The sequence below is a fragment of the Bos mutus genome, chromosome 14 (genome assembly GCF_027580195.1).
Source record: "Bos mutus isolate GX-2022 chromosome 14, NWIPB_WYAK_1.1, whole genome shotgun sequence".
Taxonomy (NCBI): domain Eukaryota; kingdom Metazoa; phylum Chordata; class Mammalia; order Artiodactyla; family Bovidae; genus Bos; species Bos mutus.
The window spans coordinates 8198786-8326938 of NC_091630.1; the positions used below are offsets into that span (position 1 = coordinate 8198786).

The 128153-nt window shown below is 39.3% G+C and overlaps 2 protein-coding genes across 7 annotated transcripts; one reads left to right on the top strand and one right to left on the bottom strand.

The window, feature by feature from the left end:
• The first annotated feature begins 16780 nt into the window (after positions 1–16780).
• Positions 16781–47442, top strand: OSGIN2 (oxidative stress induced growth inhibitor family member 2). 3 transcript variants are annotated; one of them, XM_070382924.1, is made up of 6 exons: positions 16781–16963; positions 27697–27851; positions 36325–36461; positions 37025–37216; positions 39398–39489; positions 44353–47441. In XM_070382924.1, exons 1-6 carry the CDS (start codon positions 16920–16922, stop codon positions 45383–45385), a joined length of 1653 nt encoding a protein of 550 aa, XP_070239025.1. In that variant the 5' UTR covers positions 16781–16919; the 3' UTR covers positions 45386–47441. The 3 variants fall into 3 exon arrangements, with proteins under 3 accessions (XP_070239025.1, XP_070239027.1, XP_070239026.1); XM_070382926.1 differs by lacking the exon at positions 16781–16963 and adding an exon at positions 17012–17202 and having other exon boundaries at positions 44353–47442; XM_070382925.1 differs by lacking the exon at positions 16781–16963 and adding an exon at positions 23577–23846 and having other exon boundaries at positions 44353–47442.
• Positions 47443–47744: 302 nt separating this feature from the next.
• NBN (nibrin) lies at positions 47745–111620 on the bottom strand. 4 transcript variants are annotated; one of them, XM_070382923.1, is made up of 16 exons: positions 110794–111355; positions 109440–109570; positions 105065–105213; positions 104472–104631; positions 101509–101612; positions 93313–93430; positions 92590–92783; positions 83786–83883; positions 77975–78104; positions 76349–76627; positions 73833–74277; positions 68831–68899; positions 67477–67632; positions 66110–66223; positions 57469–57518; positions 47747–56155 (listed from the first exon to the last, which is right to left on the bottom strand). In XM_070382923.1, exons 3-16 carry the CDS (start codon positions 105136–105138, stop codon positions 56125–56127), a joined length of 2022 nt encoding a protein of 673 aa, XP_070239024.1. In that variant the 5' UTR covers positions 105139–105213; positions 109440–109570; positions 110794–111355; the 3' UTR covers positions 47747–56124. The 4 variants fall into 4 exon arrangements, with proteins under 4 accessions (XP_070239022.1, XP_070239024.1, XP_070239023.1 ...); XM_070382922.1 differs by having other exon boundaries at positions 110646–111355; XM_005888274.3 differs by lacking the exon at positions 110794–111355 and adding an exon at positions 111455–111616 and having other exon boundaries at positions 47760–56155.
• Positions 111621–128153: the final 16533 nt, after the last annotated feature.

The following is a 128153-nucleotide window of genomic DNA, read 5'->3' on the forward strand; positions in this document are numbered from 1 at the left end:
CACACACAACTTCTCAAACCTTAGAACCAGATTTTATACCACCTTCCTTGTTATTATGTAACAGAAAGAAACGTAGCATGTTCTAATGCTGAAATTGTGAACCATCTCAAACTAGAAATTTGCAAAGGTGTCACTGTTGTCCCCTTGAAAAATTAAAATATTCCACGAACCCTTGTGAGTTTGAGAACACTGAAGAACACAGTTTGGAAACTAAGCTATGGCAATTGTACTCTCAGAAAAGGAAGTCAGGTGGAATGCCTCCGGTTTCTAAGTATTTACTCTGGAGAGACCTGTTCTGACTGAGACTAGAAAAGGAAGCTGGATCCAAGTGCTAAAATCCACCTGTGCTAATCTCTTGACCTGCTAATTCATTGTTTCCCAGAATCATCTCTGCCAACCTCTCAGAAGAGAACCACTACCCCTTACCACTGTCTATTCTTAACATGACTAGTTTTGAAATGTAGTTTGTGGCTCCCATTAGGAAAAGTAATGAAATTTTTCATTCAAGTAGCCCCTTTCGTATAAGACACAACTTGATGTTATGGAAAGAGAATTAGATTTACAGATAATTGAATTGGGGCCCTGTTTCCACCACATACTAAGTAATCTTGTGCAGATTTTCAAATTTTAGTTCTGAATGCAATAACTTAATAATAACTGTATAACACATTTGAATAAAGCAAAGTTTCTCAAACTCAATTGGCATAAGAATCCCCTGAGGGCCATCATTAAGATACAGATCTCTGGGCTCCACCCTCAGGTTCTAATAAAACTGGTCTGGGAGAGAGCCCAAGAAGCTGTCTTTTTTAACAAGCACAGCACCCAATGTGATATAAATTCAGGTAGATGACAAGTTGAGAAATATTAGTGTATTGCTGATCCTGTCAAGGCCATGGTTTTTCCAGTGGTCATGTATGGATGTGAGAGTTGGACTGTGAAGAAAGCTGAGCACCGAAGAATGGATGCTTTAGAACTGTGGTGTTGGAGAAGACTCTTGAGAGTCCCTTGGACTGCAAGGAGATCCAACCAGTCCATCTTAAAGGAGATCAGTCCTGGGTGTTCATTGGAGGGACTGATGTTGAAGCTGAAACTCCAACGCTTTGGCCACCTGATGCGAAGAGCTGACTCATTGGAAAAGACCCTGATGCTGGGAAAGATTGAGGACAGGAGAAGGGGACGACAGAGGATGAGATGGTTGGATGGCATCACCGAGTCAATGGACATGGGTTTGGGTGGACTCCAGGAGTTGGTGATGGACAGGGAGGCCTGACGTGCTGCGGTTTACGGGGTCGCAGAGAGTCGGACACAACTGAGCGACTGAACTGAACTGGTCCTGTTCACAGCACCAGTCGTCTTGCTGTGTCTCGCTGTGCACCCTGTTCATTGAACCCAGGGTAGACAAGGTGCAAGCAGTGAAGCTGGAAGAAAACTCAAGGGGCCATAAGAACTGCAGATGCATGTATTCTCTCCTGGCTGGCGCCTCAGTTGTAGCAGCAGATAGCAAAACGTACCACAACACAACCTCTCTCCTGGCTGACGCAGCGGCCATAGCTGTAGACACGCTGTATTCTCTCTCCTGGCTGACCCAACGGACACAGCCATGACTCAGCAGTAATGCTGCCACTTTGCAGGTGGAGCTCAATCAATCAGCAGGGCTTCCCTGATAGCTCTTTCTCCTGCAATGCAGGAGACCCCGGTTCGATTCCTGGGTCAGGAAGATCCCCTGGAGAAGGGATAGGCTACCCACTCCAGCATTCCTGGGCTTCCGTTGTAGCTCAGCTGGTTAAGAATCCGCCCGCAATGCGGGAGGCCTGGGTTGGATCCCTGGGTTGGAAAGAGCCCCTGGAGAATGAAAGGCTACCCACTCCAGTATTCTGGCCTGGCGAATTCCGTGGACTGTATGGGGTCACAAAGAGTCGGACACGACTAAGCGACTTTCACGTTCATATCAGCACAGCATAAATTAGTGACCAAGCCAAGTACCTCGTGAGGTGCATGCGCAGTGCAGTAAGTGATCTCAGCCGTTACATGGTCATTATTGACAAAACATGGGACGAGAGAGCCTGAACAAGCCATCTTGGCTAATTTGCTGTCTCCCTCACAATTAAAAGATACATCTTTAAACACTTGCAGATGATGTAACAATTTCATCCAGGTAGTATTGCTTTCATTTTATAGATGAGGAAACTGAGACTTTAAAAAGACGAGAGTGGCATCCCACCCAGGTCTTCTCTACAGGTAAATCTGTAATGATCAGAGGGGTTGGATTTACCTCACACATAAAATATGTATATGTTCATGTAGCTCACTAAACTGTATATTCCTTGAGCACAGTATGTCTTAATCATTTTTATATCTCTGGTACTTGACAAAGCAGCTCAATAAATGTTTAATTTAAAAAAAAACTAATTTTTGAATTTGTAGTATAGAAATACCTAATATTTCAAACAAAGCATACTTTGAATCATGTTTAGTTTTTCCCAAATCAAAAGTCCTGAAAAAAAAAAAAAAACCCTCAAGCGACGGTTTTCACAAAATATAAATCTTTCTTTGTTTCCTAATGACTGAGCTAAAAGTAACTTTCTCACAGTTGGGGAAGGATCACGAGGTCAGCCAGTTCCACCCTGCGGCGGAATGCCCACTTGCTGCTTGTTCAGGGAACTGATGATGCCAGCAATCCTTTGTCTTCGGTATAATCAGACTCTGAAGCGCGTTCAGGCCTCTCGGTTCAGGCTGCCAATAGTGGCCGCATCGCTCCCAGAAACGGACCTCGGTTCTGCTGACTCAGAAAGTCAGCTCCCAGCGGCAGCCAGGCCCCTATTCAGATGGCATTGGTTTCTCAACCTTTTTTTTTTTTTTTTGAAGGGGTTGGGTGGTAGTCATGTTACCCTTTTGTTACAGAAGGGGATTAATGTGAACGCTGAAGCCAATGGCAGTGGACACCTAAAATAAGATTTTAAAACCATTTTGCAAAACCAAGCTATTTTATGTTCCCTTTTATAAAATATTGTCTACTGAGAATGATTTGACTTGGGTAAAGTATAGCTTTAAGTGCTTTATTTGATAAACTGACAGACAACAGAGTGATTTTTGAAAATCCTTATGACTCAAAACATAGATTATTCAGCAGCAGATTATCCATGGCTATTCTTTTCATTCTATTGTTAGCAGTGGAACATTTAGGAAAATCTTGTATTCCTATCAAAGCTAAACATGAGTTAAAATGGAAAGAAATTTAGTGTAGGAGTTTGTATAATGACAGTATTTATTATGAAGAAAACTGCATAATGTGATTTTATTTCCATGATACAAGCTATCACAAATCTCACACCTGAGACTCAATATAAAATGTTAATTATCAAGGGTTATACTTTCATATATTTAAAGGGAGCACTACATACTGAATCATAGAATAAGCCAAGCCTCTGTCCACCTGATTCTAGAGTCAAGGCAATGTCCTGACCATCATATTTACAAGTGTCTTTGACTTCACAATATCTGCAACTGCAGTAGCACACACAGAGTGACCTCAGGCACTTTCTTGTCAAAAGCACTTTGGAAACTTTTATTTTACACATAAGGCATGTTTCTCTTTTGTAATACAGCACCCTGTGAACATTCAAAGCCCAGGAAGGATGATACTTTGAGTGGTACTTCTGGAACAGAGGTGAACTAACAAAGGAATATCAACTTATTGTAAATATTACAATTCATAATCCCTTACGATTATACAGTGGAAGTGACAAACAGAGTCAAGGGATTAGATCTGATAGACAGAGTGCCTGAAAAACTATGGATGCAGGTTTGTAACACTGTACAGAAGGCAGTGATCAAAACCACCCCAAAGAAAAAGAAATGCAAAAAGGGAAAATGGTTGTCTGAGGAAGCCTTACAAATAACTGAGAAAAGAAGAGAAGCAAAAGGCAAAGGAGAAAAGGAAAGATAGACCCATATGAATGCAGAGTTCCAAAGAATAGCAAGGAGAGATAAGTAAGTCTTCTTAAGTGACCAATGCAAAGAAATAGAGGAAAACAACAGAATGGGAAAGACTAGAGATCTCTTCAAGAAAATTAGATACCAAGGGAACATTTCATGCAAAGATGGGCACAATAAAGGACAGAAATGGTAAGGACCTAAAAGAAGCAGAGGATATCAAGAAGAGGTGGCAAGAATACACAGAAGAACTATACAAAAAAGAATGACCCAGATAACCACAATGGTGTGATCACTCTCATAGAGCCAGACATCCTGGAATGTGAAGTCAGGTGGGCCTTAGGAAGCATCACTAGAAACAAACATAGTGGAGGTGATGGAATTCCAGTTGAGCTATTTCAAATCCTAAAAGATGATGCTGTGAAAGTGCTGCAGTCAATATGCCAGCAAATTTGGAAAACTCAGCAGTGGCTACAGGACTGAAAAAGGTCAGTTTTCATTCCAGTCCCAAAGAAGGGAATGCCAAAGAATGTCCAAATTACTGCACAATTACACTCATTTTACACGCTAGCAAAGTAATGCTCAAAATTCTCCAAGCTAGGCTTCAACAGTACAAGAACCAAGAACTCCCAGATGTTCAAGTTGGATTTAGAAAAGGCAGAGGAACCAGAGATTAAATTGCCAATATCCGCTGGTTCATGGAAAAAGCGAGAGAATTCCAGAGAGACATCTATTCCTGCTTCATTGACTGTGCTAAAGCCTTTGACCATGTGAATCACAACAAACTGTGGCAAATTCTTTGAGAGACAGGAATACCAGACCGCCTTACCTGACTCCTGCGAAACCTGTTTGCAGGTCAAGAAACAACAGTTAGAACCGGATATGGAACAATGACTGGTTCCAAATGGGGAAAGGAGTCTGTCAAGGCTGTATATTGTCACCCTGAGTATTTAACTTACATAAAGAGTACATCATGCAGAATGCTGGGTTGGAAGAAGGACAAACTGGAATCAAGATTGCCAGGAGAAATATCAATAATCTCAGGTATAATACCACCCTAATGGCAGAAAGCAAAGAGAAACTAAAGACCCTCTTGATGAAGCTGAAAGAGGAGAGTGAAAAAGCTGGCTTAAAACTCAACAGTCAAAAAACGAAGATCATGGCACCCAGTCCCATCACTTCATGGAAAATGGGTGGAAAAACAATGGAAACAGTGACAGACTTTATTTTCTTGGGCTCCAAAAAAATCACTGTCTTGATTAAAACCAAGTCTTGTTTTAATCACACAGATGTCTATTTTATTTATGCCATTTTAAGTAACCATCCAAAGATTTTTATTCATTTGTGGTAACTCCTTAATTTTTTTTTTTTTTTACCTCATTGAAATAATAGCTAGACTCTCTTTCTCTAAAGGTTTTTTGTTGATATTCTTAATTGTTCTTATTAGCATCTGTAAGGTCGCCTGAGCCGAAGGCCACAATGAAGCTTCCTAAACTGGTTTTTTTCCTTCTTAAAATAAGTTCCTAGGGTAGTTTGACTTTTGTTTTGCAAGTACCAACAATACAATTGTTTGCAACAAGAGCACTCTAGACTTAATAATTTGTTAGTTCCTCTAATTCTAAAAGGATCCATCATTTGGCTAACAATAAATTATATCTCAACAGAGATGCAATCCATTAAGAATGAAAAAAAAAAAAAAAAAAGACCTCTTCTAGGCCTAATAGGAACAAACACACAATAGAAGAACTGAGGAAGATCAGATAGAACATTTATGTCTGAAAGACACAGGGAAATCTGAGCTTCCCCCTAGAAGGCCTTGTTTAAGGTTTTACCAAGATGGCTTTTAATTTTTATGCAGGAAAGAACATGGCAAATACATGGGGAAACAGTAGAAACGGTGACAGACTTTACTTGCTTGGGCTCCAAAATCACTGCAGATGTTGTCTGTGGCTATGAAATTAAAAACGCTTGCTCCTTGGAAGAAAAGCTATGACCAACCTAGACAGCATATTAAAAAGCAGAGACATCTCTTTACCAACAAAAGTCCGTCTAGCCAAGGCTATGGTTTTTCCAGTAGTCGTGTATGGATGTGAGATTGGACCATAAAGAAAGCTGAGCACCGAAGAATTGATGTGTTTGAACTGTGGTGTTGGAGAAGACTCTTGAGAGTCCCTTGGACATAAAGGAGATCCAACCATTCAATCCTAAAGGAAATTAACCTGGAATATTTATTGATAGGACTGATGCTGAAGCTGAAGCTCCAATACTTTGGCCACCTGATGCGAAGAACTGACTCATTGGAAAAGACCCTGATGCTGGGAAAGATTGAAGGCGGGAGAAGAAGTGGATGACAGAAGATGAAATGGTTGGATGACATCACCAACTCAATGGACATGAGTTTGAGCGCACTCAGGAAGATGGTGAAGGACAGGGAAGCCTGGCATGCTGCAGTCCATGGGGTTGCAAAGCGTCACACAGGACTGAACGACTGAATAATAACGAGGATGTTAGAAATCCTCTTTGTTTCCAAAGAATGAGAAAATCATGTGCTACCCCAAAACTGTAGTGGCTGTCAGTGTAAATGTTAACAGATTTCCCTTTGCCAACTGGCAGGCTCTTGTTAGTGCTATTAATTTGGTCTGTTGGGCAAAAGAGATGTTAGGTAAGGGATTACTCCCCAGGATTTATACTGGAAAAACAACAGCATAACCAGCCTGGTACTTTTCATGAAGTCCTTGCAAATATGAACCATAAGTGAATAATATGAAATCAGGATTATCAATAGGGCTTTCTCAGAGATCAATCCTGGGAGGTAAAAAAAATTGTCAGTTAAAACAACATAATCATATATATTTTTTCATCATTGACATCTGATTCTTCCGATAGCAAGGTAGCTGGATTAAGCTTGCTGCATCTGTGTCAAGTTACATTTGGCAAGAGCAAGATAATCTCATGGGAAGTTAATCAACTTGCTGCATAATGTTGTGTGTGATAAGAGTTTAGTAATGTGAAGAGCAAAGACAGTAAGAGGGTGACTCATGAGTATTTCTTCTCTGGTTTAACACAGCCTAGCTGTTGCTGTGACAGCTTGGAAACAAGAGGGTGGTGCTTGCAACCGAATCTAGCTGTTGGCTCTAATGTTCTAGGTCAGCAGTAACCACCATGTTGCTGGGTAAGTGCTCCTAATGCAATCCCTTTTTGCTCAAGAACAGAGAGGGAAAAGGGTCGATCATAATTTGGGGCCTTGGTCAAAAATTCTTTTAAAGTCTCCTTGCCTTCAGAATGCTCTACTTTCCAGCAAAGAGGTTCAGATTGGTCTCGTTCAAGTAGATTATACAATGGCTGAGCAATTAAAAAAAAAATTGGGGATCCATTTCCTGCAGTAACCTGCAAGTCCTAAAAACACCCTTAATTGTCTTTTTGTCTTCAGGGCAGGGAAGACTAGAAGGCCTTTCAACTCTATCCACATCAATTAACAGTTCTTTTTTAGAGATGCTACGTCCTAAATATTTTACTCTAGTCTTATGGTATTGCAGGTTTTCTTTGAACACTTTATGTCCCTTTACCACTTGCTTTTGGAGTAAATACAGAATGTCTTGCTGGCTGTTTAACAAAGAGTTTGAACACAGAGGTAAATTATCTACATATTGTATCAACACTGACTTATGAGGAAAGTCTAGTCATCTAGATCAGCTTTTAATATCTGAGAGAAGTAAGTGGGGCTCTCAGCATAGCCCTGTGGCATTGCAGTCCATGTATATTGTTATTCCTTCCAAGAGAAGTAAAAAAGACAGGGGTCATCAGGATGTACAGGAACACTAACAAAAGCACTGCAGAGATCTATCTGAAAAGAAGTCACTCTTTTTTGGAATGTAGGACAGTAAAGTGTGAAGGCTTGGCACTATAGAATCCTGAGGGATAATAATAGCATTGATAGATCTCAGTGAAGTCAAGTTGCTCAGTCATTCTGACTCTTTGCAACCCCATGGACTATACAGTCAATGGAATTCTCCTGGCTAGAATGCTGGAATGGGTAGCCATTCCTTTTTTCAGGGGATCTTCCCAACCCAGGGATCAAACCCAGGTCTCCCACATTGCAGGCGGATTCTTTACCACCTGAGCCACCAGGGAAGACCAAGACTACTGGAGTGGGTAGCCTATCCCTTCTCCAGCGGATTTTCCCAACCTAAGAATTGAACTAGGATCTCCTGAATTGCAGGCGATTCTTTATTAACTGAGCTAGATCTCAAGTCCTGTACAAATCTTCAATGCTTGCCATTTGGTGTTTTAACTAGCAAAATGGAAGTGTTACAAGGGCTGGTGCAAAGCACAAGAAGCCCCTTCTCAATGTAAGCTGACGTTAAAGGTTTTATTCCTTCTACAGCCTCCTGCCTTAATGGATACAGACGAATACTGGGCATGGGCTTACAGTGATTTGAATAGGGGATGTGGAATGTATTCATCCAATGTCAGTAGAAGCAAGTGCTCATAATTCTTTAGGTATTAAGCCTGGCAAGTTGTCTTGTTCAGTGCCATCCTCATCATGAGTCACAAACATTATATGATGAAGGAAGTCTGCTTGATCCTTTAGATCTAGAAACATCTCTCCCTTAGGAATCAAAGAAATATGGGCTTCATAAGCTTCCAATAGGTCTTTACCTATTGGGGAAACAGGAGCATTTCCTACTAGGAGAAAGGAGTATCTTCTTTTAAGTTCACCTAAGTACAATTCTAAAGGTAATGATTAAATAACCTTAATAGGCACATTAGAAACCCCTACCATCTCCAAGGTATTACTCTGAGGAAGAGAGCCTTTAATTTTGGTAGTGGCTCAGACGGTAAAAGCATCTGCCTACAATGCGGGAGACCAAGATATCTGGGTGGGGAAGATCCCTGGAGAAGGAAATGGCAACCCACTCTAGTACTCTTGCCTGGAAAATCCCATGGACAGAGGAGCCTGATAGGCTACAGTCCACGGGGTTGCAAAGAGTTGGACATGACTGAGTGACTTCACTTCACTTCAAAACTGAAGAGGCGGCCCCTATGTATTATGGCTTTCATTGCTTCTCCTTGTATAATCATTTCTACTTCTCCCAAGGTGTTAAGAGAGAAGGGGAAAGACTCTTTAGGTTCCCTGGGAGTAGCCCTATTCTTGTTTAACTCGAAACTCCGATCTAAAACCGAGTTTGCTTCTAGGCTTCTTTTTAACTCACAGTTCATTTTCTGATATGCTGGGTTTCTGCAGTAAAAACAAACTTCTTGTTTTGCTCTCAGTTGAGAAATAAATGGGGGTTGGTTGACCTTGGATTGATCGTAGGTACTTAACTGGCACAGTTGAAGGTTCATGATTTTGCAAATAACCCCTTTTCTTTCTTTTTAATGGTTTTGGAAAGTTGGTCAGCCAGTGTAACAAGGGTATTGGTATGTAATGTAGACCAACCTAGATAGTGTCTTTTGATCAGAGTGGCTAAATTCTTATCCAAACCATCTAAAAAGGTGGAGTTGAGCAAAAGATCAATTTTATGGTTAGAGAATGACTCAGGTGTCAAGCCAGAACATTGCTTAAAAGTTTTTTTCAAATCTCTCCTAACAGTCTGGAATTGATTCAGCTGGATTTTGCTTACATTGTTGAAATCTTTGTCCAGTCTACAGTTTTAGAGAAAAGTTCTGGGATAAGATCAAGTAATTTCTGAGCTAATTCCTTACATTCATTTCAAGCCTCTGGATTATGTGATTCAAAGTCCATTAAGGGGTGTTTCCAACCTGCTTTCTCCACCCATTCCCTTGGTTTGCTTTCAAAAACGAATAGCTATATTAGTTGGTATAGATCTGAAAACCTGGGCTCATAGGTCCGGATGGTTAATTCAAATTTCTTATCCCAATGGATCCTGACTGGATCAGGAAAGTCTTTAGCTAAGGCTCTAAATTCTCTTCTGGTCCAGGCTGTATAGGTGATCCCCAAAGATGGCTTACCTCTCCCTGTAATAGGTGTCTCCTTAAAGGGAGCTATAATTACTCCTGATTTTTTACTCTCCTTTTCTGAGGGAAGGGGAGCAGCAGGAGGCTGAGAGGAGGAAGCACCTGGACCAGGGAGCTCAGATAGATGAGGGCATAGGAGGAGCAGAGCAGAAGACGGGGTCAGGGTTTGTGGCCTTTTTAGCTCTGATATAGTTTCAAGCAATTTCTTGTTGGTTTCCTGCAGAGAAATTACTCTATCGTTTCCTCTTTTAGAAGATTCTAGATACCAATCAAAGTAAGCATTCCGTTCACTCTGTCTGATCTTATGGTTGGCCTTTTCTAACTGTGCATGCAAAAATAGCAATTGTAGAATATCAAAGAACCCCAATTTGGCTCACTTTAGATTGAAATTTCCTTTAGTATAATTTTCCCAATGAACTCAGTACTTGTAAGGATGAACTGCCTACGTATTGTATGTGAGTCTGGCTGGGATGTCAGTCGAAGGTTGACTTTCTGACAACTTTCATTTCTGTCTTTGAGAGATTTTATTTCCCATTTTAAGTTGAATTCGTTAGGGATATAATTCGCTAGTGAAATTGTGTGGTGGGCCTGTGTACTGCTGGTGAGTTTACCTCCTCTAGGCGTCACCCCAGAGACATTTCACTTTGTCTTACACGTCATGGACTCTCCCTCTGGCCGTCTAAGACCACCATGGGTACTCAGATCGCTGAATGGCCAGTTCTTATCTGCAGCCCTCAGATGAGAAAGTAGTTTAATTAATGAGTGGGTTTCCATGTGGGACCACTGCATGGTATGAGGACCTGGCCTCCACCACTCCCATGAATTTCTCAGTCACCAGGGAAAGCCCTAACCAGCTGGGAGCAAAGCTCTCATGTAATATCTTCACTTTTATCCCAACAAATTCTATGAAGGCAGCCAAACTGAGGAAAAGTGTCAGATCAGCCTCTTACCTAAGCACTTCAGGCAAGACTACTCAAGTCTCCTACAACTGAGAAAACTCTGATATTTTTCAACCAGCCCCACCCCACAGTATCTTCCAATTGAGCGAGTATTCCTTGGCTGAGCCATACCTAGTATCTTTCAACTGGTTGGGTATTCCTCAGTATCTTTCAGGCAAGCTCCACCCACTATACAGACCCTGGGTAGGTATACCCCAGGACACTTCAACTGCCCCCCTCAGTATCTTCCAACTGGAAGGGGGGCAGATAACTTGCTCTACCACCAAATAAAACTCAGGATCTTTAACCAGAAGAGGAGATCGAAGAACTAGGAGACTTACCCAAATTCACCTGGACTCCCTGAGGAGGTGGATGGGCTCAAGGGGCCACTGCTGGTATTAAGGCTCTGGTTCCTCGTAGAGTTCAGGCAAAGGAAGGAGGGAAGCCTGCTCTGGGTCCCTTCATGGTAGCCATAACTCAACTTAAAAAATTGCACAGTGTAAGAGTTGTGAGCTAAGTTTTATTTGGGGCAAATTAAGATGGTAGCCCAGGAAACAGCACCACAGATAGCTCTAAGAAACTGTTCCAAAGAGGGAGGGAGGAAAGATAGTATATCTTTAGGACATAGGATATAGGATAAAGAGGAAGTACATGTAAATAAGCACACTTTTTTTGTTTTAAAAGTTTCTGCTGATCTCGTGAAGTTTTGTTGGTCATGAGAAACAGTTGTCACTATGAAGGATTTTAGTGCTTTTCTAGATATGAAGAGATACAAGAACTGAGCTCATAAAACCAGTTCTTGAGAATACCTAACTATCCGAAGACCTGTCTTGCCAGTTTCCAGAAGCACAGATTGCCTCATTTCTACTCTCCACCCTGAGTTCCTTCAGGGGGTGTTGGAGGTCAGCAGCTTCAGTGGTGCATAATTTAATCCTTATAGAGGTAGTTGGCAAGCACCCATGGTAAGTGTCAATTTGTGGTTCCCAATTTGTGATTGACAATCTTATTTGACATCTAGTAAACCTCGGTATTTTTTCTGAACCATGGTGCTGGAGAAGACTCTTGAGAGTCCCTTGGACTGCAAGGAGATCCAATCAGTCCATTCTAAAGGAGATCAGCCCTGGGATTTCTTTGGAAGGAATGATGCTAAAGCTGAAACTCCAGTACTTTGGCCACCTCATATGAAGAGTAGACTCATTGGAAAAGACTCTGATACTGGGAGGGATTGGGGGCAGGAGGAGAAGGGGACGACAGAGGATGAGATGGCTGGATGGCGTCACTGACTCGATGGACACGAGTCTGAGTGAACTCTGGGAGTTGGTGATGGACAGGGAGGCCTGGCGTGCTGCGATTCATGGGGTCGCAAAGAGTCAGACACGGCTGAGGGACTGATCTGATCTGAAAGAGTTGGACACGACTGAGCGACCGAACTGAACTGAACTGAAACCTCGGTATGGGGCTTCCCTAGTGGCTCAGTAATCTTAAGCATTTGCAGATTCATGTCTCCCTTTAGCTCTGAACTTTTTATGTTTCCTTCAATCATTTTTTTCTGTTTATTCTAAAAACTTCTGATGTTGTAAACCTCAGTTAATTCTGTATGAATTATCTTTTCTGACATATTTTGTCTCTGACTACTGTTCAGTACTGTTGGATAAGCCTTTAACTAAGTGGAAGGAGGACTTTCCAGGTGGCACAGTGGTGAAGAACCTGCCTGCCAATACAGGTTCCATCCTTGTGTCAGGAAGATCCTCTGGAGAAGGAAATGGCAACCCACTCCAGTATTTTTGCCTGGGAAATCCTATGGACAGAGCAGCCTGGCGGGTTACTCTATGGGGTTGTTAAAGAGTCAGACACAACTTACCAACAACAGCCCCAAGGATACAAGAAGGGTAGAAGGGGAAATCCTGTCTCCTTAACAGTGAACTGCTCTTACAATGTGATTTTGGGTACTTTTCTCATAATTCTACCTATGTGTCTTCAGCTTTCCTATGATTCTGCAATATCCTGTAAAAAGTCTTCTCATTCTTAAGAGATTAAGAGGTAGAATGAATTTCATGAGTTCTATTCTCTATAACTGAATGTGACTGCTACAATAATCACAAAAATAAATTGTATTTTTAGCAAGCAGCCTTCTTGGTATAGAATTTTCTAATCCCCTGAATTCAAACTGCAGGAACAAACACCATCCTAAGTCCTCAGTATCAGTAAGTCCCCAATTTTCTGTGTATTCAGGGAAGCGTTTTTTTTTTTTTTTTTTAAACTGCCATCTAGATAGAGAATGGTGAAAGTCAATCAGTTGTGTCTGACTCTGCATAGTCCATGGAATTCTCCAGGCCAGAATACTGGAGGGGGTAGCCTTTCCCTTCTCCAGGGGATCTTCCCAACCCAGGGATTGAAGCCAGGTCTCCCATATTGCAGGCAGATTCTTTACCAGCTGAGCCACAAGAGAAGCCCAGGTAGAGAATGGAGTTGATGAAAATCCAAACTGATAGTTAAACAGAGGTATTCTCTGTACTAAAAAGTATCACTGGGCTTAAGGATAAAGACATCTGAAAGGCATCTGAACTTCCCAGAGTTTCTGTAAAGGAGGGAACTGTGTAGAATATGTTCTAGACCCCTCTGAGTGTTACACTACCAAGCATATGATATGATCCATTGACAGGAAAGCTATGACAAGCCTAGACAGCGTATTAAAAAGCAGAGACATCACTGTGACAACAAAGGGCTGTATAGTCAAAGCTATGGTTTCTCTACTAGTCGCATATGGATGTGAAAGCTGGACCATAAGGAAGGCTAAGTGCTAAGGAATTGATACTTTTGAATTGTGTTGCTGGAGAAGACTCTTGAGAGTCCCCTGGATTGCAGGAAGATCAAGCCAGTCAATCCTAAGAGAAATAAAGCCTGAATATTCATTGGAAGGACTGATGTTGAAGCTGAAGCTCCAATATTTTGGCCACCTGATGCAAAGAGCTGACTCACTGGAAAAGACCCTGATGCTTGGACACATTGAAGGCAGGAGGAGAAGAGGGCGACAGGATGAGATGGTTGGATGGCATCACCGACTCAATGGACATGAGTCTTGGCAAACTCTGAGAGATAGTGAAGGACAGGGAAGATTTGTGTCCTGCAGTCCATGGGGTTGCAAAGAGTCGGACACAACTTAGTGACTGAACAACAACGGGCAGGTTTATCTAGTATATGAAATGCAACAGTTTATTTTGAATAATTTCTATTCAATTTTTTTGTTTGCTTCTAGAAAATGTAAAAACATACTATCTTTGTCAGTCAAAACAAACATGTCAAACATACTATCTCTGTAACAAAATGCCATACTGTGGGTGGCTGAAACAACAGACATTTATTTTCTGGCAGTTCTGGAGGCCAAAGGTCTGAGATCAAGAAGCCTACTGATTCGGTTCCTGCTGAGAGCTCTCTTGCCGGCTTGCCCCCCTCTCCTGTGTCCTCCTCTGGCCTACTGATTCGGTTCCTGCTGAGAGCTCTCTTGCCGGCTTGCCCCCCTCTCCTGTGTCCTCCTCTGGCAGAACAAGAGTTCCTCTTCTTCTAAGGTACAAACCCATCCGGATTAGGGTTCCACACTCATGACCTCATTTAACCTCAATTACCTCTTTACAGGCCCTATTTCCAGATACATCACATTAGGGCAAATACGTCCTGGAATTTTGATTTTAGAAAATGTGAAAGTATTTTTTATAATAATGAAAAAGAACATTTCCTCAGTGATTAACACATGCCAGGCCCTATGGGAAGTGCCTTATAAGTATTTGTGAATTTAGTTCTTACAACCAATGAACTAAGTATTATCTCATTTTAGAGATGCGGAACCAAAGCCCAGATATGCTGAGGAACTTGCCCAAGATCACACTGCCAGCACAGCGAAGATTCCAATACACACAGTCCTTTTAACTATTATACTGTAATCTAACCCATGTTGTTGTTTAGTGACTAAATTGTACCCGACTCTTTGCAAACCCATGGACAATAGCTTGCTAGGCTCCTCTGTCCTTGGGATTTTTCCAGGCAAGGATACCGAAGTGGGCTGCCATTTTCTTCTCCAGGGGCTCTTCCTGACCCAGGGATCAAACATGCTTCTCCTGCTTGGCAGGCAGATTCCATAACTTAATGTATAAAATACTGGTATATTATATACCAATAAGGAGGGTTTAGCAAGCCCAGAAGGTACCGCTGACTGGAATGGATGCCCGTGTGAGATGAGTCCCACCCTAAATGTGTGACTACACCTGCTGAAGGAGGCTGAGAGACTACTCCGCAGATACGGGAGTTTGGGATCACATACTAATTTATACTCTCACCAGCAGTATCTGAGTCTGTTGCCCCACAACCTCATCAAACCAGAATTTTATATTTAAATAGTACCTCACCTACAATTTCAAAAACACAAAAACTCTGATGTGCCTTATTTGCTATAAGAAAAATCCTCTATGTAATTATTGTGACCTGGTTTAATCATTAGCTCTTATCAAGTGTAAACCATGATAGCAAGTTACTAAGGTTTAAATACAAGCCTGATTAAGGCTAAAATTTGATATGCCCACTTTATTATTTCACCTGAAGATACTGCAAGAAAACTCAAAAGGCATAAAGAAAAGAAAAAAGTATACAAAAGTACTCATAAACCTTCATATTTCAACTCTCAGGATTGGCATAGCTTTTACAAATTTAGTTCTTTAAAAGGGTAATGTGACTGTCAACAGAAAAGTTATGCTTAACTTTCTGAAACACTAAAGTAAAAATAAACAGTAAAACGAATATATATATATGAATATTATCTTAGATTATATAATCCTGGAGGGAGGCTGAGTCCTAAAATTCCCTTTTAAGCGCCACAGACTCTAAAATACCTGCTAAGTCCGGGTTTGTTCATGACGACATTCAGCAAAAATTGAGAACTTAAAGTATTTAAAAACAGAAGCTTCTGCATCCAAGATTTTAACTGCAAAAATATTCAGCACTTTTTGGAAGGAGTGATCCAATGACGTCTCCCAGATAACAGTATATGCAATCAAGCACTTTGCCCGGGTTTCGTCCCGTGTTCGTTTCTTCAAAATACCGAATACGGGGCACTCATTACTCGGTACCTCTCTTAACCATTTCCTGCATTATAATCACTCGGAGGGACTGAAATAAAACACACCGAGTTCCTGAATCTGGGGCAGGGCCGAGCAACCATATTTTTTAGCAGCATCACCACTTACTTATTAAGGAAGGGGGACCTCGGCGGGGACGCCCGACGCCCCCCACCAGAACCGGGGGCTGGGGACCCGGGCCCTCTCCGTTCGCCAAGCTCTCCCAGGCGACCGTGAGGCCGGGTCCAGAGCGGAAAGCGGGCGCGCAGCAGCTCCGGGTGGCTGGCCCCGGGCCCGGCGCGAGGAAAGCGCTTAAAAAAATAAACGGTTTTCGTGGAGCGGGAGTCGCGGTGTCCCCGGGCGCCCTCGGCGAGAGGACGGCGCGGCCTGACTGCAGACCCCGGGGCGCGCCGGCCGCAGAGGCCGCGAGGCCCGCCGGCGCTTCCCGCGGACCGGCCGGCCGCCGGGGCGAGCAGCGCCCACTCTTCCCCGGTAACTGGCCCCGGGCCCAGCCGGACAGACGCCAGAAGGCCGGCCGCGGTGCCCGGACCTCGGCGCAGCCCCAGCCGCCCCAGCGCGTCGTCAGGCCCGGCCCCCGGCCGGCCCCGGGCGCGGCTGCGCCAATCGCGGGCCTCGGCCTCCGCCGCACCTGCGAGGAGGAGCACGCCGGCCTCCGCCGCCGTCGCCGCGCGCCCTCCCCCGTGTCCCGCCCCCACAGCGGCGCACGGAGACCTCGGCCACCCGCGGCCCGGAGCGGAAGCGGCTCCCCTGAGGCGGGCCCCGGGCCGCCGCCGCCGCCGCCGCCTCAGAGCCCGGCCGCCGCCGCCGCGCCGCAGCTTCCGGCGGCCGCGACCACGGCGAAGCGCGGGGCGCCCCGAGGACCCCCGCGACCCGGCGGGCGCCCCGACCGGGCCATCCCGCCGCGGGAGGCGGTCGCGCTCGGGCGCCTGGGGCGCCGCCCCCGATGCCCGTGTGGTGCTGCCGCTGCTCCCTGGCCGCTCATTTCAGGTGACTTCCCGGGCGGGGGCGGGTGGGCTGCGCCCGGCCGGGCCGCGCGGGCGGGGACTCGGGGACGACGCTGAGGGGGATGCCGAGGCCGCCCCGCTCGGCCGCGTTCCCGCCTCGGCTCCTCGGGCCCGTCCGGCGTCCGCTCCTCCTCGCCCTGGGCCGTGCGCGTGACGGCGCGGCCCCGAGCCTCTGCGAACCGAGACTTTACGAGAGAGCGAAGTTTCAGTGAAGGCTCTGAGGTACCCCCGCCCCGACATCTTAAACATTTTTTTTTTTTAACTGTAAAAACATTCTGATAACCTAGGTTACTGGGTTGAAGGGAGGCAGGGACTTATGTTTAAAATGTGATGCTCTAGGTATACAAATAGGTTTCTGACTTTTAAGATGTTAGTCCTTGTTAAGTCACGTATATCATAGAAATGTAACACCCGCATCTTAAACTTTTTTTTTTTCTGTTAAAAAAAACCTGATAACCTAAGTTACTGGGTTGAAGGGAGGCAGGGAGTTAATGTTTAAAATGTGATGCTCTAGGTACAAATAGGTTTCTGACTTTTAAGATGTTAGTCCATGTAAGTCAGGCATATTGTAGAAATTTGAAACATGTGAAACGATTCTTGACCTACATTATGGGGACCGTTTTTAGGGTTGATACAGATGATACGTTTTAAAATGAAAGTGAATGCACGAGGTCGAGCCCAATTGGCTAACGTCTCATTCAGTTATAGAAAGACCTAAAACAACTGGAAACTAGTTTTAACCTTGTCCTGAAGCCAAGTTAAACTTAACGAAGACTTTCATAAAATTCTTTGCTTTATATATACGCAAATGTGCTAGGATGATGATAAGCAAAACTTCTTTTGTAAAATATGAGATTCTGATCGAGTTAATTGGGGTGCATATATAGACTTTAGATGGATCATGAACTTGAATGTATAGAATGGTACTAGGCATTTTCACTCAACTTTAACCAAAATCTATGTTCTTCAATTGTGAACATAAGCAGTAAGCCACAGTAGTATTTGTGACTTGGTCATCAGTAGAAATCACAGATGTTTTCATGCCACACTGGTTGTTGCAGATACCTAGAAATACTGTTTATTTCTTCAAGATTACACTAGTTATTTTGCGTCACTATACTGGTTATTTAATATAGTGGAGGAGTACATAAAGACATATTCCATGTTTACTTTTTAGCTTCCTTGTAAATCCTATTATATGTTTAATAATAATATTCAAAGAAGAGGTCCAGAGGCTTCACCAAATTGCAAAAGTTGGGTGTTAGGCACAGAGAAAACTCAGAATTCCTGTTGTAATAGCTCAGTAATCCAGATTTGCCCTCCATCTCAGTGAATTTTGTAGGAGTCTCTAAATTCTGGATATTAGAAATTATTTTATGTAATAAACTGCTGAATTTTAAATGCTAGGCAGATTTGTTACCTACCTGACAGTGATTTGAGAGTATCAGGTACCCTTTGGAGAATTCTAGAAAACAAGTTCTCCTAGTGAAAACTTGTTAGACTGAAGCCCTTGAGAAAATAATATGCCCTTTAGAAGGTACTGTCCGAAAACTTTTTGACACCTTTTAATACAGTTGAATTCTAAGGACATGGCGTGGGATTCATGGCCATTCAACTAACTCTAGGTAGTGGATATCATATGCTTACCTCTTTGTACAGAAATTTGGAGGAGGAGATGAAAACAAGGTATTTGCTGTAGTTTGATCTTGAGAGAGAAAAGAAAACAAGCCTGCTAGCCAAAGGATAAAAATTGTGGTTGATAAACCATATTTTCATTGCATAAACAGCTCTTATATAAAATTTTTAACAGAAAATATTTAATATTTAAAACATTTCCTTAGGAAAAGGTTTATAATTTACTAATATTATTTTTTGCGGGGAGCAATTTCATTAGGAATGCATTTTAAAACCAATTGTGATAATGTCTACATTTTGGATCTTGTCTTTTATCTGAAAGGATAAGGACTGTGAGAAAGTTGTCTCCTAACTTTCAGAGGAAGAAAACTTACTGTTCTGGAAGATGAAGAGTAGCTTCATTTGTGACTTTAGGACATTGTTTTGGGTTTCCCTAGTGGTTCAGATGGTAAAGATTCTGCCTGCAATGCAGGAGACGCTGGGTTCGATCCCTGGTTGGGAAAGATCCCCTTGAAAAAGGAATGGCTGCCCACTCTAGTATTTTTGCCTGGAGAATTCCCTGAACAGAGGAGCTTGGTGAGCTACAGTCTGTGGGGCTGCAAAGAGTTGGACACAACTGAGGGACTAACACTTAGCAGTTTTTCTTATAGTAGTATCAATTTGGTAACAGTCTAAGCTTATGCTTCCAAAGTTTAAACTCAGGTAGTAAAACGTTTCATTGTAGTTTGAATGATCATTTAGAAAAGTATTGCTAGATGTGAGAAAAGTCTTTTGTTCAGTTCAGTCCAGTTCAGTCGCTCAGTCGTGTCCGACTCTTTGTGACCCCATGAATCCCAGCACGCCAGGCCTCCCTGTCCATTACCAACTCCCGGAGTTCACTCAGACTCACGTCCATCGAGTCAGTGACGCCATCCAGCCATCTAATCCTCTGTCGTCCCCATCTCCTCCTGCCCCCAATCCCTCCCAGCATCAGAGTCTTTTCCAATGAGTCAACTCTCCGCATGAGGTGGCCAAAGTACTGGAGTTTCAGCTTTAGCATCATTCCTTCCAAAGAAATCCCAGGGCTGATCTCCTTCAGAATGGACTGGTTGGATCTCCTTGCAGTCCAAGGGACTCTCAAGAGTCTTCTCCAACACCACAGTTCAAAAGCATCAATTCTTTGGCACTCAGCCTTCTTCACAGTCCAACTTTCACATCCATACATGACTACTGGAAAAACCATAGCCTTGACTAGACGGACCTTTGTTGGCAAAGTAATGTCTTTGCTTTTGAATATGCTATCTAGGTTGGTCATAACTTTCCTTCCAAGGAGTAACTGTCTTTTAATTTCATGGCTGCAGTCACCATCTGCAGTGATTTTGGAGCCCCCCAAAATAAAGTCTGACACTGTTTCCACTGTTTCCCCATCTATTTGCCATGAAGTGATGGGACCGGATGCCATGATCTTCGTTTTCTGAATGTTGAGCTTTAAGCCAACTTTTTTACTCTCCACTTCCATTTTCATCAAGAGGCTCTTTAGTTCCTCTTCACTTTCTGCCATAAGGGTGGTATCATTTACATATCTGAAGTTATTGATATTTCTCCTGGCAATCTTGATTCCAGCTTGTGTTTCTTCCAGTCCAACGTTTCTCATGATGTACTCCGCATATAAGTTACCTGGGCCATCCTTTTAATTTGTTTTGAGACTTTGGATCATAATGTTTCAAAAACAAAACATGGAAGGCATGTAAAATCATCTTAAATTTCAAATAGTCGTCTAACTTGATGCCTAACAATAGGGTAACTTTTTGCATATGGATAAAGTGCTGTTCTTTACTGTTTCCTAAAATTTAATTATATTTTCTAATTTATTGCCCCGAATAAAGGAAAAGTAGATATTTTTATTACTCAAAATAAGTATTTGTTTTAAACAGAACAAACATTCAGCAAATTGGATATCTAAAGTGGAAATTTTCACTGTTCTTAGACCGTGATGTGGTATGCATATACTGTAAAATATGTTCAGAAATACTAAATTTATAATTTAGATTTTGAGTTTTTTACAAAGAATACTTACTAATAGGCCTTTGTTTCACTGCTGCTTTATGTAAATTCAGTGAACCCTATTTTCATTTCATCTCTTGATTCAGTTTTTCATGCCTGTGTTAAACCAGTATTTATCAAGTACCATGAAAGTTTATTACAAATAGTTTATACCAATATTATGGATTAGGTACACAAAGGTTAAACTTATGACCAATGGTAGAAAATCAGAACAAATCACCTGTACTCAGTGGAGAATTAAGAGAAGTTAAGACTTTGGATCCACATACTCTACTTGAGTCTTGAGAGAGGCTAGTATCAAATTGCTTGAGGCCCACACACAGACATACACATAAAACCTGCTAGACCTAATAAATGAATTCAGTGATATTACAGAATCCAAGATCAACATACAATAATCTGTTATATTTCTATATACTAACAGTGAACAATCTGACAGTGAAATTAACAAAACAATCCAGTTTATACTAGCATCAAAGAGATTGAAGTATTTGGAAATTAGCAGAAGAAATGTGAAACTTGTACACTGAAAGTTAGAAAACATCCCTGAGAAGAATGAAAGGCTTAAATAAATGATAAGGAATCCCATGTTCAGGGGTTGAAAAGCTTAGTGTTCTTCAGATGGCAATATTCCTTGAATTTCTATACAAATTCAATGTAATCCTATAAAAGTCCTAGCTACCTTTTTTTTTTTTCCTTCCTGGAAATTGATGGAAAGACTCTAAAGCTCACATGGAGTTGCAGGGAACCCAGAATAGCCAAGACATTCTTGAGAAAAGAACAAAGTTGAAGGATTCACACTTCCTAATTTCACAAGTTACTACAAAGAAACAATAATCAAGAGAGTATGATGCACGCATAAAGGTAAACATAGATCAGTAGAATAGAACTGAGAGTCCAGAAATAATTCCCTTCACTGGTGGTAAATTGACTTCTGTGGGATCCCAAGACAAATGGAGATAACAGTGTTTCAACAAATAGTGCCACGGATGAATATCCACAAAAGAACAATGAAATGGACTGCGGCCTCATACCGTGTAAAAAAATTTAACTTAATAGATGAAAGATATAAATGTAAAAACCAAAACTATAAAGCTCATAGAGGAGAACAGATTTGTGATTTTAGATTAGGCAGAGCTTTCTTAGATATGACACCAAAAGTACAGTAACAACAAAAAAATAGACTTGATCAAAAATTAAAACTTGTGATTCAGAAGACAATATAAAGAAAGTGAAAAGACAACCCACGAAATGGGAGAAAATATTAACAAATCATATGTCCAGGATATATAAATAGTATTGAAAACTCAGCAGTAAAAACAACAGCCCAGTTGGACAGTGGGCAACTAATTTGAATTACTCTCTGAAGAAGAAATACAAATGGCCAATATGCACATGAAAAGATGGTTAACATTAGTAGTCATTGAGAAATGGTAATCAGAACTGCAGTGAGATGCTACTTTACAGCTGCTAAGGTAGCTAAAATACAAAACACAAAAAATCACTTGCTGGTGAGGATGTGGAGACGTTGGAACCTGCATATCACTGGTGGGAGTATAAGATGGTACACACTTGGGAATCACTTTGCCGATTCTTCAAGATGTTAAACCTAGGGGCCAGCCATTGCATGCACTTCTAAGAACATACCTGAGAGAAATAACATACGTTCATGTAAAGGTTTATACACAAATGTTCATAGAATATTTGTAATAGCTAAAAAGAGAAAATCATCCAGATACTCATCAGCTCATGAATGAATAAACAAAACGTGTTGTATCTAAACAGTGGAATATTATTTAGGCCTAGAAAGGAATGAAGTACCAGTACATCCAAAACATGGGTGAACCTTGCGGTCATGCTAAGTGGAAGAACTCAGATGTCAAAGGCCACATAATGGATGACGGGTCCCATTTATTTGAAATTTCCGGCGTAGGCACGTGCGGTAAGACAGTAGATTAGTGGCTGCCAGTGGCTGCGGGGAGGGAAGAGTGAAGACAGAGCGCTAATGAGTGCAGTGTCTGCTTCTGGGATGGTAAAATTTCTCTGGAGTTATTGGTAATGATTGCAAAACCTTGTGACTATACTTAGAACCCTGAATTGTACACTTTAAAAGAGTGAATTTTGGACTTGCCTGGTGGTCCATTGGTTAAGAACGTGCATTTACTACAGAGGGCATAAGTTCGAACCCTGTTAGGGAACTACGATCCACATGCTGTATGACTTTGCAAAAAAAATAAATAAAAGGGTGAAATTTGTGATGTTTGTGAATTATATCTCATTAAAGGTCTTAAAAGTATTTCCCAGTTCCCCCTATTTCAGTTCATTTCAGTCGCTCAGTTGTATCTGACTCTTTGCAACCCCGTGGACTTCAGCAAACCAAACTAACCTGTCCTTCACTATCTCCTGGAGTTTGTTCAAATTCATGTCCATTCAGTTGATGATGTCATCCAACCATCTCATCCTTTTTCACCTCCTTTTCCCCCTGCCCTCAGTCTTGCCCAGCATCAGGGTCTTCCAGTGAGTCAGCTCTTGACATCAGGTGGCCAAAGTATTGGAGTTTCAGCTTTAGCATCAGTCCATCCAATGAATATTCAGGGTTCATTTCCTTTAGATTGATTGGTTTGATCTTCCTGCTTGATCCCCTTGATCAGGGGACTCTCAAAAGTCTTCTCCAGCACCACAATTCAAAAGCATCAGTTCTTTGGCGCTTAGCCTTTTTTATGGTCCAACTTTTACATCTGTACATGACTACTGGAAAAACCACAGTTTTGATTATACAGACCTTTGTGGGCAAAATGATGTTTCTGCTTTTTAACATGCTGTCTCGGTTTGTTACAGCCTTTCTTCCAAGTAACAAACGTCTTTGAATTTCATGGCTGCAGTCACCATCCGCAGTGATCTTGGAACCTACGAAAATAAATCCTGTCAGTGTTTCCATTTTTTCCTCATCTATTTGCCATGAAATGGTGAGACCAGGTGCCCTGATCTTCATTTTTTGAATGTTGAGTTTTAAGCCAGCTTTTTCACTCTCCTCTTTCACCTTCATCAAGATGCTCTTAAGTTCCTCTTCAATTCTGCCATTGTGGTGATATCATCTGCATATTTGAAGTTATTGATATTTCTCCCGGCACTCCTCATTCCAGCTTGTGATTCATCCAGCCCAGCATTTCACAAGATGTGCTCTGCATGTAAGTTAAATAAGCAGGATGACAATAGACAGCCTTGAAGTACTCCTTTCCCTATTTTGAACTAGTTTGTTGTCCTATGTCCAGTTCTAACTGTTGCTTCTTGACCTGCATACAGATTTCTCAGGAGGCAGGTAAGGTGGTTTGGTATTCCTATTTCTTTAAAAATTTTCCAGTTTGTTATGACCACAGTCAAAGGTTTTAGCACAATGAAACAGAAGTAGATGTTCTGAAATACACTTGCTTTTTCTATGATCCATTGGTTGTTGGCAATTTGATCTCTGGTTCCTCTGCCTTTTCTAAATCCAGCTTGTACATCTGAAAGTTCTCGGTTCACATACTGTTGAAGCCTAACTTGAAGGATTTTGAGCATTACCTTTCTAACGTGAAATGAGTGCAATTGTGCAATAGTTTGAACATTCTTTGGCGTTGTCCTTCTTTGCGATTGGAATGAAAACTGACCATTTCCAATACTGTGGCCACTGCTGAGTTTTCCAAGTTTGCTGACATTTTGACTGCAGCACTTTAACAGCATCATCTTTTAGGATTTTAAATAGCTCAGCAGGATTTCCATCACCTCCACTAGCTTTGTTTGTAGTAATGCTTCCTAAAGCCCAGTTGACTTCCCACTCCAGGATGTCTGGCTCTAGGCGAGTGACTACACTACCGTGCTTGTCGTGGTCACTAAGACCTTTTTTGTTCAGTTCTTCTGTGTATTCCTGCCGCCTCTTCTTAATATCTTCTGCTTCTGTCAGGTCCATACCATTTCTGTCCTTTATTGTTCCTATCTTTGCATGAAATGTTCCCTTGTTATCCCTAATTTTCTTGAAGAGATCTCTAGTCTTGCCCATTCTATTGTTTTCCTCTATTTCTTTGCATTGTTCCCTTAAGAAGGCTTTCTTATCTCTTTTATTCTTTGAAATTCTGCATTCAGATTGGTATATCTTTTCTTTGATCCCTCATATTGTATGTAATTGTTTTATATTGTTAATCATGTTCCCATTTTGTCTTGCAACTCTTTTATGTTTTGTCTCCCTATTGGTTGTGAAAACTGATTAGTATCTTTTACTATTTTGATTATGTAACTGTTACTCACTTAATAACATTGTATCATGATTCGTCAACAGAAAGTTGATAGAATTCTATATCATCAAACCTACCATTTAATGGAAAAACCTGTAATCACTTTTTAAAATCCAAATGCATATCAGAATTATCTTGGAATATTTTGAAAAATACAAATGCCCAGATATTGCTTTTTTTCTCCAAAGCCCCAGATATGTTTCTGATAAGTAGCTTTGTTTAAAAATTACTGGACTACATGATGATTTTTTACTTTTATCTAGTTTGCTTCACTTCTTGTGTTTCATTCAGTTCTCCCACGATTTCATTTAGTTTGTTTTCCAGTTTTGCCATTCCATCTTTTTTTTTTTAATGTTCTTTCTCAAACGTTTATCAAGCATAGTAGAAAATCTTTTAAATAGTATGTAATATATATATTTTTAAAAAACATGAATTTTTGCCTAACTGAAAAATTTATGATGTTTTGATTCCACTTGTTTGACTTAGTGTGAATAGAATGCTAGAGTTCTAATTTTAAAGAAATAGATATGCAAAAAGCCCCAAAGGTTAACTGTATAGCACAGGGAGCTATAGTGAATATCCTGTAACAACCTATAATAGAAAATAATCTCAAAAATAATCTATGTGTATATGTAAACTGAATGACTCTGCACCAGAAACATTGTAAGTCAAGAATACTTCAATAAAGTATATAAGTATATATATTAAGAAAAAAGAGGCATCCAAAGGAAGCTGAGGAACCTGTCCTTGACACACATTTAGGAGAAGTATGAGGGACAAGCCCAAGTATAATGCATTCATGTTGAGTTCAGTCGTCAAGCAAGAAGTTGTCAAGCAGAAGGCAAGACAGCTAGTACATCTGGATCTGATCAATGATAAGAGATGAAATGATCTGAAAGGGATGACTGATCTTAAGTTGTTTCTTCCAGGGGCAGCCTTGCAGTGTGAGGAGTAGCCATATTAAATGAAATCTGTTCTGGCAATAATGCGCCAATGTATTGATAGGGAAGTCCAATTATTGGGGGAAGGAAAGCTGTTAGTGTATCCTGGGGGAACTCTGCCCTTTCCAAGGGTAGTTTGGGAAATTGGAGGGTTATAGGAAGGAAAAGGCAATGGCACCCCACTCCAGTACTCTTGTCTGGAAAATCCAATGGACGAAGGAGCCTGGTAGGCTGCAGTCCATGGGGTCGCTAAGAGTCGGACACGACTGAGCGACTTCACTTTCACTTTTCACTTTCCTGCATTGGAGAAGGAAATGGCAACCCACTTCAGTGTTCTTGCCTGGAGAATCCCAGGGACGGGGGAGCCTGGTGGGCTGCTGTCTATGGGGTCACACAGAGTCGGACATGACTGAAGTGACTTAGCAGCAGCAGCAGGAAGGAGAAATTATTGCTCTCTGCCTAATTCTTTCCATTTGTCTTCCTCCCCTAGGATCAGTGAGTCTTGTGAAATAACTGATTGATTCCCATGTTTGTCATTTGGGGAATAGCAATAACCACACTCACCCACTAGTCAGTACTCAGGTTAACTTTCAGATAATTGGCCTGTTTCTTAACTCAGGAATTCTATTTTGAAGTAATCTCGGATAATGCAGAAAATTAACTGTGCTCAAAGGATGCTCCATTTATTGCATGAACGTGTCAGAATGCCAAAACTAGTTTCTTGGGAGGCAGTTGGGAAAGAAGGTAGATTGGAAATCAACATTAAGATCTTTGCACTTTTCAGTATCTCTGAGAATAAGATGTATAAACCTTATTGTTTAGCCAAAACACACAATTTGTAATATATAAGTTCAGTAACTTTTCCTTATAATACTGTATGTAGCTATCTTGTTCCACATGAAAAGTGGAAGTGTTAGTTGTTCAGTCATGTCCAACTCTTTGTGACCCCTTGGACTGTAGCCCGCCAGGCTCCTCTATCCATGGAATTATCCAGACAAGAATACTAGAGTGGATTGCCATTCCCTTTTCCAGGGTATTTTCCCAACCCAGGGATCAAACCTGGGTCTCCCGCATTGAAGGTAGATTCTTTACTGTCTGAGCTACCAGGAAAGCCTACGTATATATATATATACTGCCTCTAATGCACACAACTTTTTATTAATGAGGAAGGAAAAAAAAAAGTGAAGGAGACACTTTCCAGTCCTAGGAGATGTCAGAGAATTGTAAAAATGCCTAATACAGTCCTGTGTCTTTGGTCATTAAAAATAGCTTGTTATTTAAAACTTGCCTTCAAGTCATTAAAGAGACAGCAGCTAAAGTCAGCCCTCCATATCCACAGGTTCTACATCCATGGGTTCAACCAACTACAGATGGGAAATATTTGAGAAAGAAAAAGTTCAAAAAGCAAAATTTGAATTTCCTGCATGAAGACAACTGCATACATAGCATTTATATTGTATTAGGTGATAGTTAATCTAGAGACAGCTTGGATTCTGTGGGCGGGTGGAGGTAGATTATATGCAAAAATATGCCATTTTATAAAAGGGACTTAAGGATCCGTGGATTTTGGTGTTTGGGGGCTGGATTCTGGAACCAACCCCCACTGGATAGCAAGGGACCACTGTATTTAGGATTTCTGAGAAAGTGGTGTACATTGAAATGTAGCTAAGCTAATTTGAAAGCATTAATAAAAAGGATTTCCTTTTCTCCTTTTATGGAACTGTTGAATATTTTGTGGCCTAAATAAAAAGTGAATAGAGACAGATTTTTATAAAGGCTATATTGACTATATATCTGTTGTTTTTTGTTCCATGTTTTTCTTTTAAAAGAAACTACAGTGACACTGAAACTGAAGGAGAGATTTTAAATTCATTAGTGCAATATTTTGGTGATAATTTGGGGCAAAACGTTAAAGCTATGCCATTAGTTGAAGAAACTTCTTTACTTGAAGATTCATCAGTGACTTTGCCTGTGGTAGTAATAGGTAAGTTTTATTGCCTTTTATCTCTTAAAATTACAGTTATGATCCTTACTACCTTTATAAATGTATGGTTATATGTAGCACAAATCCATAGGATTGTATTGAAAAGTATTCTTAGGTTGCCTGATAACCAATAACCAAGTCTTTGGAAAGAGGAATTGGTTTATCTGACATTAGATTCTGTATTAGAGTGAAACATTTTTTCATTGAAGGGCTGAGATTGCTCTATTATTTTAAAACATCAGTAGTCTATCAGTTATGTTACTTATATGACAGTGTCATGGTCACGATGATAATCAGTGTTATTAGAACCCTGTACAGAGGATTCCTATGTACATTATTGAATTGTGCCTTAGAATCCTATAGCACACTGATGTTGTAAAGTATGGACAGACAGGGAAACTCAGTAGTTGAGTAACGTGTGTATGTTGGTAGTCAGTACTCAGTAGAACATTATAGTACTCTACAGTTATGTTTATAATATTTTAACCACCTATTACTATTATATATCCATCCACCTCAATAGAGAGGTATATAAGATATTAAAAGTTAAGCTATTAATAAAACCTGATTACTTCAGAATTATATAATTTTATGGTTTTGTTTTATTGCCTGTATTTAATTACCTGTTATGTATTAGGTTCACCAAAAAGTTCAATCAGGTTTTTCCAGAAGATGAGGCAAAAAAACCTGAACAAAATTTTTGGCAAACCCAGTATGTATGTTGTATGTTTAGTCACTCAGTCATCTGTAACTCTTTGCAACCCCATGGACTATAGCACACCAGGCTCCTCTCTGTCCATGGGATTCTCCAGGCAAGAAGACTGGAGTGGGTTGCCATTTCCTTCTCCAGGGGCTCTTTCTGACCCACAAATCAAACCCACGTCTCCTGCATTGCAGGCACTCATTAATGTGGACAAGTACTCCGGTGTGAAGCCAAGCTAAAGGAAGGAGTTATGGGATGTAATGAACCTTGATGGCATACAACTTCCTTAGTTTCTTTGATGGCCTGTTTCAAAGTTAATGCAGAGGAAACTTCTGCCCTCTGACTGGCATTTGGACATCTCTCCCTAGGAGACAAAATAAATGAAAGAAAGAGGGGAGGAAGGGAGTTCTGTACTAGATTCTCCTGTAAGGGAGCCGATAGAGCATCTGCAGCAGTCCCGTGCCAGAAACCAAACCCCGTGCTCCACTTCCCATGCATGTCCACCTGGTTTTCTATTCTGGATATCTTGCAGTAGGTAAAGGAAGCCTGTCTTCTTCTTCTGGTTAGGCCATAGCAGGGTTACAAAAGGAAAAACTGTCCTCTGTACCTACTCACCCACCTCACGTTCCCCCAAAACAATTTGTTCCTGTTTGGCCTTAGCAAGCCAAAGAGTGGCTTAACCTTATGTATATAGGGCCATTGTTGCTGGCACTAGCACCATAATGGGCTAATGTCCTAGTTACGGTATGTAATTGGTTTTCTATTGTGAACACATTACCACAAACCTGGTGGCTTTTATAACATAAATGTGTTATCTGACTGTTCTATAGAATGGAAGTCCAGCACTGGTCTCACTGGACTAAAATCAAGGTATCAGCTGGGCTGCATTCCTTTTGGAGGCTCTAGGGTAGATAGAATGTTTCCTTGCTTTTCTAGCCTCTAGTTTCTAGAGGCTACTGGTATTCCTTTGGCTCCTGAACCACTTCTACATCTTCAAAGCTAGCAGTGCTGTTTTTCTTTTAACCTTTCATAGTTAGATTCCTCCTCAACACAGGTGGGAAAGGGTCACTGTTTCGAAGGACTTGTGTGATTAGTTTGGGCACACTTGGATAATCCAGGGTACTCTACCCCAGCTCATGGTCCTTACTTTAATCACATTTACAAAGTCCTTTTTCTTTGTAACATAACATACTCAGGTTCTTGGTGTTAAGAATGGAAAGTCTTTGGGACTTGAGGTGCATTCTGCTTGTGTGTGTATTTCTCTGTGAAGTGCTTGTTTGTATTCTTTTTGTGTAGTCTTTCACGTGTTACTTCTTTTTGGTTTTTTGTCTCAGATACTCAGTTCAGTTCACTTGTTCAGTTGTGTCTGACTCTCTGCGACCCCATGGACCACAGCACGCCAGGCCTCCCTGTCCATCACCAACTCCTGGAGTTTACTCAAACTCAGGTCCATCGAGTCAGTGATGCCATCCAACTATCTCATCCTCTGTCGTTCCCTTCTCCTTCCCGCCTTCAATCTTTCCCAGCATCAGGGTCTTTTCAGATGAGTCAATTATTTGCATTAGGTGGCCAAAGTTATTGGAGCTTCAGCTTCAGGATCAGTCCTTTCAATGAATATTCAGGGTAGATTTCCTTTAGGATTGACTGGTTTGATCTCCTTGCAGTCCAAGGGACTCTCTAGAGTCTTTTCCAACACCACGGTTTGAAAGCATCAATTCTTTGGCATTCAGCCTTCTATATGGTCCAACCCTCACATCCATACATGACTACTGGAAAAACCATGACTATGACTATATAGACCTTTGTTGGCAAAATGATGTCTTTGCTTTTTAATATGCTCTCTATGTTGTTCATAGCTTTTCTTTCAAGGAGCAGCCATCTTTTCATTTCATGACCGCAGTCAACGTCCACAGTGATTTTGGAGCCCAAGAAAATAAATCCATAACTGTTTCCATTTTATCCCCCAGTCTCTTTGCCATGAAGTGATGGGACCAGATGCCATGATCTTAGTTTTTTGAATGTTGAGTTTTAAGCCAGGTTTTTACTCTCCTCTTTCACCTTCATCAGGAGGCTCTTTAGTTCCTCTTCGCTTTCTGCCATTAGTGGTGTCATCTGCATATCTGAGGTTATTAATAATTTCTCCCAGCAATATCTATTGCCACTTGAACTTCATCCTGCCTGGTGTTTTCGCATGATGTATTCTCTATGTAAGTTAAATAAGCAGCATGACAATAGATAGCCTTGATGTACTCCTTTCCCAATTTGGAAGCAGTCCTTTTCTCCATGTCTGGTTCTGACTATTGCTTCTTCACCTACAAACAGGTTTCACAGGAGGCAGATTAGGTGATCTGGTATTCCCATTTCTTTAAGGATTTTCAACAGTTTGTTGTGATCCACACAGTCAGAGGCTTTAGTATAATCAAGAAAAGAAGTAGGTGTTTTTTTCTGGAATTTCCTTGCTTTTTTATGATCCAATGGGTGTTGGCAGTTTGATCTCTTTCCTCTGCCTTTTCTAAATCCAGCTTGTATATCAGAAGTTCTCCATTCACGTACTGTTTAAGCCTAGCTTAAAGAATTTTGAGCATTACCTTGCTAGCATGTGAAATGAGTACAATTTTGTGGTAATTTGAACATTATCTGGCATTCCTCTTCTTTGGGATTGGAATGAAACTGACCTTTTCCAATCCTGTGGCCACTGCTGAGTTTTCCAAATTTGCTGGCATATTGAGTGCAGCACTTCAACAGCATCATCTTTTAGGATTGAAGTAGCTCAGCTGGAATTCTATCACCTCCACTAGCTTTGTTTGTAGTAATGCTTCCTAAAGCCCACTTGTCTTCCCATTCCAGGATGTCTGGCTCTAGGTGAGTGATCACACCATTGTGGTTATCTGGGTCGTGAAGATCTTTTTTGTACAGTTCTTCTGTGTATTCTTCCTACCTCTTAATATCTTCTACTTCTGTTAGGTCTGTACCATTTCTGTCTTTTTTTGTCCCCATCTTTACATGAAATGTTCCCTTGGTATCTCATTTTTTTGAAGAGATCTCTAGTCTTTCACATTCTATTGTTTCCCTCTATTTCTTGGCACTGATCACTGAGGAAGGCTTTCTTATCTCTCCTTGCTGTTCTTTGGAACTCTGCTTTCAGATGGGTATATCTTCCCTTGTCTCCCTTGCCTTTTGGTTCTCTTTGTTTCTCAGCTGTGTGTAAGGCCTCCTCAGACAACCGTTTTGCCTTTTTGCATCTCTCTTTCTTGGGGATGGTTTGCTCAACACTTCCTATACAACATTATAAACCTCTATCCATAGTTCTTCAGGCACTCTGTCTATCAAATTTAATCCATTAAATCTATTTGTCATTTCCACTGTATAATCATAAGGGATTTGATTTAGGTCATACCTGTTCTTTGGAAGGACTGATCCTAAAGCTGAAACTCCAGTACTTTGGCCACCTCATGCGAAGAGCTGACTCACTGGAAAAGACTCTGATGCTGGGAGGGACTGGGGGCAGGAGAAGGGGACGACAGAGGATGAGATGGCTGGATGGCATCACTGACTCGATGGACGTGAGTTTGAGTGAACTCCAGGAGTTGGTGATGGATAGGGAGGCCTGGCGTGCTGTGATTCATGGGGTCGCAAAGAGTCGGACACGACCGAGCAACTGAACTGAACTGAACTGGACGGCCTAGTGGTTTTCCCTACTTTCTTCAATTTAAGTCTGAATTTGGCAATAAGGAGTTCAGGATCTGAGCCATAGTCAGCTCCACAGTTTTTGCTGACTGTATAGAGCTTCTCCATCTTTGGCTGCAAAGAGTATAATCAGTCTGATTTCGATACTGACTCTGGTGATGTCCACGTGTATAGTTGTCTCTTATGTTGTTGGAAGACAAATGCTTTATCACATATATGCTTTATAAATATTTTCTCCCAGTCTGTGGCCTGTCTTTTCATTGTCTCAGTGACTTGGCAGAGCAGAAATTTTAAACTTTAATGAAGTACTGCATATCAGTTTTTTCTTTCATAGATCTTGCTTTTGGTCTTAAACATCTAAAAACTCATTACCAAAACCAAGGTCACCTAAATTTTCTCCTATGTCATCTTCTGAAAGTTTTATAATTTAGTGTTCTATATTAGGTCTCACGTCCAACAACACAGGAGATGAGTACATCACCAGAAGGTCAATACCAAAGTCAGATTGATTATATTCTTTGTAGCTGAAGATGGAGAAGCTCTATGCTGTTATGTCACTTCAGTCGTGTCCGACTCTGTGCGACCCCATAGATGGCAGCCCACCAGGCTCCCCCGTCCCTGGGATTCTCCAGGCAAGAACACTGGAGTGGGTTGCCATTTCCTTCTCCAGTGCATGAAAGTGAAACGTGAAAGTGAAGTCGCTCAGTCGTGTCGGACTCTTCGCAACCCCATGGACTGCAGCCCACCAGGCTCCTCTGCCCATGGGATTTTCCAGGCAAGAGTACTGGAGTGGGGTGCCATTGCCTTCTCCGAGAAGCTCTATACCGTCAGCAAAAACAAGACTGGGAGTTGACTGTGGTTCAGATCATATACTCCTTATTGCAAAATTCAGACTTAATTTGAAGAACGTAGGGAAAACCATTTAGGCCATTCAGGTATGACCTAAATCAAACCAGTCAATCCTAAAGGAAATCAATGCTGAATATTCATTGGAAGGACTGATGCTGAAGCTGAAGCTTTAATACTTTGGCCACCTGATGCGAAGAGCTGACTTATTAGAAAAGACTTCGATGCTGGGAAGGATTGATGGCAAGAGGAGAAGGGGATGACAGAGAATGAGATGGTTGGATGGTATTACCCACTTAATGGACATGAATTTCAGCAAGCTCTGAGAATTGATGGACAGAGAGGCATCGTGTGCTGGGGTTCGTGGGGTCATAAAGAGTCAGACACGACTGAGCGACTGAGGTTACTGACTGATGGTATCATTCAACCTTACTGTAAGCTTGTTACTTCCAGGAGTTTTTTGGTGAATTCTTTTGGACTTTCTGCATAATTACAGCATTTACAAACAAAGACAGTTTTGTTTCTTCCTTCCCAATCTGTGTATCTTTAATTTCCTTTTCTGGTCTTAATGCATTAGCTAGGATTTCCTTTCTGGTATGTATTGAATAGGAATGATGAGAAAAGACATGCTTGCCTTGATCTTTTAGGGGAAAAAAAACCCTAAATTCTCACCATTAAGTATGATGTTAGCTATTGGATTTTTGTTGATACTCATTAACAAGTTCCCCTTTGTTGCTCGTTGAAAGTTTTTACATGAATAGGTATTCAGTTCAGTTCAGTCGCTCAGTCATGTCTGACTCTTTGCAACCCCATTAACGGCAGCACACCAGGCCTCCCTGTCCATCACCAACTCCTGGAGTCCACCCAAATTCATGTCCATCGAGTCAATGATGCCATCCAACCATCTCATCCTCTGTCGTCCCCTTCTCCTCCTGCCCTCAATCTTTCCCAGCATCAGGGTCTTTTCAAATGAGTCAGCTCTTCGCATCAGGTGGCCAAAGTATTGGAGTTTCAGCTTCAACATCAGACCTTCCAATGAACACCCAGGACTGATCTCCTTTAGGATGGACTGGTTGGATCTCCTTGCAGTCCAAGGGACTCTCAAGAGTCTTCTCTAACACCACGGTTCAAAAACATCAATTCTTCGGTTCTCAGCTTTCTTTATAGTCCAACTCTCATATCCATACATGACTACTGAAAAAACCATAGCCTTGACTAGACAGCCCTTTGTTGGCAAAGTAATGTCTCTGCTTTTCAATATGCTGTCTAGGTTGGTCATAACTTTCCTTCCAAGGAGTAAGCGTCTTTTAATTTCACGGCTGCAATCACCATTTGCAGTGATTTTGGAGCCCAGAAAAATAAAGTCTGACACTGTTTCCACTGTTTCCTCATCTATTTCCCATGAAGTGATGGGACCGGATGCCATGATCTTAGTTTTCTGAATGTTGAGCTTTAAGCCAACTTTTTCACTCTCCTCTTTCACTTTCATCAAGAGGCTCTTTAGTTCTTCACATTCTGCCATAAGGGTGGTGTCCTCTGCATATCTGAGGTTATTGATATTTCTCCTGGCAATCTTGATTCCAGCTTGTGCTTCTTCCAGCCCAGCGTTTCTCATGATGTATGTACTCTGCATATAAGTTAAATAAGCAGGGTGACAATATACAGCCTTGACATACTCCTTTTCCTATTTGGAACCAGTCTATTGTTCCCATGTCCAGTTCTAGCTGTTGCTTCCTGACCTGCGTACAGGTTTCTCAAGAGGCAGGTCAGGTGGTCTGGTATTCCCGTCTCTCAGAATTTTCCACAGTTTATTGTGGTCCACACAGTCAAAGGCTTTGGCATAGTCAATAAAGCAGAAATAGATGTTTTTCTGGAACTCTCCTGCTTTTTCGATGATCCAGCAGATGTTGGCAATTTGATTTGGTCCCTCTGCCTCTTCTAAAACCAGCTTGAACATCTGGAAGTTCACGATTCATGTATTGCTGAAGCCTGGTTTGCAGAATTTTAAGCATTACTTTACTAGCATGTGAGATGAGTGCAGTTGTGCAGTAATTTGAGCATAGGTATTGGATTTTGTCAAATGCATTTTCTGTTCTGTTGGTATTATGATTTTACTTTTTTAGTTTTGTCTTTCATTTCTTTCAAGGAAATTAGCTCTTTTCCTCAGTATTTGTAATTTTAAAAGTTTTGTGAAGTAAAATTGTTTATATTTTCCTTTCTTTTGAGGTTTGTGTCATATCTAAAGGCTTCCTACTAGAGCATTATATGTAGAAGTATTGCTCTCTTTTCTGTTACCATGATTTTACTTTTCATATTTACATCTTTGACTTTATTTTATTTGGGGCAAAATATTAGTCAAGGATCAGAATTTTCTCTGATGGCTAAAAGTTGTCCCAGGTGGATTAAATTTTTGGTAGATGGAGATAATAGAAAAGTGGCAATCCAGACTAAAGGAACTATAGAAATCAAAGTAGTTTAACAGGATTCGACAAAAAAAGCCGGTTTCCAGTTTTGTTTTAGGTAAAGGAGATACAAATACAGGAGGGAGGTTGTTAGGTGGGGCTTAGAAGATGGTTGAGAGCAAAATGTGGAGAGCTCTTGATAATCAGAAACAGACAGTGACAGGCTTTAGGACAGGTTGGTTAATACAGTGAAGACTGTGTTATAGAAAGTCATTTGAATGTAAAATGTGAAATGATTTGGAGTAGATGACTCTTGAACAAGAAGAGATTTTTTGTCTTCTGAGTGAGAGTATATGAATGAGAATAGCTATAACAGCTGAATGGATAAAGGTGACAGAAGAGGTTTAGAACTATAATCTAATTAACTCAGGATTTTGCTAGTAAGTATAATACTTTGAGGAGGAATGAGGTTTAAAGGAGAGGGCACCAAAAATGGAGGAAGTCATGAATTTGATTTTGAACACGGTTATTAGTCGTTCAGTCAGGTGGAGTGAAAAAGTGGCATATGGAAATATGGGATATATTTTGATAGTAAGAGGTCAGCCTAGAAGTCTGATTTTGAGGTTAGCAGCGTAGCGAGTTGAAGTTTTGAGTAGGTGAGATCCCCTGAAGAAAACAGGAGAGAAAGTAAAAGTCTTCTCTTGCAAATACTTGGTGTTAAGAATTTAGGGAAGGAAGAATTGATGGAGGAGAAACGCCATCTGTGAAATGGAAAAGCCAAAGAACGTGAGTGTTAAGATTAATGATACACCCCTCTCCCCTTTTTTAAAAATAGGAAATGGACCCTCAGGAATCTGCCTTTCTTACATGCTGTCAGGCTACAGACCGTATTTATCATCAGAAGCAATCCATCCAAATACAATCTTACATAGTAAATTAGAGGAAGCAAGACATCTTTCCATTGTTGATCAGGTATTATTTTTTACATGTCAGTCCTTTTCAATTTTTTATACTGAGACAAGATTAATTTTCTGCTACATGAGCATTGTATTTCTTAGCTGAAAACCTTTCCTTTTAAATAACACTTTCTAACATTTTAATTTTAGATTTGTAAGTATATCTTGCTGAGTTAACTTCCATTTATTTTCCTGAATTAATTAGAGCAGAATTTCCCAAATTACACCCTGATGGAGTTTTTAATAGGTGCTTTATGCTCAGATAAGTTTTGGAAATGCTGCTTTTTATTATTAAAGTGTTAGGGTAGATATATTAAGGCATACTGCCATATTAAAGCCATCTTCAAATTTTGTAGTAAAACGATCTGATTAGCTTTTTGAAACAAACCATTTCCCATGTTTATTTGACCTGAGAATCTGTTAAGATCTCTAAGGAACATCAGTGTTTTGTTGCATGCTGTCTGTAAAATGCTGGATTGGAGTAATGGTTTTCACTATTACGTTAGCTGGAGTTTGTTTGTTTTTTCCAAACTCTGCCTTTTTTCTTTATGTCTTTTTTTTTTTTTTTAACTTATTTAGGACTTAGAATATTTGTCAGAGGGCCTTGAGGGCCGATCATCCAATCCAGTTGCAGTACTTTTCGACACACTTCTTCATCCAGATGCTGACTTTGGGTATGATTATCCATCCGTTTTGCATTGGAAATTAGAACAGCATCATTATATCCCTCACTTAGTTCTTGGTAAAGGTCCACCTGGTGGAGCTTGGCACGTGAGTATATCTTTCTTAGCATTTTAGTGAGTGTGAGTTATTTTGTATGACGTCTTGATAAGACCGTTTTGATTCTTAAACATGATATAATGTTATATATGATGATTACCACATCTTTATCTGAGAATTTTAATGTGTTCAGTTAAATCCAAGTTAATTGCTAGTAGAAATTAAGCCAAATTTGATTACTGGTAGTGTCTTAGAATAAATGTTTCTCTAAGAATTATATAGAGAATATTTAAGAATGTTGGGCATAGTAAAAAAATGTTTGTTTACTTATTGTAGAGTTTACAAAATCTCACACAATATTTCATACTACTACCTATTATTTCCCTACATTTTCAAGAGCTTCAATGAAAAAATGTATTGTAAAAGAAAAAAATTGTATTTGTCTGCTTGGGTTGCTAAAACAAAAATACCGTAGAGTGAGTGGCTTAAAAACACACTCATATTTTGAAGGTTGGAAGATCCAGGACCGTGGTGCCAGATGACTCAGTCTGTGGTGAGGGCTCCTCTTCGTGCCCTCACCAAAGAGAGGGTAAATTCTTCTTGTAAAGTCACTGATCCTGTTTTCAGGGCATCAGTCCCATGACCTCATCTAGCCCTAATTAACTTACAAAAGCCCCATCTCTAAATACTGTCACATGTGGGGTTAGGGTTTCAGCAAATGGATTTGGGGGGATGATACAATTCAGTCTATAGCAGAAGTTAAACCACAAAACTGACCAACACAAAGAGCCAGCCTGTTTCATTGGCAGGCAGCAACTAATAATTGTTTTTTACTCCTGTGTTCTCAGAAGTTAGTATAGTGTCTAGCATATGGTAAGTACTCATTTGTTGTACAAATAAATGTTAAATAATATTTGCTGTTATGAAATACAGACTTCATGGGAATTTTAACATTTAATATCAACTCTTGAGTATAAATTTCAGTTGGATGTTCCTGTGTTAGTGCAATGTTATATGACTGAAGGTTTACATTTATCAAACAACTGTTTTGGAACATTTGTAGATGAAATATATCACGAACTTTTAAAAATCTTAATTACCTTTATGGTAATGGATCACAGCTATCAAAATATCTATGCCTTTTAGCTCACATGTTTATGTTTGCTTTGTTAATAAGTAGCATTCTTAACAAAACTGCATTTATTGAAACAGCCATGAAACAGTTTTTAAGTTTTAGGCTACCTTCTATAAATTCCCGAGTTTTTATTTTACTTGTTTGTTTTCTCCTTAGAAAAATGTGCTGCAGGCAATAATTCATGTTTTCTTTTCTCCCACTTACATATCAGAAAGTTAAAGTATGGATAAGCCTTGATTACTAGAAACGTATTTGAATCAGTGGTAACGTGAAATATACCTGAAACTTGGTTCTGATCCTAGTATCAGGCCAGCCTGCTTCAAAGCAGTGGCAGCCTTATGCATTGTCTTCCTGTGGTGATTTTGTACTATCACAAATAGTAAGACTGTAAGCCACAGTGCATAGTAATTGCTCTATAAATGTTAGCCAGTAGTAATAATAATGACTCCCATTCCCAATACTGGGCTTTATAGAAACAGGGAAAGAAGGATTCAGATTAGGAGGAAAAAAAAAAAACACAACTTAAAAGAGTTGGTTGAAAGAGATCATTGAGGTCATTGGGAGAGATGGTTTTGGCCTTTGGGCTTTTCTTGCTTTGTGCTGAGCAAAATAGAAATAAGTAGGGCAAGCGTGAAGGGGCCCACTTCCTTAAAGGCAGCTTTGGCTTCAGCAGTGAGTCTGTTCTTAATCAGAACCACTTGCTTATTTCCCTGGTTTCTTAAAGTGTTAGGAATTAACTTTTTCCCTTTTGTTTAAAGTGTGGAAATAACTGATTTGCTCCTCTGACACTGTATTCTGCATCTAATTATGTTTTATAGGCCAAAGCTATCACCATTGTGTAGGCATCGGGTAATGTTGTAAATCTGATTTATAAATGTATAACTGTATGAAAGGAGTATACACACTACCAAATGTTGAAAGTATTTGAAAGTTAATTGGAATAAATTTCAAGAGGTAATTTACAGACCATTTAGGACTTCTTTGAGCTCTCCTTATCCAGACTTAGAGTAAATGAGATGGGTTTGGTTTAAAAAAAAAAAAAAAAGACTATGTTACTGATAAAATGTGTTTTTTCTTACACATTTTTATTCAAATAGAATATGGAAGGCTCAATGTTGACAATCAGCTTTGGAAATTGGATGGAGCTACCTGGACTTAAATTTAAAGACTGGGTATCTAGCAAACGAAGGTAAAGATCAAACTATTAAAATTTTGATATACAGTGGGAAAGAGTCTGTCAGCAAATTTCAAAATAGTTGTGACCCTGTCTTAGATGAATAATATTGATGTTTGTATCTTTCAAATAAAACCTCCTCATCGTAGTGGTTATGAGCTAGTTCTATTTAGAGATTTTATAACACGAAGTACACAGAGGTATGGACTTGTCTGCAGATTGTTACCACAATTTATCTCACTCTACTGTTAAACCACTCTCTGTTTAGTTATTTTCTTGTCCACCTACATATCCTTTACTTGTTTACTTATTTTTAAGAATGGGTTTGTATAACTTATTTTTATAAGTGGATATGTATATCTTCATGTATACATATCTCTTGTGTACATTCCTAAAGTATGCATATACTTATTTTTATAAATGGATCACTTCATCTAGTGCATATCTCAGATACCTAAAGTATTTGACTTTTCCGAGTAGAAGAGTATATATAATGAATAATTTAAAAAGGCAAAAGACTTATACAATCTGAAGGAAAACCAGAGTATACATAATGAATAATTTAGAATGATGGAATAAAATAGATTCTATGATGTGGTCATCTACTTGGCTATAGAGGTAAATATTTAATAAGAATAGTAAAGTATGAGAATAGAAATTATGAAAATCTCAACTTGAAAGAATACAAGTTTATTTTGTATTTATTTTGGAGAAAGAATTCAAAGTTGAAAGAAAGAAATTATGAAAAGCCTTATCATTTTCAAGTCATTTTCATTCCTACAGATAGGAATTACCAATACAGAGAATCTACTCTGACCGCTCAGAGAAACAATAAATTAAAACAGGAAGTTACACAAAACCTTTGAAATAGGGCTGTAATGTTCAAATGCTTGACTTCCTGCTAGATAAAAACCATGTTAATCTACAGTAGTTTCCCTTAATTTGAGAAGATTTAAGGAGAGTAAATTTAAACCAGCATGGGTAATTGAAATTAAACCTTTCAGATATTACTTTGGGATTTTTTTTTTAACAGAAGTTTTATTGTATAAGTTTGAAATGTAAAATTGCAAAATCAGGCAAATTGTATAAATTCTTGATTTTCATAAAAAAGTGAAATTGCTCAACTTATTTTCCCCTTTATGATGCAGGTAAACAAGGAAAAGCTTTAAGATTTGTGTACCAGAAGTGTTCGTCCTTCCAAGTTGAGCATGTTGTGTTTAAGTAACATATGAAAATGACTCTTGTGATGAATATTAGCTTTAGTTCCTGCTCTTGCATAGTGTTGAGAAGAGTGTTAGACCTCTCGAGATTGACTGCAGAGTTTGAATTCTGATTCTGTAACTTTTAATGTTATGACACTGGTCAAATAACTTAAAATAGCTGTCATTTCATTAGCTATCAATTTCCTAGTTTGCAAAATTGAGGTAGTAATAATTATAATTATTACATAGGATTTCTATAAAAATTGAGAGTTAATACATTCTAAATCTTAATTACTATAGTTATTAAACTTCTCACTTATTCCAGTTACAAGTTACACTGAATTGTGTGAAATGAATTGGTGGGTTTTGTTTTGTTTTTTGGCCCCACTACATGGCTTGTGGGATCTTAGGTTTCCAACCAGGGATTGAACTCAAGCTCTTGGCAGGGGAAGTGCAGAGTCCTAACCACTGGACTACCAGGGAATTCCCTAATTTGGTGTTTTTTCTGCTACTTACCTCCAGTTGGGGCACTGTTTAAGGATACTAATGCCCATTGCTTTACAGTTCAAGTGGAAAATAAAAGATGTATTAATGTGCTTTTTTTTTCCCATAAGAGCAGATTATATTTATAGATCTCCTTATGAGTAGGAAGGATGTCAAAGAATTTCAGTTAAAGTGGAGTCGCGCAGTCGTGTCCGACTCTTTGCGACCCCATGGACTGTAGCCCACCAGGCTCCTCCATCCATGGAATTTTCTAGGCAAGAGTACTGGAATGGGTTCCCATTTCCTTCTCCAGGGGATTTTCCCAACCCAGGGATCAAACCGGGACTCCCACATTGCGGGCAGACGCTTTACCATCTAAGCCACCATGGAATCCCAGAATTTCAGTAGAGCTATTCAGAACCCTAAAGGATGATGCCATCAAGGTGTAGCATTCAGTATGTCAGCAAATCTCAAAGACCCAGCAGTGACCACAGGCTGGAAAAGGTCAATCCTCATTGCAGTTCCCAAGAAGGGTAGTACTAAAGAATGTGCCACCCATTGGACAGTTGCACTCATCTCTCATGCTAGTAAGTTCAGTTCAGTTCAGTCGCTCAGTCATGTCTGACTCTTTGTGACCCCATAGATCGCAGCACGCCAGGTCTCCGTGTCCATCACCAACTCCCAGAGTTTCCTCAAACTCATGTCCATTCAACCATCTCATCCTCTGTCATCCCCTTCTCCCCCTGCACTCAGTCTTTGCCAGCATCAGGGTCTTTTCAAATGAGTCAGCTCTTCGCATCAGGTGGCCAAAGTATCGGAGTTTCAGCTTCAGCATCAGACCTTCCAATGAATATTTAGGACTGATTTCCTTTAGGATGGACTGGTTGGATCTCCTTGCAGTCCAAGGGACTCTCAAGAGTCTTCTCCAACACCACAGTTCAAAAGCATCAATTCTTTGGCACTCAGCTTTCTTTACAGTCCAGCTTTCACATCCATACATGACTACTGGAAAAACCATACCCTTGACTTGACTTACTTGCTAGTAAGGTCACACTTAAAATCTTGCATGCTGGGCTTCACCATTATGTGAACCAAGAACATCCAGATGTCCAAGCTGGGTTTAGAAAAAGAAGAACCAGAGATCGAATTGCCAACATTCACTGGATCATTAAAAAAAGCAATGAAATTGCAGAAAAACATCTACTTCTGTTTTATCCACTACATTAAAGTCTTTGACTGTGTGGATCATAACAAACTGAGGAAAGCTCTTAAAGAGATGGGAATACCTGACTATCTTACCTGTCTCCTGAGAAACCTGTATGGGGTCAAGAAGCAACAGTTAGAATCCTGCATCAAACATCTAATTGGTTCACGATTGAGCACTGAGCACATCATGAGAGATGCCGGGCTGGATGAGTCACAAGCTAGAATCAAGATAGGCAGGAGAAACATCAGCAACCTCGGATATGCAGATGATAGCACTTTAATGGCACAAAGTGAAGAGGAACTAAAGAGCCTCTTGATGAGGGTGAAGGAGGAGTGAAGAAGCCAGCTTAAAACTAAATATTATGAAAACCAAGATCATGGCATCCAGCCCCATCACTTCAGAAGGGGAAAAGGTGGAAGTAGTGACAGATTTCCTCTTCTTGGGCTCTAAAATCACTGAGCATGGTGACTGCAGCCATGAAATCAGAAGACGATTGCTTCTTGGCAGGAAAGCTATGGCAAACCTAGATGATGTGTTGAAAACCAGAGACATTACTCTGCCAACAAAGGTCCGTATAGTCAAGGCTTTGATCTTCCCAGTGGTCACGTGTGGTTATGAGAGCTAGACCACAAAGAAAGGCAGAATGCCAAAGAATTGATGCTTTCAAACTGTGGTGCTGGAGAAGACTCCTGAGTGTCTCTAGGACAGCATGGAGATCAAACCAGTCAATCTTAAGGGAAATCAACCCTGAATACTCATTGGAAGGACTGATGCTGAAGCTGAATCTCCAGTATTTTGGTCATCTGATGCAAAGAGCTGAATCTTTGGAAAAGTCCCTGATGCTGGGAAAGATTGAGGGCAGAAGGAGAAGGGCGTCAGAGGATGAGATGGCTTGATGGCATCACCGATGCAAAGGACATGAACTTGGGCAAGCTCGGAGATGATGAGGGACGGGGATGCCTGGCGTGCTGCAGTCCATGGTGTCGCAAAGAACTGGACACAGCTGGGTGAATGAAGAATAAATGAGTAGGAAAATACAGAGAGAAATGTTATCTGTTTAAATGTAGGATGATTTTGTTCAGCCAAAGACAGATCTGAATTATTTTTGGTCATTATGAAAATGAAAAGCAACTTATTAAAAATTGTGTCTAGATATTATCTTTAAGAAGTATATATATTACAGTCAGACCTGTAATATCTCGATGGTTATAATCTAATTCAGTCTACAGTTGTAAGAATACAGACTGATAGTATAACTGTAGGCTGAATTATTTAGATTACAATTGTGAGATAGAGTAAAACAGTAATTTTCAGTAAGCCACATTTTAATCCATTTATTTAGTAGAAGTTTATTGACAAAGACAGCTAATCTGAACAGATACTTAGACAAGACATTGGGGAAACAAAGATGCTTTAAATACAGTTTCTACCCTCATGGGACTTACTCCATTGATAAAAATAATTTATTAGCATTTTAAAAATTTATTTTTGGTGGCACTGGGTTGTCTTTGCTGCATGCAGGCTTTCTCCAGTGCCGTGAGCAAGGGGGCTGCTCTGAGTTGCAGCGCGTCAGCTCCTCGTTGTGGTGCCTTCTCTTGCTGCGGAGCACAGGCTTCAGTAGTTGTAACACGTGGGCTCCGTAGCTGTGGTTCATGGGCTCTAGAGCGTGGTCTCAGCACTTGGGGCACACGGTCTCAGTTGCTCCATGGCATGTGGAATCTTCTGGACCAGGGATCAAGCCTGCGTCCCCTGCATCAGCAGGCAGATTCCTATCCACTGGACCACCAGGGACAGCCCCTAATTTATTAGCGTTTTTAGAGAAAAGGAAAGGCTTTCTTTCTTTGTGAAGTGTTAGGGTAAGAGTTAGTTTTAGCTTAGACAGTCCAGAGGAATAAAAAGATAAAATAGTGGACTAGATGGAGAAGTAGTAATCATGGAAACTAAAAGTATTATCCTCATGGAATGTTCTTCCTTTTCTTTTCATAGGAACCTAAAAGGGGATCGAGTTATGCCAGAGGAAATAGCTCGCTACTATAAACACTATGTCAAAGTCATGGGTCTTCAGAAGAATTTCAGAGAGAATACTTACATTACCTCGGTATCAAGACTCTACAGAGATCAAGTTGATAATGATGGTCAAGGCCGAAATATCTCAACACAGCATTTACAGATAGAGAAGTCAAAATTCGCCAAGAGAAACTGGGAAATCAGGGGTTATCAGCGAGTAGGAGATGGTTCTCATATTCCCTTCTGTCTCTTTGCTGAAAATGTAGCTCTGGCAACTGGAACATTAGACTCTCCTGGCCGTCTGGAAATCGAAGGGGAAGATTTTCCTTTTGTGTTTCATTCAATGCCTGAATTTGGAGCTGCTGTAAGCAAAGGAAAGTTGCGTGGCAAAGTGGATCCAGTGTTAATTGTAGGTTCTGGGCTTACCGCAGCTGATGCAGTACTGTGTGCTTACAACAATAATGTCCCTGTGATTCATGTGTTTCGCAGACGAGTAACTGATCCAGACTTAATTTTCAAGCAGCTTCCCAAAAAGCTTTACCCAGAATACCATAAAGTCTATCATATGATGTGTACTCAGTCATATTCTTTAGACTCAGATCTTTTATCTGCTTATACTAGTTTTCCTGAGCACCATGTGCTTGCCTTTAAGTCGGACATGAAATGCATTCTTCAGAGTATCTCCGGATTGAAGAAAATATTTAGGCTCTCTGCAGCAGTAGTGTTGATAGGTTCTCATCCCAATCTGTCTTTTCTGAAGGAGCAAGGGTGTTACCTGGGCCATAACTCAAGCCTGCCAATCACATGTAAGGGTAATCCTGTGGAAATAGATGCGTATACCTATGAGTGTGTTAAAGAAGCCAACCTTTTTGCATTGGGTCCATTGGTTGGAGACAATTTTGTTCGATTTTTAAAGGGAGGGGCACTGGGTGTTACACGCTGTTTAGCTATAAGACAGAAGAAAAAAAAGCATTTATTCGTTGAAAGAGGAGGAGGAGATGGCATAGTATAGAGCAGGTTTACAAGTAATTTATATGGACACTTTACCATTAAAGATTTTTAATAGAGATATTACAGTGTACTGGCTTGAATTTTCTGAACTTGAATTAACTAGGAGAGCCTCAAGCGATAATAACTATTTTTTAAAGTTAACTAGAATTTTTGTCCTGATTACATTGTAATGTATCAAAGGTGTCAATTGTCAGACAAATAGAAGCACTGCCAATCTGATATACTTTAAGTTCTCACTTAACTGAAACATTCTTTTCTTCTAAGACTTACTTTTTTGTGATCACTGTTGATTATTTATGTTTGATTCCAAAATATAACAGCATTGAATCTATAAAACTGCAGTCATTAAATGGCCAGAGCTTCCCCTCACTTTATATATTGAGTTACTGTGCTGTTCAAGGATGGTTCAGAGACAGCATCAGCTCCACTTGTGGCTTGTTAGAAAGGTAGCCTCTCAGGCCGCATAGCAGACTCACTGAATCAGAAATTGCATCTTAATGAGATCCTCAAATATGTATGCTTATTAAAGTTTGATACACACTGGTCTAACAGAAAATGGGATATAAATGTATATATGCTGAGGGTGGGTGGAAATAGAGGGGATAATCAACTCAGGTTTTATTTATTTTGAAATTATCAATTGTATGTCTAATTTATTGACAAATATGATGGGATTTTTTTTATTGTTGAAACCTTGACAGGCAATTCATATTCTCAGCTTCTAATAAACCATTTAATAATGCTGGCATATATTCAGGAACCTACCAAGGTAGTTTCTGGAGCTATATTCTCTAGTTAACTAGCATAACCCTTAAACGAATTTGCATATCAATAAATTTTGAATGGAACTACTTATTTCTGTGTGAACACTGAGTTAATTTCTGTCACTGAAACTTAAAGATGTTTGGGTGTAAGTACTTTTAATATTGCAGTACTTTTTGAGTATTACCAGAATTATTTTTATCAGAATTATTAAAGGTTAAAAATCTGCCTTTCCTATTCTCAAATGGTTACTTTGAACTTCTTTGTTGGAGATGACATAGCATTTAATCCTATGGTTATTTATTGAAGTATGTGTTCTGTCTTGGTTTATACCTAGGTGTGCTTAATGTCTGTATTTTCATACAAATCTCCAAACATTTTGTGTTAGACAAAGAAGTGTTACAAAGTTCTCTGTGGCAAATTGAATTTCCCGGTCTTTCTCTCTCTTTTTTCTTTTTGGTTAAATTTATTTCACCTGGAATGTGTTTATTCAAAGTCTATTTCTATTTTTTTGGTATAATGGACTAGAAGTCAGGATTTATCTGTCCGTGTGCTTATAGATTTATTTAAGAATTTATTAAAAAGTATTAATTCACCTTAAAATATTGTTTGGAATAGACATCTACAACTAGTTGTTTTGGATGAATTCTTATTTTCTTGATAATGTCATGTCTGATGAGCTTGATTTTGGAACTGATGTACCAGTTTTTATCATCATAACCTTTTCAAATTAATTTCACACCTATTGATATGGTGTGACATCCTTTGGTACACTTGATGGAGCACTTTCTTGTTTGTTCTTTTGAGCTCTGAAGGAGTTGATGGGATGCTTTTCTTGGTGTTGCTTCTAAATTGAAAATGAGTTTGTTATGAAGATGGTTTCTTGTTGTTGAGTTGCTAAGTTGTGCCAACTCTTTTTCGACCACATGGACTGTAGCCTGCCAGACTCCTCTGGTAGGAGGAGTCCCTTTTACCCATTCAATAGCATTTTTACAATTAAAACATTCACCAAAAAAAGAACAACTTCAGGGAAAATAAAACTTCAGCAGGGCCCTAATAAACCTGGTTAATAATTCCATTTTTAGTAACCTCCCATTTCTAAGTTCTCCCTCAGACCTAGCTGCCCTGTGTTGGGAGTAGCATCAAAGTGTTTTCGCTGTTGTAATATATACTCTTGATCAATTTCTGTCCCATTATTTTAAATCTGTCATTATCCATCAGTACCAACTACTTATTCAGGGAGGGAGGAAAGCACCAAATATTTTGACTAGTCATACTGTGATAAGGGCATCTCCTTCATCCCTCAAAAGTCTAGCTCTTGAAAGAATGATTAAAAAGCAGAATCTCTTCGGAGTTTTGGAAGTAATACAATAAAAATAAGATTTAGTTGCAGCTCTCTGTTTTAAGCAGTCTGAGTATGTGAACTTGCCACAACTTTACTTTTGTAAAAGTTAAATAAAGGCCAGACATTCAGTTGAGACCCCAAATTGGCCAAGCCTTGGAAATACAGTTACTATAAATCTGCATTACCCTAAAACCAGTCCTCAAGAAGATCACACTAAATGTGCCAGCAAGTTAATTAACTGCTGCCACAGAACCTGACTCTGTCTAAAGACAACAAAACCCAGGTCCTCAGCGGCATTACAGCATCTGCAGTGTACAACGTGCAATAAAAGTTAGGTGTGAAGACAAGAAGACGTGACCATAAGCAGAGGGAAAAAACAAGTCATCAAAGTAGATCCAGAGTTGACACAGATATTACAAGTAGCAGAAACACTTTAAAAGCTACTACATAAATGTTCAAAATATTAAAGAATATTTAAGTCTTAAATGAGTGAGTCTGAGAATAACAAAAACCTCATATTCTACAGCTTAAAAATACATTCTGAAATGAAAGATTTACTACATGGGCATAAAAATAGACAAACCACTATAGGAGTAAAGGTCAATGAACTTGACAGTTTAATTGGAACTGTTCAAACTGAAGAATACATAAAAGGAATTTTAAAAAAACTGACATGAGCTAAATAACAAGTGGTCTAACATGTATAGTTGGATCCAGAGAAAAGCAAGAGTGACTGGAACAGGAAAATGTATGTGGGGAAATAAAGGTTAAAAATTTTACAAACTTGATTTAAAAAATAAAAAGCAACCCACGCATCCAAGAAACTCGAACTGCAAACAATACATATTAAGACAACAATCAACTGCTAAAAAAGATGAAAAATTTTTAAAAGCAGTCAGAGTTTGACACATAACTGAACAATGGAAAGAATGAACTTAACCAGGACAACATAATCAAGAATACAGTAGAACAATGTCTTTAAAATGCTGAAGTAAAAAAATATGTCAAGCTAAAATTCTATGATGAAAACAAAAAAGCTGACACCAGGAAATATGCACAAAAAGAAATGTTAAAGTTCTTCACACTGAAGGCATGTGATATCTGGTGAAACATACCTACATGAAGGAAGAAATTTCAGAAATGAAAAATTTAAATTCTTTTTCTAACTCCTTAAATTATTTAAAATCAAGTTGAGTATTGTGAGGAAAATGACAGCATTTAATGAAAATAAATAAGCTTAATTCAGAAATTGAAAAGGAAGACTTAGGATATGTAGAAGTAAGATAATAATGGGATGAATGGAAATGCACATTTCCTGAGCCTGGCCCTGTAGTCAGAGCAACCTGGAAATCTGGGTCTTGCTCTGGTGGGTGGGGCCCACCAGTCAGTCTTTAATCCAGTTTTCTGTGATGGGTGGGGCCGTGTTCCTCCCTGTAGGTTGGCCTGAGGCGGCCCAGTCCTGGAGCTTGCAGTCCCTGTGGCAGGCTATGGGCCTGTCCAGGAGTGATGGTGACCTCCTCCAAGAGGACTTGGGCCAGCACTCCTCGACTCCCAGGACCGCAGCTGCCAGTGCCCGACCCCGCGGCAGGCCCATTGTGGACCCACGCCTTCTCCAGAGCTTCCCAAACGTTCACAGGCAAGTCTGCCTCAGTCTCTTGCGGGGTCATGGTTCCTATCTCCTGGATTCTCGTGTGCATGTGGTTTTGTCTGTGTTCTCCAACAGTCTCTGTTCCCCAGGCCTATGGAAGTTCTGCAATCAAATCCGGCTGAACTTCAAATTCCCAGGGGATTCCCATTCCCTTTGCCAGATCCCCAGGTCGGGAAGTCTGTTGTGGGGCCTAGGACTTGCACAGCAGTGCGAGCTCTTTGGTATAGTTGATCTCCAGTTTGTGGCTCGTCCACCTGGTGGCTCTATGGTAGGGCTAACAGCGCCTTCCTCCAAGAGGGCTTCTGCCGCACACCGTGCTGCCCAGGACTGCTGCCATCAGTGCCCCTGTCCCCGTGGCAGGCCACCGCTCACCCGGCCTCCACAGGAGACCCTCAGACTCTTGCAGTCTGGCCCAGGCTCCTGAGGTGGTCACCACTCCTTTCCCTGGCTTCCTTTGTGCCCTCCAAGAGTATGCCAAATAGGAGGTTTGATTTTAAATGTGGTTGCACCCCTCCTGCCATTTGTTCTTGGACACGGGGCATCTTTTTCTGGTGGGTTCCAAGATCCTCCTTTCGATGGTTGTCCAGCAGCTAGTTGTCATTTGGTGTTTTCACAGGAGATGAGCGCACATCCTCTGCTCCACCATCTTTCTCTACAGTTAGCATACATTTTCTCGCAATTCAGTAGAACTTTTCATTTTGTTAATAGTTTCCTGTGCTGTGCCAAAGCTTTTTAGTTTGGTGTAGTTGCATTTATTTATGTCTACTTTTGTTTCTCTTGTCTGAGGACATATATCCCCACCAAAAGATATTTGAAAGACTAATGTTAATACACAACCTATGTTTTCTTCTACGGGTTTTATGGTTTCAGGTGTTACTAAATCTTGAGTCCCTTTTGCGTTGATGTTCGTATATGGTATGAGAAGGTAGTGCAGCTTAATTGTTTTGCATGTAGGTGTCCCAACACCATTTTTTTGAAGAGGCTGTCTTTTTCCCATTGTGTATTCTTGCTTCCTTTGTTGTAGATTAATTGACCATAGAAATATGAGGTCATTTTGGGCTCCCTTATTTTGTCCTAGTACCATAGAACTTTTTATCACTGTAGCTTTGTAGTATGGTTTGAAATCAGAGAGCATAATGCCTTCTCCAGCCTGTTCTTCCAAAATTATTTTGGCTATCTGAGGTCTTTTGTGTTACCAGATTTTAAAATTATTTGTCTAATTCTGTGAAAATTAGACAAAATGCCATTGGTATTTGATGGGGATTGCACTGAATCTGTAGATTGCTCTGGGTGATATGGTTATTTTGACATTAACTCATCCAATCCATGAGCATGGTATACCATTCCATTTGCTTGTATCATCTTCAATCTCTTTGATCATTATCTTACACTTTTCTAAGTACGGATTTTTTATATCCTTGGTTAGATTCATTCCTAGATATTTTATTGTTTTTGATGCAAGAGTAAATGGAAAAAAAAAAAAACTCTCTCTCTAAAAGACTTTGTTATCAGATGTAGAAATCTATGCAACAGATTCCTATATATTAATTTTGTATGCTGCAGTGTTACTGAATTCATTTAGTAGTCCTAATAGTTTGTGGTTTTTTGATGGCATCTTTCAGTTCAGTTCAGTTGTTCAGTTGTGTCCGACTCTTTGCCACCCCATGAACTGCAGCACGCCAGGCCTCCCTGTCCATCACCAACTCCCAGAGTTTACCCAAACCCATGTCCATTGAGTCGGTGATGCCATCCAACCATATCATCCTCTGTCATCCCCTTCTCCTCCCGCCTTCACTCTTTCCCAGCATCAGGGTCTTTTCAAATGAGTCAGTTCTTTGCATCCGGTGACTAAAGTATTGTAGTTTCAGCTTCAGTATCAGTCCTTCCAGTGAATATTCAGAACTGATTTCCTTTAGGATTCACTGGCTTGATCTCCTTGCAGTCCAAGGGACTCACAAGAATCTTCTCCAACACCACAGTTCAAAAGCATCAATTCTTCAGTACTCAGCTTTCTTTATAGTCCAACTCTCACATCCATACATGACTACTGGAAAAACCATAGCCTTGACTAGACTGACATTTGTTGGCAAAGTAATGTCTCTGCTTTTGAATATGCTGTCTAGGTTGTTCATAACTTTTCTTCCAAGGAGTAAGTGTGTTTTAATTTCATGGCTGCAGTCACCATCTGTGGTGATTTCGGAGCCCAAAAAATAAAGTCTGTCTCCACTGTTTCCCCATCTATTTGCCATGAAGTGATTCCGTGGTTTAGAACAATAAAATAACTTCTAGTAAGTCTGCTTACCCTACATCAACCTCTTATAAAGGTAAGAAAAGTGACTCCACAGCATATTTGTGAATTCACAATTGATACAGCCTGAGAAAAGAGCAGTTCAGTTTAGTTCAGTCGCTCAGTCGTGTCCGACTCTTTGCAACCCCATGAATCGCAGCACGCCAGGCCTCCCTGTCTATAACCAACTCCCGGAGTTCACTCAGACTCACGTCCATTGAGTTGGTGATGCCATCTAGCCATCTCATCCTCTGTCGTCCCCTTCTCCTCCTGCCCCCAATCCCTCCCAGCATCAGAGTCTTTTCCAATGAATCAACTCTTTGCGTGAGGTGGACAAAGTACTGGAGTTTCAGCTTTAGCATCATTCCTTCCAAAGAAATCCCAGGGCTGATCTCCTTTAGAATGGACTGGTTGGATCTCCTTGCAGTCCAAGGGACTCTCGAGAGTCCTCTCCAACACTACAGTTCAAAAGCATCAATTCTTCAGTGCTTAGCTTTCTTTCTTCACAGTCCAACTCTCACATCCATACATGACCACAGGAAAAACCATAGCCTTGACTAGACGGACCTTTGTTGGCAAAGTAATGTCTCTGCTTTTGAATATGCTATCTCGGTTGGTCATAACTTTCCTTCCAAGGAGTAACTGTCTTTTAATTTTATGGCTGCAGTCATCATCTGCAGTGATTTTGGAGCCCCCAAAAATAAAGTCTGACACTGTTTTCACTGTTTCCCTGTCTATTTCCCATGAAGTGATGGGACCGGATGCCATGATCTTTGTTTTCTGAATGTTGAGCTTTAAGCCAATTTTTTCACTCTCCTCTTTCACTTTCATCAAGAGGCTTTTTAGTTCCTCTTCACTTTCTGCCATAAGGGTGGTGTCATCTGCATTATCTGAGGTTATTGATATTTCTCCTGGCAATCTTGATTCCAGCTTGTGCTTCTTCCAGCCCAGTGTTTCTCATGATGTACTGTGCATATAAGTTAAATAGGCAGGGTGATAGTGTACAGCCTTGACGTACTCCTTTTCCTATTTGGAACCAGTCTGTTTTTCCATGTCCAGTTCTAACTGTTGCTTCCTGACCTGCATTCCAGTTTCTCTAGAGGCAGTTCAGGTGGTCTGGTATTCCTATCTCTTTCAGAATTTTCCAGTTTATTGTGATCCACACAGTCAAAGGCTTTGGCATAGTCAATAAAGCAGAAGTAGATGTTTTTCTGGAACTCTCTTGCTTTTTCAATGATCCAGGGGATGTTGGCAATTTGATCTCTGGTTCCTCTGCCTTTTCTAAAACCAGCTTGAACATCTGGAAGTTCATGGTTCACGTATTGCTGAAGCCTGGCTTGGAGAATTTTGAGCATTACTTTACTCGCGTGTGAGATGAGTGCAATTGTGTGATAGTTTCAGCATTCTTTGGCATTGCCTTTCTTTGTGATTGGAATGAAAACTGACCTTTTCCAGTCCCGTGGCCACTGCTGAGTTTTCCAAATTTGCTGGCAAATTGAGCACAGCACTATCACATGATCATCTTTCAGGATTTGAAAGAGCTCAACTGGAATTCCATCACCTCCACTAGCTTTGTTTGTAGTGATGCTTTCTAAGGCCCACTTGACTTCACGTTCCAGGATGTCTGGCTTTAGGTGAGTGATTACACCATTGCGATTATCTTGGTCATCAAGATCTTTTTTGTACAGTTCTTCTGTGTATTCTTGCCACCTCTTCTTAATATCTTCTGCTTCTGTTAGGTCCATACCATTTCTGTTCTTTATTGAGCCTATCTTTGCATGAAATGTTCCCTTGGTATCTCTTGGTATAAATGTTCAAAAGCAAATTATACAATCATTCTTGTTAAACTTGGGAGGAGAACATTTTACCTACCTCACAATGTGCTTTGACCTCTTAAGCCATCTGGATCATGATCATTCAAAGAAGCCAAGGTACACTCCCACTTGGGTGGCCACCCACAAGGTTTCAGTTGTCCATTTAGGAAGAAAGGAGGATAGTTCTGGGTGGAAAGAACTTTACAGCTAAAGAAAGGAAAGGGAGTATGCCACTTCAAAAGTGCTGCTGGGCAATGGATAACTGTGAAATTATGGCCAAAGTTTAGGCTACTTCTTCCTTGCCACCACCTAAAGCCCCGCATCAAAATGGGGGCAGAGTTCTCATTCATTAAAGAAAGGGAGGTGGCAAGTTTCACCCCCTCTTTCTCCTGAAACACATAAAGGGTTAGGAAAAAAGAGTTCCCCCAAAAATCCAAGGGAAAAGGTACACACCCTATCCAAACATGGCTGTGACTAAAGTTGTTCAGGGCAGAGCTAACAGTTTTATAAAAACTATGTGGCACAGAAGGATCTATGCAAAGCAATGGTAAACATCTTCCATCTATTTAACAATACTTTCTGTGTCAAATAGAACTTTCAGTTCAGTTCAGTCGCTCAGTCGTGTCCGACTCTTTGCAACCCCATGAATCACAGCATGCCAGGCCTCCCTGTCCATCACCAACTCCCGGAGTTCACTCAGACTCATGTCCACTGAGTCAGTGATGCCATCTAGCCATCTCATCCTGTCATCCCCTTCTCCTCCTGCCCCCAATCCCTCCCAGCATCAGAGTCTTTTCCAATGAGTCAACTCTTCGCATGAGGTGGCCAAAGAACTGGAGTTTCAGCTTTAGCATCACTCCTTCCAAAGAAATCCCAGGGCTGATCTCCTTTAGAATGGACTGGTTGGATCTCCTTGCAGTCCAAGGGACTCTCGAGAGTCTTCTCCAACACCACAGTTCAAAAGCATCAATTCTTCAGTGCTCAGCTTTCTTCACAGTCCAACTCTCACATCCATACATGACCACAGGAAAAACCATAGCCGTGACTAGACAGACCTTTGTTGGCAAAGTAATGTCTCTGCTTTTGAATATGCTGTCTAGGTTGGTCATAACTTTCCTTCCAAGGAGTAAGCATCTTTTCATTTCATGGCTGCAGTCACCATCTGCAGTGATTTTGGAGCCCCCCAAAATAAAGTCTGACACTGTTTCCACTGTTTCTCCATCTATTTGCCATGAAGTGAAGGGACCGGATGCCATGATCTTCGTTTTCTGAATGTTGAGCTTTAAGCCAACTTTTTCACTCTCCATTTTCACTTTCATCAAGAGGCTTTGTAGTTTCTCTTCACTTTCTGCCATACAATGGTGTCATCTGCATATCTGAAGTTATTGATATTTCTCCCAGAAATCTTGATTCCAGCTTGTGCTTCTTCCAGCCCAGTGTTTCTCATGTACTCTGTATATACATTTAAAACACTTGGACCACCAGTTCTAGAGTGTTTTGAGCTTTTAGACTACTCCTAAAGGGAACAGAGACTGTTAGGAGTGTAGAGAGACCGTTATTCATTTATCTTCGAATTCTTTCAGTGTTGTGGACAGCATTATGAATACACATTTAATAATGTTTCTTTAACAAAGAATTTGAAGGGATAATGAAACAAAAATAAATAAGAAAAATCTAAGACATTTACAAACTTTCTCCTGAAAGGAAATAACATGTTCTGAAGGCTGGTCAAGAGTGCAAAGGGCCTTAGTCAGGTATTTAAATATGTTGACTTCCCTTGCCTGAAATAGTGGAACATTAGATCTTCCATGAAGACTTAACAACAATACAAATTAATTTATGATATAACTTTTCATGCTAGGCTATCTCTCATAGCCTGTTTGTTAGGGTGGCAGAATCTATGTGAAACTAGGAAGTTTTCAGTCAGTATAAAAAGCATGCTCTATCTCCTAGGACAAAATATATCAGTCTTTAGAGTAGACAAAAAGACTTTACCCTAATTAAAATGTACAGTGAAAGCTGTCTATATGAAAAAATTTGGAAAAACAAAGTTTTTCCTCACCATCTCCCTTTTAGGTAGAAAGAAGACAACCTTACCATTTCTACTTTTTAGATTAAAAAAGCTAGGATTCTAAAAAGCTCAACTTTTTAGAGTGTTACTCAATACCCAGTTTAGTAAGACCACCAAACAGGTCTTATCTCATTTTAGGGAGATATATCCCCAGGCTTGATGACATCCTCCACTGTCATTTCCAATATTAGAATAATATGTGGGTGGCATCTTCAATACTAGAATCCATTTCACTTGGGTTACTTCAGTTCAGGAAAGACTACAGGATAATGGAAAAGAAAAAATGATAAAAAGGAAAAATACTATGCTTTGATATTACTATAACCTTCCAATCTAGTCAATAAAAAAGAGTAAGGTATATAACACTGTATCATTTCTATAGGAAATTACTGGAAAATGATATGCATAGAAATTTGAATAGGCACTAAAAATCTCTGTAAAGAAATGAGTATCATGCATTTTTTTCAGAGGCAAGGAAACAGACAGCCAGGACAGAGGTAGAAGGGAAACTTTTTAAGCTTTTACCTTTTTATACTTTTAGAATTTTGAACTATGACTATATTAACTATTCAATAAGTTAAAATCACATTTAAAAATGAAAAAAAAATTATAAAAGATGAGATGACAAAGACTAAAACAGAATAAACAATACTAATGGTCCCAAACAAAAGAAACTGAGTTTTGTGCATTTTATTTAACAAATTTAGGCCATAAACTTAAACCTTCTATACATGATATGAATGTACTGCAGAGGAAACTTGAAGTAAATACTAAACAGGAAATGTTTTTCTGTGGCTTCTTCATAAAACATTGTTATCTTCTCCTTTTAACATTAGGATTGTATCTGTAAAGAAAGAAACTGAGTCAAATGATATCTAGATAAATGATAGTGTTCCTTTCACAAGTTAAAGGGCTTTCAAAATATGGACATGCTTTGGCAAACAGAATGACAATGCCAGTTTTATCCCTAGGATCAAATATTAAGCAAAGACATTTTTTATTGTCATTTATCCTTTTGATGTTGCTTTGATGACTATTTGGTAAAAGTAAAACATCATCAAAAATCCTGTAAAAGCCTCAAAGTAATTAATGAAAACAACAGTTGAAAAATTAATACATTTTTATACTTCATCCAGACTAGCTGCAAACAGATCTCTCCACTCCCACATTAAATTCTACCATTTGCCCAAAAGAGCATAATGAACCTAAAATATAATTATGTTATAAAAGTCTCCTATAGCAACTGAACAAATGTAGTTGGGTATCTGACTATACTTATGAAAAATCAGCACTATTTGTCAACATTTTCATCAATGATTCATACTTTCAATAATGAAATTAAAAATCAAATTGGCTATAAAACAAGACTCAAAATTACAGTATTTCTTGGGAAAATGTTATTCCACCCTAGCCAGTATCTACCTACAATATTGTATTTTATGCATATTTGAGAGCTAATTATTATGAAGCTTGTTGGGCCTGCAAGCATGCTGAAAATGTTAAATCTGAATTAAATTATTATTACCCATTATAATTCCTCTAATCCTCTCACAACAACCTGCTTTGAAACTCTAATCCAGCTTCTTTTTTTCATGTCTGGTATTTTACTTATCTTATTCCAAACTCCATTCATTCATAATTCTTTCTACTCAGGGCTAAAAATCTCACGTGTCACTCAAATTCACCCAGCTCAGGAACCTTCATTGTCTAAATGCCCCACGGTGGTGGTGGTTTGGTTGCTAAGTCATGTCTGACTCTTGCAACCCCGTGGTCTGCAGCCCACCAGGCTCCACTGTCCATGGCACTTCCCAGCAGGAATACTGGAGTGGGTTGCCATTTCCTTTTGACCCAGGGATCAAACTGCATTTCCTGCACTAGCAGGTGGATTGTCCACCACTGAGCCACCAGGGAAGCCCAAATGCCCATATATATTTTAAACATCTTGTGATATAGTACAAGGGAATTAAGCCCAAGCCTTTATCCAGTAGTAAAGAGGTGTTCAAGTAGTTAAAAAAAATTAAAAACAAAACAAAATATTATTTAGGTGAAGGTACCAAATGTCTAATTTTAAGGAAAGGGGTCGAAATATTTAAACTCTATCAACAGAACTGAGTGTTATATACAAAAATTCACAAGCAAAGTGAAATTAAACTTTACCTAAAGAGGTCATCAGCAAGAGAGTCTTCTTTTGCATGCTGATTTTGAACCTGTCAAAATTAACATAATTTCAAAGATTTGCTCAATGACGAATATACTGTTAATGAAACTGCCATGCTGGTTGACTGCAGAGGTTAATAGCCGCCTGTTGCTCTGGCTAAGCCATGAGAAAATCACCATAGGAAAAGAATAAAAGCAAAATATAGCAATACAGCATGACCCAAATAAAAGTACATTGGGTTGATTCGTTGGGGTCCTCATACCCTGCTAAACTAAAGAAAAACAGCGTGGACCTTGGAATGCCAAATCAGCCCAAGTTCAGAACATTGCTTGTGCACACACCAAGATGTTTTCCCAAAGCATATGCGGGTCTATGACCTCCAGTTAGGTGACAGCCCTTGTACAAAAAAATAACAAAGGTAGTTTAAAGTAATTAATAAAATGGGAGACATGACCAGGGACACAGGAGGTTGACTTCATGCTGCACAACAGATTCTTTCTGTTGCCAAGACACAAAATAAACATGGTGGGGCTCCGAGGAACAGGACTCTTGATCCAAGAGGTCTTGAGTTCCCTGGTCCCATCTTTAAAACTTAAATTTTTCCCCAACTGTGCGTCGACCACTTTTGACTCCTACCTGCTGCGGCAGCTGCAGCAGCTGACCACATTCTGGAGGTCGCCACTTCTCACCCATTCAACAGATCCGTTCCATTTTCCCTTCATGCCAAGATTATTGCAGAAGTCCCCTAATCAAATTTCTCCAGCAAGTCCCCTCTCAAAGGCAACCAACACATATACTGCTAGTTTGTTAAGTTTTTAAACATTTTTTTTCCAGCAAAACTCTTTTACTAAATGAAATGTCAATGTTTTGAGATCATACCACTGACAGAAGCCTGCGCCTTCAACCAGAGCAGCTCTCCAGTTAAAGTGGCTCTCCTCACAGTCCCAAATCAGGCCTCAGAAACTGCTACTAAATTACCTCATCCACAAAATAATTTTACACACAAACTCACCAAACTGCTAAAGCACCTTTGAGACTGGAAATACCCTGAGCTGTGTGCACCCTTCCTCAAGTCCAGCTGTGATCTTATTGTGTGCCATTCAAAACCCTTCAATGACTTCCCCAACCTACCAAAGAAAACACACACTCTTGAGTCTGACGACCCCTAAATGGGAAAGGGTCTTCATGACCTGGCTCCATTCTACTTTCTCAATCACTTCTCACCCTCTTCTTCCTGAACCCTATTAAAGCCAGATAAACTGAATCACATAGAGACAAAACACCACACACACCTCCCAACAAACATACTGGCCTCTCTCTGCTTTTGTTCATGTTTCTTCCTCTATCTAGAAATTACTTCCTTTTCCTCCTCTTTCCAAAGCTGACCATCTTTCAAGGTGCATTTGCTCAATAATTATTTACTGCCTCTTATGTGTCAAGGAACATGTTCTTCACCTCTTGAACAATGGCTTTCTGAGTCTCTTCATTTAAAAATAAGTCTGACACTGCCATGATTGAAATGCATAACCAACAGGGACCACTGCTCAGTGTGCTGTGGCAGCCTGGATGGGAGGGGACGGATACATGCATGTGAAGGGACTCGTGCCTGAGCACCTTCACAGTTCACCCGAAACTGTCACAACACTGTTAACCAGCTATACCCCAATACAAAATAAATAACTTAAAAACATAAAAATAAGTCTGATATGAAGAACGCCCACAAAACTTTAGCTATGTGCTCCTAGATTCTTATCAATTTCTACTTTCTGTTACAATTATTTGTATCATGTCTCCACTAAAGAAGTGTAAGTTCACTGAATGCAGCTACTGTTTGTTTACTATAAATAATTTACATTTATGTATTTCTAGATACTATCTTAAAACAGTTTCTAAGAAAAACTCACTTAATCTTCATATAACTTCATTACTATTTTACACTATTACCCCAATTTTAACCAATAAGTAACAGACACTTGCTGCTGCTGCTAAGTCACTTCAGTCGTGTCCGACTCTGTGTGACCCCAGAGACAGCAGCCCACCAGGCTCCGCCGCCCCTGGGATTCTCCAGGCAAGAACACTGGAGTGGGTTGCCATTTCCTTCTCCAATGCAGGAAAGTGAAGAGTGAAAGTGAAGTCGCTCAGTCGTGTCCGACTCTTTGCGACCCCATGGACTGCAGCCTCCCAGGCTCCTCTGTCCATGGGATTTTCCAGGCAAGAGTGCTGGAGTGGGTTGCCATTGCCTTCTCTGAAGGAACAGAGACTTAGGTTAAGAAAAATCAGAAAACTGTCATATGCAAGAACTGGGATTGACCAGGTCTACTTGAATAAGGGCACAGCTTATACTTGCAGGGATTCAAACTTACCAGGATGATTTCCTATTCATAAAATGAAATGTCAAAATGAAATTACATCTTTTTACATTGTCTGGTAAGTACAGCAGAACACAAACGGAAGACACAAACAGACGGAGGTATATACCATGCTCTTGGATTGTAAAAATCTATATTGTGAAAATGAGTATACCTAAATACCAAAATGAGCATTACCCAAAGCAATTACCCATTCAATGCAGTCCCTATCAAATGACCAAAAGTAGTTTTCACAGAATTAGAACAAATAATTTCACAATTTGTATGGAAACACAAAAGACTCTGGATAGCCAAAGCAATCTTGAGAAAGAAGAACAGAACTAGAGGAATCAACTGTCTTGACTTCAGACTATACTACAAAGCTACAGTCATCAAGACAGTATAGTATTAGTACAAAGACAGAAATATAGATCACTGGAACAAAACAGAAAGTCCAGAGATAAATCCACAAACCTATGGACACCTTATCTTTGACAAAGGAGGCAAAAATAAACAATAGAGAAAAGACAGTCTCTTCAACAAGTGGTGCTGGGAAAACTGGTGAACTACGTAAAAGAGTGAGACTGGAACACTTTCTGACAGCACACACAGAAATAAGCTCCAAGGGGGTTAGAGACCTAAATGTGAGACCAGACACTATGCAGAGTACTCTTCAACATAAATCACAGCCACAGCCTCTATGACCCACTTCCTAGAGTAATGGAAATAAAAACAAAAATAAGCAAATGGGACCTACTTAAAAGCTTTTGCTCAATGAATAAAACTATAAGCCAAGTGAGAAGACAGCTCTCAGAAAAGGATAAAATAGTAGCAAATGAAACAACTGACAAAGAATCTCCAAATGTACAAGCAGTTCAATACCAGAAAAACAAACAGCCTAATCAAAAAGTGGGCAAAAGACCTAAACAGCTATTTCTCCAAAGAAGACATACAGAAGGCTAATAACACATGAAAAGATGCTCAACATCACTCATTATCAGAGAAATGAAAATCAAAACCACAATGAGGTATCATCTCACACTGGTCAGAATGCCCATCATCAAAAAGTCTACAAACAACAAATGCTGGAGAGGGTGTGGAGAAAAGGGAATCATTTTACACTGTTGGTGGGAATGCAAACTGATACAACCACTATAGAGAAGAGTATGGAGATTCCTTAAAAAACTGAATAGAAATGCCACACAGCCCAGCAATCCCACTGCTGGGCATATACCTGATGGAAACCAGAATTGAAAGAGACACATGTACCCAAATGTTCACTGCCACACTATTTATAATAGTTAGGAGATGGAAGCAACCTAGATGTCCACTGACAGATGAATGGATAAGGAAGCTGGGATACATACACACAGTGGAATATTACTCAGCTATAGAAAGGAACGCATTTGAGTCAGTTCTAATGAGATGGATGACTCTGGAACCTATTATAGAGTGAAGTAAGTCAGAAAGAGAAAGACAAATACTGTATATTAACTCCTATATATGGAATTTAGAAGATCCTACATTCAGGGCAGCAAAGGAGACACAGATGTAAAGAACACTTTTGGACTCAGTGGGAGAAAGCAAGGGTGGGATGATGTGAAAGAAGAGCATTGAGACATGTACATTACCATATGTAAAACAGATGACCAGTGCAAGTTCCATGCATGAAGCAGGGCACCCAAAGTCAGTGCTCTGGGACAACCTAGAGGGACAGGGTGGGAAGGGAGGTGGGAGAGGGGTTTACGATGCAGGTGACACATGTACACCTATGGACGATTCATGTTGATGTATGGCAAAAACCATCACAATATTGTAAAGCAATTATCCTCTAATTAAAATAAATTAGTTAAAAAAGAAAAATCAGCTTTATTTTGTATATCTAAGTAAAACTATTAAGTAAAATAGTGTTAAAAAACAGAAATAAATGTCATTCCTATTACTGCCATTTTTCAGTGGCTTGGGAGAACTACATATCACAGTCTTTCAAAATCCAAATCAGGTTGGGTAGAATTCAAAGAGTTATTATGTTTAATGCACAGAATGAACATATCCTATATTCAAAGAGAGTATGGGAACTAAGTGATAGTGAAAACTAAGACTGGTCTGCAGTAAAAGGAGAAAGAAGGACTTAACAAAACAAAAGGCAGGGAACACAGAAGAGTAGCTAGAGCAAGCACAGGGAAATGAGGCATCAAGGCAGTAGCACATGTGTATAGCAGCTGTAGCCATGCAGAAGAACAAAGCCAACTCTATTATCTGAGAGAGCAAACTCTTAGAGTACCTGAAATTGCTCTAGAAAAAAAAAGGAGATTTGGTAGAATAAATCTAGAACACAGTCTCTCTACTAATGCTAATGAAATAAAAGAAAGAAACAAGTCAGCAGCTGCACCATCATTCTCTCAGCTTCACCCCATCCAAGAACAAATAACACTCACCAGTTATAAACTAATCAAGATGCAGACTTCAAAAACATGGCCATGCAAAGAACCCAAAGACTAATGCAACGGATTCCTAACACTCCTCCAACTCATTAAAAGGTGCTACAGAACTGTCCACACCTGAGAATTCTTACTAATACTACAAATTTGGGAAAGAGCAGACTGAGCAGGAAAGAGAAAACAACTCCTGGTGGACTGCTGGGAGGGGACTAATGGCACGGAGAAGTGAGTAAGTGGGACTGACACTGACCAAAGACAGGCTCCAGGCATCCCTGACAGATCAGGCAAATAACCTGAAATACTAGGTTCTTCTCTTCACTCCCTGGTACATATTTAATCCATTCTCAGAAAGAGCAGCACATAGCTTTACCTGACCACCCCACCACTCCCACGTCAATTCAGTGTTTTCAGGCACCAGCAAGTAGATGGGCCATGCTACGTGCCTTTGACTGAATACGTTGCCATACTGACAAGTATACGGCAGGAGTGATTTTAACTACATTCAATTTCTGCCTCAAACTGCTTCCTTTTTAAATAATTTTATTTATTTACTTTTGGCTGTGCTGGGTCTTCACTGCTACGCAGGCTTTTCTCTAGTTGCAGCAAGCGGGGGCTTCTCCACTTGTCGTGCAAGGGCTTCTCACCGAGGCGGCTTCTCCCGTTGTGGAGCACGGGCTCTAGGGGGTGTGGGCTCAGGAGTTGCGGCTCCAAGGCTCCAGAGCACGGGCTCAGTACTTGTGGCTCACGGGCTTAGCTGCTTGGCAGCATGTGGGATCTTCCCACATTAGGGATCGAACCCATGTCTCCTGCACTGGCAGGAGAATTCTTTACCACTGAGCCACCAGGGAAGCCCCAAACTGGTTTTAGAATGTAATCCCTGCATAAGACATCACACGCCGTGTCACACAGCAAACAGTATCTGGACAGGTATTTTACTTTAAATAGCAGCAAAATTAAAGAAAACAGCAAAGCCACTCCACATCTAGATGGGAAAAAGAGAGAGACTAGAACAGAACATGCCAAAGACAGTTAAAGAACCTGGTCTGTAAGAAACAATAACCCATGAATAAGACACATAAAATTAACAAGAACATGAAAGCAATAAAATAAGAACAAAAAAGTTAAATGATAAGAAAAACACAATGAAATGAAATGGGAATGAATGCTAAGTAAACAACTGAAACTGTAACGATACCATTTCAGAATTAAGAAATGAGAAATAGCTAACACAGTTTCCACTATTGTAAATGTTGTATTAAGTAGTATCTTATGTAATTCTCACAAAAAGCCTGTGAAATGGAGGTACTATTATTGTTCCCATTATGCATAGGAGGAGACAGAGGAATAATAATAATAATGTTTAAATGGGTAATTAGGATTTTAATTATTTCTAATTAGGTATAATGAAGTCAAGATCACATAACATAGCTGGTGAGGAATAGAACATATACAACTGAAATTTGAATTTCTGATATAGTTAAAGAGCTTAAAGAAAACCACAATGAATTTAATAAAGTAATTTAATAGAGTAATGTCTTAAATGTAGTGATCCCAGCAAATATAAAAATGTCTTTAAGGAGGTAATGCAAAAGTTCCTTGAAATAAAAAAGAACTGCATCTACAAATCAAAATCGCATACTGTATCGCAGGAAACAAGAAGGAAGAATGATCAATACTGAGATATACTCTGATTGTTACTGACTTTCAGACCTGCGAAGGAATATGGTAGACATGCAAGTCACCTAAAAAGACGGGAAAGGGCCCTGGTATGAGGTGGGGGTGCGGAAGTACAAATAATTTCCGCACTCTTCACAGCAAGGAGTCAACAAACAATTATCTAAAAGCAATATGCACTTTGAAGCAAAAACTGATTCTAACCTGACAGTGTTTTTCTTTAGGGGTCTCAGGAAATACCTAGAAAGAAGAAACAGTCATACAAGTTCAGCAGTGTTTTCACTTTTACTTCTTTCGATCAATCTGTCTCCCTCTTCCCCTCCTCAATAAAGAGATGTCTAGAACATTATGCATTTGACGTTTAAATGGATAACTGGGATTTTAAGTTCTTCATTCTTTTGTTTACTATTATAATTCTTTGGAATGCACATCTATAAAATAAGAAAGCAAATTATTCTTTCAAAAAATAAAGAACTAAAGGATGGTATATCCATTCTTCCATTTTCTGACAGTTAATAATCCTGACAACCCTATTTTTTGAGTGACCTAACAATTTTTTGATTTTAAAAAAAGCATGTTTAAAGACAAATTTCTGAATACTACATTTAACCCATAATAAAGCAAAATATAAGTCCTGAGATGTTGTCAAGTACCAAAGCTAGCTTTTGTCCTGCCCTGTGGGGATATGCAAACCACAAAAACCCAGGCTCTCCTTTGATATCTGTGTGGGAAATGAGCATTATGAAAGAAAACCCAAGACAAGGAATAAAGGACTCCACCATTAAAGGGTAAAACGGGAACAAACTCTACAACACAAAAAAAACACCACAAATAAACTTGCTTGTCTTGACCCTGATACAAACTGAAAGAAAGAAATTTTTTAAAATCTCACTAAGTTTATAATGACAGGTGAGCCTTCACTCAAGCTTCAGGTCCAAATATGTACTAACTAGCTGAATGGTCCAAAAACATTACAAGCAGAGATTAAAGGAGTCTCATATTTCTGGAGGAAATAAATCTGAAATTAGACTTAAGGATTCCCAACAGATCAAGTTCCCAAAGAAAATGAGCAGTTCACATTCAAAGATGACAAATACGTATTTGGAAACAAGGCACCCTGAGAGAGAACTAGATTAAACATATCAACACTTTAGGTACTTAATATAAAACAGAAGCTTTAAAATATCAGCAGGGAACAAGATTTAGAAATAAATGAAATGCACTTTCAGAAATGAAACCACACAGTATGATGAATGAAAACTCAATGGATGACCGAAATACCAACCAGACAGATCTGACGAGAGAAGTACTAAACTGGAAGACAATCTGAAGAAATTATCCAAAGTAAAATCCAAAGAAACAAAGCAGTGAAATATCTAGAAAGGAGGTAAGACACATTGAGGAGAAACAGGGACTTATGTCACATCAGAGCTCAAGAAAGTGATACTGCCCCTGCTCCCCAGTTACCAAACAGCCTGCCAATACCATCAGTGGAGCCACCTTTAGTTTCCAGGAACGGTGGGTAATCAGGCAATACGAAGAGCCGAGAAGACGACTTTCTGACTTTGGATGTGGACTCTGATTCTCTCTCAACTCAGTGGTCACGGGTTTCTGAATTCTTAACTGCCATGTAGTACTTCTATACTAAAAGGCTCCTCGGTTTAATGAATTTTTGTTCAATTCTTCAGTTTAAAAAAAGGGGTTGAAAGAATTATGGATCAGGTGGACAGTCCTGTTATAGAATATACACTAGGGACTCACAACACCCAGAAAGTAAAGGAAGCATATTTTTGTATTCTCTCCTCTGAGTTCTCATTAGAGTTTATAAACACATGCAGCTGATTATCTGTAAAACAGTGAGTTTTTGGAAACCACATCCTAACATGGAGAGCTGTATAGCTGTTCATATTTTCCCAAAAGAGCAATTTTATAACTGAGGTTTGGGTTCCTGAGACGTAGGTAGCAAATTAGTTGCACATACGATCAGTAAATTTAGAAGTCCCTTAAAGAACTGTTATGGAAAGCTGCAAATTAATCTTAACTGTAACTCAGGAATTTTTCTGAATGAATAACCTTAGGTCACTTATCTTAAGTTTGGTTTTTAAGAAGAATTTGCTCTAAGGAAATCACCAGGGATCAAACAATCAAACAAGTTACTGGGTCTGGTTCCTACTAACCTCCATTTCCTGCCTCAACCACTCTTCTAATTCTGTATTCTTTCGAGCATGATGAGCTATTAGATCTGATCCTCCAATGATGTGTGGAAGTTTTCCTGCTCCAGGAAATGTGACCTGTAAAACAGTAAACCTTGTTAAATGCACTAAAAAATTAAGACAATCATATTAAAAAAAAAAAAAACTTAAAAACAAAAAGACTGTAAATCACATGTAAGTACTAAACATATTTATATCCCATAAATGAAAATGAGTGAAAGAGGGAGGAAACTGAGTCATTTCATTGATTTGAGTATATACAGAAAAATTCAGACAAATCCTTTCATTAGAGGCAATCCTGTTAAACTTCTTTTAGTATAAAAATTTAATTTCTTTTAGTCTCAAAAAATTTCCTTGGCCAAGGATATTAGTATTTTTAAGGGTTTTAAATTTTTCCAAACTATTTTCCAGAAGTTTGTACTACTTTATACTTCACCACTCCTGTGCCAGCAGTGAATATTATATTGCTTTTTATGTGGTTAACTTCATTAATTAAAAAATTTAGTATGTCTTTGCATTTTAATTTAATGAGATTGTATAATACGATATTGAATGCGAATACCCCTGTGCTACTCATGTGGGCTGGAAAATAAGCAGGAGATATTTCCCATTGTCCACTCTAAGTAGAAGAGATTCTTCCTGTTAAATGGCGTTCAGAACACTTTAATCATATTTTAATACTCTAAATGGCTCTAAAGTCATAGACAGAAAACTACTGTTAATAGTAGCTCACATTCGAGAGGAAAAAGCTACAGCACCCTGTAGTCACAGCAAAAATCAGATAGATCATGTTTGAGAGAAAAGCCATCTTTCACAGAAATCACTCTTGAAAAAATTACTGTATTCTGATCAAATGCATAAGCAAAACCTAGCAGGTCAATAGTAGTATGGAGCAAGAAACAAACACCCTAGAATAGAAACAAAAAGAATACAGATAGGATGAGAAATAGTTTTTCAGCACTCCATGCTTTCATTGCTGAGGACACAGGTTTGATCCCTAGTTGGATACTAAGATCCTGTAAGCTGCACTGAGCAACCAAAAGATGACCAAAACAAGAAAGAAAGAAAAAGAACTAGGAGGACCCTAGCCAAAAGCCTGCTGTGTAAGGTAGGAAAAAAAAATGGGTAAACAGCATCCTTTAAAGAATTCAACCTTAATAAAGTTTTATATATTAGGTGTCAGGGTATGTACTTACTAGAGTAACTTTTAACTGTTTTAAGCAGAAGAAATAGCATCAGCTTTCAATATAAACCGCTTTTATTACTATTTAGTATATTTCTAAAAACATTTCAAACACTGCACTCTTGTTGCATTTTAAAGGAATACATACCTTTTTGAATTTCTTGAAATTCTTTAGTTCACCATAATCATTATTCACATTGGATGCATTTCTGGAGGTGGAGTTACAAACCACCAGTGATCGAAATTCAGTCAGTAACACTTTCTTTGGAAGCATCTCATCACCATCCTGAAGTTCACAATTGTTCTTAAACAGTGTTAAGATGGATAAAATAAGAAGGAAAAGGAAAATTACTTGTCACTTAAAGAACCTCTATAAAAAAGTTCAAATATCTGAAAAAACAGTAAAATTAAAAAAAAAGGTTTATTTCTGACATCTGAACTTTGTACTTGAAATCAAATCTATTTCAAAACCAGAAAATTACTCAAGTAGTATTTCTGACTCTAACCTCAGAAACATTTATAACATACTCATGTATGACAAAAGACTAAAAAGCCATAAAGTATTTGAAATTTAATAGCATCTTCTAATAAAAATCATCCCAATAAACAATTTATCTTCTTGTATATATTTTCTTGGCAAGAAACAGTTTGCTTCTTTTCCTTAAAACCATACACTGAAATTATTATATAATCCATTCTACACGTTATCTATACTATACTTAAGTTTTCTTGATTTTCAATAATGTATGTTTTTTATTAGTTTGGACACCTCAAAAAACTCAACCACTAATTCTGGGCACACCACCTCACTAACTGAAAGCCACTTTTTAAATTCCAGATTAACAGTTATTTAATCAGTGTGAAGATTCCTTTCTGTTGCTGAAAGAGATTCTTTATGTCATTAACTATTAACTAAGTACCTACATATCCACGTTCTTACAGCTGCCCAAGGCTGATCATCTTAGTTTTTTAAACTGCTTTACTATATATCCATTTGCAAGCTGCTAACAGGACTAAGATAAAGACAGTAAGGGAGAGATGAAAAAAACAGAAAAATCAAAAGAAAAGGTTCATGTGACAGTGACAGAATGTAATCAGGAACTCTAATAAAATAACAATAGCCTAATATTTTTGTAGTTTGTTCTAGAGTTTACAAATATTTCATATCCATTATTCTATTTTATATAAACGCTATTGTAGAAATATCAAGTGTTTTTATAAACAAAAGACTTGAAGTTCGTACATGTGAAAATGACCTATTAAAAGTCTCATATCTATGGAGTAGAGGGCAGAGAATTACACTCAGGCTTTCTCCACATTCTTTTTGCTATACCATGTTTATAATATGATCTGTCCATTTCCAGAGGAAGTATAATTATGAAATAGACCAAAATTATAGAAACAGAATCAGTTTTAATCCTAAGAATGAAGACTCATAAAAAAAATCAATGAAATGACAGTCAATATAAGTTAAATCTTTATAAAATTAAAAAATTCCTCACAGATAGTTCTTTAGTTGACCAGAGTGATTCTTTCTTGAGCTCACACTTCTTCTTAATTTCATTTTCTTGCTAAAGAAATAAAAAATATTGTTCATAAGAGTTATAAGATGGAACCTTTCTGAAAACCTTAGAGATTATTCATGTTCTTGATCTATGACTTTAAAGTATCTTTCCTAGAGAAACTATGAGATGAGAATAGAAATATATTTAGAAAAAGACTGTAGGATGAGTTATAAGAGTAAAGAACTGGAAGCAATCTAAGTTCATACAAGTTATGTAAAGAGTATAATATGAGAAATGATCATAATATAAAGGAATTACAATGGCTATAAAATTGCATTAACATTTGAGTCCAATTTGAAAAACAAGATTTAAAAAAGAAAATGCCAAAATATTAACTGTGGCTATCTACAGAAGATAGGATTATCAACAAATTGTTATATTTTTATTTTTCATATTTCTAAATGATTGTGTTATTACTTTTATAGTCAAAAATAAAAACAAATTTTTAAGGATGTCTATCTAAATTTATTTAGAACTGAATGTTAAATATCCTTAATCCAGGAAGAGTTATTTTAATTGTTCAAGGTATTTATCTATTAAAAAAATGGAGACTGCTTTGCATAAAATCATACTATCCTTCATATTCATATATCCAGCTCATGTACTAGATAAAAGTACATTACACAGATAGCTTTCTAATACTTTCAATAAAAACTACAATCCCTTTGGATACAATAGGGGGGCATATCATTTTACATCAAATTTTCAATGATTCAGTAATAAAAATGCAGAAAAATGTTAATAATAAGTTGGAAAGAAAAAGCAAAATGTACTCTGAGCTTGCTTAGAGACTAAAGAAATTAATGTTATTTATCAGTAGTAAGATTAAAAATGTCTATGCCAAGGCTACCACATACCCTTTAATTGAGTATTTTCACATACATCACCCACTATAAATTGTTGTCACAATCACATTTTAACCCCCTACCTTTTTTTCCCCATTCTGTCTTACTCCCTCAAACTTGCTCATCCCCTTGAGCAAGTTTTTATTTCCTATCTCATAGAATCACACTATAAAACCATACCCAGAGCCTTGGACTGTAAGCTTGGGAATTTTCCAATACTTTTCCCTCTCTCCTCATTTCTCTTATTAAGTTAATCACCACGTCCTAGAGATTCTACATTCTAAAGTTCTATCAAACTTATCCTCTCAGACTGCCTTTCATGTTAGCACACCCAGTGTCTGGAATGAATGACATTCTGAGAAAGCTGACAAAGGCAACAGCTAAAATAGGGTGAACCAAGGATTTCCGTCCCAGTTGTCAAAACCTAGATAAGTCAGCTTGGCAAGTTACGTAACTCCTACGCCAGTCTCCAAATCTGTCAGTGTACATTGCTGTAGCCAATATGACGGTATCCAGTAAACGACAGGTGTAACTGCCGGGCTTTCACAGATGCTACAGGCTTCCCTGGTGGCTCAGACAGTAAAGAATCTGCCTGCAATGTGGGAGACCTAGGTTTGATCCCCGGGTTGGGAAGGTCCCCTGGAGGAGGAGGGCATGGCAATCCGCTCCAGTATTCTTGCCTGGAGAATCCCCATGGACAGAGGAGCCTTGTGGGCTACAGACCATGGTGTCCCAAAGAGTCAGACACGATTGAGTGACTAAGCACATAGTTATTTAAGAGAAGAGGAAACCTTAATTCAAAATAGAAGGGTAGAAAAGAGGTGAAGAAGAGACTTCTGTAGACAGTGGGTGCTGTTAGGAGGAAAGTTAACAAGGATGTGGAGTCATGTCGGCATTTTATGAAGACTGGGGAATTGAAAGTAAAGCCAAGACTCTGGCACAGCTGTCATTCACATAAGGATAAGCTCCTAACAGGGGTATCTAGCCGATAGCTTTCTATTTTAGCTTATAGGAAATCTTACAGACATGCTAGAATCCATATTTAATCCCCAAACAGAAAAATGATCATTCTAATATCAATGTATTTTAGAAAACGTCCTTCTGATACACAGCTAAGGAAGCCAATGCCAGAGAGAAGTATCATAATTTTGCCGTCTTGAGCTTCCCTGGTGGCTTGGTGGTGAAGAACCTGCCTGCAATGTAGGAGACGTGGCAGGAGCCGCAGGTTCAACTCCTGGGCTGGGAAGATGCCCTGGAGGAAAAAATGGCAACCCATTCCAGTATTCTCGCCTGGATTTCCTTTTTCAAAAAAGTTTTAAACAATTATCTTATATTGAAAGCAAAAATACTTTTGTTAACAAAGTTCTTACTAAAAAAGTATAAACATAGTGATTTAACTTTAGTATTTCCAGAAGCATGTCACAATCAAGTTGCTACTCACTCTCCAAAAGTATGCTACGATGTATTTATGTTGTACCTTGTTTTTATTCAGAATATCATGAATCCTTGAAAAAAAAAAAAAAGGACAAAGGAAATTATGCTGCAGAATCATAGAGCAAAATAAAGTAATTACATTCCCTGGTATCATTATACAGCATATAAACCTTGGCATTAAATGAAATGTCTTTCCAGGTCCACAAAAAACTGTTTAAAAAACTTTAAAAGTGTTTCTCATATCACTGGAGGGTATATGATGCTCACTTCTTATCTCTCCCACTCTGGGCCCTAATGCCCAGTTCCTTGGGTGACATGAGCCCTGAGAGAATGTGTGGTCAAAGCAGGTCATAGGAATTAATTTGCAGACAGGATTGACCAAAGTATTCTGGGACTAAAACTACAGCTTTGTCAGACAGAGCTGTGATACTGCCAAGTGGTGGACCCATCTGCAAAAGAATTTAAGAAAAAGAAAAAAAAAAGCCCATTAGAAAAGATATAAACTATGTAAAAGGACAAGAAGACTAGGAAAAAAATCAGGAAAAATTAGAAACATAGGAGGATAGGATCCCACAAGGCATTCCCAAAGGCGTGGCCAAAGTAACATAAATAGGGCCTGACTTTCTAAAGACTATAGTATTAAGTACTAGCCTGAACACAGATTCTTGTATAGTCTGGAGCTGAAGTGACAATGAAAACTCAGAGTGAAAGTAGAATAAATACATCTAATAAACATCTTTATAAATGGATATAAATTTATTAAATTTAGGACATCATCCCTTGGATTTCATCAAATGCCATATTAAATCAACTTATCTAATTCTCCACTACAATGGAAATTGCTACAGAAGTGACTTATAGGATATATAAACCTCTTGGTTCAATTAATCTTTTCTGTAATGTGACAACTAATCTTAAAACTTTGATAATAGACTTGTCTGTCTCTGAAGTTCTCAATCTTGCTGACAGATATCTCAGTATCCATTCTCTTTCTCCCTTATTAATATAACTTTTATATTAATTAAGGGACAGTGTTGTCCTAAGTGATGTACTAAGTTTAAAGCATTTCCCAGACCCTCTTGGAGATTGAGGGTTAGGGCTGGGGTTGGCAAAGAACATAACTAAATCCTGGCCAACAACCAAAGTCATCAAGTGGGGCTTCTGAGAAAGCTCCTTAGAATGGACTCAAGCGGAAAGCCCTTTACCCTGTTTCCTTTCCACCTTCTTCCTCCTCCCAGGCAAGCTGACCTGATGGCCAGAGGTGCCATCTCATGGAGCAGAAAGACATACACCTAGGAAATCAATACCAGCAACTACCAAGCAGCTTTGGTTACGTACCTCTGGACATCTTCTACAGGAAAAAAAAAAAAATCCTATCTTATTTAAGCCACTGATCTTAGAATTTTTAAAGACAGCAAAGGAATTCTTAACACAATGCAGGAATTTTTTCTGGAAAGAAAACTGGACATGCTGAATCAGGATCTCCGGGCCTTTGGTCTGGGAATCCCTATTTTTAAAAGCTCACCAGGTGATTCTGATGCACTGGTCCAAAGAGGGCATTAAGTATTCACTCATAAGAAGTAATGAACAATGAGGACTTTTTCCTTCATATGAAGATACCAGCGTATAGGCTAAGTGAAGTAAAAGTCGCTCAGTTGTGTCCAACTCTTTGTGACCCCATGTACTATACAGTCCACGGAATTCTCCAGGCCAGAATACTGGAATGGGTGGCCATTCCCTTCTCCAGGGTATAGGCTAAACAGGACATATATTCTGATTCTTCAATAACAGTTACAGATTTATATCGTGCTTGATACACACTAGGTTCTCATCCTCACTCAACTGTGTCTGACTCTATAACCCCATGAACTGTAGCCCACCAGGCTCCTCTGTCCATGGGACTTTCCAGGCAAAAATACTGGAGTAGGTTGTCATTTCCTACTCTAGAGGATGTTCCCGACCCAGGGATTGAATCCGCACCTCCTGAATTTGGCAGGCAGATTCTTTACCACTGCACTACCCGGGAATCTTCAGATTCTCAACAAACGCTTATCACATTGGTGCATCTGTGCTCTCACCTAATGCGGTAACTAACCTACAAATAGTAGGCTGCTTAATAATGCATAAAATAGGAAACAATCTAAAAAATAATCTTTGTTGTCTTAGAACAAAGTTAGTAAAACAAATTACCAATATTCATGAAAAGAGGATAGAACATTAAAGATAAAAATGAAAATTAAAAATCTCTAATGATGTTATACATGCTCTATCTTAAAAATTTATTTAAGTAGATACTTTGTTTTGCTAACTTTCTTCATCTTTCAGTGCCTGTTTACTCTATTAAAGCACCTCCTATACTTAACATCATGGCCAAATGTCTGATGTAATAAAACAGTACAGCCTGGAAATCTATTAAAACAATCATGAATAACAATTTTAGTTGTTGTCATCTATTATAAACAGTCAAAGAATCATTATATTTTTAACATTTACTTTATCAACCAACAAACTCTTATACTTAATATGGGGTGTAGAAGATTCTAATTTTTTCCCCCAAATGAACAGAAGTTCTGCTCATACTGTCAATACAAATATCTAAAGTACTTTTTAACATTCTAAGTTCCTATTTGCAATACTTCTCAATAAATAATGTTACTTACAGATATTTTGTTACTTTCTGGTATTGTTTCATCATTAAAAGTGACATTTGTTTCTTTATCCAATCGTAGCCTTTTTCTAACATTGATATCTTCCTCTTGTTTTTGAACTTTCACTTCGCTTTCTAACTCTAGTTCTGTATCCTTGAATAACTGTTCCAATACTTCATCTTCTATGGCTAAATCATCAATTTCTTTTCTTTTTTTTGATTTTAGATTTTCTGTAAAAAGAGACTTATTGGCATAATTTTTCACAGTGGGTTTTACATTGGTATCTGCATATGAATTATCTGGGTTTTCTTCCACAAGCACATTCTGAGATAGGTGCTCATCCTTATTTTTCCTTATCAAGGATGTAGTTGGTTGTGTTTGTTCTAAAAGAGAACAAGACGTTTCCATTCTTGCTGATTTGGATAAAGACATTTCTTGATTTTCTTCATCCCTTTCCCTTGGGTTCAAAAAAGGAGAGAAGAAAAGAAAAACAGAAAATGAACACAGCTAAGTAATTTTTTAGTTTGGCAATATTCACCCCCTTCTTCATTTAATTGACAATATTCCTAGTTTTAATGATTAACAATCTCACCAGATATAAAAAAAGTAGATATCTGAAAATAGTACATAATTCATATACACTTGACTGTTTTGATAGGACTGATGAATCCCATAGCTTAAATAATAGAGAGATATTTATCTTCTTTTTTAAAAGTTGCAATAGTTGATGAATCAGTGTGAGGAAAAGGTAGAAGAATATAAAATACAAAAAACTTGTCAGAAAAAAAACAGCTTACTTTGTAATGTAGGGAACTTGTGAGCAAGGAAAAATTACCCTGGGACTAAAACCTGTTCAGTTCATGAGAGCCAGATTCAAGTTGAAGTGGCTAAATCCAGAATGTAGTCTAAGACTATATATGTGAATATATGACAATGTACGTTCTATATAATACTGTATCATTCACTCAGTAAGTGCTGAATACTTAGCTCATTTAAATGGTACTGAGGCCACAGAGGACACACAAACTGGGTCTCTGCTCTGCAGTTTATAACCTGCATGTCGAACTGGAATAGTTAAGAGTGATACCTTAACGAATCTAAACTAATGTCGAGGTCTGGATAAACCAACCAAGAGGTTTCTATAGTAATTCTAATAATCAGAGTTTGAGTTAGAAAGATAGCAACACAAACAGATGGAAAGAGAGATATAAGACAATTAAAATAAGAATCAGCACTGTTTTGGGGAGGCAGAGCAGAAAGGGTCAAAGATGTTGACACAGTAAACTGCTAACAAAATTCCATACCAGTGCAATGACAGGGGTGAAAAAGTTTTACACCGATGATTAGGGAAAAGAGCAGATTTCTGTGGAAAAGTAGGAGTGATATACTACTAAGTCAGGACCAAATATACTGACCATTTATAACCTGAAATGAAATATACATAGTAGGAAGAAAAGAAGTCCTCAATGGGAGCAAAGTCAGAGAGGCAAAAAAAAGAAAAAAGAAAAACTGGGACACTATCACAAAAAATCAAGAAGAAATCACAAGGAGAACAAAGGTTGAAGAGCTGAGTGTTACCAAAAGGCCACTAGAGGTGTGAAGTGTGTCAGTGATTACTTTCAAGGATGTCAGGTCATGATGAAATACTGTTAGTTAAGAAATATTTCATACAGAAATGGGAACAATAATGTCCTCTTATAAGTTTAACAGTGAATTTAAAAGATAAAGAGCAGTAGCTCAGGAAGAAATCAAGTCAAGGGAAGGTTTTAAAAACTAAAAATGAGATAGAGTCTTTTTTAGTTTTGCATCAGAAGAATACAGAAGAAAAGGACCTAGAAGATACTAAAGGTGCTAGCAATTAAGAATAAGTGATAGAGCATGGTCCTAGAGGAAACGAGACCTAACCAATGGAAACAGGTAGGTCAAAAAACTCAGGTATGGAAAGCTTTTCAGCAAATGAAACAGAAGGAAAAAACTGAGAGAAAATCTATCCAATGAACTTAAGTGACTCTTGAGAATCCCTTGGACTGCAAGGAGATCAACCAGTCAGTTATAAAGGAAATCAATCCTGAATATTCATTAGAAGGACTGATGCTGAAGCTGAAGCTCTAATACTTTGGCTACCTGATGCAAAGAGCCAAGTCATTAGTAAAGACCATTATGCTGGGAAAGACTGAAGGCAGGAGGAGAAGGGGATGACAGAGGATGAGACGGTTGGATGGCATCGCTGACTCAATGGACATGAGTTTGAGCAAACTCCAGGAGATGGTAAAGGACAGGGAAGCCTGGCGTGCTGCAGTCCGTGGGGTTGCAAAGAGTCGGACGCCACTGAGCAGCTGAACAACAGCAGCAGAAATGAACTTAGGTAAGAAGGCAATGTGGACATTTCTGAGAGGGAATAAGCTCAAAGGGCCACAGCTTTCTACAGAAGCATACTTACACAGAATATGAACTTAGTACAATTCTACAATCATAAAACAAGTATGAATATTTTTAGAAGCACAAAGCACTATTATTAAAAATTATACCTTTTTTTGGGAGAGGTAAGCGGCTGAAAATAGTCTCTGATGGAGTTGGTTTGCTGATGCTGAGAAGGCCAACCTCTACTTTTATTTACATGTGGGACTTTAGTCGGTGAAAGCTGATAGTTTGGGATTTTCATCCTAACCAGAGTATTTGACACTATATTATTATTAGAGCTTATTTTGTGGGGTTTCTTCACAGTGGACGTTTCTTGTGAAAGTATTCGACATTTTGGTTCCATTCCAAATATTTTTATTTCTTTTGGTCTTTCACTCAAATCCATACTGCAGCAAAAGAAAAGAATGTATGGTAAACAATCAAATTTACAGCAATTTTTATCCAGAAACAAAGTCCTTTAAGTAGCACTAATATAATACAGCTTTAGAATATAGTTGTCTCGAAGTAACTGTTTATTGAATATATTTTATAATATATTGTTCAAGAAAGCAGCTCCTTTGACATCAAAGCTCCTTGAAGATAGATGATATCCTTTTCTCTCCATCCCCTACAGCACATACTGTCAGGCTTGCTCTATAAAAAAACTGCTAAACACACATGAAATAATAACCCTGTATCTTATTATAAATTAAACCATCATATTCCTAAGTGTTTCTTGGTTTGTTTAAAATTTTTAAATTACTTGCATGTAAAAAAAAGTGATTAAAAACTAGAAATTCAGAAAAAGAACAAGCAGTAATTCCATTAGTAAATATAATGTGGTATCTCAATCACTTTCAGTGAACTGAAATGGTGACATTCCAACCAAAAGGCAGTCTCTAGAATAGAACTCTAGATTAACCGAAAAATATTTTAAACCCACATATAAACACACAGGTCTACAATGTATGGTTAAATATATATTATCTTTGCTATTCTTATGTGTGTTTTTTTGCCATTCATATTTTACAAAAAACCCAGAGTTGTCATTCAACTGACTTTTTAAAAAGTAATAGTTTCTCTTTTAAAAGTTAAACACAGTTTCAATACAAACCATAGGTACAGTGAAAATTTAGTTATGGTATAATACAGTGCTACCATAAGTATCTTTCAATATGAATAATTCATTATGGATTTAAAATAGTGTCTTAAGCAAAAAAATGCCATGGGATACTTATGAGCTACCCCTGCTTTCCAAAAAAATAAACAATTAAAAAAAACCCTCTTTAGGTACAGAACCATAAAACACCAGTCACAAATGAAACTGTAATTCTTTGTAGTCTTCTATGTACATTTTCAAGGAATAAAAAAAAACAAAAGTATCTATTTCAGGAGTTGACAAACTATAACTTGTAGGACAAACATGGCTGACCACTTGTTTCTGTAAATTAAGTTTATTGGAGTATAGCCACACTCACTCATTTACATGTGTTTATGGTTGCTTTAATTCTACAGCGGCAGAGCTGAGTAGCTGTGACAGAGGTCAATACCCCATAGAGCCAAAAATATTATTTTCCAGTACTTTATAAGGTTTGCTAAACTCTGTCCCCAAATATTATTTTTCCTGGCATCCCACACTCCAAATACTTCATCTCCCAAGAAACAACTTGATAAGGCATTGACTTTACTTCTTAAATATACTATTAATTTATTGATAGAATAATAACAATAGTTCATTATCAATGAAGCTTTACCATGTATCTGCTTGTTCTGATTCTGTGTCAGCTACATATGTTGTAGTATTCACTGAGGCATTTGGCATTAAATTTTCATTGGCTGGTAAGGCTTGGGAAAGGCTTGGACCTGGAGTTGTTGTCTTCAATCCTGTAAATCACAGAAGTGACAGAAAGAATCACAATTGCTAGACCCAAGAAGGACATTTGGTCACGGAACATTGCTAGGAGTGTGCCACATTGAGGGAATTAACTACAGCACTCAGTTTTCTCCAAATACTTTCCAATTATTTTCTCCAATACTTTCCAAATATTTTCTCCAATAGGCATCTGTGATGAGCTTATCTGAACCAAATCATGCTAAAATTACCTCAAATCTTTCCTGTTAAACGATTATCAACTTAAATAAAAATAAACTCAACTTAAATTCTAATTCAAATTATGCTTTAGTCAGGAGACCAAAAAATTAAAATTTCTCCCCCCACGAAAAGTATATCTACCATATCTACACAAATCAAAATCAAGATGAATTTAATTTTCAGAAGGAATATACTATTTGAAGACATAAACAGTTTTAGACAGACATTTTTTGGCTACTCCAGAAAACCATAATGATCATTTCATCATTTTATATACCAGGATAGAAATTTAACTCAAGTGCCATTCTTCTGGAATACTTTTCTTAAACCTCCCACACCAAATTAGCTGCCCTTTATTCTGGCTCCCCTACCACCCTTTACATCAGTCTATTGACTGTTAACACATTCTTTTTAACTTTTTAATGCTAGCTGTGTGACCTGTATTACTTAAACTCCCTGTGCCTTAGTTTCCTCATTTATGAAATGAGGATAACTACAGTATTTTCCTCACATGTTTTAAGGGCAAAATGAATTGATAGATGGATAGCACTTAGATAAATCTTAGAACATAGTAAGGACTATGCAAGTGCTGCTGCTGCTAAGTCAATTCAGTCATGTCCGACTCTGTGCGACTCCATAGATGGCAGCCCACCAGGCTCCTCCGTCCCTGGGATTCTCCAGGCAAGAACACTGGAGTGGGTTGCCATTTCCTTCTCCAATGCACGCACGCACAGTCAGTTGCTTCAGTCATGTCCAACTCTGTGCAACCCTATGGACAGCAGTCCACCAGGCTCCTCCGTCCACAGGATTCTCCAGGCAAGAGTACCGGAGTGGATTGCCATTTCCTTCTCCATGCAAGTGCCTGCTGTTATTATTATCATCACGTTATACCATACTTGTTACTTGCTCTCATTAGACTTGGAACCTCCTTGAGAACAGGAACTGAGTCTTGCTCATTTCTACATCTCCAATCTCTGAGCAATGTTTGGTATATAATAGATATAAACAAGTTAATGGAATTAAGAAAACAACAAAAAAAATTTAAGTTGACATTTACTAAGTATCAAAACTAAATTATCACTGTTATATCCTCCTGACATAGGATGTATTTAATAAATGTTTATTACTAATTCCAAATTCAGGTATTTAAGTTACTTCTATCACTCACATTATATGAACACCTTAAAAGCTCACTCGCATTCCTTTTACATACATACCCTAAAATTCATTTTAGCTTGAACAGTTTACAAAAAACAGTCATTAAAACTGGGTATATAATCACTACAAGAAACACTTGGTGGTGGTGGCTCAGTCGCTAAATTGTGTCGCTATCTTGCGACCCCGTGGACTGTAGCCCTCCAGGCTCCTCTGTCCATGGGATTCTCCAGGCAAGAATACTGCAGTGGGTTGCCATTTCCTTCTCCAAGGGATCTTCCCAACCCAGGAATCGAACCTGGGTCTCCAGCATTGCAGGCAGACTCTTTACCAACTGAGCTATGAGGCAAGCCCAAAAGAAACACATAAATTGAACCTAATGAACCAGAGTAACTGTTTGTTAACAGTAAGATTAAGGACAACGCTCTCCTTGCTAAAATACCATAATGAGAGGGATTTGCTCTAACCTGTTCACCTCTTTATTCCAAGTTTTCAGAATAATTAAAGGCATATAACAACTGTTCAAAAAATACTTGTTGAAAGATGAATGAATGAATACGAAAGGAAAAGAGGAAACAAAGGATGAAGAAAAGGCAGGAAATGTATTCACTCTGTTCCCCTCAAACTAGCTGTGTTGTAAAATTGTTTAAGTCAGATGGCTATGATTTAGAACGCACACAGACCTACCTATGAATATATGCAAGAAATTATAACACAGATTTTACCAATTTGTTATGACCATGTTTCCATATGAAATAACACAATAGAAAAGGTACTGGTCTAGTAGTCAGAAAACCCAAATTTTAGAACTGTCTTGGCCATTTTGGAGCTTTTCCCAGGAGGCTCAGAAGTAAAGAATCTGCTTGCCAATGCAGGAAACACGAGTTTGATCCCTAGGTTGCGAAAATCCCCTGGAAGAGGAAAAGCAACCCAGAGCAGTATTCTTGCCTGGAAAATCCATGGACAGAGCAGCCTGGCAGGCTACAGTTCATGGGGTTGCAAAGAGTCAGACATGACTTAGCAACTGAGCACACACGCTCTTGGCCATTTTATTTACAGGGCCTTAACTTTGCTTAGCCTTCAGGTCTCTTACCTTTTATTATTAGAACGATTAGATGATCTCTTAGGACCTTCTGGCCATAAATACCTTTCTAACAGCAGAAATGTAATAAGAATTTTGATAAATGGTAAAACTTTGTTGGCCCATTCAAGCAAAGATAATCTTATGTACCAATAACTTAGTTCAATTAAGCAAATATTCATATCAACTACAAACAAGTATCATGCTTGGTGATATCAGAGAATTCAAAATTAATAAAAACTTACAATCAATCTAGTGGCTGAAACAGGCATGGAAACAACTGGTGATTTTTCAAAGTAGAAAGAAACTCTAACTGGAATGCAAAAAAAGTTACTGGGATATAGAAAACAGAATAATTAACCTGGAGAAGAGTAGTGAGAGAGGAAAAAAAACTTAGAAAAACTTCACGAAGGAGGTATGCATTTGTGAAGTGAGTCGGATTTTGAAGAGCAGTGTTGGCACTCTAGGAACAGGGACCATGATGAGCATGGTCAGGGAGCATGGCACACATACAAATACAGCATATTATACATGAGTTCTTTTATTTTAAGTGAGAATTATTCCCAAATAAATTAAGAAATTCTAAAAAACATGTCATATATACCTCTAGGGGAAGTACACTAAACAAGAGATGAGGATGGGAAGAGATAGGCCACAGCTAAACTGCTGAAAGCTCAAAAATCTAGACAAAGGGCTTAAGGATTTATTTGACAGATAATAAGAACAAGCAAAAGTTTTTAGGAAATGGGAAAGTGATTCTAGTGGCAAAGTGAAAAATTAACTGTACAGATGAATGTGGAGGCAGGACTCTCAATGGGGGCAATTGTAACAGCCCTCAGGAAAGAAAGATACAAGGGTTCAAATAGGGCAGGATCTTGATGGTAGCAAGCCCCACGAGCAGAAGCTACAGAGGGAGAATTTCAGGTCTTGGGTGAGTAAAAAATGACTGAAGTTGATGGTCTGAGTACTCCTCTCTAGCTCAGTCCTTTCTTAGTTTCTTGGAGTTTATATAATAAACAGGAGGTTAAAATCAAACAAAACAAACCAAAAAAATCTGATGCCTTGGCTGCATCCCGCAATATCCTGAATTATACAGAATGTGAATCTGTATTTAAAAAATGTTTCTGAAGCACCTAACTAAGAACCAGTTTTCTGAAAGAAAAACAAAGGACAGTTGTCCCGAACAGGTACTGGGAAAGGGGAGCCACTCACATAGACTCAATGATTGTTTGTTTTTACATATTTTTGTTGTGTTGTTAAAATCTGAAATTATACATAGCGTTTTGTTTTTTCTATAACAGAACAGAAATCCACTGTCAACAAAATAGTATCTACAGTATATGCTATTTCTAAAGGGTTGGGAGCTCTCCAGTGCACAGTTTCTCCAAGAATATGGCTCACTTTTGGTATCTACATCAAAGTAGTTTTCTAAAAGAGGCTGAAGAGATACTTTACTTCTGACTCTAAGGATAAATTCCAAGAATCTCAGTCACGAATTTTGAGGAAACAGTCACCATACCACAACTATAATGAAAACTTCACAAGCTCTTAAAACTGTATTTGAAGGTTAACTGTTTACAGACCGAAGTATATCCAGTGCACTCATGGGAAAGGGTAGAGATTTCAGGTGAATAAACATTCTCACTGAATCATAAAATCTAAGGACTAGCTGTCTATCCTTTTATATCTGCTTCCAGTAACCCTCACACCATCAATCACAAAAGCAATAGAATATTATCATAACAGCTTTGACTTAAAGAGTCAGTTTGAATTAAATTATTTCTTATGTGACCTCTGGCTAATTTCTTAACCTCTCTGCACATCAGTTTCCTCACCTATAAAATGCAAAAATGTCATCCCTCTTAAAAGGATTGTTTTGCATATTAAATTGGAATGCCATATGTAAAGCACTGCAAACTTTGCAAATTTAAGCAACGGCAGCTACTATTGCCAATCAGTAGGTACACTGTCCGATTCTATAGGTGCCATTCAGTGGGCTACAATATAAATGATACCTCCTGTGATACAGCCTGGAGTGCATAATCAGGCGGTGCTGTCATAACTTGTCTTTTGGTTCAAGTCCAGTAACTGCTGATAAATAACTATTAAAAAGAATCTAGGATGCAAATAAATGTATAAAGAAATACTGAATGGATGCACTCATAGCTAGACAAAGAAAAGTTAGAAAGGACAATAAATGTAAGCATATCTAAGGTAAAGAAGTGAGAAGGAAAAAATAAATGAACCACCTTCTTAATGGCATCATCAGCTTATCAAGAAAGCAGGGGAGTGTGTTTTTTAAAAAAGGGTAATAGTTGTTCTGCGTAAAATGGCTTTTGTAATAGTCAATGTGGAGATGATTATAATATGTATTCTTCATCTCCATAAATGGCACCCTCATCCAACCAGTTATTCATGCCAAAAGACTAGATCTAAATTGTTTCTAAATCCTACACAGGCAAGACCTGCTGGGCCTAGCTCCAAGACCTGGCCTCCGTTTGTTTTTCTGCTCTCTGCTGTGCTGCCCGTCTTGGTCCAAGGCACCAGGCCCCTCTCAACTGGACCTCCACAGGAGCTTCTACCCATGTCCCCACTTCCATTCGGGGCCTTTGGAATCCCTTCTCCACACAGGTGTGATTGTGATCTGTTCCTTCTACCTGGAATTCTGCTATCGAGATCCTTCCATCGCTGCCTTTCCCCATCACTTCAGGACATGAGGAGCTCAAACACGACATACTAAGTGAGACCATACGTGACCCCCAATCTAAAAGAGCCTACTCCCAGTCTCTATCAGGTCACCTTGTTTCAGCCTTCCCTTTGTACTTGGCCTTAACAGAACTTATCAGATGTGGATGCTTGTTAACTGTCTGAATCCTGACTTCTAGGATACAAAGGGAAAGGGGAAGTCGCTCAGTCGTGTCCGACTCTCTGAGACCCCATGGACTATAGCCCACCAGGCTCCTCCATCCATGGGATTCTCCAGGCAAGAGTACTGGAGTGGGCTGCCACAGTAAAGGTATCTTGTTTACTTTATTCACCACTGTTCCTTCAGTACTTACAACAGTGCCAAGTACTTAGTAGCCACAAATATTTACTGAATGAATAAATGAATGGATAAACATATGACCTTTAAAAGATGGTGAAAATGGTCACCCTGGCAAGTATAATGTACATACAGCTTATCATCTATTTACATATAAAGTTGCTGAAGAATCAATAAAATAATATTTTAATTACCTGTACTGGGCTGGCCCTGTGGATCACAGTAATTCTCTGTAGTAACAAAAAGAACTGCTAATCCAATTTCTGCTTCTGGAATAGGTCTAAGACCCCGCCTGTTAGAATAAAATAGTTTAAGCATAATAATATATTAAAATTAACAATTTTTATTAAGATGATATCAACTGAATCTATCCTTTTTTCCCCTCAGGTGATATCACAATTTAATGGTACAGAGAGAATTGCACATACATATATAGTACTAGCTTATTCACTGGAGCAACATTACATTGTGCAAGTTCATCACCTTTTAGTAATTCAATTATTTCACTTGTAAAATACAGATCTAAGCTAAGGGATACAGATCCTTCCAGTTCTAAAACTATAATTTTCACACTAAGAACAGTAATATTCAGATGAAGCAATAAAACAGATTTTTTAAAGCAAATCTATGATTACTAGAATCCTAAGATAAGACTTAAAGAGAGAAATAAAAAGTGGGGGGGGGTGGAGAGAAGGAGGGGAAAAAAGTACAAAGAACTATATATAAATTACATCTAAATATGTATTTTATGTTTAGTAAATCAAATCATTTGACCAAATTTACATGTATTAATGAATCTTATTAAAGGAATCTTATGGTGAACTCATTTTTTGTTATTCTGTAATGTGAATAATGACATAAACCAAATATAATTTAACTTAATAATGCTATATAGAAACTACACCTCAAGTTTCAAGAGCTTTAAAACTCTTTTTATTATGTATTACAGAGATATTTTAAGTGGTTGAAGTAGCTTAAAAAAGGTCTTTTTCAAATGTTTAACATTTGAAAAATGCTTCACTTTTCTTTGTAAAATGAAAAATTTTGGTTCTTTGTAAGGTTTTTTAAAAAACGACTAAAATGTATACGGAAAAATAAAAAGCCAAGAATAGCCAGGATGCTTTTGAAGAGCAGAAAGAAAAGATCTGTCCTACTAGATTCGAAGGCTTAAATTGTTCTAGTAATTAAGACAATGTGGTACTGGTACAAGTACAGTTATACTGCTCAATGCAACAGACAAAAGCCAAAACCATTCCCATGCATGTAAAGTCCCTTGGTATAAAATAAATGAGTCTCCGATAGATTAAATTTCAAAAACAAAATATCAAAATATTAGTAAAAAAACTGAAGAGAATATCTTTTTGATCTATGAGTAGAAAAAGATTTAAGTAAAATTAAAAAAAACACACTGACTATGAAAGATAGTTAACTTTTAGGATAATAAAATTAAGGACTTTCATTCATCAACACAATAAAAAGATACTTTACAAAGTGGTAACAGATTCTGTAATACATAAAAGTTACAAAAAGATTAATGTCAAGAATATATAAAGAACTACAAATTTTTTTTTAAGGGCACACAAATATGCAATTACCATAAAATCCAGAAACTGCACTTGTGGGCATTTATTCCAGAGAAATGAAAACTTACGCTTACACAGAAACCTGTACACAAATGTTCACAGCAGCTTTATTTGTAACAAAAACTGAAAAAACGCATACATTCTTCATGGGTGGATGATTCAACAAACTGCAGTATATCCATACCACAGAATAAATAATATATACATATGCATATGTATTTTAAGCGGCTAAAGTAGTTTAAAGGTATTTTTCAAATGCTTAACATTCATTGTTTTGAATGCAACCCTGAATATTCATTGGAAGGACTGATGCTGAAGCTCCAATACTTTGGCCACCTGATGCGAAGAGCTGACTCACTGGAAAAGACCCTGATACTGGGAAAGACTGAAGGCAGGAGGAGAAGGGAGGGACAGAGGACGAGATGTTTGGATGGCATCACTGACTCAATTAACATGAGTTTGAGCAAACTCTAGGAGATGGGGAAGGACAGGGAAGCCTGGAGGCTACAGTTCATGAGGTCACAAAGAATCGGATACAACTTAGGGACTAAACAACAATTTAACTTCGACTTGAACTCTGTGCAATTATAACAACACTAAAAAAAACAGATTTTAAAAAGTATCATCAAATGATATATATGAATACCTACTTAATATTTTAGGCAATTCAAAATTTACTATACTACCAACACTTCTGAAACTATATACTATATTATGAAAATTAGTTATAAAGATTGGCCTTATAAAATACACATTTCATAACAATGTTATACAGACATACATCATCTTAAATGGAGAAACACTAGAAGCATTCCTTTTAAAGTCAATAGTAAGATAAATGTGGCTACTATCACCACTTTGGATGTCCCAGTTTGTCCAAAACCAAGAGAGAAAGAGAATAACAGAGAGCAGTACCAAAGGCATAAGAATTAAAAAGGGGAGAAATATTATTTACAGATGATATGGTTTATAGGAAAAAAGACTACAGATAAATTAGAAATAAAGGATAGTCTGACAAGGTGGTGGGATATGATATTATTATCAATGTCAGCTGAACTTCTATACATCAACAGTAAACTGGAAAATGTAATTAAAAATATCCATATATGGTTGTTGATACCATGAAACACTATTCAGCAATAAAAAAGGATTGATATACAAAACCTAGATGAATCTCTGAGGAATCATGGTGAGTGAAGAAAAAATTCTAAAAGGGTATATATATGCTGTTATGATTTCATTTATAAATATGTATTTTTAACAATAAAATTTTAGAAATGGAGAACAAATTTATTGGTTGCCACAGTTTAAAGACAGGGAGTGGCAAGTGGGGAGGGATGTGTGGTTATAAAAGAACAACATGAGGGATTCTTGTGGTGATGGAACTGTTCTGTATCTGACCTATGGTGAGTACACAAACCTACACATGTAGTAAAATTATAGAGAACTATTAATATACATACACAGACACCACACACACAGAAGAACATATAAAACTGGGGAAATCTGTACCTTAATAAAATGAATACAATTATCCCAATAGAAAACTGGGCGAGAGACATGTATTTCACAAAGGAAGAAAACTAAATGTCCAATAAACATTTGAAGAAGTGTTAGCCATCACTTATGATCAGAGAAATATAAATCAAAATCACAAGATATGATTACATATCCATTAAACTGGCAAAAATGATAGTCTGAAAATGCCAAGTCTGGAAAGTGGTGTGCATCTAACTTTGTCTCTTATGTAGCATGGGTAGAAGCATAACGTGGCCAACAGTTTGATACTGTTGAATGTTCTAACCCTAGTAATGCAGTGATACATCCCAAAGAAAACCCTGCACAGGTACCGGCAGGAAACATACAAAGATGGTCTCAACAGTTGACAATAATAGAAATTTATTTAAAATAACTAGTGAATAAAATGAATATGTTATTTTAGTTCAATGATGACAGTGTATCATATAATCCAAAGATTGTAATTCATTCAATTTTATGCAAAGCCATGGAACAGGTGAGAAGAGAAAGCAAAGGAAGAGAGGATAAAGAGAAAAAAATCAGCAACAAGAAGAGTTCCTGAATTTGGGCTAAGATACTGGGAACATATCTCAGCAAGGACAAACATCAGGGTTATATTGTTCCCCTAGACTTCTAACTTTTTTCAGAGATATTTAACTGATATCCTATACCCACTTCTGACAACTAATCAACAGAACCATGGCACTAACCAATCCCAATGCTGGCAGACTGTATGAAATTCAGTCAATAGCTGAAGTTACTGGTTTGATATAACTGCACTTTCCATGACAATCAATGGCTTAGACTAACTGGACAGGTGTTATTTTAAGTGATAGTCTTTCTCAAACTGTAAAATCATCCTCTCTCCAAAACCAAACTGAAACAGGGCCCGAAGACTACAGAACAAAATGTCACCTCATGATCTGGTCACTAGCCTCTGAGCAATCTTGCACCCTTGCACCCTCTTACCCGGAGGTAAGGCTCCGTTCTTACCTCAGGGTCCCTATACATGAAAGGCAGCAAGATGGGATGCACTCTGGAACCAGACTCCGCGGGTTAACATGCTGGCTCCTCTCATCAGTCCCCGTGTTCTACTCAAATCCCTTTTTGCCCTTTCTGCACAATGAGAATCATGACAAAAAAAATACACAGGATTCTGTGTGGCTTAAATATTTAAAATACCTCTTAATATATGTAAAATGCTTAGAACAGGACCAGCTTACAGTAAATAAGTTATTATTGCTATTGTCTGCCATGTCTTTTAAAAACTGGTCATAGGTAAAATACTGCCTGAAAGAAGCTTTCTCTATTTAGAATAAACTTCTCCCCCCGCCCTGTTACTCTGCTTCCTTATATACATTTGTAGTTATCTGTTTACTTGTCTCTATCTGTCTTTTCCTCTAGACAACCATGGCTATCTTGTTTATCATTATATCCCCAGTGCCTAAAACATAATTACAGGACATTTTGGTTGTAGTAATATGATGGTACTTTTGTTACACAGGTATTTCCTTTTTCATAGCAGTTACTACATCTCCATTAAGCACAATATTTATGCGACACAAGACTGAAGTATTACTTTTTACTTCTGCAAATTCATTTTTTTAAAAAGTCCTTCGTGGTCAGTAGAACTCCTGGGATAGGAAAAATGAATACTGGAGACAGCTTGTTTATTTACGGACATTTTAGACATATGAATACCATAAGCCCTAATAACTTTTTACTAAGTGAATAAGAATTTAGTCAACAGACTGCCAAGGCTGACTTTTTACTTTGTACTTCAAAGATTATTAATATAAATAAAGAGTCCAGGAAAAAAATCCTTGCTTTAGTGATTTCAAATGGTCCTCCCCCATTACAAACACTATTCTAGTATATTTGATACTTTTTTTTTCTGCTTTTTTATGAAAACTGAAAGTGAAAGTCGCTCAGTCGTGTCCAACTCTTTGCAACCCCATGGACTATACAGTCCATGGAATTCTCCAGGTCAGAATACTGGAGTGAGTAGCCCTTCCCTTCTCCAGGGGATCTTCCCAACCCAGGGACTGAACCCAGGTCTCCCACATTGCAGGCAGATTCTTTACCAGCTGAGCCACCAGGGAAGCCCAAGAATTCTGGAGTGGGTAGCCTATTCCTTCTCCAGTAGATCTTCCTGACGCAGAAATCAGACCGGGTTCTGAATTGCAGGCAGATTCTTTACCAACTGGGCTTCCAGGGAAGCCCATTCCTATAGTAGCCTATATATACAGGAGGGATAAAAATTTTCATATAAATTTTCAATGGGTACTAACCATCCAGGGAAAAATACATTTCTAGGCTATTTCAGAAAACATTTTACATTTGAGTTTTAACTTTCTCAACTACATAATCTAGAGGAAAACAAATACTACTTTATAAAGAGTTGTATATTCTGCAAATTTTATTAAAGTAACAAAAAAGAGGCATAACATATGTACTGAGAGAAAATTATCATGGATAAGTCTATTCTACTTTAAGCATACTAAGTCACAATAAATTTTCAAACCATATACAATAAAATCTTTGTAATAATTCTTGTATATATTACTATTCAGTTGCTCAGTCACGCGCAACTAGTTCTGACCCCGTGAACTGCAGCACACCAGGCTTCGCGGAACTTCACTATCTCCCGAAGTTTGCTCAAACTCTTGTCCCTTGAGTAGGTGATGCCATCCAACCATCACATTCTCTGTCGTTCCCTTCTTAACCTGTCCTCAATCTTTATTTTTAATTAATTACTTTAATTGGAGGATAATTTCTTTACAATACTGTGGTGGTTTTTGCCATACATCGACATGAATTACCCACGGGTGCATGTGTCCCCCATCTGAACCTCCCTCCCACCTCCCTCCCCAGCCCATCCCTCTGGGTTGTCCCAGTGCACCACCTTTGAATACCCTGCTTCATGGACCGAATTTGCACTACTCATCTATTTTACATACGGTAATATATATATTTCAATGCTATTCACTCAAATCATCCCACCCCCACCTTCTCTCACAAAGTCCCAAAGTCTGTTCTTTATATCTGTGTCTCTTGCTGCACTGCATATAGGATCGTTGTTACTGTCTTTCTAAATTCTATATATATATGCATTAATATACTGTATTGGTGTTTCTCTTTCTGACTTAACTTCACTCTGCATAATGGGCTCCAGTTTCATCCACCTCATTAGAACTGACTCAAATGAGTTCTTTTTAATAACTGAGTAATATTCCGTTGTGTATATTTACCACAATATCCTTATCCATTTGTTTGCTGATGGACATCTAGCTTGCTTCCACGTCCTAGCTATTATAAATAGTGTTGCAATGAACATTGGGGTACATGTGTCTCTTTCAGTTCTGGTTTCCTCGGTGTGTATGCCCAGCAGTGGGATTGCTGGGTCATATTGTCCTCAATCCTTCTTAGCATCAGGGTCTTCTCCTATGAGTCAGCTCTTTGCATCAGGCTGCCAAAGTACTGGAGCTTCAGCATCAGTCCTTCCAATGAATATTCAGGGTTGATGTCTTTCAGGATTGACTGGTTTGATCTCTATCAAGCGTCTTCTCCACTACCACAATTAGAAAGCATCAATTCTTTGGCACTCTACATTTTTTATGGTCCAACTCTCACATCTGTATATGAATACTGGAAAAACCACAGCTTTGACTATATGGACCTTTGTCTCAGTGATGTCTCTGCTTTATAAAATACACTGCATAGGTTTGTCATAGCTTTTCTTCCAAGGAGCAAGTCTTTTAATTTCATGGCTGCAGTCACTGTCCACAGTGATTTTGGAGCCCAAGAAAATAAAGTCTGTCACAGTTTCCATCTTTTTCCCCGCCTATTTGCCATGAAGTGATGGGACTGGATGCCATGATCTTCGTTTTTTGAATGTTGAATTTTAAGCCAACTTTCTCACTCTTCTATTTCACCTTCATCAAGAGGCTCTCCAGTTCCTCTTCGCCTTCTGCCATTAGGGTGGTGTCATCTGCATATCTTGAGATTACTGATATTTCTCCCGGCAATCTTGATTTCAGCTTGAGTTTCATATAACCTGGCATTTCACATGATATATTCTACACAGAAGTTAAATAAGCGGGATGACAATACACAGACTTGACGTACTCCTTTCCCAACTATGAGTCAGTTTTCGTTGTTCCATGTCTGCTTCTAACTGTTGCTTCTTAACCTCCATAGAAGCTTCTCAGGAGACACATGAGGTGGTCTGGTATCTCATCTCCTAAAGAATTTTCCACAGTTTGTTGTGATCCACACAGTCAAAAGCTCTAGCATAGTCAATGAAGCAGAAGTAGATGTCTTTCTGGAATTGCCTGGCTTTTTCTATAATCCAATGAATATTCGCAATTTGATCTGTTACCTCTGCCTTTTCTAAATCCAGTTTGTACATCTGGAAGTTCTCTGTTCATTTGCTGTTGAAGCCTAGCTTGGAGAATTTTGAGCATTACCTTGTTGGCATGTGATGAATGCAACTGTGTGGTAGTCTGAACATTCTTTGGCATTGCCTTTCTTTTTAAATTGGCCCTTTTCCAGTCCTGCGGCCACTGCTGAGTTTTCCAAATGTGCTGGCAAATTGGGTGCACCACTTTCACAGCATCATCTTTCAGGATTTGGAATACATCAGCTGGAACTTCATCACCTCCATCAGCTTTGTTGGTAGGAATTCTTCCTAAGGCCCACTTGACTTCACACTCCAGGGTATCTGGCTCTAGGTGAGTGATCACACCATTGTGGTTATCTGGGTCATTAAGACCTTTTTGATATAGTTCTTCTGTGTATTCTTACCACCTCTTCTTAATACCTTCTGCTTCTATTAGGTCCGTATCACTTCTGTCCTTTATTGTGCCCATCTTTGTATGAAATGTTCCCTTTGTATCTCTAATTTTCTTGAAAAGATGTCTAGTATTTCCCATTCTATTGTTTTCCTCTATTTCTTTGCATTGTTCACCTAAGGCTTGCTTATCTCTCCTTGTTATTCTTTGGAACTCTGCATTCAGATGGATATATCTTTCCTTTTTTCCTTTGCCCTTCACTTCTCTTCTTCTCTCAGCTGTTTGTAAGGTCTCCTCAGACAACCATTTTGCCTTTTGGATTTCTTTTTCTTGGGGATGGTTTTGATCACCACCTCCTGTATAATGTTACAAACCTCCATCCATAGTTCTCAGACACTCTGTCCATCAGATCTAATCCCTCGAATCTATTTGTCACTTCTACAGTATAATCATAAGGGCTTTGATCTAGGTCATACCTGAAAGGTCTAGTGGTTTTTCCCTACTTTCTTCAATTTAAGTCTGAATTTGGCAATAAGGAGTTGATGATCTGAGCCACAGTCAGCTTCTGGTCTTGTTTATGCTGACTGTATAGAGCTTCTCCATCTTTGGCTGCAAAGAATATAATCAGTCTGATTTTGGTATTGACCATCTGGTGATGTTCATGTGTAGAGGCTTCTCTTGTGTTGCTGGAAGAGGGTGTTTGCTATACCAGTGCATTCTCTTGGCAAAAACTCTGTTAGTCTTTACTCTACTTCATTTTGTACTCCAAGACCAACCTTGCCTGTTACTCCAGATAACTCCTGACTTCTGACTTTTGCATTCCAGTCCCCTATGATGAAAAGGTTATCTTTTGGGGGGTGTTAATCCTAGAATGTTTTATAGAACTATTTAACTTCAGCTTCTTCAGCATTAGTGGTTGGGACACACACTTGGATTACTGGGATATTGAATGGTTTGCCTTGGAAATGAACCAAGATCATTCTGTCATTTTTGAGACTGTATATGCCTTTATATTACTATGCGGAGTATGAAAAATTTACATATAGAATAACCTACTTTCCCTTAAAAAAAAAAAAAAACAACTAATAAAGAATAATTCTGTACCTTTGGAGTATATCCATAATTGAATGAATCCATTTTTTCTGAGAGTCAGGAATAAAAGTCTGTGAATCTGTTAGTCCTGCATCAACAACACAGGTTCCAGGAGCTGAAAAGAAACTATCATCTTCTTTATTTTCTTCTGTTATCAACCTAGCATCTCCTCCTCCAAATATAACAGCTGCACTTAATTTTTTATGCTAAAAATGGGGGAAAAAAGGAAAAAAGTAATGCACAGCCATAATTAATTTCTTGAATACATACTTAAAATTAAATGATTCTACTTCTTAACAGGACAATCTGAGCTTCCATTAGGAGAAAACCCCTCGTTCACTAGATACCATTACAGTCCCTCATTACACAGTTCTGGAACTGTGTGAGCTTACTTACGTTTTTCCACCTATAACATAAAGTTCTGGAACTCTCAGTTCATCACATAGAAGACATTCAACAGTTGCTAACTAACTGAACAAATTAGAAGTTAAATAAAAGTTTTTGGTCTCTTCCTTGTATATATTTATGTAAACTTAATCAGCCAATTAACAGATATTAAGAAATGCCACAGTCATATACATGAACACTGGGCAAGTTCTGGGGCCTAGGCAGGTTTTTATTTCCCTTCGGACATTGACACAAGATCTCAAAAGGAAATGTATTAATAACTGATAACTGATAATTTATCCTAGTTTATAATATTTTTTTTCAAGAAAATTTAGCTTATAACATTACCTGCTTGGCATTTAGAAAGACAAATGTTTTCCCTTTGAAGATTTGTTTTCTTTCCTGGCGTCCTGATAGATCAATATTTTTACTTTCAATAGCTGGTTCATCAACAGGTGGGTAAAAACTACAAAAAATAAAGTATATTATAATTACATACTACACTGTACGTATAACATGAAATTTGTAAACAGAATTGTCAATCTGGACTAGAAAACTAGAAAGGCTTAATTTCTATAATACAACTGTATTGTTAAAGAGTTTTACCTGGGACTAAAGGACTGAAAGTACCAAAATGCTTTTACTATAAATACAGTGACAGGTGCAACACAGAACAGCAGAGCTGTTCTTTATTTTCTAAAACTATATAATGTAAGAGTAGGCAATCATAACAAGAGACAATTAAATATATATAAACTAAACAATTATGTGAATTACAAATGGCTGAGAGATAAAAAGTAATAAGTAAAACCAAAACTGAAAAAAAAAATAGTAACAAATGGTTGAAATATCATCCATTAGAAATCAAATTCTATTTGCATATTAGACTTGCTTGCATGAGTGTGTGCTCAGTCTCTGCACTGTGTCTGACTCTTTGAGATTTCATGGACTGTAGCCTGCCAGGCTCCTCTGTCCATGGAATTTTCCAGGTAAGAATATGGCAGCAGGTTGCCATTTCCTACTCGGATCTTCCCAACCTAAGGATAGAACCTGTGTCTCCTGGTTCTCCTACACTGCAGGCAGATTCTTTGCCACTGAGCCACCTGGGAAACCTCATCATGTTTGGTTATAAATCTCTTCGGAGAAGCTCAGGAAATTTTAGAACCTATATTTTGCCAGTTTAAATAAAATTTTCAAAGATTTAAAAACACAATCTTTTAGCTCTTAAGGCAATACTCTCCTTAAGGTAATATTATAAACACATCTTAGTCATCCATAGATATTAGGGAATAGAAGAAAATAGAAAAGTAAAATCAAGAGATAATTACTAAAACTTCTTATCAGTCCATAGTTTCAACTTTCTATATAGTCAGTTCTTCTGTTAGAGCTATTAACTGACCAGTCTTTTAGTTTCTCTACCTTCTAATAAAAATTACTACTGTTCATGGATATAAAGACTTAATATTGTCAACATGTCAGTTCTTCCCAACTTGATCTATAAAAATAAACACAATCCAGATAACTTCCAGCAAGTTACTTTGTGAATATCAAAAAACGGATTCTAAAGTTTATACAGAGAGGAGAAAAATTTAGAATAGCCAACACAATATTGAGGAAGAACAAGATTAGAGTACTGACACTACCAGAATTCAAGGCTTAATATAAAGTGAAGAGTAATCGAGAGAGTGTGGTGCTGATGAAAAAAAGAGACAAAGAGATCAATGGAAGAGAACAGAGAACCCAGAAATGGACTCACATCAATAGAGTCAACTGATCTTTTACAATGGAGCTTACACAGTCTTTTCAACAACTGGTGATGAAACTGGACATTCACATACAAAAAAATGAATTTACACTCAGATCATACACTTTTCACAGAAAATAACTCACAATGGATCACAGACCTAAATATAAAAGCAAAAGTATAAAACTCCTAGAAGATAACATAGGAGAACATCTATATAGCCTTGGATATGGAGATGACTTTTTAGATATAACACCAAAGGCATGATCCATGAAATAAATAATTGATAAGTGAGACTTCATTAAAATCAAAAAGTTCTGCTCTGTGAAAGATAATGTCAGGAGAATGCAAAGACAAACCACAGACTGGGAGGAAACATTTGCAAAACACGTATCTTATAAAGAACTGTTACCAAAAATATATAAAGAACTCTTAAAATTCAACAATAAGAAAACAAACAACCTGATTTTTAAAAACAGCTGAAGACTTTATTAGATACTTCCTCAAAGAAATATAGAGAGCAAATATGCATATGAAAAGATGCTTAGTATCATCATGTATCATCAAGAAAATGCAAATTAAAGCAAAGAGATACCAATACACAATTAAACTTTATAATTTCCTAAACTTTCATTTACCATGTTTGTTTCAGGCTAATGTATCTCTTGGGTCTGCAATTTTATTACAAGATAATAAGTTAACTTGTACCCGTTTCATGGATGTTGGCAGAAGACGGAGACTCCTGGGTCAGAGAAAAGCTGGCAGTAAGCCTCACTGTGTTTGCAGCAGCTCCCCTTCCATACCAAGTTCGACGGGGATGACACAGACTGTACCTCCCGAGAGCAGTGTTACAATGAACTTAGGAATCCACGCATTTTATAAGAAGCTTTCAGCAGGCCTGCTCTTTGGCCTTGGAAGGAGGTATTACTTCATCCCTCCAGGTTTCTCACTGTAAACAGAACCCTGAGAAATGGCCTAGGTATAGGGCAGTCAAGGGTCAGGGCCTTACACTGTTGGAATATTCAGCTAGTTTTGTATGATGTAAGGACTCTCTTCCAACAGTGTTTTCACAAAACAATGCTTGTTGTTTGAAATAAAGTAACTGAGAAAACACTATAATATGAGAAACTTTGCAAATTTTCAAATAAAGGGAAACTTCCTTTTTCTCTTGAGGGATCATTTTTTTAATATTCAGACATAAATAATATTTTAATGGACTTCCTATACTAGAGCACAGAGTATCAAACTTCTTTTAAATGGAATCATCTATACGGGTACTTCTATAACAGTGTAAGAAAATCAGACATCACTAACCACATCAGGTACTCTATCTTACCCCTGACTTACTCTGTTTCATTGTAACAGTGCAGAGATGCAGACATAATTGCAACAAAAGAACTACATTTTTTGTTAGGTAAAAATATTATAGTTTGCTTGCTTGCATGTTCATCTAGTCAAGGCTATGGTTTTTCCTGTGGTCATGTATGGATGTGAGAGTTGGACTGTGAAGAAGGCTGAGTGCCAAAGAATTGATTGATGCCTTTGAACTGTGGTGTTGGAGAAGACTCTTGAGAGTCCTTTGGACTGCAAGGAGATCCAACCAGTCCATTCTGAAGGAGATCAGCCCCGGGATTTCTTTGGAAGGAATGATGCTAAAGCTGAAACTCCAGTACTTTGGCCACCTCATGCGAAGAGTTGACTCACTGGAAAAGACTCTGATGCTGGGAGGGATTGGGGGCAGGAGGAGAAGGGGACGACAGAGGATGAGATGGCTGGATGGCGTCACCGACTCGATGGACATGAGTCTGAGTGAACTTCGGGAGTTGGTGATGGACCGGGAGGCCTGGCGTGCTGTGATTCATGGGGTCGCAAAGAGTCAGACACGACTGAGCAGCTGATCTGATCTGATCTGAATGGCAGAAAGCAAAAAGGAACTAAAGAGCCTCTTAATGAAACTGAAGAGGAGAGTGAAAGAGCTGGCTTAAAATTCAACATTCAAAAAATGAAGATCATGGCATCTAGTTCCAACACTGCATGGCAAATGGAAAAAAAGTGGATGCAGTGACAGATTTTATTTTCTTGGGCTCCAAAATCACTGCAGTGAATACCGCCATAAAATTTAAAGATGCTGACTCCTTGAAAGAAAAGCTATGACAAACCTAGACAGCATATTAAAAAGCAGACATATCACTTTGCTGGCAAAGGTCCATATAGTCAAAGCCATGACTTTTCCAGTAGTCATGTAAAGATTTGAGAGTTGGACCATAAAAAAGACTGAGCACTGCAGAACTGAAAATATCTAGTACCAGAATTGTGGTATAGAGAAACTCTTCAAATTCCCTTGAATAGCAAGATCAAACCAGTCAGTCCTAAAGGAAATAAAATTCTGAATATTCACTGGAAGGACTGATACTGAAGCTCCAATACTTTGGCCACCAGATTTGAAGAGCTGACTCATTGGAAAAGACCCTGATGCTGGGAAAGATTGAGGGAAGGAGTAGAAGGGGGCAACAGAGGATAAGATGGTTAGATGCCATCACCAACTCAATGGACATGAGTTTGAGGAAACTCTGGGAGACGGTGAAGGACAGGGAAGCCTGGCATGCTACAGTCGACAGGGTAGTAAAAAGTCAGACACAACTGAGCAACTAAGCAACAACAATATTTTAAAACTGGTAATAAAATAATTAGCATGAGTAAACCACAATCACAGAAAACTAACCAATCTGATCGCATGGACCACAGCCTTGTCTAACTCAATGAAACTATGAGCCGCGCTGTGTAGGGCCACCCAAGACGGGTGGGTCATGGTGGAGAGATCTGACAGAATGTGGTCCACTGGAGAAGGGAATGGCAACCACTTCAGTACTCTTGCCTTGAGAACCCCATGAACAGTATGAAAAGGCAAAAGGATAGGACACTGAAAGATGAACTCCCCAGGTCAGTAGGTGCCCAATATGCTACTGGAGATCAGTGGAGAAATAACTCCAGAAAGAATGAAGAGACGGAGCCAAGCAAAACAACACCCAGTGGTGGATGTGACTGGTGATAGAAGCAAGGTCTGATGCTGTAAAGAGCAATATTGCATAGGAACCTGGAATGTTAGGTCCATGAATCAAGGCAAATTGGAAGTGGTCAAAGAGAGATGGCAAGAGTGAACATTGACATTCTAGGAAGCAGCGAATGAAAATGGACTGGAATGGGTGAATTTAACTCAGATGACCATTATATCTACCACTGTGAGCAAGAATCCCTTAAAAGAAATGGAGTAGCCATCATAGTCAACAAGAGAGTCCGAAATGCAGTACTTGGATGCAATCTCAAAAACGACAGAATGATCTGTTTGTTTCCAAGGCGAACCATTCAATATCACGCTAATCCAAGTCTATGCCCCAACCAGTAACGCTGAAGAAGCTGAAGTTGAACGGTTCTATGAAGGCCTACAAGACTTCTAGAACTAACACCCGAACAAGATGTCCTTTTCATTATAGGGGACTGGAATGCAAAGGTAGGAAGTCAAGAAATACCTGGAGTAACAGGCAAATTTGGCCTTGGGAGTACAGAATGAAGCAGGACAAAGGCTAATAGAATTCTGCCAAGAGAACACACTGGTATAGCAAACACCCTCTTCCAACAGTACAAGGGAAGACCCTATAGGTGGACATCACCAGATGGTCAATACCGAAATCAGACTGATTATATACTTTGCAGCCAAAGATGGAGAAGCTCTACACAGTCAGCAAAAACAAGACTGGGAGCTGACTGTGGCTCATCATGAACTCCTTATTGCCAAACTCAGACTTAAATTGAAGAAAGTGGGGGAAACCACTAGACCTTTCAGATATGACCTAAATCAAATCCCTAACAATTATACAGTGGAAGTGACAAATAGATCGAAGGGACTAGATCGGATAGACAGAGTGCCAGATGAACTATGGATGGAGGCTTGTAATGTTCTACAGGAGGTGCTGGTCAAACCATCCCCAAGAAAAAGAGATGCAAAAAGGCAAAACAGTTGTCTGAGGAGGCCTTACACACAGCTGAGAAACAAAGAAAATCAAAAGGCAAGGGAGACAAGGGAAGATATACCTATCTGAAAGCAGAGTTCCAAAGAACAGCAAGGAGAGATAAGAAAGCCTTCCTCAGTGATCAGTGCCAAGAAATAAAGGAAAACAATAGAATGTTAAAGACTAAATATCTCTTCAAGAAAATTAAAGATACCAAGGGAATATTTCATGCACGGATGGGCACAATAAAGGACAGAAATGGTATGGACCTAGCAGAAGCAGAAGAGATTAAGACGTGGCAAGAATACACAGAAGAACTATACAAAAAAGACCTTCACAACCCTGATAACCACAATGGTGTGATCACCCACCTAGAGCCAGATATCCTGGAATGCGAAGTCAAGTGGGCCTTAGGAAGCATCATCATGAATGAAGGTAGTGGAGGTGATGGAATTCCAGTTGAGCTTTTTCAAATCCTAAAAGATGATGCTGTGAAAGTGCTGCACTCAATATGCCAGCAAATTTGGAAAACTCAGCAGTGGCCACAGGACTGGAAAAAGTCAGTTTTCATTCCAATCCCAAAGAAAGGCAACGCCAAACAATGCTCAAACTACCACACAATTGCACTCATCTCACATACTAGTAAAGTAATGCTCAAAATTCTCCAAGCCAGGCTTCAACAGTACGTCAACCGTGAACTTCCAGATGTTCAAGCTGGTTTTAGAAAAGGCAGAGAAACCAGACATCAAATTGCCAACATCTGCTGGATCATCAAAAAAGCAAGAGAGTTCCAGAAAAACATCTATTTCTGCTTTATTGACTATGCCAAAGCCTTTGACTGTGTGGATCACAAAAAATTGTGGAAAATTCTGAAAAAGATGGGAATACCAGACCACCTGACCTGCCTCTTGAGAAACCTACATGCAGGTCAGGAAGCAACAGTTAGAACAACATGGAACAATACACTGGTTCCAAATAGGAAAAGGAGTATGTCAAGGCTGTATATTGTCACCCTGCTTATTTAACTTATATACAGAGTACAGTATGAGAAACACTGGGCTGGAGGAAGCATAAGCTGGAATCAAAAGTGCTGGGAGAAATATCAATAACCTCAGATATGCAGATGATACCACCCTTATAGCAGAAAGTGAAGAAGAACTAAAGAGCCTCTTGATGAAAGTGAAAGAGGAGAGTGAAAAAGTTGGCTTAAAGCTCAACATTCAGAAAACAAAGATCACGGCATCTAGTCGCATCACTTCAAGGGAAATAGATGGGGATACAGTGGAAAAAGTGTCAGACTTTATTTTGGGGGCTCCAAAATCACTGCAGATGGTGACTGCAGCCATGAAATTAAAAGACGCTTACTCCTTGGAAGGAAAGTTATGACCAACCTAGACAGCCTATTAAAAAGCAGAGACATTACTTTGCCAACAAAGGTCTGTCTGGTTTTTCCAGTTATCATGTATGGATGTGAAAGTTGGACTATAAAGAAAGCTGAGCGCCGAAGAACTGATGCTTTTGAATTGGTGTTGGAGAAGACTCTTGAGAGTCCCTTGGACTGCAAGGAGATCAGTCCATCCTAAAGGAAATCAGTCCTGAATATTCATTGGAAGGACTGACGCTGTAGCTGAAACTCCAATACTTTGGCCACCTAATGCAAAGAGCTGACTCATTCGAAAAGACCCTGATGTTGGGAAAGATTGAAGGCAGGAGGAGAAGGGGACGACAGAGGATGAGATAGTGGGATGGCATCACCGACTCAACTGGTATGAGTTTGAGGAAACTCTGGGAGTTGGTGATGGATAGGGAGGGCTGGCATGCTGCAGTCCATGGGGTCGCAAAGAGCCGGACACGACTGAGTAACTGAACTGAACTGAGTTAATGCTTAATTTAAATTCGTAGTAAAATACTTAATTTACATAGAATTTTAGATTTTTTTTTTTAAACTTCTTCAAATCTGTTAGGTCGTTTAGACAATAAGCTACTGACATACATTTTAAGTATGTTCTTATGTTGACTAAAAACACTCACCATTTTATAGTGACCAGTATTCTAACCATGCAATCTGAAAAGAAAAATCACAAGTATCTTCCTACCAAACCACCATTTATGTTACTGCAGATGTGATTAATGCAGTAGATACAGTAGACAGATCCTTAGTCTGGTGGTTTTCAAATTTAGCACAGCATCCAAAAAATTACGTAAATAAAAAAGCTATTATGAATCTTTCCAGATATTGCAATTAGTTACATTTCTTTTATTAAGCACCTATTACAATTCAGTAAGCTCAGACTTAGTGTATACCAGTAGTTAAAATAAATAATACTAATAATACAAAATACTTAAAACATTGAGCAGGACAGGTACTAGCCTCATTTTTCAAAGAAGGTAATAAGCTCGATTTCTAAGGCCACAGCACTGTTCATATTCTGGTCCAAGACTCCAGCTCTGTAACAGGGCTGTGGCACCTCACAATTTCAGGTGCCCTGCGTGCACGATGCCTGGCACCAGCATGTATGCCCACTGGTACTACCTCGGGGTCATTACTATCCTTCACTATTTTTCTTTAAATGTTGGCACACATGTCATATCTGCTTCACCAAGATAAAGAACAATCAACAAAGAATTGCTTGGGAAACTTTCTGCAGATACTAACAAAAAAATTTCATTAATAATGCTGAACTGTAACGTTACATCCTGATATAATCAAGAAAGAGGGTATTAACCTAAATCAAGTCAGTGCAATCATATTTTATATGTCATATTTTGTTATATTTCAAATACACAATATACCTTTCAATTTCTGGAAGTTGTTTCTTGGACTGAACTGCTTTAAGAAATTCAGTAAAATATTCTGGTTTTACAATCGGACGCCCACAAATGAGTGCACATATTGTCTAAAAAGAAGAAAACATGTGAATACATATACTCATACCCTAGTTTTTTTTAAGTTCTATTTTTCCCTGCGTCGCTTTAAATTTATAACGGAGACACAATCTATAAAACAGAAGTCAGTTCTGGGTCATGCCTTAGTTTTAGTGTACAAATCCCTATAAAATCACTTGATTATAAGAAGCTACCAATTACAATATATGAGGGGGAACAGACTGGGAGTTTGGGGCTGACATAAACACACTGCTATACTGAAAATAGATAACCTACTGTATAGCACAAGGGACTCTGTTCAATAATCTGTAGTAACCTAAATGGGAAAAGAATTTGAAAAATAATAGATATATGTATATGTATAACCGAATCACTCTGCTGTACAACTGAAACTAACACAACATTGTGAAATCAACTATATTCCAATAAATACAAAAATTAAAAATAAACTGTGGTAACCAAAATTCATGTAAGTTAAGATCCCTACAAAACAAAGGTCTATATGCTAAAAAAGCAGTAAGACCAGTGAAATAACAAACATAACATATGGGCAAATTCAAGTATCAATAAACAATCACTATTAAAGGTGAAAAAAAAGAAGTCACAAATTACAGTACTGATATAAAAACTGCTGGAGGCGGGGCCGAACAACATAACAAAATACAAGTCGATTTAAAAATGTATACCAATTACAAAAACATTAAAATGTATATCTTAGAATTAAGGAAATGTAACATCTACCCTAGAGAAGACAGTATCAAGAGATAAACATGAGATAGATCTTTCAGCCTAATTGCCTTTCAAACTGATTATATTAATAATTATGGAACAGTCTTTTTAATGGAAAAGGAAATAGCAACCACTACAGTAGTCTTGCCTGGAGAATCCCAGGGACAGAGGGGCCTGGTGGGCTGCCATCTATGGGGTCGCACAGAGTTGGACACGACTGAAGCAACTTAGCAGCAGCAGCAGTCTTTTTAAGAAAGTATATAAAGGAATACCTGGTGTTGAACAAAAAGCTCAAAGTAAGTATACACAGGTGGAGTAGAGGAAGAAACTTCACCTAGCAGGTGAATCAAGCCATAAGCCTCAAATAAGTTATATCCACAGTTTGAGAAAGATTAAAAGATATCACCACTGGCAATGAAAATAAAGAAGATTCAGCATAATTCTAAGAAATAATCCAGCTAAAGAGCTTGTAAGTGTGCTTCTAATAAACATGGGGAATTACCTAAATGTGAGCAAGCAATTTAGGGTACCTCTCAAGAATGGAATCTGAAAGTTATGAATCTCAAATATGAATGAAATAACCGACTTCTTGCATGAAGCAGTAATGAGCAATTCAACATTGGACTGACTAAGCTCCAATACATGTGATCTTGGGCAAAGGATTTAGTTGCTCCAAGCCTCAGTTTCCTCTTTAGAAAATAAAAGCTGAACTGAATGTTTACGTTCCCTTTTGGTTCTAACATTCAATGATTTTAAAAATATAAACTAACCTGTAGTGGGGGACAATTTACAAAAAAAAATAAATACAGTGACAAATTTCTTTTTGGCAAATGATTGATCAGAATATTGAAAAAGGAGTATTGCTCTACAAACCTTTGCTGGAATATACACAGTACTGTCTAATATCCAGGGACTGATGGTCATTAGCATCCCAGTCATTGGAACAGTATGTACTATGGTAAATGGAAGCTGGTTTCCCAGTCTGTCAAGTATCTTTCAAAACCACCTAACTGCCTTTGCTCTTACTTTATATCCACCAAGCAAGGGCTTGATTACCTACTTCATTTCTCATGGACCTTGGTATCTTTAAGGTGACTATGCTGGAGCCATATGTAAATATTCTGGTCACTATAAAGGTGTGTCTCTACTGTAAATTAATAAATGGACATTCTGAATTATGAATCTATTATCTGGGTTTATTACCATAAATTAGTACTCAAGAAGCTAATCACTCTGTTGAATTTATAAATCAATTTCATAAACTTACAAAGATGAAACAATCTCTGATCAGAGAAAACCCCACCAAAACACAAGTTTAACATGAGGTTCAATCTGAACAGCAAGGCTTTCTTTCTCTATGACACCTATTTAGCTATAACACACATATTCTAATTTAATTAATTATATAGCAAAGGATTTTTGTATCATCTAATAAAGGAAGCTAAATTTTTGCTGCTTTTCACCATAGATATAAGCCTAAAACAATCTCAGATTATCTATAGTCAAACTGTTGAAAGGAGACGAATCACCTCCCAAACTCATTCTTCAAATAGCTTTGGATTAACCAAATCTGATGAAGATGCAAAATCTGAAAACATACCAAAATATACCACTGTTTTAACAAATAGCATCTTCTAAAGGCTTATATCTACATATCTCTAGATTGTGACAATACATTAAAGTAATATTAAACTATAAAAAAAAGTTTTCGTGATTAGGGCCTAGAGCCAAATAAAAATTAAACAAAAGAGCATGAAACAGTGAGATATATCACAGACTAGAGGAAGAAAAGACATAGACTGCCGACTTTGAAGATGGGCAGTTGATCTCTAAATGCTTTGCTTTTAGACTGAAAACATTTCTTGGTGAAAGGACTACATAAGTCATTTAAATGCTAAATCAAAATCTGAAATATAATTTCATGTGCTTTTTGCTTGCTTTAGATAATAAACAGTGTTTCTGAAAAACCATTCTTAGCCTATATGGTAGGTATGGGGTTGTTTGGCATACACATATCTACAGCCAACAGTTCGGATAGTTTTAAAGTAAATGACTTTTAAAACATTTTTGTATAATGGGTAAATGAAAAAACTTAAATTCACAGAACTTACTTTAACATAATCACAATGCACTGAACTTACTTTAATGGTAACTTTAACTGATACCATGACAAGATGAGTACATTCCTCTGTCCAATTGTTTACAGTAAGTCCTCCAAGTTGCAATATGGCATGACTTAAAGCAGTTTTCCCAGAGACATCTAAACAAGAAGAGCATGCAACCAAAGGTTCATACTCTACTCTGTAAATAAAAATGTTACATAAATTTATTGTATAGTAAACTCAAGCTCACATCACACACTGTTATTTTGATTTTACGTATTACTATACATTCCAACTTAGCCCCAACAAAACTATCAGTCTTAAGTTGCAATTAAAAAAACCCCAAAGATCAAAAGCTTAACATTACACTTTGACCTATGCAGAATCAATCAAAAGTAGCTGCATCAAGATTCTCAGGGCCCACTCAAAGTCTCATTCACTCTTTGTCAATTCTGTATGGTGAACAAAATGCACTAACCACATACAGTGCGAAGTTCACTACTATCCTACTATGCTAAGTAGGATCGAAATAGACTAGTTCCAATTTATTATTTATAAATATCCTTTTCCTTTAGAATTTGATTGGGCCAAAATAAAGTTGTCCATTTTAATATCAATTTCAAAATTCTTACCTGAATTTACTTTCAAACACTCCAAAGGTAACTCTATCCCCTGACTTCAAAATTTGAGAAAGACCATTCTGCATTTTCTCCTCATTAACAAAGGTACCATACTTAGAATTATCTTTTATTGTCAATACAGGAATTTCATCTGTTTGGCTCTAAAAAAAAAAAAAATCAATAAATAATTTAAAATCTCTTACTACTGCATAAATACTATTCCTAGGGGCAAAGGTTTCAAAGAAAAGGTTGGTAACTTTTGGAACAGGCGATAACCTCCCAACAGAGTACATAGCACAGTTACTGTTTTGGCTGCAAGCAAAGAAATGATTACTCAACTAGCAATTAAGAGAAAAATGTCTTACTTTCAGAATCATTCATCTTAGAACATATATTTTCTTTATTTTTGCTAGGTCAGTGGAGATTTTCCTGACCTCTCAATTTGAGGACTATCTGCTTTTGTATAGACTGTTTCACATATAACATGACAGTTTCATTCCTAAGGTTTTTGTTTTTTTTAAAGTATTATCAAAATCACATAGGAAAAAAAAAATCAAGCCAATGAGAAAAGGCTAGAGTGTTTAACTTGAAGTAACAATTTTTTCTTTAGGATTTTTAACAATAATGCTTTTTTTTTAATCTAAAAGAATATAGACACAAAACCTAAACATTACTGAACAGATCCTGTTTGCTGATACACAGTCTTACCTCAAAATAGTGGTTTTTCTTTCTTCATTACCACAAGCATTACCATGAGCTCAGCTCTTGTATAGCTATATATATATATATATATATATGTTTTTGGGCTGGTTTAATTATATAGCACACCAAAACAAACTCAGTCATTCAAAGGAGCTGTGGGGCATATACACCAGCTGTTTTCCCTAGTAAAGCAAATCATTCTCCCTCTGAAAACCTAAGATATATGGCAAATAAGAGTGTTCATATGGCTACATAACTCTTTAAAGGAGGAGTCAAGAGTCCATTCACTGCTCTATTTCCAGGCTTTGGCACAGTACTGACACACAGTAAGCATTCAATATGTGAGTGCTTACATACTGAGGAGGAGGAAATGGCAAACTGCTCCAGTATTCTTGCCACAAGAACCCAATGGACAGCATGAAAAGGGCAAAAGATATGACTGAGAAGATGAGCCCCTTAAGTTGGAAGGTGTTTAATATGCTACTGGGGAAGAGAGGAGGGCAATTATTAACAGCTTCAGAAAGAATGAGGCAGCTGGGTCAAAGCAGAAATGATGCTCAGTTGTGGATGTGTCTGGTAGAGAAAGTAAAGTCCGATGCTGTAAAGAACAATATTGCATAGGACCCTGGAATGTTAGGCCCATGAATCATGGTAAGTAGAAGTGGTTAAGCCGGAGATGGCAAGAGTGAACATTGACATCTTAGGACTAAGTGAACTAAAATGGACGGGAATGGGCAAATTTAATTCAGATGACCAATGTATCTACTACTGTGGGCAAGAATCCCTTAGAAAAAATGGAGTAGCCATCATAGTCAACAGAAGTCTGAAATGCAGTATTTGGGTGCAATCTCAAAAATGAAAGAATGATTTTGTTTCCAAGGCAACCATTCAACATCAGAGTACAACAAGTCTGTGCCCCAACCGCTGAGGCCTAAGAAGTGGAAGCTGACTGGTTCTATGAAGATCTACAAGACCTTCTAGGATTAACACCCAAAAAAGATGTGCTTTTCATCACAGGGGAGTGGAATGCAAAATAGGAAGTCCAGAGATACCTGGGGCAACAGGCAAATTTGGCCTTGGAGTACAAAATGAAGCAGGGCACAGGCTAACAGAGTTTTGCCAAGAGAACACATTGGTTATACCAAACTCCCTTTTCCAACACAAGAGACGACTCTACACAAGGACATCACCAGATGGTTAATACCGAAATGGACTGATTATATTCTTTGCAGCCAAAGATGGAGAAGATCTATACAGTCAGCAAAAATTAAGACCTGGAGTTTACTGTGGCTCAGATCATGAGCTCCTTACTGCAAAATTCAGGCTTAAATTGAAGAAAGTAGGGAAAACTACTAGGCCATTCAGGTGTGACCTGAATCAAATTCCTTATGATTATACAGTGAAAGAGATGAATAGATTCAGGGATTAGATCTGGTAGATGGAGTGCCTGAAGAACTAAGGACAGAAGTTTGTAGCAGTGTACAGGAGGCAGCAACCAAAACCATCCCAAAGAAAAAGAAATGCAAGAAGGCAAAGTGATTGTCTGAGGAGGCTTTACAAATAACTGAGGAAAGAAGAGGAGCAAAAGGCAAAAGAGAAAGGGAATGATATACCAAACTGTATGCAGAGTTCCAGAAAACAGCAAGGAGAGATAAGAAGGCCTTTTTAAATGAACAATGCAAAGAAACAGAGGAAAATAAAAGAATGGGAAAGACCAGAGACCTCTTCAAGAAAACTGGAGATATCAAAGTAATATTTCATGCAAAGATAAGCACGATAAAAGGCAGAAATGCTAAGGACCTAACAGAAGCAGAAGATTTTAAGAGATGGCAAGAATATACAAAACTATACAAAAAAGGTTTTAATGATCTGGATAACCACAGTGGTGTGATCATTCACCTAGAGCCAGATATCCTGGAATGTGAAGTCTAGGGGCCTTAGGAAGCATTACTACAAAGCTAGTGGAGGTGAGAGAATTTCAGCCGAGTTATTTTAAGAACCTAAATGATGATGCTTTTAAAGTGCTGCACGCAATGTGACAGCAAATCTGCAGAACTCAGCAGTGGCCACAAGACTGGAAAAGGTCAATTTTCATTCCAATCCCAAACAAGGGCAACGCCAAATAATGTTCAAACATATGACTGTGTTCATTTCAAATGCTAGTAAGGTTAAGGTCAAAATCCTTCAAGCTAGGCTTCAGCAGTACAAGAACCAAGAACTTCCCATATGTACAAGCTGGGTTTAGAAAAGGCAGAGGAACCAGAGATCAAACTGCCAACATTCACTGGATCATACAGAAAGCAAGCGAATTCCAGGAAAACATCTACCTCTGCTTCAATGATTATGTTAAAGCCTTTGACGATGTGGATCACAACAAACTGTGGAAACTGTTAGAGAGATGGGAATACCACACCACCTTCCTATCTCCTGAGAAACCTGTATGTGTTTCAAAAAACAACCAGACATTAGAACCAGACATGGAATAACTGACGGGTTCAAAACTGGGAAAGGAGTACAAGGCTGTATACTGTCACCCTGCTTATTTAACTTCTACAGAATACATCATCCAGAATGTCAGGCTGGATGAATCACAAGCTGGAATCAAGATTGCCAGGAGAAATATCAACAATCTCAGATATGCAGATGATACCACTCTAATGGCAGAATGTGAAAAGGAACTAAAGAGACTCTTGATGAGGGTGAAAGAAGAGAGTCAAAAAGCTGGCTTGGAACTCAACATTCAAAAAACTAAGATCATGGCATCTGAACCCATCCTTTCATGGCAAATGGAGAAAAAGTGGAAGCAGTGACAGACTTTATTTTCTTAGGCTGCAAAAGCACTGTGGATGTTGACTGCAGCCATGAAATTAAGACGCTTGCTCCTTGGAAGGAAAGGTATGACAGAACTAGGCAGTGTATTATTGCAAAGCAGAGACATTACTCTGCCGACAAAGGTCTACATAGTCAGAGCTATGGTTTCTCTAGTAGTCATGAACGGATGGGAGGGTTGGACCCTAATGAAGGCTGAGCACCAAAGAACTGATGCTTTCGAATTATGGTGCAGGAGAAGACTCTTGTGAGTCCCTTGGACTGCAAGATCAAACCAGTCAACCTGAAAGGAAATCAACCCTGAATATTCATTGGAAGGACTGATGCTGAAACTCCAATACTTTGGCCACCTGATGTGAAGAGCTAACTCACTGGAAAAGACCCTGATGCTGGGAAAGATCGAAAGGAAAAGGAGAAGGGGACAGGAGAAGATGATATGGTTAGACAGCATCACTAAGTTAACGGACAGGAATTTGAGCAAACTCTGGGAGACAGTGAAAGACAAGGGAGGCTGGCATGCTGCAGTCCATGCGGATGCAAAGAGTCAGACATGAGTTAGCAACTGAAGAATGACAACAACAAAAATCACTCAGTAAATGTTCAAGTAAATATAAACGTGGTCTACTTCATTGAGTTTCTAAATCACTAAAGCCAACAGTAAAATACTGAAACAGAAACTTCAAATCTCAAAATAAACAAATACCACCAGTACCACTGCCAAAACACATTTAATTTTGCTAACATTTAAAGAAAACAGTTCTATAAAATGAAAAGTCTCCAAAACTCTCTCTTACATATACACCAAGGTAGTCTTTTGGGACTTCAATTCCCTTACTGTCAGCAAATAGTGACTTACCAGGTTGGTTACAGAAAAGTTAGCGGTTAATGTAGCATGATTTCGACTGATGGACTGATCATCTTCAATTAGAATGCCACAGTTTTTTCTTCCAACAATGTACTCAACACCAGTCAAAAGTCTGTATGGTTCTAAGAGAATTTTTTTAAAAAGTAAATTTACAGATATACATATACATGTATATACATAAATATGTAAGGAGATACAGGTATGGCAAAATTTAAATATTTTTATTTCGCTATTTAAATGCTAATAACCAACTTTATGTAAATCAACCATGTTTTCTATTAAAGCTTCATTGAAGGAGGCAAATCTAAACAGAATGCTCCACCACCTTTCTAAAGAGAAAATAATTTTGAAAATTGTCAGTGCTTGCCCAGATTAACTTATAATTTTAACTTATAAATTTATAACTTATAAATTTAACGCATTACTAAATGAAATCAAAATACTCTTTGGCGCTTGATAAACAAATTCAAAATTCCGTCAGAAAAATATGTGAAAAACTGTCCAGAAAAATGTAAATATTTGGGGAACTTTCTCTACCAGGTGGCAAAATATCCCACAAAGTGATAGCAGTTAAAAAGTATGGTATTGGATGAAGAGTAAATAATGTAGATCACTGCAAGAAAACTCCAAACCAGGTTCAAGTGCATAATTTGGGGAATTTTTTTATGTTAAAGGTAACTTTTAGAACAATGGGACAAAGTTATTAAAAAATTTTGTAAATCACAAATTGTTGGTGGAACGGCATATACGTTGAAGACTAGTAGACTTTAGTCTGGGACCACTGGAGTGGTAGGGTGATTAGGGCAGCTAAATTAGACAAGAGTCCAGGTAAGCCTTGACCAGACTTAGATTATATTTTGTCAAACAGATTTTTAACCTAGAGTCGAGTCTTTCAACAAAAAACTTTTGCGGTTGGTTTAGTCACATTTTTCCTAGAAGGATGGCACCCCATAGCTTCCATTACATTCTGAAAAGAGCTCAAGATCCTTTGAAAGTTAAGAATGCTACCCACTGGCAGTAGGGACATTTTTCTTCCGCGAACTCAAAAAGCTAGCCATAGGCTACAAATGTTAATGGAAACTTGTCCATCACAGTTTGTTCTATCTCTGCAATGCTCCAAATCCACAAAGCGCCTTATCTTTGAGTCTTTATAATATTTATTACTTACAGTATTATTACAGTATTTATTTTCCTTACCATTCGTTTGGCCCTCTCCATACTGCCTTACACTGCCGGTCCTTTTAGCTTCTACATAGATCTTTTTTTTAAATCACAATGTAAACTTCCTAAGGGCAAGACCAATCACAGGCTACACCTGCTTAGGTACCAACTAACAAGTGCTTACACATTCCAGGCAACCAATTTACATGCAATTTCCATTTTCCATTGCTAGAAATGCAAAAGAGGAAAAAACAAAAAACTTTCTCATTTCTGATGACAAAAAGGTAAAAAAAAAAAGCTCGGAAACAAAACCGAAACTGTTTTCCCGTAGCTGCCATTGACACGTCATCTCCGTGGCTCCCAACAAAAATAAACGACGTGCTCAAAACAGTGTCGCCAAGTCCTGCAGCCTCTGTCAAGGTATTCTGGGCGTTTCCTCAAAAGCTTGAAAACACTAGCTGTCACAACAGGGTACCGGCCAAGGCTCAATGGAGCGCATCATCGAAGCCCGGCTCCGAGCCGGGGCCGCCAGGTGGGGCGGCCGACCGGACGGAAAGGACCCGGGCGGCCACTGAGCGGCCCAGCGCCCCACGCCTAGCCCACCCGCCAGGCCAAAGCCGGGTTTGCAAGCACCGCAGCCCCCGCCTGGAAGACCGCGCGGGCCCTCACGGGGGCCTCACGCAGCCTTCGCACCGGCTCCCGCCGCCTCTCAGCGCGCGACCCAAGGCAGCGCGGGAAGGCGGCGGAAGAGGCGACGACGCACCGGAAGTGCGCTCCGCAAACCCCTCGCCCGCCGCAGCTGCTCTCGGGAAATCGGGCCCCCGCGTTCCACCTTCTGTCCTTACCTCGGGCAGGGCCCGCGGCGGGGACCAGCTTCCACATGGGCCTAGGTCCCCCAGAGTCCGGCCAACGTGCGGGAGCTGACCACACTGCTGACCGGCAGGCGCGGCGGAGACTGCAACGTGCGCGCTCAGGAAGCCCGGAAGCCCAGAAGCCCAGAGACCCGGAAGCCGCGCCCGCCTAAAAAAGGGTAGGGACAGACAAGACAGTGACATTGGCACTTGGTTGCCACCCGGTGGTTAGGAAAGGAATAGCCGCTCTATATAGAAATGTGCTGTCTAGGATTCCATTTTAAGGTCTTCAAGGAATCCACACGATTATCGATTTTTTTTTCCTGCGTGTGAATGTAAGTTATTTTAAAAATCAGCTTCAAAGCAATCTAAACAGACTTTCTAATTAAACATACTAACGTCGTGACCAGTTATGTAGTTTCTTGCTTTTGCAATTTCTTAAATTGCAGTCACTCCTTGATATGGATCCTAATGATGATGGTAATTACGTTGAATATAAGAATTTCACCCAAAATAAAGTCATTATTTTTACTCTTCTTCAAGCACAAATCAACTTCTCCTAACTTGTCTGCTTCTTAATGTTGTACTTTAATCTGTTCATGCTCATGACTCCATGCTCGGTCCCCATTCAACTCTTTGCAACCCCATGAACTCTATGCAGCCCGCCAGATTCCTCTATCCATGGAATTTTCCAAGCAAGAATATTGGAGAATCTTTCCAACCCAGGAATCAAACCAGTGTTTCTTGCTGTTGTAGCCATGCATTCCGGGAAACAAACTCACTCAGGAGGATAATGCAGCTGTGGAGTGCAGTTTATTACACCGGCGGGCCCAAGGCAGAGTCTCCTCTTAGCCAAGGACCCCGACCAATTTTTTGTGAAAACCTTATATACCCTACGTGTATATGCCCAAACCCAGCTCCCCCAATTCCCTGAAATTAGTCTGAACAAAGGAAAAGAAAGTTACAATTAAAGTTAACCTGTGATTCATATGCCTTAAGCCTAGGTAGTTAACAATGGGCAATTATCAATAGGCCTGTGGTCATACCCAATAAGCATAATAGAATTTATGATTCTATTTGGTTACACAGATAATTAGGGTATTCTTTTAGGCAAGGGAGAGTCTAGGTATGAGCCCTGGGGTTCTTCCTTCTGATGGGTCTGGTTTTCCAGTTGGTATGTCCTTTCCATAAATAGTGGGCATGTAGTTCCAAGTCCACAGTCTGGCCCAAGATGGAGTCCTGTTATCAAGATGGAGCCTGTTCTGTCTGTTTCCTCATTCATTCCCCTCCTTGATGCTCTTAATTCATAGTATGAGCATCATTCATAGGGATATATTGGACCCTGGCTCTCCGACTGCCAATTTGGGAGAACGACACCAACCTTTGGGTTACAAAATTCATAATACATAGTAAAATAAAGGGTCCACAAAGTGGAACTATCAAGGCAACTATAACAATGGTAAATATAGTTTTCTACCAATCACCCTTCACCCAAGATAGGACTGAAGTCCACAAAGGAATGTCTTCATTTGACATTGCTTTTACCTGGTTTTTCATGTCATCTAAAGCAGCTGGTACATTGCCAGATAAATCAGGGCTATATACACAACATTTAACTTTAATTATACCACAGGTTCCTCTTTGTGCTGAAATTATGGTTAGTCCCAAGATGATAGTGGCAAGTCCTTGTAGTAGCAGTTGATTGTAGAGCTTCATCTCTTCTTCTTTTTTAAGATGATCTTGGTTTCACGGGGATCAGTGGGGTCCTTTTGTGTAGCGCACTCGGCATCCTCTGGGTCTGCGTGGTATGCTCTCTTCACCCTCATGTAGTGGATCCAGGGAGTGACACCTGCAACTTTAACTGTCGTAGGGGTGGTTAGAACAACAGTATATGGACCCTCCCAATGTGGGGCCAAGGAGTCCCATTTCCATTCCTTAACCCACACCTGATCACTGGGCACAAATTCGTGAATCTGTTCTCCAATGGGGAACTGCACCCTTTCTTGTACAAACTTAGTTACCTGATTTATTACCTTATCCAGTTGTTCCATCTGCTGTGAAATCTCATCTCCCCTTACCTGAGGCAAATTTGTTGACACCTGTTTTATTACGGGAGGGGGCCTCCCATACACAATTTCGTATGGAGAATAGCCATGGGACCGTGGGGTCATCCTGAGTCTGAGCAGAGCCATCGGAAGCCAGTCCACCCAGGAGCAGTCAGTTTCTATGATCCACTTGGAGAGTGTCTCTTTAAGTGTCCAGTTGGTTCGTTCCACCATCCCAGAACTCTGGGGCCTATATGCAGTGTGTGGTTTCCATTTGATGTTTAAAGTTGTGCTTACTTGTTGTACTAAATCAGCTACAAAAGCCGGGCCCTTGTCCAATCCAATGCTGGTAGGAAATCCAAATCTGGGAACTATCTCTCTAAGCAGGCACCAGGCTACTTCTAATGCTCTTTCAGTCCGGGTAGGAAAAGCTTCTACCCATCCTGAGAATGTACACGCCATGACCATCAGATAAAGGTAGTGTCGGTGAGGTTTCATTTCAATGAAGTCCACTTCCAGGTGTTCAAAGGGTAGCGTGCCTTTTAGCTGAATCCCCGGAGGTTTCTGTCCATGCCGAGAGGCAGCATTGACCTCTCAGTGCAGTTCTGAGATTCTGTCCTGCATAGGGAAGAGAGGTGGGGAACCAAGAAATATTTTCAAATTAGCTCTTGCAGTTTATCATGCCCTAGGTGGGTCTCGTGGTGTGCTTGGTTTACAGAGTGGGTGCCAGCTCCTCCGGTACCAATAATTTGCCACTTGGCAATTCCCACCATCCCTTTTCAGTCTCGATGGCCCCTTCTGCTTTGGCTGGTTGGTTTTGGGCTTCAGCGTATTTTGGAGAGTCTGGTGTTAGCTCAGGCAGCTCTGCCAATATGAGAGCTTTAATAGGGCTTCACTTGTCACCCCCAAACCCTCAGCTGCTTGTTTAGTGGTCTTATCTGCCAGTCTGTTTCCCCGAGTCTGGGAGGCATCCTCTTTTTGATGTCCTCGGCAGTGTATAACTGCGACCCTTCCTGGTTCTCAGATGGCATCTAATAGGGTCAGAATTTCTTCTTTATTTTTAATATATTTTTCACTAGCTGTCAAAAGGCCTCTCTCCTTATACAGAGCCCCGTGTACCTGTAGTGTGGCAAAAGCATGCCTGGAGTCTGTGTAAATGTTGGTCTTCTTACCCTTTGACAGCTGGAGGGCCCGGATTAGAGCATATAGTTCGGCCCATTGAGCGGACCAGTGTGATGGCAGAGAGCCAGCTCCAACAATGGTTTCTTCCATGACTACTGCATATCCCGACAGTCATGGTCTTTGTTTCACCAGGCTGGTGCCATTGGTGCACAGGACCCAATCTGGGTCTGGGATTGGCTGGTCTCTCAAGAAAGGTCTGCTAGCATAAACTTCTTCTAGGATTTCCTTGCAATCATGTGAGGGCCCACCTTCTCCCACAGGAAGGAGAGTGGCCGGATTCAGAGCCTGACAAGGCTCAATAGTAACATGGGGTACTAGTCCCTGGTACTGAGTAATCCAGGATATCAACAGCCATTTATGGGGGTCCCCTCGCAGGAGAGTGTTGACCTCATGTGGCACTTTTACGATCAAATCTTAGCCCAAAGTCAGCTTGGTTGCCTCCTGGACTAGTAGAGCAACCGCAGCAACTGCCCGTAAGCATCCCGGCCACCCAGTGGCAACATTGTCCAGCCGTTTTGGGAGATAAGCCACTGGTCTGTCCCATGCCCCATAGTCTGGGGCAACACTCCCATAGCCACCTGTCCTTTTCAGTCACGTGAAGAGTAAACGGCTTAGCAAGGTATGGCGGCCCAAGGCGAGTGCTGATGTAATTGTGTCAGGTTTGAGTTCTATTACTACTGGGACTTGTTGTTTTGCAAGCCTAGTGGGGTTGTCTTCCGCCTAGACCTCAGGGAATTGTTGAGTTAACTCTGTCTCTGTCTCTGTCTCTGTCTCTCTCTCTCTCTCTCGACTGTTCAGCCAGTCCGGTTTCCCTTCCAGGAGATGGTGCAACCTCCATTCATCTTGAGGGGTTACTGAGAGGGAGAGTAAATAGCTGGTTGAGCCCACTCAAAGAGTGAGTCTTTCGAGGTGGGGAAAGGTCACTTGTGCTCCCAATTAAGACAGTAAGTCTCTTCCCAACAAAGATACTGGGCATTCAGGGATGTATAAAAATTCATGAGTCACTTGATGCCCCCATCTGACATTTTCGGGGTGGGCTTGAGACACAATGGCTGCATTTATCAGCATCTGAGACCCAGCAGCCTCTGGATCTACTGGCGTATAAAGTCTATAGGCCTCGCATAGTCGTAGAACTCAGAGGGTGACTCAGTTTCCCTTTGAATCACTTTGGAGGGTTTTGCTATACTCATAGGCTTCTGGGCCCCGGTCTTGAGGCCTTGTAAAATAGCCGCGATATCTCTCCAGGTGGCCCCTCCCTTCCTCTGTGTTACAGTCCCAACTGGGCCTTTCATCAGGGGTGGCTGGTTCTGCCCACCGTTGCGGGTTTGCAGTACCCTCAGATGCCATTTCTTTTCACCATTTTCTGGCCTCAGTTAGGATCCTGTGTTTTTCCTCAGTGCTGAAAAGGGTGACTAGTAGTTGGATTATGTCATCCCATGTAGGGCAGTGGGTTCAAAAAATAGTCTCTATTAGCCTAATCATGGCTTGTGGCTCCCCTGAGTATGGTGGAGCGTGTCTCTGCCAGTTTAATATATCCGTAGAGAAAAATGGTTGGTAATAATAGACTACAGGGGGCGGACGGTAGTGCCCCATGCGTCCTGAACCGGAGGCTGTTGTAGCTCTCTGAGGGGCATCTGTAGTGGGTTTCTTTCCCCCTACTCCTTGGCGGAACGAAGCCTCTGTCTAATTTCTGTGTTTTCTTCCCCCTTCTCATCAGTACTTATGGGAGAGGTGGATACAGTCTAGGAGGTCCAGCTGACGTGGAATCCTGGGGGCGTTGACCAGAGGTCTCCATTGCTGGGATCAGAGCCTGCTGAAACGGCGGCTCTACGATCTCCAAGAGAGCTGGCAGAAGAGCAGCAGCTGCTGCAGGAGCTTCACCTGGCCCTGGATCGGGCATTAAGGCGGCCTCCCATCCTGGTGGAGCACTGGGCGGTGGGCATGTCATCATCCAGTATGGGGTAGGGGGCAAGTCATCCCCGTCCAAATCCTGTAGAACTTCTTTTTTATCATTAGTCAATTTTCATGCCATTAATATTTTTCTCTTTCCCTTCTGGATACAGAACCTCGTCCAAGGAGGAGGGTCTTGAGCTAACCCTAGCCATGAGTCAATATATGGATATTGATCCGGGTGTCCCAGCTGTCCTGTGACTACTGTGTAGACTGCTTCCACTATTTGTAAGTTCATGGTGTCCTCTGGTGGCCACCCTACTTCCATAGGGGCCCATTTGACCTCACAGAGTATGTGGAGGTGGTTAGGCATCATCTTCATCCCATAGTCGCCTCCAAGTCTCTTCTTTAAATTTTTAATCATGCACTCCAATGCAGTTGCCTTAGATTAATTTCCTCCCATCTTGCTTACCTTCTTGGACCTTCTTCTACTTTTCCTGTTCATTCTGTCTACAAAGTTCTTGGTACCCTATGTACTTCTGATATTTCTACTCAATGAAACACTTAAATTGCCATTCCACCTCCTTCCTAATTGGGGTAAGAAGAGCCTTACCTCCCAGATCCCAGAGGAAGAAGGGGGATTGGCATGTTTTCACCTGCCAGTTGGCATGGCCAAACCAGAACACCACATGGTCCAAGACTGTTTCTTTTAACTTTTAAAGTCCATTCTGCTTTAGTGGGCTTTATCAGGTGCAGATGAAAACACAGATGTGTTAAATATCCCACGTCCCAGGCTGTCTCCAGAAAAGCCAATTCATACTCACTTATGTACCCCCCTCCTTCTGGCCTGACAATTCCGAGGGGGTCAAGAATTTCACAACAGATGGGACACCTCCTTGGGGAGGGCAGAATATAAGCACACAAAGACCAAGTCTCTTCTCCTAACAATCCCCTGGCGATTGCTTGGTAATAATTTTCCCCACGACGGCGTGGACACCACCTCCTATGACCTTCGCAAATTTCCTTCGTAAGCCCTAACGCACTCGTCGACCTGTGTACCAAGCAATCGCCGCCTGCCTATTCCAGGCTCCTGTGGGTCCCGCTCCTTTTAGTCCCTCCCAGGGGGGTGATCAGGCCCCCTCTTGCACGCTGCCGGGTGGGTTCCTCCTCACCTGAGTGCTCAGTTCCCCTGCTGCCGTCCACCACCTGCTAATGTGAAAGATCTGGGCATTGAGAAGCAGAATCCTTCCAGAAGGGCGAGGCACCTTCCCTCCACTAGAAGATTCAAGCCACAAGGCCTTGGAGTAGTCCCAAATGGGACTTGTCTCCTCAAAGTGAGGAGTTTCCCGGCTAATGCAGCAAATGTTGTAGCCACGCATTCTGGGAAACAAACTCACTCAGAAGGACGATGCAGATAGTAGAGTGCAGTCTATTACACCAGCGGGCCCAAGGCAGAGTCTCCTCTTAGCCAAGGACTCTGACCAGTTTTTGTGAAAACTTTACACAAAGGAACAAAGAAAAAGAAAGATACAATCAAAGTTAACCTGTGATTCATATGCCTTAAGCCTAGGTAGTTAACAGTGGACAATTATCCATGGGCCTGTGATCATACCCCAATAAGCATAATAGAATTTATGATTCTATTCAGTTACACAGATAAGTAAGGTATTATTTTAGGCGACTAGGAGAGTCTAGGTACGAGCCCTGGGGCTTTCCTTCTGGGGGGTCTGGTTTTCCAGTTGGTGTGTCGTTTCCATAGATACTGGGCATATAGCTCAAAGTCCACAGTCTGGCCCAAGATGGAGTCCTGCTTTCAAGATGGAGCCTGTTCTGTCTGTTTTCTCCTGCTTTGGCAGCAAGATTATTTACCACTGCTTCACCTGGGAAGCACTGTCATCTAATAAGGAGTTAAGTACTGGGAGTCTATTCGTCCTGTCCAGTTCTACTTGTAGCATGCTGGTACAAGCTCTTCTCTTAATACTCCTTGCGTGCCTGCTAAGTTGCTTCAGTCATGTCTTTGCAACTCTGTGGACTGTAGCCCTCCAGGTGAAAGGTTATTGCTGAACCATGAAAGACTCCGGGGATTCTTGGCCTCTGGAGGAGAAGAATTCAAACCGGCTTGATTGCTCAGGGCTTTTGTGTAATAAAGTTATATTAAAGTATAAAAGAGATAGAGAAAGCTTCTGACATAGGCATCAGAAGGGGGCAGAAAGAGTGCCCCCCTGCTAGTCTTTAGCCAGATGTTATATAGCTACTGCTGCTGCTGCTGCTAAGTCGCTTCAGTCGTATCCAACTCTGTGAGACCACAGAGATGGCAGCCCACCAGGCTCCCGCGTCCCTGGGATTCTCTAAGCAAGAACACTGGAGTGGGTTGCCATTTCCTTCTCCAATGCATGAAAGTGAGAAGTGAAAGTGAAGTCGTGTCTGACTCCTAGCGACCCCATGGACTGCAGCCCACCAGGCTCCTCCATCCATGGGATTTTCCAGGCAAGAGTACTGGAGTGGGTTGCCTAGCAGTCTGCTAATTAGAGCAAGGAAATGTGTCAAAACTCAGAGAATGGCACCAGGCCCCTCACCCACAACATGCATTTTGAGATAACATTGGACCAGGTGAGTCATCCCAGGCCATAAAGCGATTGACATAAATCTTGAAGATAGGCAGATTTCCATACAAATATATGGTTTCATTAACATAGATTAAGAGAATAATGTATAACATACTGGTTTGTCAAGTTGGTTCTGAGCCTTTAGGCGAACCTACTTGAAGACAGAGACTAGGGTAAATGCATAGCACATTAACATAGCCTGAGACAAACATTTCCATAAGAAAAATGCATTGGTTAGCTCAAGGCTTGAGAAAAGTTAAGTTCAGGTAGAACCAGGTGTCATTGTAGCAACACAGAATTTTAAGAGAAACTCTTTAAATTTGTATGGACATGAGTATGGGTAAACTCCAGGAGTTGGTGATGGACAGGGAGGCCTGGTGTGCTGCGGTTCATGGGGTCGCAAAGAGTTGGACATGACTGAGCGACTAAACTAAACTGAACTGAGAGAAGGGGAAAAAATATAACACTAGTTTGTTTCCTCCTGCCGCTTAAAAGAGATTAAAAATGTCTGACACTTGCAGCCTATTTCCTCCATTTGGAGACCCCTGGCCTTCCTGCCTAACCCTCTCACGGGCTCTTCTATCCATAGGTGTCTCCAAGCAAGAATACTGGAGTGGCTTACCATGCCCCCCTCCAGGAGATCTTCCTGACCCACATCTCTTGCGTCTTTTGCTTTGGCAGGGCTTTTTTTTTTTTTTTAACACTAGTGATAATTTACAGTGGTTGGCGTCGAGTTTGTGGTCTCTGAAGGAGAAAATTTCACTCCGGGGGCAAAGACACAGTCTCAGTCTTTTGTGCAGCAAAGTTTTATTAAAGTGAAAAGATAGAAAAGTCCTCCAGCAAAAGGCCCTGCAAGCGGCTAGGGCATTATATACTTTTCAACTGGCTGCCGAGAATAGATAAAAAGAACACTTCAAGACTACAAGTTCCGGTGTACCCTTTCCCAAGCCACACATCCTGAAATAACTTCAGTACAAGATTAGCGAAAAGGAACATGTTCTATGCAACATGCTTCTGGGGGAGATATATTGTTGCAGAGGAACAGGCTCCCAGGCAAGATTTATTACAATTAGAATCATTAACATAGAGTGTAAGAAAAGCATTTCCTTGAGTAAGACTGTGTCATCACTAGCTCCTAAAGAAAGGCCAGTTCTTGGGCAAGATACATTTTTGCACAAGGCTTAAGGAAAGCTTGAGTGAGAAAGTTCACCTACTCCTTAAAGGCCCCTGGACTGCCTAAGTTTTAACTCTCTCACTAGGACCACTTGGGAAGCTCCCTTAAAACTCCAGTAGTTGCCTAAGCTACTTTACCACCAAAAAAAAAAGACTTCCACTTACCCTATACCTAAGGTAAATTATTTAATGTTCCCCCCTGACATCAAGAATGAAATAAAGACATATTTGCTGATACCACTTGTTTTAAATGTGGCTTTGGATGCTCTAACCAACACAGTAAAAGAGAAAAAGAAAAGGCATGTGAATTGGGAAGGAAGAAATGACAGTCATAATTCACAAACAGCATACTCATGTATATTGAAAACCTAAAAGAATTGGAAAGTATGTTTAATAAGGTCACTGAACACAATGTCTAAAAAATTCAGTTGTATACCTTTATTCCAGAAAATAAATAGAAAATGACATGTAAATAGATAATTATAATAGCACCAACAGTCATCAAATACCTCATAAGAACCCAATCAAAAGATGTGATACAAAACATTATTGACTACAAAAAAATTACTGACAAATTAAAATAAGTTCTAAATAAATGCAAGTTAATATACCATGTTCATGGATTGCTAATGTTAAGTAGTTAGAATAGGAAAATGGAGTCCAGAATGGTAGTGGCTAAAAGACAACGAAGAGAAAAGCCCGCGAAAATAGAACAAAGGAAGGTCCGAGGACCAGAGTGAGGACCTCAGGTAGAACAAATAACACTCCTGACTAGCTCGATTTATAAAGGGCAGGCCCAGGGGAAAGAAAAAACATAAAGAGAGGAGCCAAAGGGCCTGGGGGTCTCTCTCTCCCGCGTGCGCATGCGCTCTCTCTCTCCTCTTCGCGTCTTTTGGGTTGGTATGCCCTCACACCTGTATTTTCCTTTTATTTTCTAAATAAAACTGAGCGGTAACATGGAGCTGTAACAATGATCTGTCCGAGAGCTATAACACGGTCTGTCTGAGAGCTGTGACACGCCAAGGGCATTAACGTCCATTGCTTCAAATTCTTCTTGTGATGAGACACAACCGAGGAAATTACACACTCCCCTGACACTAAGATGCCATTTCTCCCCAAACTGATCTTTAGATTCAGTGAAATTTAATACAATGTCCCAGGTAATTTTTGAGTGGAAATCAAAAAGCAGTTTCTAAAATCTATACAGAAATTTAAGGGCTGAGAATAGCCAAGGAAATTTTGAAGAAGAATAAAGCTGGAATACTTACAACTAGCAACTATCAAGATGTATTATAAAGTTGTAGTTACTGTCAACTGTAGTGCTGGAGAAAAAGACTCTTGAGAGTCCCTTGGATGCCAAGGAGATCAAAGATTGACTTGGATGCCAATCAATCCTAAGGGAAAGCAACCCTGATCATGAAGCTTCAATACTTTGGCCATCTGATGCAAAGAGCCAACTCATTGGAAAAGACCCTGATACTCAGAAAGATTGAGGGTAGGAATAGAACATGGCGAGAGAGGATGAAGTGGTTGGATGGCATCACTGACTCAATGGACATGAGTTTGTGCAAACTCCAGGAGATGGTGAAGGACAAGAAAGCCTGGAGGGCTGCAGTCCCTGGGGTTGCCAAAAAGTCGGACATGACTTAGTGACTGAACAACAACAACAATTGAGGACCATCTATGTGAGGATTTTCTTCTTCATCCCAATTCCTGCTGTCATTCTCAAGTAATTATAAGAAACACCTGGACAATGTATCCTACCAGCTAGGCTCACATTTCTTTGACTTTCAATTCCTGTTACTTTCATTTCTGTTTCACACATGCTACCTCTCTGATGGTCACAGTTTAGTTCTTTACATCACCAGAACCTTAATATCTTCCTTTCTTACTGGAAGTTTATTTCTACTACACCTGCTGTTTAGCTTCTTCTGGATATCCAGCCACTTGAGTGCTCCACTTTATGCAGGTTATCAGTATCCTTCTATCCTCATCGTATGCAGAATAAACATCAGGATCTGTAGCTTGAACGACTTTTATTTTAGCTCGTCTCTCAGGGCTAAGAATAGCTCTCAGAATAACTTTTATTTTCAGAGCTATAAGCTCTCATTTTTAGCTCTATAGCTCACTTTTCTATGAGCCCAAACAACGCTTCAGTCATGAGTCAGTCATACAGCTACCTTCTATACTGAGGCTTCTGGATAAAATCTGCCTATCTTTGAAAATATAAAATGAATGCAAGCTCATAAACTCTAGTATCAGTTGAACTACAGAACACTATTCATCAACTTCATTTCCTTTTTTTTTTTTTTTTTTTAATTCATTCTCTATAAAACTAAAGAGTTATTCCACACCTTTGCCAATCTCCTTGGATCTAGTCATCTCCAAACTTCCTTTTAAGAACATGGCATCATATCTTACTGAGGAAATTAATACAAGAACTTCCTTTCAATTTCTGATCCTACTCTACATCTACCCATATCATAAGACACATTTCTTTTCTTTTAAAATCTATACCTATACCTCATTTTTGTCTTCTTTTAAAAATTTTTGGCTGTGCTGTGTGGCATGTAGAATCCTAGTTTCCTAACCAGGGATCAAACCCATGTCCCCTGCATTGAAAGGGCAGAGTCTTGAGCACTGGCCCACTAAGGAAGTCCCTTATTCTAGCCTTCTTATATTTGGTTTCATGGTGTGATTTGACATTTTGGTTTGGAATCAAATCCTACATTTGTTCTCAAGCCCATCTCCTCTCATTCCCACTAAGGTTTTGCCTTATGAATTACCTCTTTCTCCAATCTATCTTCAATTTCTTTCTTTGTTTCCTTCACCTTACCTTAAGTATTTAAGAGACCATCTTGTCTTCTCCAAAAATTCCATTAATCTGCCATTATTTTCTAACTAATGTTAAGCTAGAGCATAGGTTTAATAGAGCTAGGATTTAACTGTCTCCAGATCACACACTAACAAAGGTAACCCAGTATCCTCTGACATATAATAGGGTTTAAATAATAACTATCTTGAGGTATTACTGTTAGCATTAAATGAGACACCATACTATGTATGGTAGGTGTTGAACAAATATTAGTTTCCTTTTCTTTCCATCCTTTCTAGTTCCTAAGTGTAGGGGCTGTGTCTAAATCATTTTTGTGTCTCTACTGTATAAATCACTTTTATATATCTAATTACCTTATCTAGACCATATCTAATTCCTGAAAATGAGGCAATGAGGGGAGGAACAAACTCTTAAAATTATCTTATTTTAGTTGTTATTTAGAATTCAGTTCAATTCAGTTCTGTCGCTCAGTCGTGTCCAACTCTTTGTGACTCCATGGACTGCAACATGCCAGGCTTCCCTGTCCATCACCAACTCCCAGAGCTTACTCAAACTCATGTCCATTGAGTCGGTGATGCCATCCAGCCATCTCATCCTCTGTCGTCCCCTTTTCCTCCTGCCTTCAATCTTTCCCAGCATCAGAGTCTTTTCCATTGAGTCTGTTTTTCGTGTCAGGTGGACAAAGTATTGGAGCTTCAACTTCAGCATCAGTTCTTCCAATGAACATTCAGGACTGATTTCCTTTAGGATTGATTTGTTTGATCTCCTTACAGTTCAAGGGACTCTCAAGAGTCTTCTCCAACACCACAGTTCAGAAGCATCAATTCTTTGGCACTCAGCTTTTTTAATAGTCCAACTCTCACATCCATACATGACTACTGGAAAACAATAGCTTTGACTAGATGGATCATTGTTGGCCAAGTAATGTCTCTGCTTTTTAATATGCTGTCTAGGTAGGTCATAGCTTTTCTTCCAAGGAGCAAGCGTCTTTTAACTTCATAGCTGCAGTTACCATTTGCAGTCATTTTGGATCCCCCTAAAATAAAGTTTCTCAGTTCAGTTCAGTTCAGTTCAGTCACTCAGTCGTGTCCAACTCTTTGCGACCTCATGAATCACAGAACGCCAGGCCTCCCTGTCCGTCACCAACTCCCAGAGTTCACTCAGACTCACGTCCATCGAGTCGGTGATTCCATCTAGCCATCTCATCCTGCTTCGTTCCCTTTTCCTCCTGCCCCCAATCCCTCCCAGCATCAGGATCTTTTCCAATGAGTCAACTCTTCACATGAGGTGGCCAAAATATTGGAGTTTCAGCTTCAGCATCAGTTCTTCCAATGAACACCCAGGACTGATCTCCTTTAGAATGGACTGGTTGGATTTCCTTGCCATTCAAGGGACTCTCAAGAGTCTTCTCCAACACCACAGTTCAAAAGCATCAATTCTTCAGTGCTCAGCTTTCTTCACAGTCCAACTCTCACATCCATACATGATTACTGGAAAAACCATAGCCTTAACTAGACGGACCTTTGTTGGCAAAGTAGTATCTCTGCTTTTCAATATACTATCGACATTGGTCACAACTTTCCTTCCAAGGAGTAAGTGTCTTTTAATTTCATGGCTGCAGTCACCATCTGCAGTGATTTTGGAGCGCCTAAAAATAAAGTCTGATATTGTTTCCACTGTTTTCCCATCTATTTCCCATGAAGTGATGGGACCAGATGCCATGATCTTCGTTTTCTGAATGTTGAGCTTTAAGCCAACTTTTTCACTCTCCTCTATCACTTTCATCAAGAGGCTTTTTAGTTCCTCTACTCTTTCTGCCATAAGGGTGGTGTCATCTGCATATCTGAGGTTATTGATATTTCTCCCGGCAATCTTGATTCCAGCTTGTGCTTCTTCCAGCCCAGCGTTTCTCATGATGTACTCTGCATAGAAGTTAAATAAGCAGGGTGACAATATACAGCCTTGACGTACTCCTTTTCCTATTTGGAACCAGTCTGTTGTTCCATGTCCACTTCTAACTGTTGCTTCCTGACCTGCATACAGGTTTCTCAAGAGGCAGGTCAGGTGGTCTGGTATTCCCATCTCTTTCGGAATCTTCCACAGTTTATTGTGATCCACACAGTCAAAAGCTTTGGCATAGTCAATAAAGCAGAAATAGATGCTTTTCTGGAACTCTTGCTTTTTTGATGATCCAGCGGATGTTGGCAATTCGATCTCTGGTTCCTCTGCCTTTACTAAAACCAGCTTGAACATCCGGAAGTTCATGGTTCACGTACTGCTGAAGCCTGGCTTGGAGAATTTTGAGCAGTATTTCACTAGCGTGTGAGATGAGCACAATCGTGCGATAGTTTGAGCATTCTTTGGCATTGTCTTTCTTTGGGATTGGAATGAAAACTGACCTTTTCCAGTCCTGTGGCCACTGCTGAGTTTTCCAAATTAGCTGGCATATTGAGTGCAGCACTTTCACAGCATCATCTTTCAGGATTTGAAATAGCTCCACTGGAATTCCATCACCTCCACTAGCTTTGTTCATAGTGATGCTTTCTAAGGCCCACTTGACTTCACATTCCAGGTTGTTTGGCTCTAGGTGAGTGATCACACCATCGTGATTATCTGGGTCATGAAGCTCTTTTTTGTACAGTTCTTCTGTGTTTTCTTGCCACCTCTTCTTAATATCTTCTGCTTCTGTTAGGTCCATACCATTTCTGTCCTTTATCGAGCCCATCTTTCCATGAAATGTTCCCTTGGTATCTCTAATTTTCTTGAAGAGATCTCTAGTCTTTCCCATTCTGTTGTTTTCCTCTATTTCTTTGCATTGATCACTGAGGAAGGCTTTCTTATCTCTTCTTGCTATTCTTTGGAACTCAGCATTCAGATGCTTATATCTTTCCTTTTCTCCTTTGCTTTTCACTTCTCTTCTTTTCACAGCTATTTGTAAGGCCTCCTCAGACAGCCATTTTGTTTTTTTGCATTTCTTTTCCATGGGGATGGTCTTGATCCCTATTTCCTTTACAGTGTCATGAACCTCTGTCCATAGTTTATCAGGCACTCTTGTCTATCATATCTAGTCCCTTAAATCTATTTCTCACACCCACTCTATAATCATAAGGGATTTGACTTAGGGCATACCTGAATGGTCTAGTGGTTTCCCCTACTTTCTTCAATTTAAGTTTGGCAATAAGGAGTTCATGGTCTGAGCCACAGTCAGCTCTGAGTCTCTTTTTTTGCTGACTGTATAGAGCTTCTCCATCTTTGGCTGCAAAGAATATAATCAATCTGATTTCGGTGTTGACCATCTGGTGATGTCCATGTGTAGAGTCTTCTCTTGTGTTGTTGGAAGAGGGTGTTTGCTATGACCAGTGCATTTTCTTGGCAAGACTCTATTAGCCTTTGCCCTGCTTCATTCCGTATTCCAAGGCCAAATTTGCCTGTTACTCCAGGTGTTTCTGGACTTCCTACTTTTGCATTCCAGTCCCCTATAATGAAAAGGACATCTTTTTTGGGTGTTAATTCTAAAAGGTCTTGTAGGCCTTCATAGAACCATTCAACGTCAGCTTCTTCATCATTACTGGTTGGGGCATAGGCTTGGATCACCGTGATATTGAATGGTTTGCCTTGGAAACGAACAGAGATCATTCTGTCATTTTTGAGATTGCATCCAAAATGGACTCTTTTGTTGACTGTGATGGCTACTCCATTTCTTCTAAGGGATTCCTGCCTGCAGTAGTAGATATAATGGTCATCTGAGTTAAATTCACCCATTCCAGTCCATTTTAGTTTGCTGATTCCTAGAATGTTGACTTTAAATCTTGCCATCTCCTGTTTGACCACTTCCGATTTGCCTTGATTCATGGACCTAACATTCCAGGTTCCTATGCAATATTGCTCTTTACAGCATTGGACCTTGCTTCTATCACCAGTCACATCCACAACTGGGTATTGTTTTTGCTTTGGCTCCATCCCTTCATTCTTTCTGGAGTTATATCTCCACTGATCTCCAATAGCATATTGGGCACCTACCGATCCAGGGACTTCCCCTTTCAGTATCCTACCATTTTGCCTTTTCATACTGTTCATGGGGTTCTCAAGGCAAGAATACTGAAGTGGTTGCCATTCCCTTCTCCAGTGGACCACATTCTGTCACCGTTTCTATTGTTTCCCCATCTCTTTGCCATGAAGTGATAGGACCGGATGCTATGAACTTAGTTTTCTAAGTGTTGAGCTTTAAGCCAACTTTTTCACTATCCTCTTTCACTTTCATCAAGAGGCTCACTAATTTACAAATTAGTGAGTTTAATATTGTGATATCTGATTCATGACTAAGTTTAGAAAATGAAGCTAGATCTCTCGCTGTGTCTGTTTGGATATATGTATGCCTCAGTATGTATCTTTGTCTTTGAATAATGTTGCAGGGGGTTAATTTGTAAATGAGCTTTAATCTAATTGGCCTAAAAAAAGTAAGCACTTACAAATGAAACAATTCTACATACAAGAGAAATTTAGCAATTATGAATTACTGAAGTCATAATTAATGATTTTCAGTTTCACATGAACTGGGAAATGTTCAGTATTAAATTAATACCGGGTATTAATGTTTGATCTAATTATTATAGACATGTCTAAGAGTCATTAATACTAAGCATAATATTTTCATCCTGCTTAGGTTTAATATAAGCTAAATAAAATCTTGTTATATCTGTTACAAATTTGTCAGCAAGGAAACTTTTCCATGTGAAGAAATGTTTAAGGAAAGAAAATGTAAATGAGATAAGAGTTTTTAGATAAACTCTGTTAAGAATAATTATGCTTTAGCTTCGGTGGCCTTAGTGGTTGGGGTATAGACTTGATTTACTGTGATATTGAATGGTTTGCCTTAGAAATGAATTGAGACCATTCTTTCGTTTTTGAAGTTGCAACCAAGTTGCCCCTTCTCACCTCATTTAAGGTGATCTGTTCCTGTA

What these genes read in the sequence shown, in the direction of transcription:
- OSGIN2 (XM_070382924.1), top strand. Translation starts at nt 16,920, where the DNA reads ATGCCCGTGTGGTGCTGCCGCTGCTCCCTGGCCGCTCATTTCAG. An exon ending in TCCCTGGCCGCTCATTTCAG is followed by an intron (nt 16,964 to 27,696) that starts GTGACTTCCCGG and finishes TTCTTTTAAAAG; the next exon opens with AAACTACAGTGACACTGAAA. An exon ending in TTTGCCTGTGGTAGTAATAG is followed by an intron (nt 27,852 to 36,324) that starts GTAAGTTTTATT and finishes TTTTAAAAATAG; the next exon opens with GAAATGGACCCTCAGGAATC.
- NBN (XM_005888274.3), bottom strand. Translation starts at nt 111,491, where the DNA reads ATGTGGAAGCTGGTCCCCGCCGCGGGCCCTGCCCGAG. An exon ending in TCTTTCTAAATGCCAAGCAG is followed by an intron (nt 92,784 to 93,312) that starts GTAATGTTATAA and finishes CCCCATTTTTAG; the next exon opens with CATAAAAAATTAAGTGCAGC. An exon ending in ATTATGGATATACTCCAAAG is followed by an intron (nt 83,884 to 92,589) that starts GTACAGAATTAT and finishes TTATTCTAACAG; the next exon opens with GCGGGGTCTTAGACCTATTC.